At 36.8% G+C, this 144,179-nt stretch overlaps 4 protein-coding genes and 2 long non-coding RNA genes across 14 annotated transcripts; 2 read left to right on the top strand and 4 right to left on the bottom strand.

Annotated features, from left to right (window-relative positions):
* Nucleotides 1–4,805: 4,805 nt before the first annotated feature.
* On the bottom strand, nucleotides 4,806–15,358 carry LOC127797164 (uncharacterized). The gene is made up of 2 exons (XR_008022139.1): nucleotides 5,275–15,358; nucleotides 4,806–5,051 (listed from the first exon to the last, which is right to left on the bottom strand). It is a non-coding gene; the product is annotated as an uncharacterized LOC127797164 (long non-coding RNA).
* Nucleotides 15,359–50,153: 34,795 nt separating this feature from the next.
* Nucleotides 50,154–55,213, top strand: LOC127797162 (calcium-transporting ATPase 12, plasma membrane-type-like). Its single transcript, XM_052329772.1, has one exon. It carries the CDS (start codon nucleotides 50,330–50,332, stop codon nucleotides 53,705–53,707), a length of 3,378 nt encoding a protein of 1,125 aa, XP_052185732.1. The 5' UTR covers nucleotides 50,154–50,329; the 3' UTR covers nucleotides 53,708–55,213.
* A 16,177-nt stretch (nucleotides 55,214–71,390) lies between these two features.
* On the top strand, nucleotides 71,391–86,647 carry LOC127797311 (protein transport protein Sec24-like At3g07100). Of its 5 annotated transcripts, XR_008022180.1 has the most exons (15): nucleotides 71,391–71,628; nucleotides 73,488–74,620; nucleotides 74,740–74,878; nucleotides 76,887–77,077; nucleotides 78,353–78,460; nucleotides 78,559–78,762; nucleotides 78,930–79,161; nucleotides 81,727–81,876; nucleotides 81,996–82,152; nucleotides 82,821–82,948; nucleotides 83,067–83,389; nucleotides 83,476–83,658; nucleotides 85,287–85,525; nucleotides 86,000–86,083; nucleotides 86,192–86,647. XR_008022180.1 is itself a non-coding variant. In XM_052330113.1 (14 exons), exons 2-13 carry the CDS (start codon nucleotides 73,544–73,546, stop codon nucleotides 85,518–85,520), a joined length of 3,126 nt encoding a protein of 1,041 aa, XP_052186073.1. In that variant the 5' UTR covers nucleotides 71,391–71,628; nucleotides 73,488–73,543; the 3' UTR covers nucleotides 85,521–85,525; nucleotides 86,220–86,647. The 5 variants fall into 5 exon arrangements, 4 of the variants coding, with proteins under 4 accessions (XP_052186073.1, XP_052186070.1, XP_052186072.1 ...); XM_052330113.1 differs by lacking the exon at nucleotides 86,000–86,083 and having other exon boundaries at nucleotides 86,220–86,647; XM_052330110.1 differs by lacking the exon at nucleotides 86,000–86,083.
* Nucleotides 86,648–87,664: 1,017 nt separating this feature from the next.
* LOC127798310 (AUGMIN subunit 3) lies at nucleotides 87,665–99,624 on the bottom strand. Of its 2 annotated transcripts, XM_052331784.1 has the most exons (19): nucleotides 99,297–99,624; nucleotides 99,012–99,048; nucleotides 97,865–97,968; nucleotides 95,693–95,888; nucleotides 94,968–95,034; nucleotides 94,307–94,410; nucleotides 93,597–93,681; nucleotides 92,237–92,291; nucleotides 91,988–92,119; nucleotides 91,836–91,902; nucleotides 90,987–91,044; nucleotides 90,827–90,882; nucleotides 90,045–90,197; nucleotides 89,788–89,899; nucleotides 89,551–89,692; nucleotides 89,094–89,169; nucleotides 88,661–88,756; nucleotides 88,168–88,323; nucleotides 87,665–87,981 (listed from the first exon to the last, which is right to left on the bottom strand). In XM_052331784.1, exons 1-18 carry the CDS (start codon nucleotides 99,476–99,478, stop codon nucleotides 88,192–88,194), a joined length of 1,854 nt encoding a protein of 617 aa, XP_052187744.1. In that variant the 5' UTR covers nucleotides 99,479–99,624; the 3' UTR covers nucleotides 87,665–87,981; nucleotides 88,168–88,191. The 2 variants fall into 2 exon arrangements, with proteins under 2 accessions (XP_052187744.1, XP_052187743.1); XM_052331783.1 differs by having other exon boundaries at nucleotides 87,665–88,323.
* A 705-nt stretch (nucleotides 99,625–100,329) lies between these two features.
* Nucleotides 100,330–137,971, bottom strand: LOC127797241 (DAR GTPase 3, chloroplastic). 4 transcript variants are annotated; one of them, XM_052329953.1, is made up of 11 exons: nucleotides 137,806–137,971; nucleotides 137,267–137,318; nucleotides 105,235–105,326; nucleotides 105,002–105,118; nucleotides 104,079–104,222; nucleotides 103,868–103,954; nucleotides 103,303–103,418; nucleotides 101,907–102,088; nucleotides 100,957–101,014; nucleotides 100,657–100,830; nucleotides 100,330–100,550 (listed from the first exon to the last, which is right to left on the bottom strand). In XM_052329953.1, the coding sequence occupies exons 1-10, from the start codon at nucleotides 137,938–137,940 to the stop codon at nucleotides 100,701–100,703; spliced, it is 1,113 nt and encodes a 370-aa protein (XP_052185913.1). In that variant the 5' UTR covers nucleotides 137,941–137,971; the 3' UTR covers nucleotides 100,330–100,550; nucleotides 100,657–100,700. The 4 variants fall into 4 exon arrangements, with proteins under 4 accessions (XP_052185913.1, XP_052185911.1, XP_052185912.1 ...); XM_052329951.1 differs by lacking the exon at nucleotides 100,330–100,550 and having other exon boundaries at nucleotides 100,597–100,830; XM_052329952.1 differs by lacking the exons at nucleotides 100,330–100,550; nucleotides 137,267–137,318 and having other exon boundaries at nucleotides 100,597–100,830; nucleotides 105,235–105,378.
* On the bottom strand, nucleotides 130,142–137,207 carry LOC127797242 (uncharacterized). Its single transcript, XR_008022158.1, has 3 exons — nucleotides 137,183–137,207; nucleotides 136,949–137,066; nucleotides 130,142–132,118 (listed from the first exon to the last, which is right to left on the bottom strand). It is a non-coding gene; the product is annotated as an uncharacterized LOC127797242 (long non-coding RNA).
* Nucleotides 137,972–144,179: the final 6,208 nt, after the last annotated feature.

The following is a 144,179-nucleotide window of genomic DNA, read 5'->3' as shown; positions in this document are numbered from 1 at the left end:
AGGTTGAGGCCATTCGTTTATTCTAAACTTTCATTTGAATTAGGGTGAAACAAACAAACAATGTATTAAGCTTTAATCGTTACAACATTTAGAGACCTGAAGGGCCACCACTATATGATTGTATTTAAATTTGCATATTCACATCCATTACCAAACAGAGCAAGCATTATTACTTAAAATTATATGATTGCATTTAAATTTGTATATTGAGTGACTAATCATATTTTGATTTAAAATTATGCAATTATTTTGGCAAAAATAATTTGATACACGTTTTTAACCCATTTTTAGCATTATATTTAGGCTGCGTTCTCTTTGCTTTTCAATTTTCAGTTTTGAGTTTTGAATTCATTTTCAGTTTTCTGTTCTGATAGTCTGTTTTTAGAAAATTGAAAACGCGTTCTTTTTGTCATTTTAAAAAACTATTTCTCAAAACAGAAAATTAGAAATCGCGTTCTCTTTGAAATTTTGAAAATAATTTTTTAATGATATTTTATTCAATAAATTTGATTATTCAGTAAATTAAAAATATTTAATATTATACATTATTAAAAAAAATATCTAATTTTAAAGTTAATGAATTTTGTAATATTTTTTTCATTATAATAATAAAATATGAATAACTAAGTAAATAAATGTGTTTTGAGTTTTGAGTTTGTTTTGGATGAAAACACTCAAAATAACTTTTTGTTGTTTTGAGTTTTCTTTATATTTTTTTTTTTTGTTTTCAAAAATGCATTTTTAAAAACAGTAAAGAGGAACTCATTTTCATTATTTTAGAAAATTGAAAACTAAAAATGACTTAAAAACAACAAAGAGAACTCAACCTTAAATTTTCAACATTGTGAAAAAGATGAAAAGAATACATATCGTGCATAGCCAAGTATTATAAATTTCTTGTGTTACACCAAAATGTTAACCTAAAAACAAAAACAAAAAAAATGCAAGACTGATTATACATTTAGTGCCAAGAATCATATACAATAGCTCCATGAACAGATGAAGTGTAACGCACCAGCCTCTTCAGGGCATTGTATTATATGCTAGGATTTTTTTTTTTTTTTTATGAATCAAGTTAAAATCCTCAACACATTCATATAGCAATAACATTCCCAAAATTAGACTAAAGAAATGAAATACATAATTATTAGCAGAAACGAGATTAGAACCTAAAAAAAAAATCATAACATACACGGGTTTATTCATATCGTTTGCCCATCACGTCATTACAATAACCATTAAAAGCACATAACATAAATGACTGAAATGACTAGTACTTAGCCCTGCATAGGGCCCACAAAAACTTCTATCACGATCATACTTCAACCACACATTTGCCCTTTTGGTTGCTCGTCTCGCCTAAAATGTGGAATATTTTAGGGACATAAATCCAACATTAGAAGATGAATCTTCTAAGTGAGGTTAAAATGACAGTTACACGAATGCATGATGTAGTAACGTGAATGAACATATGCTCTAGTGTAACTTTCATGGCCCACCAACCCAGCACGGAACCCTAGGTAGAATCTTAACATACTTTCAGGATAATTTTAACATTATTCTCTCAATTGTCTTTGGTGAATTATTGCTACACTATTAGGGCAACATCTCAATCCTATGCACGAGTATCAATATGCCAATAATATCGTGCCATGTAACAATTACGACTTTCCATGTAATAATATTTGAGCAAATATGATAAAATGATCATAACTTTCATGAATATTATGCATAATACAAGCAATTATATCATATACAACCTTTTGGGGAGAACCACTTACCTTTAACTTAAGATTCAAACCACCTCGAAAAATGTGTACTCCTTGATTTGCGTGCTAAGTTTCGAAAGTCGCACAATCACTCAATTTGAGCCAGAAAGCACTCTATTCATCATATTTATCTAATTAAATATTAAACCCTATTTTTTCTCAATTTATTTCTATTTTTCTCCAATTTTTCTTCACTAATATTCCAAAATAAATACCTACTTGAATATTTTCTCAAATAATTTTTCACAATAATTCCTAAAATAAAATTAAAGAAATATTAAAAAAAATCAAAATTACCTAATAGGCCACGCGCCAAGGAGAGTGGCGCATGATGACTGGCGCGTGTAACCCACGCGCCGATCGTCTTTTCTGACGCCGACGATCACCGGCAATGAAACCAACCACACAACCTTAAAGTTCCTTGCAAGTTGATCCCAATGGCTATTTTTGATGTTCAAAAAGAGGCCCAGATGTGCCCCAACTGGCCAGTTACAGGCTCGGCCAAATCGCCCACCTAGGTTTCCAGCGAAGCTTCAATACTCACTCTATGATACACGAAAGGTCTCCAATTTTTCCAAAAACCCTTTACTTCACTCAAGGATCAATAGCCCCTTATCCTTGTTACTCGATTCACCCTCTACCGTGGCCGATTTTGAGCTACAATTTTGTAAAAAATCAGCTACTTCGATTCTCTTTTTAAACCCAAAATCAAGCCTCTAAACAACGAATCTCATTTCACCCAAAGCCACTAATGCCTTCTCTTGCCCTAAATCAGTCCAAAACCCACCGAAAATGGCCCAAAAACCTTTATTACAGTGGCCAAACTTTGAACCACTTTTAGCCGAAAATTGGTCATTTTTTACGGTGATAAGGTCGATTGTGGGCCAAGAAGCTTGCCTAGGCCTTGCCCTAAGGCCCCCCATCCACTTCCTTGGGTCTCCCATTGTACCGGTGATTAGTGGTTAATTTTGTAAAAAAAAATTTATAATTACACCCTTCTTTTGATTTTAATAATGGCTTAAATTAGATATTAATATATATTTTATGGTTATATGCAACTTTAAATTGAAAAATGAATGAAATGAAGTTCTAAAGTAAAATTTAAAAAAAATAATAATAATAATAATATATAAAATTATATATAATACATATACATCATTATATGCGTGCATGTAATATATATATAATCTAATCTAATATATATATATATATGTGCCATGTGTAATACATATATAATATATAATTTATTAATAACATTAAATTATTTTTTTTTGTAGGCATGAAGAAGGTGGGCTTGAAGAATGAAGAATTAAATTCCATGAAGAATTAAAACCCATGAAGAATTAAGGCCCAATTTGAGCAACCCATGAAAGATATCATTTGGAAAAGGCCCAATGATTAATTTTAATCCTAATGAAGATCAAAAACCAATTTATAGAAATCTATTTTTATTTTTTTAATGTGAGTGCTTTATTAGGTATGTTTTTTAGCTAAAATCTATTTAACTATTAGGTGTGTATTATACATAAAATCTATTTAACTTTATGAGTGTTTTATTAGGTATGTATTTTAGCTAAAATCTATTTAATATTAGGTGTGTATTATAGCTAAAATCCATTTAACTTTAAGTGTGTGAGTGCCCATTAGATATAATTATGTCTAATTGAATAATTGAAATTGTGTGGTTTGTATTGCATCTTGTGGCCTATAAATAGCTCACTTGATTGCATTTGTAAGTGGGATTATTATTCTTGAATCAAAGTTTAGTTGTTTTCTTATAATTCTCTCTTTGAGAATTATTCTTGTTCTTTCTCCTTTTCTTTAGTATTTTCTTTTGTGATCTTACTTCCTTTCTTTCTTCTTTTAAATTCTTATGTCATTTATTGTTACTTTATTATTCACCGCCTAAATAGCCGGTTAATTTATGCCTTTGAATTTATGTAATTTTAATTCTTGTCTTTTAATTATCCACCGCCTAAATGGCCTGTTAGTTTATGCCTTTAAATTTCTATAATTTTAATTCTTGTCATTTAATTGTTCACAGCCTAAATGGCCGGTTAATTTCTACTATTTTAATTCATGTCATTTAAATTCTGTTATTTAAATTCCTGTCAATTAATTTTCAAATGGAGATGAGTAGCTAAATCTAATCTTGGGTTAAGGTAAAGACAGTATCCAACGCCAATGATTCCCAAAGAAAGCTGCGCTTTAAATGAGTAACATTAATTTAAACTTCAGTATGAGTGTGTTTTGATTATTGAGAAATCACTAGGTTTGGATTGGAGCGTAAACCTAACTTAGAGCTTTCATGTCACGCATGAGAGTTACTAAAACTGGAAATGCTATTATACTCAAACCCGGATGATTAATTTAGTTGTTTTGTGTATTAATTGCAATTGAATTTATGGTAATTGCTTAAATTAGAATCCCGCATATCATGTATGGGGATTACTTAAACTAGAACTATCATTATCTCTAATTGCATTTAATAACCCTCATATCTGAAATTAAATTAATGTTGCTAATCTTTTATGCTAAAATTTAGGAATCAACGGGTTGGTACTGAAATTGTCTTAACTCAAGTACTATCCAATTTCATATTCTCACTTTAAGTATTTATTTCAATTATTGCTGTACTTTATTTCCTAGTATCTGTTGTTTAAAAAACCATAAAAAAACTTTGTTGCCAATTTATCCAAATGCGTGTGTGCTTGTGTGTGACATTCATTTTATTTTACCATAAATAAATCTCTCAGTGGACGACCTGGACTCATTCAGAAAATATAAATTTAAATTTGGACTACAACTGCACTCGTACACTGACGAGTACAAACCTCTCATCTAAATAAGGGAAAAAATATAAAATTTTTATTGTGTTTTGTTTTGTGTTTTAATTGCATGGTGAGAGTGCAGCTAATCGGCCCGCCTCCCGGAGCTCTCGCTAGCATAGGAGATCTGTGAGAAGATCGCCACGCAGTGGCACAAAAGCAGACACGAACAAAACATCCATACGACAAGCATAAACGAAACCTAACATAACGGAAGCGAAGCCGCAAAACACATACATAGATACATAGCCAACCGCTACCCTCGAGGTTACATGGCCCATATATACAAAGTCTATATTGGTACATCACAAAAGAAAAGACAAAATAAGTTTCTGACACTCCCAGAGACTCTAGACGCCACATGACTCGAATGGCTGGGATTGCCCTGTACACCGCTCTATCTAGACAACTTACGCGTTGCCACCCTCGCCTGTGACCTTGGCTTTTCCTTTGCCTAAAATGATGGTAAAACAAAGGTAAGTCACAAAACTCAGCAAGTATAACGAGAAACAAGGCTAGTATAGCTAAAGATATAACCCCAAACCACTCACACGCCACGTGCAAAATAAGCAATAACCTGCACTCTCGTGCCCAAGACACAGACATGCACAACATTAATCAGAAGTCAAATGAAAATCGCATAAATAAACATGCACAGAATGGTTCTTGGGGCTCACATAGAAGATACCGGCACCCAAGTCCCCAACAAACCTGCCGTTGCCATGAACTGGCAAGCATGAGACCACGAGCCAAATATAACCTCAGGTCAGTACTCCCGCCTGAAACAGAATGATACCTCCGTGTGTAATGTCAACCTCAAGTTGGTACTCCTGCCTGAAATGATACGGTCCTCCCATCCGTGGTAATAACGCCAACCTCAGGTCAGTACTCCCGCCTGAAACGAAATGGTCCTCTCGTTCGTGATAACAGCCTCTGATCAGTACTCCAATCCGAAAGAGATATCTCGAGTAATCAGAATCACCGCACGCATAGAACTATGTAATGCAACACATAAGATATGCAATGGCTTCTGCAGCATAAACGTGATGATAAGACCCCATAAATCAAGCATCAAGCCATGCTACGCCCACATAGGAATACACACATTCGAAATGCTCTAAATGCATATTTTCACCTAAAGTACCCAAATTGGCTCTTAGGTCAACCGGGTTATGCCAATGCTAATACACCCCATTACACACAAAGCATGTCTCCGTAATGAATGCAACCCAACCCCCAACACACACTGTCAACATCATCTGTAAATAAATAAATAATAATCCCACACACAAGACCCAAGATTCACAACCAGTACACACGTACACCCATTTGGAACATAACCCCATCAGGTGCGACATCATTCCCAAAGAAGTGAGGCGATACAAAACCTCGTGTCGATTAACAAGAAATATTGCACCAATAATAAAAATGGTTGCAACGTGTAGTTATACAATTAATACGTGGAACTGAATAACAAGGGAGAAAATAAAATATGAACAACCGCAAGGATTTGTAAAAGGATTCAAGCTCATAAAGGAAGAGTTAGGAACTTGCCTTAGCTTCTTTACTGTACTTAGAAGAAGACTTGAGGAACCAAAGCTCCAACTTGCTGCTACTCCTATACTGGAAAAAGAAAGAAACGAATGCACAGAATGGCTCACACGACTACCTCACGCAGTTGCCCTCTCCTTCCTCTCAGTAACCATTTTACATATAATAGGTTTATTATATATATACATGCTAAATTGGTAGAACAAGATTGGAAGATAGTAGAGATGAGAAGCAGAGGAGAAGAGAAAAAAGAAAACGGAACAGAGGCGCTGAGGGAGACGCACGCCCAGCATGTTTTCTGCAATTAAATGGGAGAGAGAGAGAAAAAGAACTACAAATGCTTTCCAGCTCACTAATAACAATTCCCAGGAGAAAGTAAAGCCTTGGACATGAAGTCTCCTCAAAAAGTAGAATGAAATGGAGGCTTAGGCCGCTGCCATGCGTTCCACACACACACTCCATTACATTTATATATATAATGCTTGAGATGGCATTCCCTGCTTATAACACACAATATATTTACTAACTTAATATAATATATGATGTTAATAAAATACATTAACTTGAGATATTATACATTACCCCATTATGCACATATACATACAATTACACACTACCACCTCCTTCCAAATTGCTACAGGTTTCTTCATTTAATTATTTTATTATTTTATTTTATATATAAATATATTAATAGTTCATTCACCTTGAACATTATATACTAACTTAGGTTCTAAAAGTTCACAAATTTTCGATCACTTTCCTATTCGAAAATATAATAAATTTAATATCTTCCATTAGATTTCTCTAAATCACAAATATTAAATAAATCATAATAATTCAAGAACTCATTCTCTCCTCAAAATACTGGGATGTTACACCCATAGTTGAATTCGGCGATGGGATGGGTTGGCCAGCCATCGCTGTTGGAGGTTTTTTTTTTTTCTGAAATTGCACTTTCATCCCTCAACTTTTAAAAATGCATTTTGACCCTTTCCACAAGGCCCTTGAGTTTTCCAAAACTTCGGTTGAGTCCTTCACGTTCTAAACTTCTCATTCGACCCTTGAAGTTTCAGAAATAGTGTCGTTTCGACCTTTCTCGGGAATTTTCAAAAATTACACTTAGGCCATGAATTACGCTTTGATTGTGAAACCCCCATGTTCCATTCGAAGATCACTTAAGGGTTGTTTCTTATATAATATTTAACTTCTTTGAAGACTTTGTTGTCTTTTCGAAAGTTTTTCTCGTCAATTCGATTTTGCAATCTGATTTGAAACTGTACCAAAAACTATTTTTGATCCGATTTCTTTTAATGTCATCAATCATATTTCAAGGTGTTCGTTAGGGTCATACCTATTTCCTTAGGTATCTAAGCTCCTGGGTATTCCCTCTGGCTGATTCGGTCATTTTCTCGGGTTATTCTGATGCCGATTCATTTAAAACTTCGTATTTCCTTCCTTGTTCTTATTTTAATCGTAACCCATAAGTTTTGGGTATTACATTCTCTCCCCCTTAAGGGAATTTCATCCTCAAAATTTTTGCTTTTGCCCAGCCAAATTACCAATATTTGACAAACATCTTGCAACAATAATGATCTTAATACCTCAGCCATACATTTATCACTAATATTCTTAGTAATTATCCAAATCCGTACCGTTATATGAGAAATGCCTACTAGGCGTGCTTTATTTTTCCTAGAATTTCCCGTTGTAGCTTTTACCAACGGTCACATATACCAAGAATAGTCTATATCATTTCAAAAATAAACATACTATTTACAATCATCTCTTTATTTCACAAAATTTTTAATGATACTCCTTAGAAAACCACAAAGATTTGTTATTCTACTTCCATTTCCTCGAACAATTGAGGATATTTTTTTCTAATCGTATCCTTGAGCTCCCATGTAGCATCTTCCTCGGTATGATTTCTCCACTAAATCTTTACTAACGGAATGACTTTATTCCTCAAGATTTGGTTGCAACGATTCAAGATTCATTCAGGCGATTCTGGATAAGTCAAGTTGTCCCTTAGCTCAATCATTTCTACCTGAATTTCCTAAGTCAGGTCTAGAATATGTTTTCGAAGTTGGGATACATGAAAAACGTCATGGATGTTGGACAAACAGAAGGAAGTTCTAAGCGATAAGCCATTGGTCCAACTCACCCTATTACCAGATAGGGTCCTATAAATCGAGGTCTTAACTTTCCTTTCTTCTTTCCTCGAATTCCTAAATGCTGAGGTAATACCTTTAGGTACACATGATCTCCTACCTCAAATTCCAAATCCCGTCTTCTTTTGTCTGCATAAAACTTTTGTCAACTTTGAGCGATTCAGATTCTTTCTTGAATCTGCCCGATCTTTTCTATCGTTTGTTGCACCAACTCAAGCCTCAATATTTGTCTTTCTCCTACCTCAATCCAATAGATAGGTGAGCAACATTTCCTCCCGTATAGAGCCTCGTACGGCGCCATTCCAATGCTACTTTGGTAACTATTATTGTAAGCAAATTCTACCAATGGCAGGTGTTCTTCCCAATTACCCTCGAAGTCTAGGGCACATGACCTTAACATGTCCTCAAGTGTTTAATGGTTCTCTCAAACTATCCATCGGTTTGCGGGTGTTAAGCAGTACTAAGGTTCAATTGTGTTCCCATGCACTCCTGTAGGCTTTCCCAAAATCTTGAGGTAAACCTCGGATTCCAATCAAAGACTATGCTCACTGGGGTGTCATGAAGTCTGATTATTTCTCCAATATACCGTTCTGTAAATTTTCGAACTGACTTATCCATATTCGTAGGCAGAAAGTGCGCTGACTTTGTCAGCCTATCTACGATGACCCAAATCGCATCGTTGCCTTTATGACTCTTAAGAAATCCTATCACAAAATTCATCATAACATGCTCCCATTTTCATTCCGGAATATCTAGAGGTTTCATTAGCCCTGCTAGTTTCTGATGCTCGATCTTTACTCTCTGGTATGTGTTGCACTGAGCTACCTTTCTTGCTACACTTGCCTTTATCCCCAGCCACCAATAGACTTCCCAAAGATCCTTATACATCTTCATGGCTCCCAGATGCACTATATATCGAGTCTTGTGGTTTCATTGAAAATCCTTTACCTCAAGCTTTTTTGGTTTGGCACGTATATCCTTCCTCGAAATCTGAGTATACCATCATGCATCTCAAACTCGGGTTTCTTGGGCTAGCCATGCTCATCTACCCATAAAGGAATTCGCTTATCATCCACATACGCCTCTTGTATTTCGTTCACCAAATCTAGCTGAACTACCATGCCAACAATAAGGATGGATGATTCTTTCTGCACTACACTTACCGTTAGTTGGTTAAAAGCTTCCAACATTTGCCACTCACGGGCCATCATCCCGGCCATAGAAATAGGCACATTCCTACTCAAAGCGTCAGCCACCACATTGGCACGCCCCGGGTGATATTGAATGGTGTTGTCATAGTTCTTGAAAAACTCCATCTACCGTCGCTGTCTGAGGTTCAACTCTTTTTGCGATAACATATACTTCAGGCTCTTGTGGTTTGTGAACACCTCAAAGGTTTCACCATACAGGTAGTGCCCCCATAGCATCAGAACATGTATTACGACTGTCAATTTCAGATCATGAGTCGGATAGCTTACCTCGTGCCACTTCAATTGTCGTGACCCATACGCGATCACTCAACCATGTTACATTAATATGCAACCCAAGCCTATCTTCAAGGCATCTGTATACACAACATATCCACCTGACCCACTAGACATTGCCAAAACAGGTGTTGAGGTTAGCCTATCTTTGAGCTCCTGAAAGCTTTCCTCGCACTTGACAGTCCATTCGAACTTCTCTTTCCGTATGAGTTTTGTCATAGGTGCAGCTATCTTTGAAAATCTTTCTACAAATCTTCAATAATAGCCTGCCAATCCCAAAAAGTTTCGCACCTCGGTTACGCATGTTGGTTGCTTCCATTCCTGAACAGCCTCAATCTTGGCTGGGTCTACTAAGATTCCTTCAGTCGATATCAAATCACCCAAGAACGCGACTTGGGATAGCCAGAACTCGCATTTCAAGAACTTGGCATACAATTGATGTTTCTTGAGAGTTTCTAGCACTATTCTTAAGTGTTCTTCGTGCTCACTCTCATTTGAAGAATACAACAATATGTCATCTATAAACACGATCACGAACTGATCTAAGTAGGGCCTGAACACCCTATTCATGAGATCCATAAATGTTGTTGGAGAGTTTGTTAACCCAAACGACATTATCAAATACTCGAAATGGCCATACCTTGATCGAAATGTCGCCTTTGGAACATCATCCGACTTGATTATTAATTGGTAGTATCCGGATCTTAAATTAATTTTTGAGAATACCTTTGCTCCCTGCAGTTGATCAAACAACTCATCAATTCTCGAGAGCATGTACTTATTCTTGACTGTTGTAACACCCCACTTTCTCGGGCGTGTTATAAACTAGGACAATTTGGGGATAATATTTTTTTTTTCTTTTCCTTTCAAACTAAATGCTAAATCACGTTAGTCATCAACCCAAAATTTCCATTCATTTCGAAGATAGTCATCAAACGTTACATGCGGAAGCTGAGAATCGAACCTAACATTACAATAACCATAAGTTCGATAATACATCAACATCTTTCAAATGTTCAAATGTTAAGCAGAAGAAACTTAAATACATTAACTTTAAAATCATAATCATACTTCGTCGTGCACTTGTAAAGTGCCATCACATGCTTCTTCTGTATCTGGTTCTGTTACGACAACATCTGGAACGTTTGAATATTCCAGGGGCAAAACCCAAGTTAGATGATGAATCATCTAAGTGAGTAGAAATCATATACTTTTGTGTATGAATATAAGATGCAACATGTCCTCATTTGTTTTAAGTTTGAGTCGACTGCACCCAACTGCTGCTCTCCATTTTTACAGCCCTCTTCCCGGGTCGAGATGTATGGGTGCACCCTTGGTAGAGCAGCGATGTCAGTCCATAATCCCAAACCCTTATACGATGCATGATCAACAATATCATCGTGGATGTATGCATATCTCATCATAGCATGTAAATGCAAATTACATGGCATATTCACTTCAAAGCATGATAACATGATAAAATCATTTACCAAACCAGGTTTTAGGATAAAACGTTCACAATCAACTTTAGGGAAAACTCTCACATAACTAGGGTTTTCAATTAGAATACTCACATAAAATCAAGTCTTTGGAATATAACTACGCACCTTTAACAAATTTGGTTTTCCTCGAAATTCGTGCTTCACCTTGATTAGCATGACAATCCTCGAAACTCGAACTAACACCCAAACTCAAGCCCTAAGGCACCCTAAATACCATATTTAATCCATAAATACCAAAACCAATTTTTCTCATATTTTTCTCACATTTCCTTGAATTTTTTCTTATTTTTCCTCACTAAAATCCTAAAATAAATATCTACATCCAATTTTCCCCAAATCTTTTTGCATGAAAAATCCTAAAATATTTTTCTAAACATTTAAAAAAAAAAAAAAACTGATGCGCACGCGCTTGGCACGTGGTTGCGAGTGGGATGGGGCGCGTGAAGGCCACGTTCCAGTCTTTTTCTTCGGCGATAACACACCGGAGTTCTGGGTTTTTGCTTCTTGGCTATTCTTCTCCTTCATTCGTTCACTTTGGCGTGCTTGGAAGCTCAAAAGGACACTCGGAAAGGACTCAACCGAAGCCTCAAACTCTCGGTCGACACCACTGCTTCCATCTCCGGCAACCGATCGAAACCTCTTCAAATGCACACAAAAACACTCCAATTTCTCTAGAGATGATCCTCACTCTCACTAGAGCAAAAGCCCTCTATCAATCTCTCTCGATTTGGCCTCTAACACACTCGATTTCAAGCTTCAAAATTGCAAAAACCCTCGGCCATTAAACCTCTATTTATAGGCCAAATCGAACCTCGAAACAACTATGGCCGCATAACCTGACGTCTCAAACACCTAAATATCCCCTTGGGAGACCCAAAAACACCGACCAAACCCTCAAAAACCCCATTTACAGGGCACCCAAAATTTGTCCATGCTTCGATCAAAATTTCTTGAAATTCCGGCTGAACACGAGCTCGATGCCATCCTTGACTTGTCCCTTACGCGTGCTTGACCATCCTCCTAGGACTTCTCGCAATCGGAAGTGACGAATGGTGGCCAGCTAGAACTGTTGTCGGCCATGCAAGCTCCCAGCTTCATATTTTCATATTTGCACTTTAGCCACCTCTCATTTTAACTATTACATTATGCCCCCTTTTTTTTTTCTCAAGCCCCTTAACTTTCCCTTGCTTCCAATGAGACCCCCAAGGCCTAAAATCAACATTCACGCCCTGAAGATTTAAAAATAACGACGTTTAGAGCTTCCTCGGGCAATTTTGAAAAATTGCGCTTAAGCCCAATTGACTTATTTTATAGAAACTCTTCTCATTTCCACCCGAAAACACTGAATGGTTGCTCTACTTGAAAAATCGAGGCCCCTAAGGATTCCGTCATCTTTTCGGAAGCCCTCTCTGATGATTCAATTTTATCAGTCTGATCGGAAGCTATACCGAAAACTATCTCTAAACCAATTTCTTTCGGTACTAAAAATCATATTTCGAATCGAGAAATAATGATGTGATTTTTCTTTTGATCTTTCGAGCTTCGGGATACTCCTTTCCATTGATTTGGCTAAATATCGCTAACAATCTACTATAAAACCTTGAATTTAATCATTCTAATTGCACAAATTATGAAACATTTCCTGAATTATTTATTTCAAAAATGGGGTTTTACAACTGTGGCCTTGTTTAATTGATGGTAGTCAATGCACATCCTTATACTACCATCTTTTTTCTTCACAAATAGTAGTGGCACACCCCATAGCGACGTACTTGGCCTGATGAACCCTTTATTAGTCAGTTTTTTCAACTTACTCTTCAATTCCTTCATCTCTGTCAGAGCCATCCGGTACGGTGGAATTGATATTGGTTGGGTCCTTGGTACTAGTTCAATCGAGAACTCGATTTTTCGAGGTGGATGTAGTCACAGTAATTATTCTAGGAACACGTCATCATATTCTTGTACTACTCGCATCTCATTAAGTTTCAGTAATTCTTCCTTTTCCAACCGAGCATAGGCTACATATCCATGAGCTCCCTGGCTCATCAATCTTACTGCCTTCATGGCCGAAATCATTTTCTAACCTTGGGGTCATCTTGCCCTCGAAATTTAACCCATCCTCCTTCGGGTTTCCTTATGTTCATTATTTTTCTTCGACAATCTATATTGACATCATTTTTGGATAAAAAATCATTCCCTGAGATTATGTCAAAGTCATATACTTCTAGCAAAATTATATCAACCCGAAATCAAATGTTACTTAGTCTAATTTCGCATTCTTCTATTATTTCTGAGAACTTCGTACTTTTTCCCATTGGTGTCGCAATTATCATCGAAAGTTCCATAGTTTTGGTTTCTAGTCTCAAACTCCCAGCCAATGCATGTGACATAAATGAATGTGTTGACCTAGGGTCCATCAATGTATGCAGAGGGGTTTTTAATATGAAGAGAGTACCTTGAATGACTGCGGGATCTAACCCCACATCTTTCTTTGTCAGGTTGTAGACACGTCCCTGAAGAGTACCACGAACCTGTCCCACTTTTTTATTCGGCCTATCTGCTTGTCCAATCTTCATCCTCTTTGGGCCCAGCTGCTCACACTGGAAGCACACACCCTTCATCGGGCCTTTCACTGGAGGCGTTTCCTTTCCCTTGGGACAATTTCTCTGTATGTGCCCTTTCTCTCTACACAAGTAATAGCTAAACGTTCCAGCCAAGCATTTTCTCCTTGGATGATTTTTCTTGCATTTGGGGCATCGCTTGCTGCTCTGGGGATTTTTATCTCCAGATTTATGTTCTGTGCTCCTTTTCATCTCTTCTAATCTTATCATTCTCACTCGTAGGAGATTTCTTTCTATCGTTAGAGCTTTGTTCAGGGCTTCCTCATAAGAGTCAATGGACCACGTACTTAAGGCCTATTGCAATTCTACTCGTAGTCCGGATATGAATTTTTACGCTTTCTGCCATTCATCGGCACATACTTGATGAGCTGGGTAAATTTTATGTCGTACTAGGTCACTGTCATCTCCCCAATCTGTTTCAAATTTATGAATTCCAAATTTTTTTCCTGCCTCCAACTTATAAGGAAATACTTGGTGTCGAAAGCTTCTTTGAATGCCTCCCAGGTTATTACAATTATCGAAGCCTCGTTGGATTCCGACCCTTGAGTTGAGCGGGGTAGTTGCAGAGCTCTCTTCGTCATCTGCCACCATCTCTCGACTTCTTCTTCCATCATAAAGGTGGCACAATTCACCTTATCTTGATCGTTATATTGTAAATGTCGAAGCAAATTCTCTGTTTACTCCAACCAGTACTCGGTCACGCTGGGGTCATCACTAGATCTTCCTTTAAATGTAGGCGGTCGCTGCCTTCGATATTGTTCTAGCACATTATCAGTGTGTTGTTCGACTCCTACCCTTGCGTAAAATTAACTATCTTAAAGATATACTCACAAGGGGGTCACACTCGCCAGCGTACGAGATTATGTAGTACAGAATTTAAACTGGTAAGTCCAGGTTATATCCACAGGAAAGTCAATTATTAAAAGAAAAGAAAAGACAGTGCATGAAAGTAAATTGTGAAGTAGTGTGGTGTGATATAGGGAAAATTAAAATAGTGAATTAACACTAAAAATAAATCGTCTTGGGGCAAGACAATTTCAATGCCGATCCATTCATTCCCCAAGCAAGCATAAAGTTATAGTATCATCGGGTTTGAAAATTAGATCACAGAATTTTGCTATTAATTACACTTTGGAATGATGATGGTTCTATTTCTAGCATCTTCCATACATGGCATGAGAAGATCTAACTTAAACAACCATCATAAACCAAAATGCAAATATATTACACTTAGACTTGAGTATGGTATAACGGTATTTTCAATTTGGGCAACCAACATACATGGCATGAGGATTCTGAGTTAGGCATATACCCCAATCTAAATCCAAATGTTTTGACAAAATTTCTCTATCTAATTTCAAAATCTCAACTAAGCAATGGAGTTCAGCTTGCTCGGGTTATTCATGGCATCGGACACTGTCCTTACCTTGGTCCAAGACTTATTTAACCACACGCCTCCATTTAAAAAATTAACGGACAAAAATTAAATGGCAGAAATGTAAATTATTGAAATTAAATAACAGCAATTAAATGGCAAAAATTAAAGTGCTAAAATTAAAATACTGAAACTAAATTACAGAAATTAAAAGGCAAAATTTAAAAAACAGAAATTAATGAAGGTAAATTGTAAAGCAATAACAGAAATTAAAAACACAATGTAAATATCCACAGAAAATAATAGAAGCAGAATGAAATTATTAAACAGTAGAATACTGAAATTAAAGCGTAATCCTACAACAGAAATTAATCAACAGGAAATGAACTAAAAGCAATTAAATGAACAGAATCGAAAGAAACACTGTGCGTGAAATTAAAACTCTTGCTGTGCGTGAATTAATCCTTGCTTCTGTACAATCACTATAGTCTCACTCTCATCTGAAATTTCCAGCGCACTCTCACTGTGCGATTGCTGCTGTCCAGAAATTCCAGCTCTCTGTTCTTCCTTGCTCTCTGGCTCCCCTTATTCGGTTGCAGAAAATGGCGGATGGGGGCCTGGGTCTCCTCTTTCCCCGTTGTGCCGTATATATATGTATATGGCCACTGCTAATTGCCCTTGCAATTGACTGAATTTACAACCCAAGAGACCGCATATCTGCTGCTTCCGTGTTGCTGTGCGCATCCTTCTCGGCCGAGAATGGGCTCTCAAGATGGGCTTCAATTGATTTGACATATGGCTGGGCTTTCATGGCTACATGCGCTGGGCCCTTAATTTGGCTTTAATTCCATGCGTGGCTGCAATATTCAATTCCAATATTCAATTAGCCTCCAAGTTCAATTCCTTGAATTGAGCGGCTGCCAAGACATTATAATATGTTATCATATTATATATTATATATGTATATGATATGCACGCATGAATTATATGCATTGTATTATATATATTTATATATATTATAGATTATTTTCAATTTCTTTTGTTAAAAATTAAAGGAAAATATTCTTTTTTTCTAAAATTTCTAATTCACCCTTAGTTTCTCTTTAAATTTTATTTCCCCATAAATTTGTATATAATCACAAAATATTCAATTAAGCCCAATTTTAAGATTAAAATAAGGGTATAATTATAACAAAATTTTATAAAATTGACCACTAATCATGTGCATAGCTGATTCTCCTCTGGTCGCATAGGTTAGGAGATTCTCCATAACCCTTTCCATTCAATTCAATCATCCTTCAGGAACTGCAGACTCAATTTCTTGGTCCCTACTCTGGGTGCCACTATTACCGATGTGGTTGTATGGGCGAATCCCACTATCTTTGACATCCTCATTTCCCCGATTGAGAGTGACAAGAGTCTAGTTCCTTTGTCGCTTTGTAGTCATCATCTAAAAAAAAATAAAAAAGCTAACCTCTCGTTCTACAAGAAATTCTTTTTAAAGTAAGAGACTTCATTTCATTAGTAATTCGAAGTACAGCATATGACATTGCTTAAGGAAAACAAAACATCACACTAGCACACTACTAAGGGAAGAGAAAAAGCTGTCGAGACTTCTTCTAGGGATTGTTCGACTTCCAGACCCAAGCATCATCGTCCATTGCCTTGTCCCCAGACTCGACTTTTGGTCCATTAGGATCATCGAGTATAGTTGCCCCTTCTTCCTTATCATCTGAGCTAAAGAAGTCAGCGTCCATTACATTAGCCTCGGCTATTTCCTTGGCGTCCCCATCTTCATCTGAGTCTTCTCCTTCTATTAAGGCTCCATCGAACATTTCAATAGCCTAATCGTGGAATTGCAGACAGAAGAAATATAGGGACGCATAATCGCCTTGATGGTGAATCCCTTCGGATAGGGCTCTTCATTCTTCCTCCATGTGATTAATCAGGAAATCTACTTGAGCGTGCATCAGGCTAGGTATCATGAAGCTGCTTGGCGGCACGTCTCTCAAGATGCCTTCTAATATGTCTAAGCGGTCGAAGATGTCTCTTACTACTGGTTCACTATCCATCCATTGACTGGTCCAGTGAGTCACCCAAAATTGCTCGAGATAATCTCCTGTCATTCTGGCATTTCAACAATTATTCAAATTTCTCAATCTAAGTTCTTATAAACCTTGAGTTCATAGATTCCTAATGATCTCTCCTAAATCTTCATATAAGTTCGCTCTGCTACCAACTGTAACACCCCAACCTCTTCAAGACGTTGTATTATATGCTAGGATTTTTTTATTTTTTTTTATGAATCAAGTTAAAATCCTCAACACATTCATATAGCAATAATATTCCCAAAATTAGACTAAGGAAATGAAATACATAATCATTAGCAAAAATGAGATCAGAACCTTAAAAAAAAAACCTTAACATACACGAGTTCATTCATATCGTTTGTCCGTCACGTCATTACAATGATCATTAAAACCACATAACATAAATCACTTAAATGACTAGTACTTAGCCGTACATAGGGCCCACAAAAACTTCTATCACGATCATGCTTCAACCACATCTTTGTCCTTCCGGCTGCTTGTCTCGCTTGGAATGTGGAATATTTCAGACACATACGTCCAACATTAAAAGATGAATCTTCTAAGTGAGATTAAAATGACAATTACATGAATGCATGATGTAATAACGTGAATGAACATATGCCCTAGTGTAATTTTCTTGACCCACCAGCCCAGCACGGAACCCTAGGCAGGGTCCTAACATATTTTCAGAATAATCCTAACGTTGTTCCCTCAATTGCCCTTGGAGAATTATGGGTACACTATCAAGGCGACATCCCAATCTCATGCACGAGTATCAATATATCAATAATATTGTGCCATGTAAAAATTACGATTTTTCATGCAATAGTATATGAGCAAATATGACAAAATGATCATAACTTTCATGAGTATTATGCATACTATAAGAAATCATATTATATACAAGTTTTTTGGGAGAACCACTCACCTTTAAATTAAGATTCAAACCACCTCGAAAAGCGTGTACTGCCTTGATTTATGTGCTAAGCCTCGAAAGCTACATAATCACTCAATTTAGCCACAAAGCACTCTATTCATCATACTTATCCAATTAAATATCAAACCCTATTTTTTCTCAATTTATTTCTATTTTTCTCCAAACTTTTTCGTTAATATTTCATAATAAATACCTACTTGAATATTTTCTCAAATATTTTTTCACAATAATTCCTAAAATAAAATTAGAAAAGTATTAAAAAAAATTGAAATTACCTGATAGGCCATTTGCCTACACGCACCAAGTAGAGTGGTTGCGCGTGATGACTATCGCGTGTAACACACGCGCCGGTTGTCTTCTTCAGCACCAGCAATCACCAACGATGAAACCAACCACACAGCCTTGAACCTCCTTGCAAGTCGATCCCAATGGCTATTTTGGATGCTCGAAAGGAGGTCCGGAGGTGCCCCAACTAGCCGGTTACAGGCTCGACTAAATCGTCCGTCTAGGTTTCCAGCGAAGCTTCAATACTCATTCTACGGTACATGAAAGCTCTCCAATTTTTCCAAAAACCCTCTACTTCACTCAATGATCAATAACCCCTTATCCTTGTTACTCAATTCATCCTCTGACGTGCTCGATTTCGAGCTACAATTTTGAAAATAATCGACCACTTCGATTCTCCTTTTATACCCAAAATCGAGCCTCTAAACCACAAATCTCACTTCACCTAAGGCCACTAATGCCTTCTCTTTCCCCAAATCAGTCCAAAACCCACTGAAAATGGCCCTAAGACTTTCATTACAATAGCCAAACTTTCGGCCACTTTTGGCCGAAAGTTAGTCATTTTTTACGGTGATAAGGCCAATTGTGGGCTAAGAAGCTTGCCTAGGCCTTACCCCGAGGCCCCCCATCCACTTCCTTAGGTCTCCCATGGCCGAATTCGGCAATGGGATGGGTTGGCCGGCCATAGCTATTGGAGGTTTTTTTCTAAAATTGCACTTTCACCCCCCTCCCAAACTTTTTAAAATGCATTTTTACCCTTCCACAAGGCCCATGAGTTTTCCAAAACTTCTATTGAGACCCTCACGTTCTAAACTTCTTATTTGACCCCCAAAGTTTTGGAAATAGTGTAGTTTTGACCTCCCTCTGGAATTTTCAAAAATTACACTTAGGCTCAAAATTACGCTTTAATTGCGAAACCCCTTTGTTCCATCCCGAGACCACTTAAGGGTTATTACTTATGTAATATTTAACTTCTTTGAAGGCTCCGTTGTCTTTTTGGAAGCTTCTCTCGTCAATTCGATTTTGCAGCCTAATCTGAAACTGTACCGAAAATTGTTTCTGATCCAATTTATTTTAATGTCATAAATCATATCTCAATGTGTTCATTAGGGTCATACCTATTTCCTTAGGTATCTAAGCTCCTAGGTATTCCCTCTGGCTGATTCGGTCATTTTCTCTGGTTATTTTGATGCTGATTCCTTTAAAACTTCGTATTTCTTTCCTTGTTCTTATTTTAACCGTAACCCATAAGTTTGGGGTATTACATGAAGTTTGATTTAGATGAACATTTTAGAATCGAGTCTGTCAAACAATACTTAATCAGACAATGTGAAAGCTAGAAGGGAAAAAAAAAAACAAATTGAAGTTATGTAAATTCAATCACAAGCTGTGCATTCATCATAAATCATTGAAGCCATCTTCAACCTTTTCCTTGTTGTATTGGCCAGCAGGTGAATTTCGTTCGTTGGCCCCGTCACATAGGCTCGATTCCCTTTTCTTTGCAAATGAGACCCCAAAATCTTTATCAATATCTGGATACACAGACAACGTAATAAAAAAAAACAAATCATGTTCTATTATAACCCAAAATAAATCATGTTCCTTAATTTTCATTTTAACAACCAAATCATCATCATCATCACCATCAAAAAAACAACATAAACAAACAAAAAAAATGTGATGAATCTTCTTGTGATCACTTACAAATTAAGGCCCTAAAATAGTGGATCTCTAGTACAATACCAATGGCAAATCATGATATTCTATCTAACATTTATCATTCAACCAATATCATTAATCGAATGAAATTCAATGCTTTAGAGTGGTAAGTGTAGTAAAAATGTGAAACAAACTTGATGCAAACATGGCAAGCTACGAATGAGTTCTCCCACAGTAACATTTGTCGTTCAACCAATATCATTAATCGAATGAAATTCAATGCTTTAGAGTGGTAAGTGTAGTAAAAATGTGAAACAAACTTGATGCAAACATGGCAAACTACAAATGAGTTCTCCCACAGTAACTTGCTCTAAGCAAACACTGCAAGTAAGTTCATCATCTGAGGTCTTCATGGTCCCAATTGAATTAACATTGTTCTTTTCGGCCCAAAAAGATGGTCAGACGGGGGCTTGCAATGGCAAGGGATAGGTTCCGACGATCGATCTATCAGGGGGTGGCGGGCACCTGCAAGCACTCCGACGCTCAAGTGAGTAAGAAAGTAAATGGGTAAAGTATCAGTAGGCTAGAAGAGAACATACATTGGTTCTGAAGAGAGTTGGTTTATATAGAATTAGGAGAGGTCATCTTGCATGCATGCATCATGCGTTTACAGGGTGATGGGACTAGATATCCGGCATTAATAGGGCTCACAGATGGTGGCATGGTGCCAATGAGACCCTTATTAATGTGGATGTGATTCGTCATTAATGAGGATGAGATCTTGAGTGGTAACGAAAATACCCATCATGCGGCTGCAATGATGCTAGTGCAGGGCCAGAATCTAGCCGCGGGCCTAGGGCCAAGATCATACCAGGGCTGAGATTTGGACAGTGGGCCAAGGGTCGATATGGCTGAAGGCAGAGGTTACGGCAGCCAAAGCTGAGATGACTAAGAAGGAGATGAAGGCGAAAGTTAATATTATAATTACTCGGTCCGAGGTGGCTTTGAAGAACGTCAGCTATAAGTTTGGCCTCGTCGACCCTGCTTCTTTGCCTCGGCAGTGATCGTCTCCACGGGCTTCCTTACTTCCATTTTCACTTATTCTTGGGTCCAATCTAGTTTTTCTTCGTAATCCTACTTTATCTTGGTGAGTCAACTCACGATATTTGCCTTAAGCAATCAACAGTCTACAGTAAGCTAGAGTACCTAGAGCTCAACCTAGTGGAATGCGCAACAGGTTACCCAAGATCCAATAGCCTCTTTCACTCCGACAACGGATGTAGATGAGCATCAATAAGTAGTCACTCCGAAATTTGGGATCTTGGAACAGGATCGAGTAAGTCTTAAACCCAACAAGGTCCAAACCACCAGACGATCTGGCCTCCCCCTCAGAGCCCTTCTGCTGCTTCTTGTGCCGAGCCAGCTCCTCGAGACAGGGAATCAAGACCTCGGTAGCAACAACCGTGTGTAGGGTTCGTACGACAAATGGAGCCAACTTTAACAGGGCTAAGGACTTCCTAGGTGCCTTGTCAACCGACGCAGAGCCCTGCACAATTTCACTCTCCCCCTTGTGGAGTGCCTTTAGCTCTTTCTTCAACTTTTTCTTGGGAAACTACAGTGCTATTTTGCCTACAAAAGGGATACACAATCATGAGAACGAATGAAGCGATAAACTGCTCACGCACTTGGTAAAATCCCCATAACGCCCCGATATAGACCCACAATAACAAAAGGAATCCAAATTTGAGGAGTTTTTTATCAAAGTCATGCGCAAATGGAGAGCGCGACAGGAAGCATAGTCTCAACTGTAGGCCCCGATAATGAAAGGAAAACACCTAAAGCTCATAAGATTGCAGGAATTCGAAGACTGGAATAAGCAAAGAGCAGAAACCCTGGGCAAAATAGGACCCTTATAATAGTCGATGAGCGGCGTATCCGGCAATCAGGAGTCATTCGTTACTAATCCACCGCTATGAAGCTGCCATCTGTAACATATTTAAGATCACGAAAAGGGTTATCAGTTACCTGTCTACAACGTCCCACCTCCTGAGTGTAATGCCTCTAATCTCAAAACCACACGCGCCACAAATCAGAGAGTGAAAAGAGTTACCTCACTATAGTAACTGAGCTAACTTCAAGTACCCATAAGACCTACATCCGCACAGGTGTAGCCATACGTCAGCTCAGCCATCTATCCCAACTAGGTCATAACGCCAACTCAGCTCTCAAACTTGGTAAAAGTAACAAATTCGCCCAGTTTCCCCTTCTCTAGCTCGAATACTTGCTTTTCGAGCATCCGACCTAGAGGACTATGGATCGTACCAGCCCAATCTTGACCCTTGGCCTCAGCCCATGGCCTGATCCTAGCCCTACGCTAACTTGCAACAACATCGTTGCAGCCGTATAATGGGTATTCTCGTGCCTACTCAAGATCTCATCCTCATTAATGGAAAATCTTATTCTTATTAATGGCGGATCATATCCACATTAATGAAGGTCTCATCGGCACCATGCCACCATCAGAAAGCCTCATCGGCGCCGGATATCCAGTCTCATCACCTTACAAATGCATAACGCATGCATGCGGGAGGACCTCTCATCCTTCTATATAAACCAACTCTCTTAAGAACCAAGGTATGTTCTCTTCTAGCCTACTAATACTCTGCACATTTACTCTCTTACTCATTTGAACGTCAGAGTGCTTGCAGGTGCCGCCACCCCCCCGACGATCCAATCATCGGAGCCCATCCCTTGCCGTTGCAAGCCCCCGTCTGACCATCCTTTTAGGCCGGGAGGAACAAACATTATCTTGTTTCTTCTGCTAAACGACAAGATAATAAAATGTTGGCACTTTTATATGATGATGAGCAGAATCAAACAAAAATTAAATGTCAAAAATGCAAGATAACTCTACCAACTATCAAGAAGTTCTTCATAGAAATTATTTGATCCATATATTACGTCTAACAACATAGTATTACGGTATTGAACAATTGCCTGAGACCTGAAAGTTGACATTATTGAGGTTAGGAAAGTCATGGAATTGTATTCAACCAGAAAACACTACATTCATGCTAGTTCTAGATTCTATAGAGGATGTAGGAGGCTAATCAATCACATGCTCATTCAGTTTGCACTTCAAAATAGACTATATTTAACATTATAATAGACCAAGCTAATGTATTTATGTTGATTATAAGCAACATTTGTCAAATTTTAGGACACCCATGTAAACGCACTGCCAGTCGCCACTGGCCATCGTGATCGATGGTTTCTGAAGATCAGAGGTAACCACCCGACACCCTTATCCCCATCGACTAACATACTCAAAAACCAACAAGATCCAAAGACCGAATCTCCATAGATCTAAATTTAAACTTTCGGTCAAACTCAAATAGTAAACACACTGCTAGTCACCATAATGGCCGGTAGTTTCCAACGATCCAAGGCAACCATTAGACACTCTTATCCCCATCGACCCATATACCCAAAACCAGTAAGGTCCAACGGCCGAATCTTCATAGATCTAAGTTTAAACTTTCAGCCAAACCTAAATCATAAGTATATATATATATATCATGGACCTTTGCTGAAAATCATAAAGACTTACCTCCTTATAGATCGGGGTCCGAATAAGGATGTTGGAGACGCTATGGCATTGGACGAGAAAAATGGAGGAACAAGATCATGGGAAGCGTGGGCAAGAGTGTGAGAGAAAGAAAGAGAGTTTGAACGCGGGATCGACCCAAGGGTTGTCGATAAGGAGAGAGAGATGGCCAAAAAGAAAAGGGAGAGACGGCCGAAAAGGAGAGAGAGAGAGAGAAAGAGCAATGATTGGAAGGGAACGAGAGAGTGGCAGACGAAAGGGAGCGAGAAAGGGTGACAACCGGAAGGGAGAGGGTGCTTTCAGCGCTGGCCAGAGTGAGAAAGAGAGGGGACAGAAATTTAAATAATTGGTTTTGGGTCACTTTTCATATCGCGATATTTTAGACGATAAATTGTAATATATCGCAATATCTCAAGAGTGACTTTGAGGGTGATCGAATAATATTATTTTAATTTTATATGAGTAGGTGATTGAGTAAAATATAGCTTTTGATGATTAGAAATGGCTTTTAATAATAATCTCACCTGTCATTTTTTTTTTTTCTAAAGCACCGACAATGTTTGTGAGATTTAAAGTTGGTGGTAGTATTTTTTTTTTTATGACATTCTGACTCATAGCAAGGACATACACAGCTCATTCACTTGACTTTCTGACTCATTCCGTGGAGCTACACTAACTCATTCACACATTTCTTTCTTATTCCAGTTTTCACATGATAACTGCTTATATATTAATTTGGTACAGTACCGTTGTTTTATGATTATACAAAGGCCCTGCCCTGTGATTTCCTTGAATATAGAGTTGAAGAACAGGAGAAATAGAGACAAAGGGGAGAGAAACCGAGAGAGAATAAGGGAAAAAATTGTTGGGGGGGGGGGGGGGGGGGGGGGGGGGGGGGGGGGGGGGGAAGAGATCTTTAATTATTATCCTTTTATAATTTCAATAAAGAAGTGTATAGCTTTATATATCAGCTATTCATAATTTTTAATGAGTAATTATCACTTCTCCATTACAAGTACGTGCGCTCCTTAATTGCTCCATAACTATACCAATATGAAAATAAAGATAATAACTAACTCTTCTTTAAATTAATACAATCTACAAAACTAAAATTTGAAAATATAGCTAAGTGGTGACAAAATTTTTGTTGTTAGGCTAAGTGTTGACTGCAAACAGTATCCACATAGATGAGAGGCAGATAGAAGCTGATCTTAATTAGCCCATGCCAAAGATCTGATAGATGCTTCAATGGCTTGGCTTCCTTGTATTGTCCCTGTGTGAAGTGTGATTTAACTTCTCGTCTGTTTTTGCTTCATTAGTCAGATGAAAACCCTAATAAGACCTGACTGATTGGTACGTAACATCATTTGTGGTCCTCAACTGAGAACTTTAGCAGTGTTAGGAATTAATCTAGTCAAAAAACTTGGGAACTCTCGAGAGAATGTTTCTAACCATTCTACTTCTTGTGCCTTTGTTGGGCATTTAGAAGCAAAAGGAGTTCAAGTAGACTAGGAAAAACCTAAAGGGACCTTCCAACCTTTGATGAGAAGGTTAGTTGAAGCTCCAAAACTACGATTTCTGGACTGACTTTGCTGAAATGTTTCAAGCTTATTGTGATGCCTCAGAAGTGGGTGGGTGGGCATTAGTTGAATCTGCCCTTCTGCAAGGAGGACTAATTTTGGTGAGAAGCTTTTAGTGATAAAGCTCTCAAATCCCATCTTGATAATTGCGTGGCTCATACTCAACGCCTCGTTGATTGGAGAGGCTTAGGTATACCCAATTCTAACTATAATTGGATTTTGAGTCAATTGATTGCTAACTCTTGGGAAGATCTGGACTCAAATTCCAGAACCAGCTCTTCTTAGCCTGGGAACAATGAGGTAGATGCTATTAAAATCATATTTTTGTTTTTACATTTTTTCTATTTTTGTTATGTTGTTACTTGAATTTTGTATTATTTTATTTATATTTATAAATTTATATTTTCAAATCAATTTAATCCTTATACTTTCATCCCTTTTTTATTTGACAATTCAAATGCTTGGGTACATTTAAATTGTGACACAGTTGGTTGACTCAGGGTTGGAAATTCAGAGGTTGCTCGACTTTTGGAGGCGACTTGAAGGATGGGATCTATTTTTCAAATCCGATCCGACCGTGACGTACGAGGAGATTCCGGTTATCCTAGCAGTTGGATCCAAGTCGTTGCGTGTGGTAAAGGCAAGCAAACCCAGGCGATCTTGGTGGTTGTTTCCCAGCGATGATACTCAACTATTGCTTTGTAATTTTCGATCACTTCACGGTCAGCGATTCCAGTGGTGAATTTTAGCGTAATTAAGATTCAATTTGAAAATTGGTGAAATCAATATTAGTAATTAAAGTCCATGGTCTGGTGATTCAACAAACTCGGCGAGTTCAAGCATTCTAGTGAGTTTGGGTAGGTCTCTCAACTAAGGATTAATTCTTGGCCATTAATTCTCGAAATTAGATTCTGATGCATGGAAGGGATTGACAACGAGTAGGCAATCCCGATTTCAAATTTGATGGCAATTCAGAGCTGGTGGTTATCGACTATTGCATGGTGACTTAGCCGAAACCTACAAGTTGATTTCGGCTAAGATTGTTACTGATTCAGAGTAGCAAAGTCGAGGTTATTCATAGCAGCGATTTAGTGAAATGGATCTAAGGTTGCTGAATTGAGAAGAGATCAATTCTCAATTAGGTGGAGCATAACAACTATTTTGGAGTCAACTAATTTTTTGGAGGCTACAACAGAACTGATCGAACTCACAGGAAGTACTCGGGGCTTCCGGTTCAAATTGTGGAGGGGAAGCGAAAGGTTCGATTGTGAAGACGGAGTAGCAGTTTGATTCACTATTGTGTCCGAGCTGCTGCAATTGAGGTTCAGGAAGGCGACCTTAGCCATTATCAAAATTGATTGAGCGGTGATTCAGGCAACACATATTAGCAAATCAATTAAGAGAATTCCACAGGTGGTGGATTCCAATCGAAATTCTAGGCTGTGAGTAAGGGGAAACAAGAGGTAGATTTTGGCTGTGAATTTTGGTTAACTTGGTTTGAATTGGAAAGGCAGAGAAGAACGAGTGCCTCAGCTATTGAATTGCGTTAAGACGATTCTAGTTTAGAGCCGATTAGCTCACAGAAGGGTGTGGATTCAGTATTGTAGGACTTTTGCTCCTTGGTCACCAAAGTGTACTGCTTTCACTAAATCGATCATGGAAAGCAATGCACGTATGAGACCAATGGAGTCTCAATTGTAGCAGAAGGATGTTACATTTTTAGGGGGATGTCATTTTCGTGAGGCCATAGAGAGCAGTGAACACATTAAACAAAGGAGGTTGCAATTGCAGTAGAAGAATGTTGCATTTTCAATTAGAGGTAGACAACATGAGGAGTTTGGCTAGAAGCAATGTTCTAAAACGCGTTAGACGCTAGTCAAGCGTCAGACTAGGACCTAGCATCTAGGACGACTAGGTGGGGCTTAGGCAGATTGCTCTTTTTTTTTTAAGTTTTTAATGTAGTTTCATATTATTTTTAGATAAATTAAAGTTAAACAGATAAATAAACATAAACAGATAAATATATAAACAGATCTGTTTATATAGAAACTTATATATATATATATAAATTGGGATGGCTGGGGCGGAGAAAGAACAGTGGAGATAGAGCTTGAGTCAGCGAGGACGTGTCGGCGAGGATGGAGCTTGATGGCGGCGATGGTGTAGAGGCGATGAAGAGGTCACAATGGAGCTAGAGGCAGTGATGAGATATCGACGACGTTTAGGCAGTGGCGTCCTTGGGCTAGAGAAGGGGGAGACGACTGAGAGATAAGTAAAAAATTAGGCGTCCCAGTTGACATCGCTACCGGCTGATTAATCGGGCTGACGCCTATGGGGCCATTAAATTTGTGGCGGTCGCCTAGGCCAATTTTTAGAACACTAGCCAAAAGAATCAAGCATGGGAAAAGTTGGATAATTAATTCAGACAAAGGCGCAAGGAAACAAATAGCATGATACATGAATCGAGTAAGGAATTCAGCCGTATGATACACGAATAGTTGCAGGAGTTTGCGATGATGCTAACTAAGAAGTATCAGTACAGCTTTTTCGTTGAATTTTTCGACGATTATCGCAAGAGTTTTAACAAAAATGAATTCTTAAAAATAGAGCAGTTAAAGGAGAAGTCAAGTTAGCGAGAATCAAATTCATTGCTCACCTCCAATGTTAAGTAGAAGAAGTATTCCAGTTTAGGCAGAAGCTATAAGGTGTATTTTAACTTATGTCGAATTATCAAGAAAGAGGACTACAACATCAATGATGATATTGGTGGTGAATATAATTATCCAAAGGGAATATGTAGTGAACAGATTGATAGGTAGCAAATGCAAAGGGTGATTTAGCTCTTGAAACTACAACAGGGGCAGATGGTTTATTTGTTGGGGGACCTTTATACGATGATATAAATTACAACATTGAGGCATCAAAGCCTAGTTATCATGTGAAATCCATTGGACCTCATTCCTTTTCTTGTCAGAAGCTTGGTAAGATTTCTGTACGTATTCTTTTCAAAGAAGATTCAAAAGAACCTTTCCCTTCTGTCCTTGAGTAGTGAAGATGGTTATAAAAACAATACTCTAACTGGTGTTGATGGAAGTTACCTCTTTGATGACTTGTTCCTTGGGAGTTTCTATCTTTGTCCTCTTCTAAAGGAGTATTCTTTCTCACCTCATGTGTAAGCAATTTACCTTAGTCAAGGGCAGGTCCAAGAAATCATGTTCCAAGCCACACGTGTTGCTTGCAGTGCTATGGGTATAGTTCCTCTCTTGTCTAACTAGCCAAAAAAAGGCATTTTAGTTGAAGCCTGGTCAAAGTCAAAATGCTTTTATGAGGAAGCAGTAATAAATTCATCAGGAAATTATCATCTTAGAGGAGTCTTTCCTGATACAACCCATACAATGAAAGTAATGGAAAAGGGTGACCTCAAAAACACTAGAATTGAGCATACATCTCTTGAGTCTCTCAGTGTAAAGGTTGGATATGAGGACATTAAAGATATGGACTTTTTGGTATTTGAGTAGCTAGAATTGACAATTTTGAGTGGTCACGTTGAAGGAAAGACAATTAATGAGCTACATTCACATCTTCGAGTAGAAATAAAGTCAGCTAATGGTCCATCCAAGATTGAATTTGTCTTTCCTTTGCCTCTTTCAACTTTCTTTCAGGTGAATAGCTTGCCCAGGGGCAAACACCTTCTACTGCTTTGGTTTGCTCTTCTATCAAGCACTCACAGAATTGAATCTGAAGTCTTTGTGGCCAATCTGGTTGTCTCCATTGAAATTCTGGGCCAAATTATGCCTGGGATTGATCTTGGAAACCTTAGAACGAATAAGAAAAAGCCTCGAAGGAGAAAGAAAGAAAGGAGAATAAAACAGACAGAGAATACTAGTATTGGATAAGAGTAGTGGCCACTTGTTGTAAGTTCTTGGGGACAAAAACTCTCTCAAGAAGGGGAAAATTGTCATGACTCCAATGATAGATTAGTAAATATAATAGTAGGAGTTTACATGCATTATACAATAATTGTATTTTCCTTTTCTTGTTTTATGTTATACGGCTTTGTCCTTAGCTAATAGGCAGTTAGGTTGTTTTTGTATTGTGCGTGGGTGTATGTAGGAGGTTGTAGGCTATATATAAGCCACAACTAAGGATGAGAGATTATGTTTTGAATTTATAATTGAATACTCTAATATCCTTCTTCCAAATTCTCTCTCTCTCTCTCTCTCTTGATCGATCGATCGATCTTTTTCTCCTTCATTTTATGTTCTTCTCATTCTCCCTATTCTTCTAAATTTCCCCCTTCATTCTTCCAATTTCCAATCCAACCCTAGGTACATGACACTATCTAACAATCTAAGCCATATAAAGAGATGGTCTTATAGCTTCCAATAAAATTTTCTTTTAGCTTTAATGGAATTGTACGATTAAGATAAATTGCTTGACATATTTCTCCACTTTAATTATCCAACTTTGATTCTATGAGTAACATGATCACAATCTCCTCGCCTTTTTGAATAATTAATGTAGAAAATCATGTAATTATAATTTTGTATTTAGGTATATAGTTAGTTATTTTTTTTTATTTCTAAGTGAGAGTTTTTCTTTCCTTAACCGACTCCGTATAGGCAGTTTCTCCCTTGTATTTTTTATATATATGTCCTATCAAATAAAACGTGAGAGAAGTTATTTTTGTCCAAAAACTACATGGTATCATAGTAGTAAGACGAAGAGTTTAGAAAGAGAGAGATAGAAAACGGTGAAGATGGTGAAGATCTCTGCCATTGTCGGCCACTGCACATCTCTTTGAACTTCATCCACCATAGTTGCAGCCCCACTCACAATCGTCGCCATTGCCCACAACCATTGTTATATAAGTGATAACTACTTGCAGTCATGACGAAGAAAGCGAAGGTTCGCAGAACAGAGATCGATAGGAAAAACGAAAGGGTTTGTCGCACAAAAACTCGGACAACCATCATCGTTGTCGGAGAAAATGAAAAGGCGCAGCCTAAAGGCGACATTGAAGATGGAAGATTTTGGTCATTGACGGATTCACGGAGAAGGTAGACAATTGCACCAAAGAAGGTCAGTTCGTTGGCCAAAAGGTCATCATCATGTGGTCATTCAATAATGGCACTCGCAATCGCCTCTGCAATCATTGCCTCGTCGTCAACCTCACCAAATATCCTAAAAAGGTGATTTGCACGGACATAGCCAAGAAATCTTCAGAGTTTAAAAAAAAAAAATATGTCTTGCCACAAATGAGTTAAACAACGGGTATGGCAAGTTGTCTTTATTTTTTCAAAGGTTGTTGCTTTATCATTTATGGTGGCTTCATCTTATTTTAGTTGTAAGGGTTATTGCTTCAACCCAAGTATAAAAAAGCATTGTATGGGTAATTGCTTTAGCCCAAGTGTAAAAAACATTAAAGGGGTTATTGCTTGAACTCGTGTAAAAACATAGAGTGGTTATAGCTAATCCCATCAAAAGCTACCATTATAAAAGATGATGGTGATTGCCTCTCATAAAAGACACTTGATAAGAAATTTCATCCTCCACAAGATGGCACAAAAGAATGCCACAAAGGAGACGTATTCCAACTCTGAAGACACATCAAGTCAGAGTAAATTTGATCCTTCATAAGGTGGCACAAGAAGTCTAGAATGTCGAAAATGAGATGTATTCCGACATTGAGGACATAGTAGAGGCATCGTCAAGGAGACCTCTCAGTTATTCAATATCTTAGTCATCTAACTAGATATTAGTAGCAACTCAGCTTGTTGAAAATAACCTAAATAGACCGACACTTCATAAAAAAATAATAATTGAAGGTGGACAAGGATTTACCGAAGACCCAGTTTGAAGATGTTGAGATCCAAGATGAGTGTTCCTAATATTTACAGCTCAACTTGAGGAAGCGTGTAAAAAATTATGTGATTATAATTTTGTATTTAGGTATACTGTTATTTTTTTATCTCTAAGTGACAGTTTTTCTATTCTTCACTGAATTAGTTTTTCCCTTTTTGTTCAAAAACTATAATTAATCTAAAATATCAAAATTGATCTTTTTTTTAAATAATTTGATCTTCAAGTTTCACTATAAAATCATCTCTACTTGTATTTTTATTGACCTTACATTTTACAAATTCAGTTTTTGAGCTACTTGTTTAAAATCTTTGCATTATAAGGTGTTTTTCAATAATTCAAGCTTATTTATTCCCACTTTATTTTGTCTCTTTTATCAAGATAATATCATCGGTAAATGGCGTACACTAAGACACTTGTTATTAGATGTTTGTTGGTTAATCCGTAACAAGACCTTAGAAATGGAGAGGTAAGGGTTTGATGTGGTTTTTTGATTTAATTTAATTGTAACTCAAAAAACCTTAGAACCTTTTCCATAAGTACTAATACATCCGATACCTTCTACAAAACTTCTCTTGGTACTTTGTCATAGGCCTTTTCAAGTCTATAAATACCATATGCAGTATTTTTTTAGTTTATCTTTGACATTTCCATGAAGCATCTCAATAAGTAGATAGTTTCCATTATTGGCTTATCAAGCATAAAACCAAGTTTGTTTTTACAAACCATGGCTTCTCCCCTTAAACCTTCTTGCACTTACCCTATCCCAAAGCTTCAACACATAGCTCATTAGCTTGGTCTCTTAATAATTTTGCAACTCTGAATGTTTCCTTTATTCTTATAAATAGGCAGTGAAGTTATTTTTCTCCACTTATTCAACATCTTTTTTTGTTATTATTTAAGAATCACATTAAATAATTTTATTAACAAAAAAAATGCCCCACTTTGTTATTCTTTTTTATGTTTCTATCGGAATATAATCTGATTCAACTAAGTTGATCCACCATTGAAACCTGTGGATCGTATGGCTGGTGACCACCCTAGCAATTGTTAGGCACCTAAGGCAAACTTATGACCTTAAGGGTATGTTTGATTGCAAGGGTGAAATTTGAGTGGAAAGAAAATGAATTTTAGATAATTGAATTGTAGGAAAAATAAATTTCTGAAAATTGAAAGTTTAATCTATTTGATTTGTATAATTTTTACTTGAAAAGTGATGTTTTTTTTCATCTTTTGGTGTTTGATTGATAATATTTTTCATAAAATTTGATCATTTTCTTGGCATTTCATGTTTGATAGGCATTATTTTTTATGAAAAATGACACATTTTTTTATAGAATTCAATGATGAAAATGTATTAAAAAATATTAAATTTTGTACATAAAAATTAAAATAATAATATTTTTAAATTAATTAAATTATTTTCTCAAAAAAATAAAACTACAAAATTAAAATTGTTTTTCTTCAACCAAACAGTCAAGACAAGCAAGAAAATTGCCAAACAGTTAAGTAAGTTGTTGCTTTTGCTTTTCTGCTTATTGCTAAGAAAATTCTATCTCCACCCTCCAATAAATTTGGTTCAAGAAAAGCAAGAAAATTGCCAAACAGTGAAGTAAGTTGTTGCTTTTGCTGCTTTCAATTGCTAAAAAAATTCCATCTCCCCCCCCCCCCCCCCCAAAAAAAAAAAAAAAAATGAAATTTGGTTCAAGAAAAGCAAGAAAATTGACAAACAGTGAAGTAAGTTGTTGCTTTTGCTTTTGCTGCTTTCAATTGCTAAAAAAATTCCATCCCCCCCCCCCCCCCCTTGCTTTTGCTGCTTTCAATTGCTAAAAAAATTCCATCTCCCCCCACCCCCCCCCCCCCCCCCCCCCCCCCAAAAAAAAAAAGAAATTTGGTTCAAGAAAAGCAAGAAAATTGCCAAACAGTGAAGTAAGTTGTTGCTTTTGCTTTTAATTGCTAAGAAAATTCTATCTCCACCCAAGAAATTTGATTCAAGAAAAGCAAGAAAATTGCCAAACAGTTAAGTAAGTTGTTGCTTTTGCTTTTGCTGCTTTCAATTGTTAAAAAAATTCCATCTCCCCCCCCCCCCCCCCCCCCCAAAAAAAAAAAAAAAGAAATTTAGTTCAAGAAAAGTAAGAAAATTGCCAAACGGTGAAGTAAGTTGTTGCTTTTGCTTTTGTTGCTTTCAATTGCTAAGAAAAATTCATCTCCACCTCCCAAGAATTTTTGTTTCCATAATTTGATTTGGAGAAAAATTCCCTCACGTGATCATTAGTGAAAAAATGAGTTTCCTAAAGAAAATGACTGTCAAATAATGTATAAATTGAAAATTGGATGAATAATTTGTTTTTTCTTTAAAAACAAAAATTAAGTATCAAACACGGGCTAAGTCTCCATTCAGGGAAAATCACCAGTGGAGCTCTCACTTTCAGCTGTTGTTTTTTAATCTTTTTTGTTTTTTTACTTACTTTATGTTGTACGGACAAGTACAACTGTGAAATATGTAATTCTTATCTTATTCAATTGTGTCAGAATTCTGGCTGCTACTGCTTAATTATCAAAAATGTCCACACTTTTACGAGGCTTAAGTCATAGATGAAGTGATTTGGTAACTAATATGTTAACGTCAGTTTGGTGGTTCGTAAATTTAATTCTCGTCTTTCATAATGAGACGAAGTCTTATATTTACGATTTATCTCTTTTAACATAATTAAAAGTATGAAGATCGCGTAAATACAAAGACGAAGATCCAAGTTCTTAAAAAATGTTAGTAATTAAGGTCCTAAAGTGCCCCCAACAGGCACGTAGTTGACTGAAATGCATCATGTAACTCCACAAAGCCACGGTAGCTTGTCGCAGGTGGGTCCATGTGGCATTCTCCCCTCTACTGGAACTGGTAACATCCTCATTGATTAAGCACGACGCAGATTTTCAACATTTCATTTGTTTCTCCACATTGCAAACAGTAAATCCTCGGTGCAGATCAGATCAGCACCCTTGCCTTGATAGTCTCCATATCTGTAACACAAATCTTCAAGTTAAACCGACTTAAAACTCAAACATAGAACTCTTAACGGCAATATATCTGCTCTACGCCATGACACCCACCCATGCTGAAGTCAACCATACACCTCCACTCTAGCACGAAGCATCAACGAAAATGATTATGAAACAGTGAGTTGTCCACAACAATGGCTCTGATGTTGATGATAGTTACAGCGCACTGAGCAGTGGATCGATCATAATTGTGAAGCCAAAGAGGCGGCTGAAGAAAGGATCTGAGGCCAAAGGACTGGCCGAAGAAAATGCTATTTTGGTGTTTGTAGCATGGTAGATCATATATATATATATATATATATAAGTCTAACAGTTGGTATCAGAGCACTGTTTGCTTCTGCCTTGACATTTTCAGTATTCTGAAAAAAAATTTAGCATTCTGAAAATTTTTCCAACAAGATTATTTTGATTAGATCTACATAGTTGTGACATATTTCGATGATTTAAGTTTAGAAATCTAACATTCCCTAAAATTCAACCTCGTTTGATAGGCTTGAAGATAAAGGTAATCCAACCTCGTTTGTTTATTATGAATCTAATATAGTTAATGTTAATATTAACACCTGATGTATTGACTCTGGCTCTACAATCCATATTGCAAACTCCTTGCAGAGTATGCAAAACTTAAAGAAGCCAGTAGAAAGTGAGCAAAGCATTTTATTCGAAAACAAAATGGGCTCACATGTGAAGGCTATAGGGACGTGTGTTTTAACTTTAAGTGGTGGTTTCATCTTCAACCTCCAACCGGGTCATTTTGACCCGATTTCAACCCGTCTTGAAGATCCAGTTATATCTCACTATTCCAACCATAAAAATTGATGATTTAAATTGCAGAATGCTCACAAATCAACTTCCCAAAGATTTCTAAACTTAAATCATCGAAATATGTCACAACTATGTAGATCTAATCAAAATAATCTTGCTGGAAAAAATTTCAGAATGCTGGAAAAAATTTCAGAATACTGAAAATGTCAAGGCAGAGGCAAACAGTGCTCTGATACCAACTGTTAGACTTATATATATATATATATATATATGATCTAACATGCTACAAACACCAAAATAGCATTTAGATCAATGCAGAAAAATAAACGGAAGTTACCTCCAGCCATTGCAGCTTTCTTCTATTCTGATATTGGCTCTTCCAAGCTCTCAAACACCCCAAGTGATGGTGTATGATGAAGAGAATGGATGATGAGCTCAAGGACCAAAATCATAAATTTATATTATATTCTTCCATCAAGAATATACATACGTTTGCCACTTTACAACTCAATTAGTAAGTGATTATGGAAACATAATCATGAGAGCATAATATGGGCTAAAGAAATGTAAATAATTCCTTTACAACCTATAACCATAATAATGACAAAACATATGGGCCACCTTAAGAACTTTACAGGCTATGGAAGCATGTTGTAGAAGAGAGATGTGAGGTAGGACCGAATGAGAGAAAATAGAGAGGTGTCGAATAGGGTTGGCAATGGTTCGGTTCAGTTTGATTTCGATTTTTGCTAAAACCGTAACCAAACGAAACTTAAAATACTAAAACCAAAACTAAACCATTAACCCATTGGTTTTAAAAATTAAAAATTATAACCAAACCATTCGGTTTCGGTTCGGTTTCAATTTTAACCATGGTTTTTTTAGTGTGATCCATACCAACAAATAAAGACAAACTCTTGCAAATAGCATTCATAAAAACTTGTTGATCTACATGTACTACATTATGCCTTTCACAGTTATGGCAACTAACAATAACATTATGCAAACATATATCTAACTATTAGATGAAAATCCTAACATTAACCCCATGCTTTTGGCTTCAAATTGACAGTGCCTCCTAAATTGCAATAATTTAATTTATTTATACATCTAAGTGACAAACACAAACACTCTCACAATATATATTAATATTTGATCAAAAAAATCGATGCAAGCACGGAGGGAGGAAACAGAAAGTTCGACCTTCCAATTCATTGCAATAAGGGGAAAAAGAACCAAAACAAAAGAGTAAAGAAATAAATAGCAAACACAAATACATTCTTAAACATTACAGATTTACATAAAAATATAGAATGGAAGTTAAATTTAAATTTAGGCATTTGCGCATCAATCAGACTAAAATAATAAATCAAGTCAAAATCCCTAATTTGTGAGTTGCCGATAGAGAGAGAGACCTTGATGTCGGCGTACAGAGATAAATTGCATAAGGCAATTCAAGTATGATGCTCAGAAAACGAAGGTCCATGACTCCGACTCTCCTGGTCGACGCTTCTTGTGTTTCGATTATTGCTCTCAAAACTGTATTTGTATTACAGGGAGGGCGAGATAGGTAGCGAGAAAGAGCGAGGGCGAGCAACAGAACGGATCGAGAGAGAAAGGTTTGTTGCTATTTGCAGGAAGAGGCAAAGTGAGAGTAAGAGAAAGGCAAAGAGCAAAGGCGAGCACGAGCGAGAGGGGCCAAGAGCGAGGGCGAGCGAGAGTAACAGAACGGATCGAGAGAGAAGGGTTTGTTGCTATTTGCAGGAAGAGGCAAAGTGAGAGTAAGAGAAAGGCAAAGAGCAAAGGCGAGCATGAGCGAGAGGGGCCAAGAGCGAGGGCGAGCGAGAGCAATAGAGGCAGAGAGTGAGGGTGAGCGCGAGCAATAGGAGCCTAGCCCTAGCGAGAGAAAGAGAGAACCAGCGAGGGTGAGTAAGAGCAAGACAACAAGAGAGAGGTAGAGAGCGAGGGCGAGCACGAGCGGATGAGCAAGAGAGGGGAGGCCGAGAGCGAGAGGTAGCGAGGGTGAGAGAGAGCGAGGTCAAGAGAGAAAGGAGAAAAGAAAGGTTTGTAAGTGGACTGGGGTGAGATGGGTTTGCCAGTGGGCTAGGCTGGGGTGCGTTCACAAGTGGGCTAAGCTAGAGTGGGTTCACAAGTAGGCTTGGCTGGGGTGGGTTTGGGGTTGGGTTTCGCAGCCGCCCCTCTAATATATAATATTATATATATATATTTTATATATTTATATATTTGGTTTGGTTTTGTTACCCACACAACGGTTCGGGTTTTGGTTTGGTTTTAGTAAAAATCATAACCAAATCATACCCATTGAAACAGTATTCGGTTTTTTCTCAAACTAAACCATTACCCAGTCAAACGATTTTTAACTCTGTTGACCGATTCGATGTCGATTCGATTCCCCACGATTTCGGTTACAATTGCCATCTCTAGTGTCGTAGCCCAACCCGAAAAGATGTGATTACTTATATTGGTAGAATTGTAAATAGGTTGAACAGTGAAGTTTCTTCAAGAAAGTAATAGTCGGGTTATGGAAATGGATGCAGCATAAACCCTGAAGGGGAGAAAATACCTATTAGGTACACCCGATAAATAAGTGAGTCCATGCACCCAATGAATGGCCTAGATTTGGCCTATGTCACGCAACACATCCAAATTTGGCTAATCAACTTTTTGTTTTATTTTTATTTAGCAAATCGTTTTAGCCAAACTTTTCTCTACATTTCCAAAATGTGTTGAAATCTTTCTGCAAATTGATGAACTTGCTTGTGTTTATAAAACCTTTCCACAAATTGATCTTAGGGTAGAGGAGGGGGGTGTTATTCCCCCAAAATTATTTGTTAATCACATTTCACTGTTTTGCGTTGCTATGACACAGACTTAGTTGGTGTAGCTAACAATAATTTCATATGAATAGGTGATTGAGTAAAATATAGCTTTTGATTATTAGAAATGGCTTTTAATAATCTCTCCTGTCATTTTTTTTTCTAAAGCACCGACAATGTTTGTGAGATTTACAACTCACTTTGGAAAAGTTTTATAGGAAAGTTGGGGGTGATGGTATTCTTTGTGGACATTCTGACTCAGCATGGACATACACAGGTCATTGACTTGACTTTCTGGCTCATTGCATAGAGGTACACTAACTCATCGACACATTTCTTTCTTGCTCCAAAAGGTGAAATCGCTCATCCGAACGTTCTCACACCTCGACTCGATAGAATGTGAAGGGATTAATCATGGTGATTCAGCCGGACACAGTAGCTAGACCCGAGCTCGCTGTGCATAAGGAGCCTCCCCCTTCACACTGCCACTGACAAGACTCGATCCTCGATCATATTTCAAGATTCATCACGAGAGGCACTTTGTGCCCCTTCTTGACCAACTGGGTTGCCCATGCAGCTGGCGACACATTTCTTTCTTGTTTCAGGTTTCACATGATGCTTATATATTAATTTGGTACAGTACCGTTGTTTTATGATTATACAAATTTGTCAGGCCTCCATGTGATTTCCTTGAATATAGAATTGAAGAACAGGAGAAATGGAGACAAAGGGGTGAGAAAGGGAGAGAGAACACGGGAAAAAATTGAGAGAGAGTGAGGGGGGAGTGGAATTGTGCAGGGAAAGAGAAATCTTTAATTATCATCTCTTCATAGTCTCGGTCAAGAAGTGTATAGCTTTACATATCAGCTATCCATAATCTTTACAGCTTTATATATCAGCCATCCATAATCTTTAGAGAGCAATTACCACTTCTCTATTACAAGTAAATGCGCTCCTTAATTGCTCCATAACTACACTAATATGAAAATAAAGATAATAACCAACTCTTCTGTAAATTAATACAATTTACAAAACTAAGCATTGAAAATATCTAGCTAAGTGGTGACAAATTTTTTGTTGTTAGGCTGTGTGTTGACTGCAAACAGTATCCACATAGATGAGAGGAAGATAGAAGCTGATCTTAATTAGCCCATTCCAAAGATCTGATAGATGCTTCAATGGCTTGGCTTCCTTGTATTGTCCCTGTGTGTGGTGTGATTTAACTTCTCGTCTGTTTTTGCTTTATTAGTCAGATGAAAACCCTAATAAGACCTGACTGATTGGTACGTAACATCATTTGTGGTCCTCAACTGAGAACTTTAGCAGTGTTGGGAATTAATCTAGTCAAAAAACTTGGGAACTCTCAAGAGAATGTTTCTAACCATTCTACTTCTTGTGCCTTTGATGGGCATTTAGAAGCAAAAGGAGTTCAAGTAGACTAGGAAAAACCTAAAGGGACCTTCCAACCTTTGATGAGAAGGTTAGTTGAAGCACCAAAACTACGATTTCTGGACTGACTTTGCTGAAATATTTCAAGCTTATTGTGATGCCTCATAAGTGGGTGGGTGGGTGGGCATTAGTTGAATCTGCCCTTCTGCAAGAAGGACTAATTTTGGTGAGAAGCTTTTAGTGATAAAGCTCTCAAATCCCATCTTGATAATTGCGTGGCTCATACTCAACGCCTCGTTGATTGGAGAGGTTTAGGTATACCCAATTCTAACTATAACTGGATTTTGAGTCAATTGATTGCTAACCCTTGGGAAGATCTGGAATCAAATTCCAGAACGAGCTCTTCTTAGCCTGGGAACAATGACGTAGATGCTATTAAAATCATATTTTTGTTTTTATATTTTCTCCTTTTTTTAATTATATTTATAAATTTATATTTTGAATTAATTTAATTCTTATACTTTTGATACTTTTTTTATCGACAATTTAAATTTTTTATTGTTTTGATTACACCATTATACTTGTATTTTTGAGTTTATTAAAGTGAGATGAATCAATAAAATTATTCTTTTTATATATTAAAATATAAAGGTTAAATTAATTCAAAAATATAAATACATGATTGTAATCGAAATAATAAAAATTTTAAATAATTATAAGAAAAATATATATAAACAAAAATATAGATTTAATCCTACATGTGACTAGGGGGTAGATGTGAAGGGATTTATTTGTCAATTAATCTAGTGTGTGTTTGATAGAATAAAAATTTCATGAAAAATTTCACATATGAGAAGTTAAATTTTATCTTTGTTATTTGAAACACTATATTTTCTATGAAATTGAATTTCATGATACAATCATTAAAGTATATTTTGACCTATTTTTAATAGAAAATTTTATTTGGGAGGTGATATTTATTTTTCATGCAAGTTGAAAAATATTTTTTTTTCTAATTAAATGCTACTAAATGGGGCTTAAATGATATTCTTATTTAGTGTTGAGTAGGGCAGGAGACATTTAGAAAAGAGTCATGCTACATGTACATCATTTTTGTACATCTTGGGCTTCACAAGGGGTATTATGATCAAAATACCCTGCGCCTCTCCATGCGTCTCACGCGCCTCTATACGCCTCAGAGGGATATTTTTGTCATTGATACACATTTGTGTAGGCCAAGGTGTACACAAAGGTGTACCAATAGCATTTTCCTTTAGAAAAACTCTTGTGAAGAGTTAATGACAATATATCTGGCAATTTTGTTAGTTATAAGGAAAATTTTATGACATCTAAGTATATGGCTACTCTTAGATTATCGCTTTTACGTGGTTCTTCGTCGCTCGTATTTTCGATTTTGACATAGAAAATAAATTATAGGTGGAGACTGTCTCACTGCGCATGATAAAGAGTCGAACTCATGACGTATTGAGTTCAACCATGACTACTCTTAGACATATAAGTAAATGGCTATTCTTAGATTATCGTTTTTACGTGATTTTTCGTTACTCGTATTCTCGATTTTGACATAAAAAATAGATCACAGGTGGAGATTTTGTCTCACTGCGCATGATAAAGAGTTTTACCCATAATGTACTGTTGCGAATTTCAGCTTATCATGGCCCAATCACTTGACATGTATTTCGAAAAGATAGATAGTCTATATTATAAGAATTGTATATTGTATAAGGTGAAATGTGTATTGTACAATATCTAATGTAAGAGGTATTCAATTGATCTAGATTGGCACCACCGTAACTAGAATTAATAAAAAATTTAGAGTGTGTTTAATTGCACACATTTTTCATAGAAAATATGTAATTATTATACATTTTTATGGAAAACAATCAAACTCTTAATTTTTTCATGAAAAAATATGTATGGTACAACCATTTAAAGTTTATTTTCATATAATTCATTTTCCAAAAGAGTGAGATGGTTTTTGTTTTTTAGACAATATTACCTAGAATTAAATTCTAGGTAATGCAATCAAACACACCTTTAAATTAAAGAAGAGACCACACAAGGGGTCGAACTAGACCGGACCGATCTGGTCAAGTCTTAAATATATATATATATAGAGAGAGAGAGAGATGGAGAGAGAGACAACAAGATGTTATATATTAACAACAATATATAATAATTTATTCCCCCGCCCCCGCCCCTGCCCCCGTCAAGTGCAATTTTGTTCACCCTCTTTAATGAGGTGAACATCACCCTCACAATTTTGTGAGGGTGAAAAAAATAACAGAACGACATAAAAATATTGATTGTCGTTTCGTTACTTTTTCACCCTCACAAAAATTATGAGGATGATATTCACCCCATTAAAGGGGTGAACATAATCGCACTCGCCCCCACCCCCCACCACCACGCCCTTTTTAACTTTTGGCTAAAAGTCCAGCACTAAATACACCAAAATGAGTGATTTCCACGAAGGTGCCATGCATACCCTCCGTCCTTTGTCTGTCCGTCCGTTGTCTGTCGCAGAGATTTATGACATTCTCTATTTTCCAACGTGAAATTAACGCTGCTTTAGATGGCATGGCAGCTGGTGATTGTCTTTATATTTATTATTATATATATATATTGGTCTTGAAGTAAAATAGTGGGAAATTACACTTTTAAAGTCATTAGTAGTGACGGTAGGTTTATTGAATAATAAAGTCATGGTGGTGCTGGTAGGTCTATTTAATGATTTTAAATTCAAAGTTTGCTAGCTTTTTTTTCTTGGTCTCAATCGCTTTAATTGCGACAAATGTTACATTCATAATAAAATTAATAATAAGCTTATTTATTATTATTATTATTATTATTATTATTATTATTATTATTGTAATTTTAATGATAATTATTTATTAGTATAATGTCATTAATTAAAACGGTAAATAAATTAGACTTCTAGCTTTACAAAAGTTATGGTATTATTATTATTATTATTATTATTATTATTATTATTAAGATAATAATGATTAGTGTTATGATGTTAAATTTTTAATTATTTTTTGTAGAATTATTACATCAGTACTGTTGGTGATATCTCAATATTCTAATGATATTTTTATTACTAGTAAAACTTTGGACTCATACGCTTACGTTCTATTTTATATAATATTAATATTGCTAGGACTACAATTAACATTATTTTTTATCATATGAAAGACTATATATATATATATATATCTTTGTCACCTTAATTTAGTTGAATATGTTTTAAGGTTATTCTTTTGTGCCTGTGGCCAAATTTTTAAATTGTGACACAGGTCACAATTAAGAAAAAATAATATATATATATGTGTAGACACCCGTACTTATGATCAAACTTTTGAGTTGATTTTAATTTAAAAAATATTATTAATATATTTTTATGTACATTTTAAACTACACAAAGGTATATTAATGATAAAAAAATACTTTATAAGAAAAAGAGAGGTGCGTGAGGTGCATGGAGACAGGAAATATTTTGGTCATAATTCTCTTTTGTGTAGCCCAAATTATACAAAAATTATATATAAGTAATATGATTCTTTTAATTTTACAGCCCCTTCTATAAAAATATTGTAACAGTATTATTTTGATTTTTTAAAATATTTTTATTTTAAGATATTGAGAAATATTAAAAAAATATCTTCAAATTATTTTCGTAATCTTAAAAAAGTCTCAATATTAAAGAAAACATTATAAATGCACTTTTATCTCGCAACCACATTGAAAATGAAAATAATTTTATCTTTGCTAACTTGACAACTACTTTAAAAATAGAACTAATTTGCGTTTTTGTTTGGTTGAATAGATAATAAAATTTTTATTTATGTTTGATTGAATAATTATTTTTTATATTAAAAATTATATTTATAAAAGGATTTTTATATTTTTTTATTTATGAATTTTTATTTTTTATTTTTTTAAAAATATTATTTCTCTATTTTTGTTTTGTATCGCATCTATTTCCATTTTTCGTGGGACTGCTTTCAGTCGACTCCTCAAATGAATAAAAAAAATCCAAGTCTTAACTTCATTAGATGAAGTGAAATTAAAATCATTTTTTATTTTAATTTAAAGGAATACATATTTTTTGAACTATCTCTATATTCAACAATACAATTGAATCCACATTTCAATGGGGATGGGGATGGGGTTGGTGGAATGGGACTTCAATTTATTGAAACCTCTCATCTTCCACAATGAATAGGGTTTCAAATAAAGAGATGATACGAGAGTGGGTACATTTATTGTGAAAATTATTGGATTCTTGTCTTCGCGGGCTCCTACAAGTGACGTAGATCTAGTTATAGCTACAATTCATAAGATTACATAAGAAAGTAAAGTACTAACGATAGGAAACGACTGTAGCGAAGATATCTTACACAAGCGATTTCTTGTCTATTCTAACATGTGATAGTTAGTTGTCAACTAGTGATAAAAGATGCCTTCCAAACACTTCAATTATGTAAATCGACAATGAAAAGGGCCAAAGATAAATTTTATTTATATTGTTCAAAATAGGGGTGTTCACAGTGCGGTTTGGTCGGTCTGAATCATTTCAGCACGTCAAACCGCTAGTGCAGTTTTTCAATTAAATCAAACCACGATCTAGTTTGGGTTCGGCCAAACCGCACCAAACTAGACTGTATTTGCGGTCTGGTTTGGTGCAGTTTATCGCAGTTTGAAATGCTACTTAAAATCACTAAAAAAGATATTTAAAAATGGTAAATAAAGACACAAATATTGGTAAATAAAGACAATTAAATATAAATAAATAAGAGCAAAAAATAAAGACAAAATAGTATAAAAATAAATAGAATGGGACTACCAATTATTAGATTTTTATAATAATAATTTTTTTTATTATTTTCTTGGACGAATCGGTTTAAAACCAAACTGCCAACTATCCAAACTGCAAATCACGTGGTTTGGACAGAATCCAAACCGTTTTTTACCGTAAAAAAGAAAATCGTTTGGTTCAGTTCGGTTTGATCGATTTTTGCGGTGTACCAATTTTTTTTGAACACCCCTAATTCAAAATATAAAAATTAAAATTTATATCTCAAGAAAAATTTAGAAATTTATAAAACAATAGAGGAAGAGTTCACAGAATTGTGTTTCGCAAGAGAAGCACAACTACTAGAAGGCACGCAACTTTAGTTAGTGATGAAGGGGTAACTTACTCTAGTGACTTGACTTTTTGCCCGATTGTAGACTTTTATATTTTTGCTAAAATCATGAAACATATTAAATATTTTATTTATGCAATAAAATAATTAGTTTAAAATATTGTGAAAAAATGAAATAAGATTATCCAAAACGGAAGGCAGTGGCAGTGGCAGTGGCAGTGGATTCAGTGGTGATGACTAATCGAATTGTGAAATATCAAATCCTACGGCTGTGCCTTACACGTCACGTCACGTCCGCGAAACTTCCCTGCACCTTCCTCCTCCTTATAAAAGTCCGTCCATGACATGTGACTGTGACTGCTGACCCCGACACTCGTACCCAAAATTTATGGAGGAAGATACTCTTAGATATAGTTTGAAAATAATAATAATAATAATAATAAGATATAAAAAGTATTTTAAATATAAATAATTTTAAAAATAATTTATTTGATTTTCTATTTTCAAATTTTTAGTTAAATTTATTTTTTTAATAAATTATTTTGATATAATTTTATTTTATTTATTTTAACCAACGTTATTTAATAGTTAAAAATATTTGTATTATATTTATTAAATTTATTTTAAAAAATTATATAAATTTTTATTTAAAATTATTCATATTAAATTTATCTTAAATTTTGTAGATAAAAAAAATAACATATATATTCTTAATGTATTTTAAAAAATTTAACAAATAATTTGATAAAAATTTTAAAATATTTATTATTATTATTTTAACAAAAATAAATTATTATTTTTAAAATATATTAGATATCATTTTCACCTCCACTATCAAGTATCAACCTCTCCTTTTTAGATTTGTAGCTCTTTGTCGCCATAGTTACAAGAATAATGCTTAATTGTCATAAGTGCCGATCATGACACTTAGCCAGCAGCACACACCCAATGATGTGCTGCCAGCTAGGCATCATGATTATTATCAGTACAATCATGATATAATCATGCACTTAACAGTACTCTCATTACAAATTCTTCGTCACGCCTCATCAACCATCACCAATCATCTCAAACCCTTTTAACTTTCTCCAAGAACCTTTTTCAAGTAGAAATCTTTTTTATTTCAAACATATTTTCAAGTAGAAATCTTTTTAAAGACAAACCAGTTTCATAATTGACAAAATTAATTAGTTTTATTTTTATTTTTTTACCCCCCAAAGCATAAATCAACTAGTAAAAGAAAAACCTCTAGGGTGTTGTTTTCTGAATCCTCAGATTTCGTATTCTAGATTTATCCAAAAAAAAAGCTCAGCAACTAAAAATTATCTTAAAAATTGAAAAAATATCAAACCGTCCTAATGTCAGTGGAGAAAGGCTAGAGACAAAAATTGACTGCTGAGTTTTCTGATTTACATCTTCTGTTGGAATTGTAGGACCGAGCAGCAGGGGACGCTCGGGATAGTGCGTTAACCAAAAATAAATTAAATGATTTTTCATTTGTTTCTAATTTTTTGTAAAAATAAAAAATAAAACACAGAAATAAAGATTAAAAGTGAAGATGGAAAACAAAAAATATTCTTTACAAATAAACAGTTACAAAAAATTAATTTGACATTTTTAACCCTCTGATTTGGTCAGTTTATTTGGAATTTTATTTTCAAACTCAAAGTTTTACTTTAAATTTTTTAAATAGTTTAATTTGATGATGAATTTGGAAAAGAAAAAAAATAGTGTTATGATGGAAAGACAACCATTTAGGGGCTATTTTAGTCTTTTTATCATTATTTTTTAAAATTGATTGACCTTATTTTGCCCAAGAAAATTCTATCCCCAGCCTGACAAATTACTCTCTACAGCCCACCCCATGTAAAATTCTATCAAAATTTTAAAATTTTCATTTTAACCCCGCCCACTACTTCCTCCAACCATCTCGACCGTCACCTCACCTCTCTCTTTTCCTCCCACACTATATACACACACACACAAACACATAGAGAGAGAGAAAGAGACAGAGAATGGGTCGGCCATGGCCGACCCACTCACACACATTTATATATATATATATACACAAACACTCACACACACATATATATATATATCTATATACACACACGCATGGTCGCGGCCATGAAAACCCCTGCACCGCACCGCGAGGTGCGGGGGTTTCTCAAACATTTTCTTTTTTCCAATTAAACATCCCAATTCATTAGGTTACATATCTTTGAAAAGACCTAAATACCCCCACATCCAAATCTTCTTGGGATTATGCCCCCTCACTGGCACCCTCACACTAGTGAGTCCCAACAAACAATGGATGAGCTAAATCAAGGAATCATTTCAATCTCAAAATAAGACTCTAATCATAACGGAATAGCTTCCAAAGGATTCCTAGAGGCCAAATCCTGTTAATTCTTATCAAACAATAGTAGGTGCATACATACATACGCTATGTTGTATAAAGGCGCGTTTTAAATTAGTACATATATATATATATTAGGATAAATTATATAAAACTTCCTGTATTTAGGGTCATGTGCAACTTATCCCCTATATTTTTTATTGTATCAAATAACTCCCTTATATTTTCAAAATATTGCAATCAGCCACAATTTATTATTATTTTACATAATTTTATGCAATTTATTGGTTGAATAATGCAAAATTTTATATTTTTTTGATATATTGAAATTCTATATGTAGAATTATGTATTTTGTATGTAGATTATTATACAAAATTATATAAAATAACAACAAATTGTAGTTGATTGTAACATTTTAAAAGTATAAGGAGATTATTTGATGCAATTAAAAGTACAAGGAGATAAATTACACATGATCCTAAGTGTAAGGGGTTTCATATAATTTACCCTATATATTACTTATATAGATTTTTATTTTCTTTTTTGTCCATATATTGGGCGGTGATCTTGTAAATCTCATCTTTAAACTTTATGCAGACAGAAAGGACGATCGTCCGGCCGGCCGGCGTGCGCGCAGTGTATTTTATTTTTCTGTTATGGCGGCAGGAAGGCGACTAATTGCAGATCGACCAAACGAAGAAGGCCATAGCCGCAGAAGTAGAAGTAATTTGCCGACCTAGTCGGAACGTTTCATTTCCTTACAGACGAGTAAGTCTTCCTTCTGCCGCTTTCTGCCGACACGATCCTTGCTTGCTTTCTCGATTCTCGATTTGTTCCGGTCCTTTTTGACTGAAATTGGAGGAGGAACTATCAAGTTCCTTACAGATCCATGCCTGCCTGCCTGCCCAATTTCTATGATTTTCTCTTTTATTTTTTTTGAAAATTTTGAATGTTTGAGAAACCAAAGGGTAAGTTTTATGTTTTGAATGTTTGTGTTTAGGGTCGAAATCTATCTCTTCGATCTCTTGATTTATCTCTTTTGTTGAAATTATGGGATCGAACAGCAGACACTCGTGATGATATATTAATAAAAAAAATTATATTCCTACTACACGCGTCAGAAAGATGGAAAACGTTTCTCAGGCGAGATAAAATGACGCCACGTTGGGTTCTGAAGTTATATATATAATTAATGAATTTTATATTAATATATAAAAATTATTAAATTTTAATTTATAATTAAAAATTTATTAATATATAATTTCATAATTATTATCGATTATTATTAAAAAAATTAACGAAATTTTAATATTTTAATATAAAAATTAGTGATTATTTTATATTTTAATATAAAATTTAATAATTTTTTTAATTTTTATGTAAAATTTAATTATTATTTATACTCTTTATCTGTTTACAGTATTAATTACATCAATATTTTATTAGTTTTTTTAACATAATTGACAATAATTATAAAATTATATATTAAATTAAAATTTAATAAATTTTTAAGTATAAATTAAAATTTAATATTGTTTTTATATTTTAATGTAAAATTTATATAATTTAAGGAGACTAAAAAGATTGGTTGAAACTTTACAAGTCTTGTTAGAATTCCATACCACGTTGAAACTATACAAGTTTGGTTAGAATTTCACACCACACGCACTTACCAAATCAGAAAGCTCACAAAAAGGCAAAATATATATTTTAATTCCATATATTTGTACATTTTTTATTTAAATACTTAATTTTTTTATTATTTTAAAAATACATCTGAACTTGCAATTTCAAATTAATTATATTTTTAATTTTTTTATTATTTCAATTATATCTCTAAATTTTTAATAAATTTAGAGTAAATTACATAAAACCCCCTTGCACTTAGGGTCATATGCAACTTATTACCATGTACTTTCGATTGTATCAAAAAAATTTCTTACACTTTTAAAATGTTACAATCAACTACAATTTATTATTATTTTATATAATTTTATTAATATATTAATCTGCATATTATGTAAAATAGTAATAAATTTTGATTGATTGTAATATTTTGAAAGTATACAAAAAAAAAAATTTGATATAATTGAAAGTACAGAGAATAATAAGTTACACATGACTGATCCTAAGTGTAGGAAGATTTCATGAAATTCACCAATAAATTGATTGAGACACAAAATTAAGTCAAATTTGGCGGACAAATCAAAGAATTAGGCGGCTCCGCCTTTTCAAAGGTGGTGTGTTGGAAAGTGAACCCAAGCAGCATCTCCAATGTTCATTTTACATTATTTTGTTTGAACACTATTTTCCTTTAAACAGTAATTTAAACTAAAATTTTCTAACACGTGCTCTGTTTAACATCAAATTGATGTAAAAGATATCTTTAAAGAATATTTTATAAATAATTATTTAATTAATATTAATTTATTTATTCAACATAACATAATATTATTAAAAATGATTAGTCATATTTTATAAGAAAATAATAATTACTCTCGTAATTTTTTACAAAATATGTTGTTGTAATTAATTTTTCAACTAATTTTTTAATTAATTATTTTCACCTAATTTTTATCAAATTAATTATTTATCTACCTAATTATTTATCCATTTCATTTTTTCAACTCATATTTTAAATCAAACAAACTATTTTCCTTATAAATATTTCTTTCATTTAATATTTTAATTAATTTTCTCACTTTCTTTTATTTATATATTTTTTTAAATGATAATTTAAAATTAAGTATAGAAAGTCTTATTTTTAAGTCTTGTTTTTTTTATCTTAATTTTTTTTATTTTCATCATGTTTTTTTAATTGAAGTTAATAAAAATATTATTACTTTTTATTATATTATTAAATTTTTATACTAAAAATATTTTTTTCCTATCAACTAATTATTAAAATAAAAAACTTCTATATACATAAATAAAGAAAGTTACTTCATTTTATATTAACATGGTATTTATAAAATATATTTAATAAAATAATTATTTTATAAATTTTAATAAAATATTTTTCACCCTATTTTTTATAATAATTTAATTTATATTTTTAATTATTAATCAAAATATACAAATATAATAAAATTAAAAAAGAATATAAAAAAAGAATTTATTTTGAAGTTATAATAAGGGATAAAATTGAAAATAAAATTAAAAAACAAATTTAATGTTGAGTAAATAAATAGTATAACATCACGACACCAAATTTGGTGATTGAAGTTTGTGCCAAAGATCAAATTTGTGTATTCAATGGAGCGCATTTTGACACCACATTTGGTGCTCCATGGGAGAAGCCCTAAATCTCGTGAGCTCTGATGTCTTATATTTTGTTTTGTTTAATATTAATTAATATAAACGTATAACATATTCGTAAGATAAAGGTCATAAGCTGTGTGCGTGGGTCTATAAGTACACAACATATGTATGAGCTTCAGAATGAAGTTCTTTCCATCCATTCCACTTGCTGGCCCCTTAAACCCAATCTCTCAAAAAGCAGCAACAATGTCTGACCACGTCCTTTCTTCTTCTTCTTCTTCGCAGTGCAACCTGGGAATGTTACTGCTCGACGGCATTACCTCCACCACCTACACCAAAGCCCAGAAACAATGGCGAGTCGCTTATATTGCCATCCACTTTACCCTCTCCCTTGCCAGAGACTCTTCTTCTGTGCCTTGCAAGACCAGCCAACACACCAGAGCCTTCAAACGATGGCGCCTCGCTTACACAGTCATATCGATTTCCCAATCCATGCTCTCTCATGTCAGGCAGAAGCTTGTACCCTATCCTCCTCCTGCTGCTGCTGCTGCTCCTCCTCCTGCTGCTACTCCTCCTCCTCCTATATGTACCATTGTTGAAATTGAAGAAACTGTTCAACCTCCTCCCATACTTGAGATTGAAGATGATGTTGATGGGGCTTGTTCTTCGTTCCGCAACATCGACCAAGCAAGACTCGCAGAGATGGTGAAGGAGAAGGACCTGAATGAGCTTTCTAGATTTGGCGGGATCAAGGGTCTCGCCAAGGCTCTTCAGACTGACCCGGAAGACGGGACCGGTGGAGACGACCGCGACGTCAGCCTGAGGCAGAGAACGTTCGGTTCCAACACCTACCACAAGCCGCCCCCGAAAGGGCTCGGCTTCTTCGTGGTGGAGGCTTTCAAGGACACCATAATTCTCATCCTACTTGGCTGCGCTGCCCTTTCTCTTGGCTTTGGCATCAAAGAACACGGCGCCGGAGAAGGGTGGTACGAGGGTGGCAGCATAATTGTAGCCGTCTACCTAGTTGTTGGTGTATCTGCGCTTAGTAACTTCAGGCAGGAGAGGCAGTTTGACAAGCTATCGAAGATAAGTAGCAACATTCAGATTGAAGTTGCAAGAGATGGACGGCGGCAAAAGATCTCCATCTTTGATATTGTGGTGGGCGATATCGTGTTTCTGGCAATTGGGGACCAAATTCCGGCTGATGGGCTGTTCCTCAAGGGGCATTCCTTGCAAGTCGATGAATCCAGCATGACGGGAGAGAGCGATCACGTAGAGGTAGATAGCGTTCAGAACCCGTTCTTGCTCTCTGGTTCTAAAGTGGTAGATGGTTATGCTCAGATGCTCGTGACATCTGTTGGGATGAACACCGCCTGGGGCAAGATGATGAGTTCCATAACCCAGGATTCCAATGAACAAACACCATTACAAGCCAGGCTTGACAAACTGACCTCAGCGATTGGGAAGGTAGGCCTCGCTGTAGCTTTCCTTGTTCTAGTAGTTCTGTTAATTCGATATTTCACAGGAAACACGGATGATGAGAATGGAAATAAGGAGTTTACCAGTGGCAGAACAGACATAAATGATGTATTCAATTCTGTTGTAAATATGGTAGCCGCTGCAGTTACTATTGTGGTGGTTGCAATTCCAGAAGGCCTCCCGTTGGCGGTCACGCTCACGCTTGCTTACTCCATGAAGAGAATGATGGCGGATCAGGCGATGGTCAGGAAGCTCCCGGCGTGTGAGACCATGGGCTCGGCCACCGTAATCTGCACAGACAAAACGGGTACATTAACAATGAATCAAATGAAAGTTACCAAGTTTTGTCTGGGCAAAGAAGAGCTAGTAGAAGACTATTCTGGATTAATTTCCCCTGAGGTCCTTGAACTGTTCCACCAAGGAGTTGGCTTGAACACCACTGGTAGCATATATAAACCAGTTTCAGGGTCTATGCCTGATTTTTCTGGTAGTCCAACGGAAAAGGCAATTCTCTCTTGGGCTGTCCTGGAGCTGGGAATGGACATGGAAAAACTGAGGCGAAGCTGTAGCATTCTCCACGTTGAAACCTTTAATTCTGAGAAGAAACGAAGCGGAGTCTCAATAAGGAAGACGGCTGATGGCAGTATTCATGTGCACTGGAAAGGTGCTGCTGAGATGGTGCTGGCAATGTGTTCAAATTACTGCCAGAGCACCGGCACAATCAAGTCAATAGATGAAGAAAGGACGCAATTTGAGACGATAATCCAAGGAATGGCTGCGAGCAGCCTCCGATGCATTGCTTTTGCTCATAAGCAAGTTTCGGAGGAAGATATGCAAAACATTGGAGATGGAAAAGCCTACACAAAGCTAATAGAAGACGATCTGACATTGCTAGGGATAGTTGGACTGAAAGATCCATGTAGACCAGGGGTGAAAAATGCAATTGAGGTTTGCAGGTCCGCAGGAGTTCGCATTAAAATGATAACGGGAGACAATGTATTCACAGCAAAAGCTATAGCCGCAGAATGTGGAATTCTTGAGCCTAATCAGCAGGTTAACAGTGAAGAGGTGGTGGAAGGTGTTCAGTTTCGAAACTACACCGCTGAAGAGAGAATGAGGAAGGTCGATCAGATCCGCGTCATGGCAAGATCGTCTCCGTTCGACAAGCTTTTGATGGTTCAATGCTTGAAACAGAAGGGTCATGTGGTTGCAGTCACCGGAGATGGTACAAATGATGCACCTGCACTCAAAGAAGCCGATGTGGGACTTGCCATGGGAATCCAGGGCACCGAGGTGGCCAAAGAGAGCTCAGATATTGTCATATTGGACGATGATTTTGCCTCTGTTGCCACCGTTTTGAGGTGGGGACGTTGTGTTTATAACAATATCCAAAAGTTTATCCAATTTCAACTTACCGTAAATGTTGCAGCTCTTGTGATCAATTTTATTGCAGCAGTTTCTTCCGGTGACGTTCCCCTAACAGCGGTTCAATTGTTGTGGGTAAATCTCATCATGGATACCTTGGGTGCTCTGGCCCTAGCTACCGAGCGGCCAACAGATGAGCTGATGCACCGCAAGCCTGTGGGTAGGACTGAACCCCTCATAACAAACATTATGTGGAGAAACCTTATAGCACAAGCACTGTTCCAGATAGCCATACTTTTGACCTTACAGTTCAGGGGCAAGTCAATCTTCAATGTGAGTGAGGCAGTAAAGAACACTCTTATCTTCAATACTTTTGTCCTTTGCCAAGTTTTCAATGAATTTAATTCAAGGAACCTGGAGAACTGGAACGTATTCACAGGTCTTCATAAGAACCAACTATTTATTGGAATTGTTGGAATAACTATTGCTCTTCAGATTGTGATGGTAGAGTTCCTGAAGAAATTTGCAGACACAGAAAGATTGGATTGGTGGCAATGGCTGATTTGCACTGCTATTGCTGCTGCATCGTGGCCAATAAGTTGGGTTGTGAAACTAATACCTGTCCCAGAGGAACCATTTTTCACCTATATCAGAGGTTTGGGATCCAAAATGACGAGGAGTGCCCAAGCACACCTAACATAAGCCCGTATCAGAGACTTGAATTACACGAGCCACTGGAGAAATCATGTTGAAAAAATGATGAATACACAGGCCATCCAGAAAACAACGTTTCGACACCTGCATGGAGAGATAAAACCCTAAGAATGGCAGGAAAAATTTGCATTTCCTAATTGGTACCTGCATGCAGAGATAAGAAGTAATCTACTTTGCCCGAAAGAGGGGTTTATCAAAGGGGGTCAAAAAGACCAAACTGCCCTCATCCAAGTTGTAAATTTACAAAATCTGCCACTGCATGCTGCTCTCTCCTCTCTCCCTTCCCATGGCCGCCGATACAACCGCCACTACCTTTGCCTTGCCGCCTCGCTGACCGCGGCTGCATCCTCCCTCCACCAAGGATGCAACGGCAGTCGGCAAGACGAGGCAACGGCAGCGAGGCGACAAGGCGAAGGCAACAACGATTGCATCGGCGGCCATGAGAAGGGAGAGAGGAGAGAGCAGTGGGCCATGGCAGATTTTGCAAATTTGCAACTTGGGTGAGGGCAGTTTGGTCTTTTTGACCCCCTTGGGTAAGCCCATCAGTGCATCTATTGGGCAAAGTAGCACTGCTCCAGAGAGAAAACCCTGAGCATGGTAGGAAAATTTGCATTACCTAATTGGCAAAACCATTGTTGGCACCTGCATGGACAAAAAAACCCTGAGCACAGCGGGGGGAAATTTGCATTTCCTAATTGGAAAGCCACTGTTGGTTTGGGCTTCGGCACCATCGCAAAGTTCTTCTAGTATATAGTGGATTGGGCATCACAGGTTCAAGATGTGAAAATAGTCTCCTGATCCAGTAGCATGTTGCTATTCCTCTGATCACTGGCTGCAGAGAGGACTATAAGATTCTTATGGACCAAGTTATAATTTAAATAAACTCCCGTTGTATAGGCCGAAAATTTTATAGCTGCGACATCTTATTTTGTTGAGTCTGCCACGACTTAGGACCTTAAATAGTATTTTCATTCTGGCTAGTTTTCTTGTTTATAGCCCTCAAAGGAGGAGGGGTTTAGGGCATGTGCACACTATTGTATCAGCTAATATTAGAAGGTAGAGAGTTTTCAAATTACTAATAGCCCTCAAAGGAGGAGGGGTATGGGAGTGTTCTTACTAATACCATTTTGTTGGTCGCATGATAGACATGCTGGATAGCTGTCAAATCTCTTCACACGAGTCAGATAGTGTTCATCAAAATCCTTTGCCTTAAATGTGGTTGAGGTGGAGGATTTGATCTAGTCTTAAACACGCCCATACCCATTCATTTTACTTTCTTCTGCACTGTGAACATGAAGCAAGAACAAGAGAGAAGGCTGGGAGGCTACGTGGTTTACCCTCCATAGTATACCATTCATTCATATACTTCTATCTGCGATCATGACAGAAATAGATTCTCAGTTTGATATTCATCAGTTTTAACCTATTTGCACTATCATATTGATGAAACATAATAAGACAAATGTGTTACTGACAATGATTTCTTGTTCTTTATCCTTTCTTTATAGAAATATTCTTGATTAAATGTTTACTGGCAAGTTGTGCGAGCAAAAATAGGTGTCAAAATTTTGAAGGAGTTGCCAAAATTTTGCATCTAGTTATCCTCGAGTTTTTTCTTTCCCCAGCATTTCATGTTCCTATATTTATACATATTTTTTTATTTTTAACCAATACTTTACCCATGAATAACTTTATTTGTAGATTGGATAACCTTCTTAAAACTTGTGCTTTAAAAGGTTCCGAGCCTAGATAAAGGAGCGAGGTTACAATATACAGCTGTCAACTAGTTTAAAACCCTCAGATCAACATCGTGAATAGTAGCCAAGTGAGAAAAAAGAGGCAGAACAAGACCAAATAAATAATGGTAAAAGATATGGCCACGAATAAAGAGCTAAAGGACTAGAATTCACATAACTAACCTCACCTAATGAGATTAGGCCTGTGATTGTTATTGTAGTTGTACTTCACCCATGAACACTCAACTTCATGGAGTCCAGTAGAACATCATAACTTAATAAAAAAACAACTTAGGCAAAGTTGTTCTTTCTTCTACAACAATAACCCAAACAAATGTCCTCCATTGCAAATAATGCAAAAGCAATGTTGTGTCAATGTATGTATTTTATTGCTAAACAATGGTAATTGTAACCATATCCTTGTCTTCTCTACCCTCCCTTCTCCCACACTAAAAAAAAAAAAGATTAAAAAAACAAGAACAACTACAACCACAACAAAGTGGAATAGGCTGAGATACATGAAAGGATAAAAGTCAAACATCTGCAACCGGTGACTACTAGGATGAAGCAGGAGAGAATCAATCGAGTAAACAAAGATCTTGCATGAAAAGAATGAAATTATCTATAAAAAGTCTGAACTTAAAATGAGGAGAATAACATAAGCAGCCATGATATGAATCGAGCTAATTTGCAATGATCGCATATTGTACCATTCCTATTCTTACTTATCTAACAAAATTACAAAAAGAAAGGATTGCTTTGATAAGCAGACAAACATGGAGTTGTCAAAAGACTTAGTTGAGTATCCAGTCTCACCATTTACAGATATGAAGAAGTGCAGAAACATTTTCAACAATTTAATTTCTGCATGTGGATGCTTAATAACAATTGTAAGCCTGAGACTCTGTAAAATATACCAACACATTATTGTTTTTTTCTATCTCTAACATATGAAGTACGAAGATGAAGCTAAGAAGATGCCTGAGACTGCTAGATAGAATAATATAAGCAGAAGCCAGCAAAGATTGTTTATAACAAACCAGAATGATAAAAAGTTGTAAGCCATTAAACAAGTCTGTGGTTTACTTGCAGATTCTAACTTGTAATGCCCGGTTCTTGTCCATAAATATAATAGGAATCTTAGAACTGATAGACAGTTGTGAACAGTTATGGCTTCCAGTTCCATCCACGTGCAAACTCCCCCAAGATCATGTCAGATCCAAGAATCTGACAAGGGAAACTCTCACCAAGACTATGAGAATTCAGAAGAATGGGGGGGGGGGGGGGGGGGATTAAGGAAGAATGTAGAGAGAATTAGAGAGTAGAGAGCGAGAAGGATCGAAAGAGAGAAAGAAGAGAAGGTTTAGGCAGGACAAGAGATCTCAATTATGGTATTAGATGATCTCAATTGGGTGTGGTCAGTTGTATATATACCGATCCAACACTCCATGTGGCACTAACTGCTTGCCAAGCACAACCGCTCTAAGCTATCTTTTTAGGTACAAGTAATAGGAGTTGTAACCACCCTACTTACTGCTAGTTCATATACAATGTTCCCCCCCCCCCCCCCCCCCCCCCAAATTTCTTGTCCTCAAGAAATATTGAGAAGGTCCGAGAGGCATTCCCAAGTGTTGTTGTCCGAGTGGAGGTGAGCCCACTTGACTAGGACTTGGGTTATTGGAGTGTCACGCTATGATCTTGACCTTAGGAAACAGATTTCAATTTCTTAAATTTTTGTTCCTTTTATTACTGTTATTTCTATTTACTGCTATAATTCCCATTCTATTAGAGGTTGTTAGCCTAAGGAATCCACGTGCAAGTGGATTTAGACGGCAGAGACGGTTACAACCGCCTAGCTGTAAGGAATCTTCCTTGGTAGGCTATATGAATTGTTCCCTACCAATTTCCTTGAATTTTCAATGAAGAATATCAGCACATTTTTATCCCCTCTCTCTCTCTCTCCCATCCTTCCCTCTGTTCATTACTCTATTTCTTTAGGAACATCTTCCCATTCATACCGAATAGGAAGAGGGACGACTGTCAGGCTTAGGCCATGACAAATTGATATCAAAGTAGGGATTCTCAGCGGCAATTGTTGAACCCATGGCAAAGGGTACTCGCATGAAAGCCTTGAGTTGCAGCTGCAACAGTTCGACTCAGCTATGGCTGATACCCAGAATCGGATTGAACAATTGGGGTTAGGAGCTACTTAGAGTCATGAAGCGATTGTGGCAATGGATCGCAAGGTAGAGAGTTCCATAGAAGATCTAGAGTGAAGATTAGAGGGTTCCATAGCAAGGTACTGTAATGTTTGCTCACCAAAACAGGATAAGTTTATTTCCTGACTTTTCTCCTAGGGAGAGAACAAAGTCAATCTTACAAGGGAATAGAAAAAATAAGGGACAAGGCACCTCGAAGATTGAGATTAACCCAGAAGAGGAATTGGAAGGATTACTAGACCGAGGAAGGAATGGTCCAGTTAATCCCCACCACCAGGGGTTTCTCATGCCTCGGATGGAAACTCCCACATTCGAGGGAGTTAATCCCCGCTGGTGGCTGAGAAAATGTGAAAGAATGTTTGATTGGTATAACATTCCCGAAGGGAAGAGGATATCATTGGCGTTAGCCTACTTCAATTGATGCCTAGTATCAGGGGTGTTTAAGGCTGAATTGCACTTGAGGGGAGTTCTTGGAGAAATTGTGTGAAAGATTTGGAGAAAGGAGCATGGTGGATATCATAGAAGAGTTTAATAAACTCAAACAGATCGGGAGTGTAGAGTCCTATTAGATGCGTTTTGAGGAGTTGCATGTCACAACTCAAGGGTAGTTAGAAGGGTATTATTATAATAAGGTTGTAGTAGTTAGTAGGAGGTATTTTGTGAGTTGTTAGGAGCACATGGGTGCTATTTTTCAGATTTCATTTACTTTTGAATAGCCCTATAAATAGGCTCTAATATGTAGAGAAATGCATGTTGATGAATGAAGTAGATTCTTATCTCTCTAATTCTCTCTCCCTCTCGTTTCCTCTCTAATCTCTCCCTCTCTCTTTCTCTTGATTTCTCTCTCCTTCCTTTAATTCTATAATCCAATTTCTCTCCCTAATTCCAATCACAGCCCTAGATAACCTTAGGAATGTGACAAATGGTATCAGAGTCGTTCGTTCCTCAGCGATTCTCTCTGTCTAAGTAATTCCGACAACTCTGGTCATGATTCAGAAGTTCGTAGCAGTTAGCCAGGCGATTTCCAGTGCTTAGGAAGCCACAACGGAGGTGATCAAGTGCCAACACAGGACCGATTGAGTCATAGCAAGCAAAGGTCGTTCCTCCGTTGTTAGTCGAAATAGCACATGCAGCGTTCTGATCTGAGTTCAAACGAAACCAAGACGATTCCAAATTTCAGGTGAATTCAGACAAATCAAGGTCGGTGATTGGGTACAAAGTGGACGCAGGCCTGGGCGAATTGAAGCGGAGTGATCAACTTCATGAGGTGACTAGAGTCAATCAATTTTTGGAGACTCTTTCAGAACATTGATTCTGTAGATCTAGGCAATTTTAGCAAGCGATATCAAGGGATTGATTCAGATCTATCGCCCAGCAGTTAATTTCGATTTGAATTTGAAGTCAATTCAGAGTGGCATAGTGGGTTTTGGGATCAGAAACGGATCTTGAAGGCGGAGTTAGGAGTTGATTCCGACTGTGAATTCTGGTAAATTGTGTTCGAAACTCGGAAGGCAATTGCGACGGTGACTACGAACATATGTGATCATGTGCAGTTGATTGAGGCGAGCTTAGTACTGTTGAATTTGGATTTTGAGGAAGGCAACGATAGGAAACAATCTCTTGTGTGATTATGGAACATCAGCGAATTGCTAATCATAAGTGATCCTAGCAAAATGGATCTACTAGGTTCTCTGGAAGCTGAAGGAGGCGAGTTCCAGGGTATTTCTGACTAGAATCCAGCATATTTTATTGGATGCATCGAAATCGATCAACAAAGGAGGTGGATCCAGAGCAGCCAATTGCGAATTGGGAAGCAAATTCGTAGGCGATTGCTATCTAGGCAATCCGAAGTGATTTGTCAAGAGCAACCAACCCTAGGTTGCTGGCCGGTATGGTGAGTTTTGGCAGCAAGCAAGGCCAAGCTATTCAGGCAATCCAGGGAGAAAACTCAGATCAAAGGTGTTGAGATTCAGATCTGGGTGCGCTGCTCTGGCCGCCACTTCAGTGAGTGGGTGAGACTGGGGTGATCCTTGAATCACTTTGATTTCGACAAATTTGCTGCATGTGGTTCAAGCGAGAAGGCAGGTGCGGTCAGGAGCGAAAATTCAGATCTAACCTTTTGTGAATCTATGGTTGCTAAAGTTAAGTACCGGAATAAGTTTCCAAAGTGGTCATTGGAAGCTGATCAAGAGGTTGTTGTAGTGTTGAATTTTTAAGGAATTGAACCGAGGAGATGACCGAAGGACTAATTGGTGCAACAAAGGAAATTAGGGACCTCCATAGGCAACTAGACGGTTTTTTTATCCTGTATTCACATAAATTTCAGACTGCTAATCGAACTTTGTTGACCTCAATTCCAAGTGTCGATTTGCCACTCTTGCTCCATTGGCTATTCTAGTGTTTGACAGGGATAGGCCAAAATGGTGGATCCGACAATGTGAACGGGTGTTCTACCAACATCAAGTAGCTGAAAAGGAGAAGGTAAAAATGATTGCAGCTAATCTGAGTGGAATTCTATATGTTTGGTTCCAGAATTGGAGCTGGGGAAGAGTGAAATTGAGCTGGCCGCAGTTTGTAATTGACTTGTGTAACTGATTTGGAGAAAGGACCAAAACCTATATTATTAATGGAGCTTCTAAGGCTGTTAATCTGGAGATGCAAGAAGCTGATGAGGAAGAAAAAGAAGCGGAAAACGGGATTAAAGAATTGGGGGATGGCAGTCCAACGGTTGGCAGCATCTCAAGCACCCCCACTGGTACTGAGAATCCATATGCTAAAACCCTCAAAATATGACAATATTAGAGGAGGTAACTGTTGAGGATGAAGCTGAGATGTTCGTTAGCAATCCGGGAGCCAAAGATCTTGGAATGAAAACGACCACAACAGCCTTAGATTGTGGAGATCTTAAATCTATTTCTCTTGAAAAAATAGGAATGGAAAGAGTGACTGAATTGCCTACTATAGATCAGGTAACTCCAACTGAGAAATCAGTCAATTGGGAGAAAACTTGTGCCTTAATCAAAGTGGATAACCAATGGAGGGCAATTCAAGATTGGTTAGAGGTTAAAGGAGGATGCTTGCATGAAATTGATTACATTAAAACCTTCCAACAGTATTTTTCTGATTTGGAGCAATGGAGGACATAGAAGGATAAAGCAAAACAAGATGAAAAGAAGAAAGGGAAGGGATTCTTTGTTGAAGGGACCGAGACCTTTGTTGTTTTGCTTATTCATGTTTCCATTGGTGTGGCAGCAAGACATAATGTTATTGCTGCTAAGGAAAAAGAAAAGAGAAAGCAAAAGAAAAGGGAAAAACAAGATAAGAAGAAGGAAAAGCGAAGAAGAAACCAATGGGTGAAGATGGGCATTGGATGAAACAATGGCTTAGTTGTAATAAGTTTCTTGGGGACAATAAACCTTTCAAAGGGAGGAAAATGTCACAACTCAAGAGTAGTTAGAAGGGTATTATTGTAATAAGGTTGTAGTAGTTAGTAGGAGGTATTTTGTGAGTTGTTAGGAGCACACGGGTACTATTTTCCAGATTTCATTTACTGTTGAATAATAGCCCTATAAATAGGCCATAATATGTAGAGAAATGCATGTTGATGAATGAAGTGGATTCTTATCTCCCTAATTCTCTCTCCCTCTCGTTTCCTCTCTAATCTCTCCCTCTCTCTCTCTCTCTTTTGATTTCTCTCTCCCTCCTTTAATTCTATCATCCAGTTTCTCTCCCTAATTCCAATCACAACCCTAGGTAACCCTAGCAATGTGACACTACAGTCACTGATGATCCAGCATAACCCCCATCTATCAAAAACCTATTTCGTGTCTAGTTATTTGAGTGAACTCAATGATGAGCTTAGACCCATGGTGAAGGTGTTGAGACCTCAGACTGTAGAACAAGTCGCAGAAAGTGCTCGTCTACAAGAGTTGGTGGTGGAGGCTCTATTAAAAAAGCAGAGACAGCAAACAAAGGGAATGGTTGCAGGAGCTTCTAACTTGGGGGGAAAGGGATATATTAAAGAACCAACGAAGGTGAACAGTGGGAGTAAGAATGGGATGGGCTCGAGTTCAGTACCTTTTGGGGAGCAATTAAGGGAACAAAGGAGGTTAGCTGGCCTTTGCTTTCGTTGTGGGGACAAATACCACCCCGGTCATCAATGCAAAAGGCATATTCTCTTGTTAGAAGGGAATAAAGAGAAGGAACTAAGGGAGACAAAGGAGGTGGACTGTGAGAATGTAGAGGAGGAAGATAATGGGGAAATATCCATTCACGCTTTGAAGGGAGTAGCCAACAACAAGATTATTAAGGTGGAGGGGCAAGCAAGGGGGCAACCTCATGATTCTAATAGATAGTGGGAGTACTCACAGCTTTCTTGATGAAAGCATGGCCAGAAGGTTGAAGTGTCCACTCACGGGGACACCTCCCTTGAGTGTGATAGTGGTCAATGGCCAAATGGTGTTGAGCAAGTCAGCCTGTAATGGTTTTTGCTGGGAGATGCAAGGGGAGGAATTCGAGGCAAACTTGAGGTTATTACAATTGGGAGGTTGTGACGTGGTTCTTGGGGTGGATTGGATGAAAGGAGTTAGCCTCATTAGTTTTGACTTCAACAAAATGGAAGTCTCGTTTGAGAAGGAAAAGAGGAAGTTGACCCTAATCGAAGGAAGAGAAGCAAGGGCCTGCAAAATGATAATGGGCAAGAGGTTGAAGAAGGTGTTCAAAAGCAGGTGGGATCATTTGACCCAGCTATTCTCCATTGTAGCAATGGAAGAAGGCCTGGACAATAAGGAGGACCAAGGAGAAATTCACTTCAATGTTAGCACACCTGAGAACATGCTTGACCAGGTACATGATTCAGTTCTCCTTGATAAATTATTGATTGAATTTGAGGATCTATTCATGGACCCTAAAACCCTTCCTCCTACCCGAAAATTTAACCATGCCATTAACCTCAAACCCAATTCAGAACCCATTAATATACGGTCCTACCTTTATCCACTAGTTCAAAAGTCTATGATAGAAAAAATGATTAGAGAAATGATGCAACAGTCCTTCATTAAACCTAGCCAGAGCCCGTTTGTGTCCCCTGTCCTACTAGTCAAAAAAAAAGATGGATCATGACGATTTTGTATGGATTATCGCCAACTGAACGCCATGACCATCAAGGACAAGTTCCCTATACCATTGGCGGAAGACCTTTTGGATGAACTTCAACAAGCCCAATTCTTCTCCAAACTAGACCTATGCTCAGGATATCATTAAATAAGGATGAGACCCGATGACACCCATAAAACAGCCTTTAGAACACACCACGGCCATTTTGAATTTTTGGTGATGCCGTTTGGACTCACCAATGCTCCGGCCACTTTTCAATCCCTTATGAACCGAATATTTAAGCCTTATCTAAGGAAGTTTATACTAGTGTTCTTTGACGATATCCTCATTTATAGTTCCTCCTTTGATCAACATTTGAACCACTTGAGAACCACATTTGAAGTCCTCAAGTCCAATCAACTTTTTATTAAAAGAACTAAGTGTGCCTTCAGTCAAAGTCAAGTGAAATACTTGGGACATCTGATTTTAAAAGAAGGGCTTAGTACTGACCCTAAGAAGGTGGAAGCCATGGTTGCTTGGCCAAAACCAAAAACAGTCAAGGAGTTGAGAGGGTTCTTCGGATTGATAGGTTATTACCGCCGGTTTGTTAAGAATTATGGGATTATTAGCAAACTGTTGACTAAGCTTTTGAAGAATGAGGGATTTTATTGGGGGCCAAAGGTAGAAATAGCTTTTGAAAGGCTGAAAGAAGCGGTAAGTGGGGTACCTATTCTTGGACTACCAGATTTCAACAAGCCCTTCGTCTTAGAAACCGATGCCTATGCAACAGGAGTTGGAGTGGTGTTGATGTAGGAGGGTAGGCCATTGGCTTTCCTCAGCCAAGCCCTAGGTCCTAGACATATGGGGCTTAGCATTTATGAAAAGGAGTTCTTGATTGTGTTAATAGCTATGAAAAAATGGAGACATTATTTGGAGGGGGTAGATTTATCATCAAGACAAATCATGAGAGTTTAAAATTTCTTTTTGCAATAGAAATTGCACGCCCAACTTCAAAAGAAAGGGATGTCCAAGCTAATGGGATTAGATTACAGTATTCAATACAAAACGGGGAAAGAGAATGTGGTTGTGGATGCCCTCTCTAGGTGCCATGAGGAAGGAAGATTGAACACCATTACAACCTTAGTTCCTGAGTGGTGCCAAGAGATCATAGCCAACTATGAAGGGAATGAGATGGTAAAGGCCTTGTTGGAAAGGGTGGTCGTTAACAAAGAGAAGATAGATGAATATTCCCTAGTGGGAGGTATGCCAAGATACCAAGGCTAATGGTAGGAAACAATGGTGAACTCAAGAGAAAGATATACAATCCCTGCATGAGTCTGCAATAGGAGGACACTTAGGGGTGCAGAATACCTACCTCAGAGTGAAGTAGTTGTTCTTTTGGCCCAGACTCAAAACAGAAGTGAAGGAATTTGTAGCAGCTTGTGACACCTGCAAGCGATGCCAGAGTGAAATTGTGGCTTACCCAAGCCTTTTGCAGCCATTGCCCATTCCAGACCAAGCATGGGAAAGCTTATCTATGGATTTTATTGAGGGGCTACCAAGGTCAAAAGGCAAGGACAACATCTTGGTGGTAGTCGATAGGCTGACCAAATTAGCACATTTTATAGGACTCACACACCCCTTTACAGCCTAAGATGTGGCTAGAATTTTTCTAGATCAAGTGGTGAAAATGCATGGGGTTCCTAAGACCATAATATCATACTGAGATAAGATTTTTACCAGTCTTTTTATGGTAGGAGCTCATGAGAGCATTGAGAACAAGGTTGAACACGTCAACAGCCTACCATCCGCAAACAAATGGCCAGACATAAAAGGTTAATCAAAGCATAGAAACGTACTTAAGGTGTGTGAGTTTCCTACATCCTAAGAGTTGGCACAAGTGGTTATCCTTGGCCCAATGGTGGTACAATTCCAACCACCACACATCCCTTAAGATGTCCCCATTCGAGGCCCTATTTGGGTACAAATCGCCTATTTTACCAGCAGTGGGAAATTATTCAACAGTGGCCACCGTGAAGGAATATATGCAGCAGAGAATGAGGGTTTTGCAGCAGCTAAAAAGAGAGTTAGCTTCAACCCAGAACAGGATGAAGCAATTTTCAAAGCACAGGAGGAGTGAGAGGAACTTTGCTGTGGGAGAAGAGGTGTATTTGCGGCTAAGGTACCCTCATTTGGAGTCTATATCTCAAGGGCATGTGTCTAAGCTTAGTCCTAAATATTATGGGCCCTTTCTCATAATTGCTAAGATTGGGCAGGTGGCCTATCAACTGCAACTTCCAGAGGATTCTCACATCCACCCGGTATTCCATGTTTCCCTTTTGAAGAGATTGGTAGGAACACAAGGGGCAAGCCCTTTCCTTACCTACACTGCCTAAGGAGATCCATAAAACTCTAGAACCGGAGGCTATAGTGGACAGAAGGATCATATACAAGCAGGGAGCACCCCTTATTTAGGTTGAAGTCAAGTGGCAAGATGGAGCAGTTGAGGATAGCACTTGGGAATACCTTCCTAATTTACTCAAACAGTTTCCCAGATTGGCCAATCTTCTCGGCATTTCTTGAGGATAAGAAATTTTGAACAAGGGGGGAGATGTCACGCTATGATCTTAACCTTAGGAAACATATTTCAATTTCTTAAATTTTTGTTTCTTTTATTACTGTGATTTCCTTATTGTTATTTCTATTTACTGTTGTAATTCCCATTCTGCTAGACGTTGTTAGCCTAGGGAATCCACGTGCATATGGATTTAGCTGACAGAGACGGTTACAATCGCCTAGCTGTAAGGAATCTTCCTTGGCAGGCTGTATGAATTGTTCCCTACCAATTTCCTTGAATTTTGAATGAAGAATATCGGCACATTTTATCCTTTCTCACTCGATCTTACTTTCTCTCTCTCTCTCTCTCTTATCTCTCTTTCTCTCCTTCATCCTTCCCTCTGTTCATTACTCTGTTTCTTTAGAAACATCTTCCCATTCATACCGAATAGGAAGAGGGATGACTGTCAGGCTTAGGCCATGACATAGAGCTCCTTGTTTATAGATGATCAGCTTGTCAATTATGGTTGTTGGTTCCATAGGAACGTTGGATGAAGATGGTAGTGAGGATAGAGAAGAACTCACTGGACTTGACCCCGCCGATTTCTTTAGTAGTGAGATGTGGAACACCAGATAAATCTTGGAGTCCTCTAGTAACCGCAATTGATAGACAACATTCCCGATTCTGGCAGTGATGGGATAAAGGCCATAGAATTTGGGGCTCAACTTAGAAACTGGTTATCCCTGCAGTAATACCTTAAGGTGTCCATGCTTGAGCTTTAAGTACACATGATCCCCAATAGCAAACTCCCGTTTGCTCCTCTTGTTTGCAAATTGTTTCATGCGATTCTTGGAGGTGGCTAACTCCTTCCTTAACAATTGTAAGACCTACTGCCTTTGTTACAAATAGGCATTCACTACTGCCACTGTAGTCGAGTCTTTGATAGCTAGAAGCAGGGTTGGTTTATACCCATATAGAGCCTCAAAAGGAGAGATTTTGATGAAGCTATGATGGCTTGAATTGTACCACCACTAAGACAAGGCCAGCCATTTGTGCCACCCTTTAGGCTATAGGAAACAGATGTAATGTAGGTAGGTCTCCAAACATTGGTTTACTCTCTCTGTTTGGCTAATAGATTCAGGATGGTAAGGAGTCGACATAAGTAATTTGATTCCTAGGGCTCTCATCAACTCCTTCCATAGTAGGCTTGTGAAGATTTTCTCTCTTTCCAACACAATCAATTGAGGGGTCCCATTCAACTTAACCACTTGGTCTAGGAAGAGACCACCCTTCATGAACCTATGGTTTCCTTAGGGTTTCAGCAAAGAATTAGGGCCAATTTTAGGAAGAAATTGGGCATACTTAGAGAAAATGGGGAAAAACAGAAGGAGAATTAGAGAGAATCAGAAGGAAGAAAGAGAGGAAGGGAAGATAAGGGAGAGAAAAGATAGATCCGAGAGTTTGGAGGGAGACAATGAGAAGATTCAATTGATATATTTCTCCCTTGTCCTCCCATTTTGTTCCCAATGGGTTTGCAATTTCATCCTCTTCACCTTCCAATAAAAGTAGTTGCCTCTTGCATTGGTGTCTGGGTGAGTATTTGTCTCCACATTGGAAACACAACCCTGCTTACTTTCTCTGCTCTATAAGCCTTCCCCCCTTGTGCTTGCATCTGGTTGGTAGCGAGTAGGGTGAGAATTCCCTTAGAACCCTGACCACCCTTTCCAAACTCCTTATTGAGCCCTTTGCTTACCACCTACCAATTGTTAGTACCCATTCCCCTCATCTGCATTCTCTACTTCCTCATTAAGGCCTCCACTGGTAACTCTTGTAACCAAGCACTTTTTGCCACTTGTATAATTGTCCTCAGTTGTAACATCTTCATAGTCGGCCTCATTTCATCACTTAAGCTGCTCATGAAACTCGAAACAAAGTATTCCTCTATCAAGTGATGGTTATGGATTATCATCAACAAGGTACTCCTCAAACTTGAGCTGGTAAAGATTGGACCAACCCTTTCTGTTTAAGCTTGTTGAATTCGACCAACTCTTCCTATTTAAGCTTGTTGAATTCTTCAACCTCATCCCTCATACTTTTGTTCCTAAACCTTTCACACAAGCCTTTTGCAAATTCCATCCACTGGCAGCCCTCCTGGATCCACCCTTGGAACCAAGCGTCTCCCATGTCATTGAGGTAGGCAGAGGCCAACATGACCTTCTCCTGATCAGGAACGTTATATATAGAGAACATCTGCTCACAACGTCTCACCCACCATCTCGGATTCTCCCCATCAAACAATGGTATCTCCATCTTCAGTATAGGGAAATTGGGTTGATTACGCGCAGTCTAGTTGCCTTGCCTCCTATCTATAGTGTTTTCACTTATAGTCTCTAGATCAACCTCCATTTTTTATGATCCCACCGATCGATTGTCGCCCCTTGCCCAAGGAGGATCAGATCAAACCTCTCTCTTAAAGTAAATTCATGGGAGAGCCTTACCTAGTGTTGGCTAGTAAAGATCCTCATAAATTGTTGCATCTAATCCCTTCATCGCATACTCTACTCGCACAATTGATCACACATCTGATCTTGCAGCAGGTTGCTCTGCTCATGGCTTCTCCTCCCACCACCATTCTATAGCATCGTTAATCCTCCTCTCCACCACTAATTCCATCGATGACTCCCCAATGACCCCATCCTAATCTACATATCCTCCACCACCGCCGTAACTTGTTGTAATTGAGAGTCCATCTGCTTCATCCTCCTTCCGTCAGCCATTGAGAGGAAGTCATAAGAGAACACCATCCAAAAACGTACCAAAATGTCAGATCCAAGAATCTGACTAGGGAAACTCTCACCAAGACGATGAGAATTCAGAAGAGGGGGGGGGGGGGAATTAAGGAAGAAGGTATGGAGGATTAGAGAAAGAGAAGGATCGAGAGAGAGAAAGAAGAGAGGGTTTAGGCGGGAAAAGAGATCTCAATTGGGTGTGATCAATTGTATGTACACTGATCCAACACTCCAAGTGGCGCTAACTGCTTGCCAAGTACAACCGCCCTAATATCTTTTTAGGTACGGGTAATAGGAGCTGTAGCCGCCCTACTTACTAGTTACTGCTAGCTCATATACAATGTTACATGAATTACCCTTATTGCCCCACGGTACATGACAGATCACTTGGATCTGCAATGAAATCATAAATAAGAAATTGTATTCAGAGAGCGTAATTAATTAAGCCCTAGGCCAATTCTTCAAATTGAAGAAGATTCCCCATGCTAGGTTTAAACCCTAGATTCTCAGAAGAAAAAAGAGAAAGTATAAAGAAGATGAATACCTCGCAAGGGACCTGTTCTCGGCGCATCCTCCGACCATTCCTGATGATTGGCGGCCAATTCCTGGCTTCGCATTGCTTTTCCACTTCTTAATTCCACCACGAAAACTGATACCAGCCGCCGTCATGCCTTGGACGACGACGAGGGCTCACGGCCGTCGGGACCCCCCGGAATTTCGGTGGGATCCGCTGGAATCGTCATGGTCTCGCCGCCGCCAGTTCCCCTCGCGAGAGCCAGCTACCAGACCCCAGCCAGATGATGCCGGATCCAGTCCTCATTCCGGAGGCGGGACTGAGTTTGTCGACAAGCCTGGTGAGGACACCGATAGAACGGTTGATTTGGCAGTGACTCGGACAATTTAGACTTTTCGGGAGTCATGTCGACGCTGGTGATTGACGGAAACGGTGGCACCGGTAGCTCTCGCAACGTTGAGGGCGTCGTTGCAACCGAGGGTTCCGACAGCGAATCGGGGAAATTCGCAATTCTCCCATGACATCTCATTCGAGCTGTGCCCCGGAAGTTGAAATCTTTTACAATAAGTTGAAGCGTTTTGAATCCACGGGAGTGCGATTTTGTTCAACCCCTTTAACGGGGTGACCATCACCCTCACAATTTATGTGGGTGAAAAAGTAACGATTTTTTAGGGCGAACAAAATTGCACTCCAATCACGGCATAAAATATCGGTATTTTTTATAATTTTTTAATATAAGAAATTTAAGGAGTCCCTAATAGTATTTGGTCTAAACTATCCCACCTTCTTTAAAATTCACATCAAATCTTAAATTTTAAAATCTATGGTCTGTTATATATTATTTAAGGTTAAAAATTTTAAATTTTGAAATTAATATTTTAAATTATTATTAAAAAATTTAACATCTTAAACACATGTCAAGTAAGATAATCCTTGAGATCTACAAAAAGAATTTATTGATTTAGTTTTAGTATAATTAAATTTGAGGTATACAATTCAAGTCGAGTAAAGTTTACAAAAATTGAATTAATTTTAATTGAGTGAGACTTTAATAAATAATATACAAAATATTTTATTCACTTGTACTCTTATTCAAATGATTCACTCTTAAAAACTCAATTCGTGATTTTCTCTATTTTATGTAGGTTTATTTATAATTTATTTCAAAATAATACATATTAAAATTTAAACTTGACTTTTTATTAAATAGGTTTAAAAATTAAAATCAACATTGTTTATTTTATGCAGTAAATGAATTTGAAAGATGTTTAATTAAATTAGGCTTTAAGTAATTTACGAACAACTCTATTTACTTGTACCTTTATTGGGAGAGCTCACATTTAAAAGTTGATTTCATGGATGAATTTTTATTTTGTGGGCAAATGAATTTAAAACTTCATAATTTGTTTTGGTGATAGTAACTTAATAGAATATAATTAGTGTTGGTGGTGGATGTGCATTGTATGGTGAGAATGACTTATAGAATATCGTTTTAGTGTTGGTAGATGAGCATCATAAATCATGTGTTGTATTCAAAATTTGGATGTCATATATGATTTGGTCTTACTAACTAATTTTGTGTACAAGTTTAGTGGTTGATTTGTTTTGATAAACTTTTGTTTATGTTTCGTGATAACTTTACTCTTATCATTTGGGACATATTGGATCTTATTATTACCTTTCAAATGAGAGCTAAAAAAATTTATAAATTTGTCATGAAATTTTTGTAAGTGTAAGTGTTGTTATTGAAAAAAATATATATATATATGTATAGTGCAAGGAACTCAAATTGAGGTAAAGCTAGGCAAGAGGGATGAGGTAATTTATAAGTCGGGGGGAAGGTGCTTAGTTGCTGCTTGGGAGATAATTCGATCCAGTTTTTTGAGAACTCATGTTTTATATCAGTTGAGAGATAAAGTAACTTAATTTCAAATAAGTAGTTATTTAATTTTAACAAGTAACATAAAATTGAAATGAGAGAATAAAATGATTGCTCGAGAAAAAGTACGTTGTTTAGGAAAATAACTCCACTATCTAGAAGATGTGGAGGAAAATATGCTATAATGTTTAAGTTACTAATAGTTTATGTGTGCAAATCGAGTTAATAGGTACAAAATTACACCTATTTTCGTATATGAGTGCATATATGAAAATAGGAAGGTAAATGAAGGGAGAAATAAACTATTGCTAACAAATATTGTCGATTATGAGATTTCGATATCTGAGTTATGTTAAGTCTATAACAAAGAGATAATAAAGGTTCGCATTGGGTGGTGATAAAAATAGTTCAATGACAAGGATGCAGTTTTGAGAGGGAGGAAGTGAGAGAATAAAAGAAACACATGAGAACAAAATAAAAAAAAATTATGTATAAAATAATTAATTTATTTCATAATACTTAATCTAGTTAATAACAATCAAATAAAAGCTACAATATAACATTAAATCTCATGGAATATTTGTTATATTTTCTCAAACATAAAAAATAATTTTATAATTATTATAATTATGGAGTTTATTTTGTTGTTATTATCTATATCAAATTAACTAATTTAACTTCAAATTGTATATTTTTATTATAGTTTGAATTATAAAAAATTTTAAATATCTCTAATAACTCTTTACTCGTATAATCTTATTAAAAAATATTTAAAATATTTAATAACTCAATTTGAATTGAAATTAATTTTATTCTATTTATATTATATAAATTAATATAAAGATGTAACAATAATGTAATTTTAATCACTTCGGGACAAACTAGGCTGAGAACTATATGTGGAGGGATCAAGCGTTATGCAATTCCACTCTCTCTCCGTTTCCTGCAACGAGCCCTAATTCATTGAATCAATCGGGCAGTATTAGTATCTGCAGCAGCTGAGGTCAGGTCGGGTTGCGTACTCGGTGTTCGCGGCGGAAGATCTCGCTCCAATCGTCGCATCAACTCCTGCCAGCGGCGGTGCTGCCTTCTTCCCGAATTTGTTGATGATCTCCCGTCCTGTGAGTTCCTTTCACCACTATTCCTCACCACTTTATTCGTTTATTCCAGAAATTGTATTTGCCGACAGAAGTTTCGACTTTGTTCGAGTGTGTATTATTTGGGATCAGGGTTGACACTCCCGTCGGTACGCGCCTTCTGTTGATTGATTTACTAATTCTGCTACATCCTTGCCTTTTCCGTTCCATCTTATATGACAATCTATTGTAATCTTGTTTTTTATCTTGGCTTCAATGGCCGTGCCTCTCGCTTTGTGGAACGATAGAGCTGTATTGTATTGCAATGTTTGGCTTGCCTGTAATTGGGTTAATTATCAGTGGGTAGGTTAATCATGCACATTTTTTGAACAGGGCAGAATATCAAGAAATCCCAGATTCATATTAAATATGGATTACAAATAGGTTTACCAACCTTGCAATGCGAAAGTTTTATATTTTTTTAATCTTATATATATTTTTTGGAATTATAGACAAGCGTGTAAATTTTCCTGGCTGCATTATTTTTTTTAATATCCATTGAAAGTTTGGTAAATTCGAATAACATCAGAAGTGACGTCCGTTAGAATTTAGCACTAACATGGAGTGGCAATGCGAAAGTCTTGCAACTTGGGTGTCATGACCGGATCTCACATTGGTAGTTATTTGGGGAGATTTTGGGTATATTACTTAGTTACATAAACTCACAAGTCATCCTTCGACTAGTAATTTTGGGTGAAGATCTGTGGGGTTGCAAATGCTATCAAAGCCAATCCAGGACCATTATCAAGTGGGTGCGGGCCAAGAAGTGCTTTGGACTAACTTTAGTCAAATTGAGATTCGAGGTTTCTGGCCCGACAAGCACGCTGAGAACTAAAGGAGGGGAGTTTTTCATGATCCATCTCACATCAGTAGTCTATTGTGGAAGTCTTCGGTATATTACTTGATTACATGAACCCATAAGTCACCTTTAGTTTGAACTTTTAGGTGAGAACTCGTGGTGTTATATTTGGATTCTGAAATAATAGCAACAATCACAAGCCTTATCCCATCAGGTGGAGTTAGCTACATGAATTTTGGATTTCCAACCATCTCAATTTGGGACTCTTAAGAAACAAAAGAAAGAAAAATCATTATCTCAGAGAAACTAAAGTTTTGGCCTTACCTACATGCACATTCACAAGGATAGAAAAGGAGAGAGACTTTAATTTGGAGAATGCAAAAATCTTAATTTTTTAATAAAGATGGAAGTACTGGTAGTCTGGTATACGTCCAACAAACCAAACAAAAAAAACCAGAAAACATAGATAGGTTATCTCCCTAGGGATCTTCACTGCAAAGCATGGAAGACAATTTTACTTGTATCAAAGCACCTTTTAGGGTACCTTTTGATGTATACAACGCCCTTATACAGAATCTCTTGTTTAGACAGAAGCTTGGCCAGGACAGTCTAACAATGGCATCATTTTAGGGATGAACTCATTGCTTATAGACTCATGTGCAACTTGATTAGGCAATAACCAATTTTCTCCTTTTTATCTCCCAGTTAGACTGCACAAGAGACAAATTTAGGAAGCTTCATTTTCTTGTGAGATGAATGGATGATGTCTTTTGAAAACTGTTATAGTTAAAACATACTAGTCACCTAGCAAAAAATGAAAAAATAAAAAACTTACTTGTCTTCTTGGGCATTGGTTAAGTTCTTGCATTATTCCTGTTGCATTTGTATTAACATTATTTTTGTCATATTTATCAGTCAACAAGTATATCTAGACTTTTGAACAGAAGTATGTCTCTTGTTGGCATACACTTGCAAATTACTTTCTAATCTTTGAATAATTTCTCTTCATCAGCAATGACATGTTATATATTGTACGTTCTTGCAGGGTTATACATGGAAGCATAGCCATTCCTAGGAGATCAAGGGAGAGAGAATTCAACCATGGGGACAGAGAATTCTAATCATGCCAATTTCCCTCAGAGACCTGCTGCACCCTTTGCTGCTGCTTCTCAGAGTACGTCGTCTTTTCTATCATCGGGCCCTGTATTTGGATCCGAGGCCTCTGCCTTTGCGGCCACACCAGCTGGTGCTCCCCAGGCTACAAGGACTTTGTTATCATCTGGTCCAGCTGTTGGATCAGAAGCATCTGGTTTTAGACCAATACAACCAGGTAGATCCAATGATCCATCCACAACACCGCCACCATGGTCATATGTCCCCACACCGCTAGGAGCTTCCCAGCGCCTCCCAGCACCACAATTTTTTTCAACAGCTCAAGTACCCCCTCCACACACTTCCCCTTTGGGTCAGCCAGTTTTTTCGCAACCAATTAGAACTCCAACAGGTCATGTTTCATCTCCGCCAGTTTCCCTTTATCCACAACAGCAGATTCCAACTGTGCCAATGGGGTCTCCGCCTCAAAGCATGAACCATGTCCCATCAGGCAGGATTGTTTCTCCCTCATCCTTAGATTCATCGTTTTCTGCTCCTAGGCCTACCTTTCAGCCATTGCAGTCTGGTTTTCCTGGTTATCCTAGCAAGCAGCCTACTGCAGTTACACAGCCCCCATCTATGCAATCTGCCCCTTTTGTTACCCATCAAGGCGGTTATGGTCCTCCCCGACCTTCAACATCTGGTCCTTTTCTTGCTCATCAAGGAGGTTATGTTCCTCCTCCACCAGTTGCAGCTCCACAAGCTGTCTATTCAAGGGAACAAATGCAACACCAAGCCTCTGGACCTCCTGTGGGGTCTGTGCAGGGCTTGACAGAAGACTTCAGTTCTCTCTCTCTTGCTTCCATTCCTGGATCACTTGATCCAGGACTTGATTCTAAAGCATTACCAAGGCCATTGGATGGTGACATTGAGCAGAAGTCCTTCGCTGAGGCATATCCCTTGAATTGCAATTCTAGGTATCTACGACTTACAACTACTGCCATCCCAACTTCTCAGTCATTGGTTTCAAGGTGGCATTTGCCTCTTGGTGCAGTTGTTTGTCCTCTTGCAGAAGCTCCAGATGGGGTGAGTATACTGGCACTTGGAACTATTGCACTTTGCTGATATATAACATGCTTTAACATTATGTTTACCCCTTTATTTTATTTGTTTCATTTTTCTACTTATGAACCATCTTCATTCAGGAGGAAGTGCCAGTAGTTAACTTTGCCACGACTGGCATTATCCGTTGTAGAAGATGTCGGACATATGTGAACCCATATGTGGTATTCACAGATGGTGGAAGAAAGTGGCGCTGCAACATCTGTGCTTTACTCAATGATGGTACATTTTCACCTACCTGTAGAAGCAATCATGATTTTTGTGATTTTGAAGTAACGGGCTTTATAGGATAAAAAGTATATTGATAATCTATGACCTGATTACATCATTTTATTGCAGAGTTATGTGTTCATCAATAACCAAATCCTAGGATACAAAGGGCACTATTAGAACACTTGGAAGTTCTTAATATTGTTTTTCTATTACCTTGGGTGAGATGTTGTTGTCCTATAATATAATCATGTTCCTATTTGAACTATCTTGTTACAGAAAAAACATAATCAAACTTGATAAAGCATCCTTATATAGTGCAATTTGGATCAAAAACTCATTTTGATAGAATGGAAAAGAACTTTCTAGAGAGATTTAGCTAGTGTTTTAAGGGTCCAAACGTGAGATACAGCATATCTGTACTATCTTGGTGTTATCACAAGCTTAAGGGGGCAGTATTTCTGTGTAATATACAACTATGTGGATTATCCTATTCTTATTTATTTATTTATTTATTTTTTTGGGGGGGGGAGGGGTAAACAATGTACTTACCAGTCATTATTTATACTATATAGATTCCAGAAGCATGCTTCCTTGTTTAATTTTAACCTGCAAGTAGATTATGTTACCTTTCAATATTATGAACTGAGAAAAAGATCAGGGATCTTTTTTGTCAATGTCGTGTCTATTTGGGAAGTTATGGAACATATTTTCATTATTTTTTATTATTTCTACATATTTTGAAATGCGTTTTATGCATGTAACTTATTTCATGTCTGAATTGAGTTCAGGTTTGTTTTGGCCAGCTCTAAATGGTATGATGCTTCTGCTAGTTTAGCCACTTTCACTAGTTTCATTTCTTTTCATGTTGGAATGGGCATGGGGGGTCTGCTTTTGGCTGGATGACAATTGTGGCTATTCATTAGATTGCTTGGTTGCTTTTTCCTACATTTTACAGTCGTTCTAGAGTGAGTGAGGGAGAGGACATGGATTTGGTAGCTATTGAGTAATGGCACTTCTTCTGTTCACTCCTACACTGCCATTTGTGACAAAGGCAGACTGGGAGCCTTTTTGGAGAATAGAGCCTCACCTAGGGTGCCCCTTTTTGCTTGATAATTTCTCTTGGATCCATTCTTCATCTCTGATAACTTGAGGAAATGATGTTAGGTGGTAGTTAACTGGTGTTTTTGTGTCAAAGGATGGGGGTTCAGTCGACCATTTGTTTTGTCATTGTCCAAGGATTCATAATATTTGGAGCCTATTTTATTTTCTTTTTCTAGGTGCATTGGGCAATACCAGCTTCAGTGATGTGTCTTTTAGAGTTTTGAAGTTCTACTTGCCTGACTAGAGAACAGTAATGAGCTTGGAAGGCCATCCCTTTTTAGTATTTGGTGGCTTGAGCAATTTGAGTGCTCTACAGGGGTTAAGAATCAGTTTTCTCGTTTCTCTTTTTTGTGGCTTAGGGAGGATTCATGTTTTAATATACAGTTTTTTATTAAAAAAAAAAGGTTATGCCGTAGCACCTGCATTACACATTTGCTCTGCTCTCTCTCACATCTTTAATTACATAAGGATGTTCTCAATACATGAAACTCCCCACTTTACAAGGGCTTTGGGAGGGCCATCTTTTGTATGCAGTTTTACTCTTGCTTTGCAAAGAGACTGTTTCTACAACCTAAATTTAGTTGGATATAAATTTTCGGTAGTTTTTGGTTGGGTGTAGTGTGCATATTGTTTATGTATCGTGAATTGAAAAAATACCAGATGCAATGGCACATGACCTTGTGTTTCACCTGCTTCCGGTGATTGTGTGCTGAACAGGATCCATTCTGATACTCATCTGAAACAGGGCCGGGCCTAGATCTTTGTTGTTCCTATTTTGTTTTTATTTATTTTTATTATTATTATTATTATTATTATTATTATTATTATTTTTTTTTTTTTTTTGGGGGGGGGGGGGGGAGGTTTATTTTTTTTGTTTGAAGGTATGATTTCTGATCTATTTCTGTCTCTTATCCAGTTCCTGGTGATTATTTTGCCCATTTGGATGCCAGTGGCAGAAGAATTGATTTGAATGAAAGGCCTGAGCTTACCAAAGGCAGTGTGGAATTCATTGCACCAGCTGAATATATGGTGCGGCCTCCAATGCCACCACTATATTTTTTCCTGATTGACGTGTCAATTTCTGCTGTCAGAAGTGGAATGCTTGAGGTATGTACTTTTAGCATAGAGTATGGAACTTAGCAACTCATTTTACTTTCTCTGTGCCTAAGCATGTGCCATTGAAATATTTTTATGCATACCCTTGAATTTATGATTCTCTGTGCCTAAGCATTTGAATATTTGAAATATTTATCTTGCCTAGGCATGTGTTATCTCTATTTTCTTTTCCCTTGATTTATATCTTTATTTCATTCTATTGTTTCTTTGTCTGTTTTTTTTTTTAGGAACTGAAGTGATCTATTCATCCTTATATCTGCTCTGCTGTGAATATAAAATGAAGCAGTTTAATGAACCTATGCCAGAAAAAATGATTAGGGCTTCAATTGTATATTGTATAGAAATGCTCTTTATGTAAGAGTAATGGCTGGTTGGAAAGTGAATCAATTTGTTGTGCACCATTGGCTGTGTTCAAAGATGCAGTCATTTAGTTATGAACTTCTGTTACTTTTGATTTTTTTCCCTTCCGGTCATTTATTCAAGAATTTTATGTACTTAAAAGGATATCCTTTTTGTTCAATGATAAACTGTAACTCCATGGGTCCTCACACAAAAGTGCTAGCTGAAGGTGACTTATGGATGCATGGGACCTAGTGATATACCCAAGACCTTCTCCCAGTAGACTACCAATGTGCGATTGGGTGGTGATAGAAAATCCTCTTTCTCTTTCTCTCCCTTGCTTTTTTTTTTTTTTGGATATGTTATAATATATATCAAAAGACATTGCGTCAAGAGGGCTATGTGCATCAAAAGGCCTACATATGTACTTAAATTGAGCTGACCGGAAATGAATAAAAGAAGGAATAGAAAAAGGTGAAGAGCCGAACTCCACAGAAAGAGCAAGGGTAGGACTCTTTTGACCATGAATAGAGTGCTCCACACCCTAAAAGCTCTACCATGCCTCTCACGTCAAAGGGGCCATATTACATAAAGAGAAAAAAGGGGAGGGGTGTTTAGCAGCCAAATACACCCTGTGCCTTTGAGAGGAAACCCAACCCCAAGCAAATAACCAACAATTATTCTTGATTTGGGGAGGCTTCCTTGCGGAGGACAGGGTGAAAAGGAAAAGGGCTCTGCATAAAAGCTGGGCACTCAAGGGGCAAGAAGGACTGGACACAGAAACCTAAATTTTGTTCATTTTTCATTCTAGCTGTTGTAGCAATGAGCTCTTTTTATAATAACCAATAATCATATGAGTTGTAGTTGGACTTTCTTATGTTTTCTCGTGTTATTTCCATTTATGTCTACTTTTGTGTCCTTTTGCAGGTTGTAGCACAAACTATCAAGTCTTGTTTGGATAGATTGCCTGGGTTCCCCAGAACCCAGATTGGGTTCATAACATTTGACAGCACCATACATTTTTACAACATAAAGGCAAGTAAAGCTAGTGATTTTGTTCATACCACACAATTCCCCTTTCCTGTCTATAATCTTTATTTATGTTTAATGATGTTTGGGTTTCTGTTGTGCAGTCATCTTTGACACAGCCTCAAATGATGGTGGTGTCAGATTTGGATGATATATTTGTTCCTTTGCCCGATGATCTTCTTGTCAACTTGTCTGAATCAAGAAGTGTGGTGGATGCTTTGCTAGATAGCTTACCTTCCATCTTTCAGGACAATCTGAATGTGGAATCTGCTTTTGGCCCAGCTCTTAAAGCTGCATTTATGGTTATGGTTGTGCTTCATTCTTTCTTCCAGCAATATTTAAACCATTACAACGTTACCTGTCATTAATTCTCAGCTTTTAGATATTCATTGATCATGCGATCATTTAATGTATGTATTTGTTTTTCAAGTAGTTTTACCACATGAATAACATGCTATTTTTCTTCTGTATACAGAGCCAACTTGGTGGGAAATTGTTAATTTTCCAGAATACACTGCCATCTCTTGGCGTTGGCCGCTTAAGGTTGCGTGGAGATGACCTACGTGTTTATGGAACAGATAAAGAGCATGCATTAAGAATTCCTGAAGACCCATTTTACAAACAGATGGCTGCTGATTGCAGTAAGTGCCAGATAGCAGTGAATATCTATGCATTCAGTGACAAGTACACTGATATAGCCTCCATAGGTATGTATTATTTAAAGCAAATTATGCTCTTTACTTGGACTCCATTTACTCTATTTATGTCGAGATTGAATCGCAAAAAAATGGTCCAGTGGACATTTGAGGAGTATACAAGAACAAAGGAGATGTTCAAAACTGTGAAAATTATAGAGGAATTAAATTAATGAGTCATACCATGAAACTCTGGGAGAGAGTAATAGAGCAGAGGCTCAGAAAGGAAACAAAGGTGTCAGAAAATCAGTTTGGTTTCATGTCTGGTAGGTCAACAATGGAAGCTATATATTTACTGAGGCGTCTAATGGAAAGGTATTGAGATCATCAGAAGGACCTATATATGGTGTTTATAGATCTAGAAAAGGCCTATGATAGGGTCCCTAGAGAAGTATTATGGAGGGTTTTAGAGAAGAAATGAGTCAAAATAGCCTATATACAAGCCTTTAAGGACATGTATCATGGTGTAGAGACAAGAGTCAGAACATGCGGAGGGGATACTGAACCATTTATAACTACAATAGGACTGCATCAAGGTTCTGCACTAAGTCCATACTTATTTGCCTTAGTAATGGATGAACTCACTAAAAATATTCAGACAGATGTGCCATGGTGTATGCTATTTGCAGACGACATAGTGTTGGTGGATGAAACAAAAGAAGGAGTGAATACTAAGCTTGAGTTGTGGAGAAACAATTTAGAATCTAAGGGATTTAAATTAAGTAGAAAGAAAACAGAATATATGGAATGCAAATTTAGTAAAAATGCAAGAGTGGATGATGTTATAATAAAATTAGAAGACCAAATCTTACAAAGAAAAGACCATTTTCGATATTTGGGATCAGTGATTCAAAAAGATGGAGAAATCCACGAGGATGTCGCACATAGAATTAAGGCAGGTTGGCTAAAATGGAGAAATGCATCGGGGGTGTTATGTGATGGTAAAATCCCATTAAAATTGAAAGGAAAATTTTATAGGACAGCTATAAGACCAGTCTTGCTGTATGGCTCAGAATGTTGGGCAGTCAAATACCAGCATGAACAAAAGACGAGTGTAGCGGAGATGAGGATGTTAAGATGGATGTGCGGACATACAAGAAAGGATAAAATTAGAAATGAAGTTATTCGTAATAAGGTAGGAGTAGTGCCAATCGAGGAAAAGATGAGAGAGACTAGATTAAGATGGTTTGGTCATGTGAGAAGGAGACTAAGAGACGCTCCTGTGAGGAGAGTTGATGAAATGGAACAATTAGTCACAAAAAGAGGTAGAGGTAGACCCAAGAAGACTTTGGGAGAGACATTAAAATTTGATATGAAATATATGGATCTAAATGAGGATATGACAAAAGACAGAAATATATGGAAGTCTAGAATTCATGTAGCCGACCCCACATAGTGGGATAAAGGCTGGATATGTTGTTGTTGTTGTTTATGATTGATTCAGTTAATTATTTTTTGTTGCCACTGGTTCTAAAAACTTAAGTTTGTGGCACTGCATAAGCTGTCAGTATTGGAAGTATTTCATCTTAGATTATGGTGAGTACCTTGTTTATTTATGTGGGGGGCACAAAGATGTTCATGAACACCTCAGGATGATCTCTGTTTTGGAAGAAGGGTGATTTTTTTTTGTTTTGTTTTTTGGAGTGGGGGTTGGGGGAATGATGATTCTCAAGTTCTAATGTTCTTTTGTGCATTAAGATACTTCGGGTTATATCCTGGCAACATTTGTAAAGCATGATATCCTTGTAAATTCCATTTTTTACTGGGTTCTACACCACTCTCTTCATATTCTGAGGTTTTTTGTTTGATGGAGATGAACATGTATGAGATGAATTAAGTATGTAAAATTATACTTGTCGTGCAGAATTTGTTCATGTAGAAAAAGTAGTACTTGAATGGTAGTTCACTATTTTTATGAGCTCACAGGTTCAAGTTTTAGGTCTTTCAAATTGGTCCTTCAGAATTTCATAAGGAAGAGTTTTGGGTCTTAATTAGTTCTAATAAGATGACAGCTATGTTTATATGAGTAACATCTGTTAATATCACTGGAGAAAAATAACAAGCTTTTTCTTTTTCCTTTTTTATTTAACTTTTAGTGTTGGGTTTGTGCCATTGAAAGAGAGGATTCGTTTTGTAGAATAGGATCTCTAACAGAGAATGGGGATTCAAAGTGGTTGTCTAGTCTTAGAAGGGGCAGAAGTTCAAGGCATCATGGGGTTTTTAGTAGCTTCAAAATATATATATATATATGTATATGAAAATAATTCTTGGACTTATCTCTTTCTTATTTTCTTAACTTTGTGGTACTTTATCTCTTTCCTATTTAACTTGTGATACTTTAGAATCCCTCCAACAATTTCAAAAATTATGACGTGTAAAAAATGGAAAATTACAAATCATGTCTAAACCAAATAAAAAGATCATTTAAAATGACTCAATAACATTACTACTGCTCCATGGGGAACTGCTGCAGCTGCATGTTGCAAACAAATTTCCAATTGCTTTTCTTGAGCTTCTTATTTTCTGATTGGACTCTATTGTCTGCTAACTAGTTCTACTTCCAATTTTATTATGTAGGAACTTTGGCAAAGTATACCGGTGGTCAAGTATACTACTATCCAAGCTTCCATTCAACCATTCACCAGGAGAAGTTGAGTCATGAATTGGCCAGAGATCTTACAAGAGAAACTGCCTGGGAAGCTGTCATGCGCATAAGATGTGGAAAAGGTCTCTCTCATGTTTGGCTAAGTGCTAAGCCATTGCTTCTATTTTCATCTCAACTTCCTAGTTATTTTTCTGGCAAAATTGAATACTAACAGCTAATATTCATTTTGTTGTAATGTTAGGTGTGAGGTTCACATCTTATCATGGGAATTTTATGCTTAGGTCAACTGATTTATTAGCACTTCCAGCTGTAGACTGTGATAAAGCTTATGCAGCACAATTGAGTCTTGAAGAAACATTATTGACCACTCAGACTGTATATTTCCAAGTCGCCTTGTTGTATCCTTTAAATATGCAAACAAAGTTCAAGCATGCCTCTCTTGAAACTTGCATGAGTTTGCAGATTGTCTTTTGGAAAAAAGTTGCTTATTTAGAAGCTTCTTTTTTTTTCCCTTAATTTTTTATTGCCTTCATAATGCTAAATATATCTAGTTATAGTTCCTTTTTTATTGCTTTTTTTCTTTTTTATTGGTACACCACTCTTCTTTTTTTTTTTTTAATTTTTCTGTCATTTGGGTCTTTTGACAATCATGAATGGTGCCCTTCTGGGAGGCACATACTCCAGTATGCTTCCATATATAATTTTATGTCTTTGATCTTTAGGAGGGCGAGCCTTAGTAGCAACAGTAAGATTGGTCCTTTGTGACCGGAAAAGGTCATGGGTTCCACCTGTGGAAACTGCCTCTTTGTTAAAAAGCAAGTGGAAGGCTGTGTACAAAATACAACCCTCTCTTACTTTTGCAAAACAGAGAGTCGTGCACTGGGACACCCTTTACTTAATTTTTAGTCAACTATATTCTCTTATTTTCACTTTCCCTAATTACTTTACTTTCTTAGATTGTGGAAGGAGTTCCACAAGTTTTAAATATGTACATGCTCGACCACACTGAATCATGTAGCATCTTGATGTGGGACAATAGATTGCAAATGACTTAACCATTGAAAAGATACACTTCATCTTCTGGGGAGAGGCGTATCAGAGTACATACTGCTGCAGCACCAGTGGCTGCAGATTTAGGAGAAATGTACCATCAGGCTGATACTGGTGCCATTATTTCTTTGTTTAGTAGGCTAGGTATGTATATAAAGCACCTCACTTCCATGCTGTATGCTGGTTTTGTTGAGTTAGATCATGGAATTTAAGTATTAGGTAGGTTATTGACATTTTAATTATGGACTAAACTAATTTACAGCAATTGAGAAGACTCTGTCCTATAAACTGGAAGAAGCTCGAAGCTCCATTCAACACAGGATTGTCAAGGCCCTCAGAGAATATCGAAATTTATATGCTGTGCAGCATCGCTTGGGGGGCAGGATGATATACCCAGAATCACTCAAGTTCTTGCTGTTGTATGGGTTATCACTATGTAAATCAGTGCCTCTTCGTGGTGGATATGCTGATGCGCAGCTCGATGATCGCTGTGCTGCAGGCTACACCATGATGGCTTTACCTGTTAAAAGATTGTTGAAGTTGTTATATCCTAGTTTAGTTCGGGTTGATGAGTACCTTGTGAAGGTACAGAGCTTTCTTGTATTTGAATTTTCTACAATTATGCTATAACACTTGTGAATTTAGAGTCCAACTTGTTCTCTTATTTTCAGGATATTTCTCAGTCTCATGACTTCAACTTTTCAAGGTTACCACTCACGGCAGAGAGTTTAGATTCCAGAGGCCTTTATGTTTATGATGACGGATTTCGGTTTGTTGTATGGTTCGGTAGAACACTTTCTCCTGAAATAGCTGTGAATCTACTTGGGAAGGATTTTGCTACAGACTTTTTGAGGGTTAGTTTTTTATTCCTAGTCTATACATTATTCGGCTGATATTCCCAAAATTTGTTACTTCATGCGCTTTTCTGATATTATAATCTTACATCCCATTAGTAGTGATTTTTTTTGGTTCCGGATCATGCTTTACCAATGTTCATGAGTGTGACATGGTGATGGCAAAATTGAATGGCTGCAAAATTGAATGGCTTCTAATTTAAGTGCTAGGTGTACAGAATTGAATGTCTTCTTCTTTCTTTTAACACGAAAGCAGAAGCAAAAGCTGGATTACATTTTCCATGTACTAGGTTACTGTAGTATAGAGAGACTGATAAAGTGATAAATTTCAAGTTTATCTTATTGTCTACTTGTCAAAAACAAGAAACTACACTGCAGTTAAGAGGCTATGGAAGAAGCAACAAGATTTTCTTTAGGGTGTTTTAGGAGATGAGATTGAGTACCACTTGGGAGGGTGGGAGAAGTTGTGCCTTCCTCTTAAAAGAAGATGATTAGAAATTAGAAGATTTGGGCATTTCAATAAAAGCTTACCTGGTATTGGCTTTGAAGAATTGCAAACGAGAGAGGTACTTTCTGGTAAAAAGTTATAGAATGGCTGTTCCATTGAGGTAGTTAAGACAGGGTTAGGGGTTGGAGGGTGATCATGTGAGTTTGTAATATTTTTTACGGGCATTTAGGGTATGGGGTGGGAATGGAAACTAGGTTGAGGCTTTTGCTTGAGAATTGGTTTGGGGTTGGTGCTTGCCAAATAATTCCAAGCTTGATCAGATTTGCAAGCAATATGATTGCTACAGGAGGGACAGCTTTCTTCTATCCCCAGATGGTATAGTATACTTTTTTAAATTCACATAAAACATGCTTCTAATTTGCAACTGCTCTAGTAGAATCCTTATAAACATAGGGAATCATTTGAAAAACAGAAAAAAGTGTTTCCTAGTAAGCATTAAGTGTGAGTCCAAAGTATTCATTTTCTTGAAACTAGGGGGAATTAAAGGAGCCTCTTGAAGCCTTTTTGGGGACAAGACTTTTGTTTTTCTACATATACAATTTGATGATGAATCTGAAGCATTTAGAAAAACTCTTGATGAATATGAATGCATCATATTATTATCGATATCAACATAGGTTCTTTCTGTACAGCATCAGCAAAAGTTTTTTCTTGATGAACAGCACCAATCATAGTTGTGTTTGAACTAGACGTGCAAAACAGATCAGGCTGGGTCTCTTGGCCCACTATTTGGAATTTAGAAAAAATAAAAAAAGAACATTTTTTTTATCAAAGCAGAGGAAAATGAGGTCCTGTTGAAAGCACAAAGCATCTTTTCCTATACTAAGCTGAGATTTTGGCTGATTCATTCTGCTTTCTGTTGATATCAGAAGTTTGCTTTACATATCATTTTTTTTTTGCCATTTAGAAACACACTATTGAACGAAGGAAAAACTGTGTAGTAGCACAGCCCCGCACCCCAAAACAAAAGCCAAAAGCTCAATTTGTTTGTTACTGTATGGATGCTTTCTTCTGTAGTTTTTTCAAACTTCTAAGGCCTTTCTGTTCCCTTCTTTTTAACAAATTTGAGTATTTGACCTTCCCTCTATGATGATTCATTGTTATGGTCCTGACAAATCAGGTTACTCTGAGTGAGCATGGTAGTGAAATGTCAAGAAAGCTGATGGGAATACTGAAGAAATTTAGGGAGACTGACCCGTCATATTATCAGCTACCTCATCTTGTAAGACAAGGTGAACAACCCAGGGAAGGTTTCTTTCTCCTTGCAAACCTAGTTGAGGACCAGGTTGGTGGTATGAGTGGCTATCTTGATTGGGTTATGCAAATACACCGGCAAGTGCAACAAAATGCATGATAGAGGTAAGAAAAAATTGTTTATTTATTACTCAGGTGATACTTGGATAATGTGCAAAATTTTGTTCAATGAAGCCAAAATTTTATATACCAACCTGCCTCTTCCATTTGGAAAGGTTAAAATTGTGAAGTATAAGAAACTATAAATACCAGTTTCATGAACTGTATAAAGATGCTTGTTTAAAAAATGTAAAGGATGATTATTTGTTGACCAAAATAGATCTGATATTCAATTCTCTCATATGGTTCCAGTTATATGGGCTTAAATTGACTAAACCTCATTCTTGTTTTGGTTTTAGTCTTCAGCCTCAATTTTGATTGTGTTAAAGTGCAAAAGGCTAAACCCCATTCAGGACCCAAATGATAATAATTTACTTTTAAGCTTAAGATTTATTCTCAAAGATGGTTTATGGAACATATGTTTCTAAATGCACCTGATGCTAGTAGTTACACTGATCTAAGTTTCATTTCATTTGACAGAGATCTGCATCATGTTATGGTGCTAAATGTATGGCTTATAAAATTTAAAACAACTGGCCTTTGGTAATCTGATGGATGCGAAAGGCATGGAATGTGATTTCGTTGATGGATTTTTTTGCATTTTTGTCAAGGCCTATGATTTACGTGTGCATGATAAGAACGTTTTATTTTCATTCTGATTTTACATTGTAGGCTGGGGTTTATCATTGACTTGTACCAGCTTTTTGCCCTTCCAGGCAACCAAATGTTCAAATTGAAGTAAGAAATAATATGGGTTAGCTCTTCCTTCACCATGGGTGGTTGAGTTGATGACAACTGGTTGCGGAGTTACCTTACCTCTGGAAAGAAGAATTTGTTGGTTTATTGGCAGACCAGACTGAATAACAAGAAGGGGCTATGCATTTTGCCAATGTGATGATCTTCCATTCCTGTTTTTGTATCTGAAAGAAAGATCCAAGTTCTTGTGTGATATCTACCTTCCTTTTTAACTTTTCATGATTTCCTTGTGACTTTAACACTCTACAGCTCTTTTTAATTTTATTTTTCTTCTAGGGTGGGTTATGCGCCCTGTGCTGAAGAGAGTTGCGCAATGTTGTTGTTCATTTACATGCTTTCATCTTCAGATATTTAAAGGGGGATTTTCTTTTATATGTTCTCTTTGTATCTTTTATTTAGTCATTTTGGAATGACCTTTCAACAGTATGTACATTGTGAACGTGATTTTTGTTAGATGTACCGTGTCATATGTACATATAATAGCAAATAATATTAAGTAATCAATTTTAAAATATACAAATATACTAGTATGTTATATACTACATTATTATCAAAATATTATTATGTGAAATCTTTATATTAGAAATGTAATTATATAGCTATAAAAAGAAATTTAAAAGTGATTATTCCTGATATCATATAACCTTATATTATTCAACCATGGTATTAATATAATTATATGTTAAGGCTAATGCATATAGTAACATTATTTTACAATTTGTTACAAAGCAGGATTATAGTAATAATGTGATATTACAACCTGTGAGGTAATTGTGCATAAATACTTAAATTTGTACAATAATACTATAGCAAACTTGTTACTTATAGTTTGATTCACGTAACCAAATATGCCCCACAACCTATCCTATAAATATAATTAATTAACATGATATAAAAAGAAAACATAGGTTACATTCTCCCATTCTATTCTATTCTATTCTTTCCTGTGAACCAATAAAAGAGTTCGAGCAATAATAGTTATATAATTTGGAAATTTCAAAAACAAATGAGACCCAATATTGGACATATGCTGCTGCATGCTTAAAATATTTAGATATCCACTTTGTCATTAATTTCTCACTTCACACCAAAAATATCTTCCCTTCACGCTCGTTTTAATGTGTATGTGTGTGTGCAGTGTATGAAGGGCTACAAATTCCATAACCATCCGCAGTGACTTCTAACTTCAGCCATAGAAAACAAGAGATTTCTTCTTGTTTCAGTTGGAGTAAGTTACAATTAAATTACGTTTTTGGTACTTTTCCCTATTTTCAGTTTGTTTGTTGATATGGGGCTTCTAGTACTGCATGTTTAAGAATCCTTTAGCACTTGTCAAGCAGAGACACATATAACTGTTTCAAGAGCAGACAGTTATTTGGCAAATTCAAGTTACTGAATTTAAGTTGTATTTGGAAAAACATGATTTCCATGATGATGAAGTCACACACCAATCAATTACAGGGCTAGCATCAAGATGAAGGCATGGTTTTCAAAGATCACCAACAACAAACAAAGAAAGGGATCAAATGCCAGTTCTCATAGATATGGTGACACTAACATTAGACCTCAGAAGACAAATTCCAACAACAGCAAACAGGCTCAGCCCTCCAAGAAGTGTGCTGCTGCTGCTTCCCCGCAAAAAGAAGTCGAATTGGCATCCACAGCACAACCAAGTGATGTTTCGAACAACTCCAAAACTGATGATTCTTGATGGAGAGAAACTATTTACTTAATTACTATTGTCTGTCTGTACCAAGTGGTGGCACAGGCTATGGTTGGTGATAAAGAAATGTGAGGGCATTTATAGGCTTAATAAACCAAGCAACACAGTTCAGCATCCACCACAAATATAACAGATATTGCAACTCACTAACACATGCTCAGATGCTCACCTGATGGCTCCATAGCCATTGTAACTATGAAGCTTGCAAAGCCCTGACCCGGGCAGTCAGTTCTCTGACCTGATTCCTTAGACGCTCTGGATTACAGAAGAAGTCAACAAAAACCCGCCTTTGAAGGCCCACCTCTTGTGAATGATGTTTTACTATCTGTAATTCAAAGCAACAGTCACGGTCAGGGTTCAAAAACGAGGGGAAGACGTGAAAAGACACGTCAATGACCCAAAGTAGAAAAAAATATAGGAGAAGAGGGCTTAGTTAAAGTTATAGGACCAACCAAAAAGAAAGAAAAACAATTCCCCAGTTATAATCTAGGATTAGTAGTATCTTTGGGCATTATATAATTATTTTTAGTAGGCTTAGCATTACCCAAGTATTTTTCCTAACAAACAAATAAAAAGTACTAATCCAAACCAACAATTCAACTACATATTGGAATTCAAAACTGAAGAAAAGTAAGGAAAATAACAGAATAGCAGGAAATTACTTCATTCTTCTTGCAATGTTCAAGTGTCACTTCTTCAACAGCAGCAGAGAGTTTTGCATTGATCTTTTCCATTTCATCAAGTTCTTTCATCAATGACTAGAGAAGACAAAGCTCTCAGGATCAGTAATATCATATTTCAAAAGGCCCTTAAAAGATTGCAATCATACGAAGGATTAGAGAACTAATAAGGGATAAAAAAGCTGGTACAAAACTAGTGCAGGATTGCACATTTTCGCAAGTTTATCTGAAACTAAAAGGAAAGGTTTTTGTTAAATTTCAACAAACTAACATATAATTCTAAACAGGAAATGAGACCTTGCAAAAGCACATTTTTCAAAATGTGTCCAGAAGCAGCAAAGATGTAATCTTTTCACTTAGTGAAAATGAATAAATAAGAAGCAAAAACAAATGGTGAATGGAAAAATTAACATACCCGAGGTGTCAAGATTGGCTGTGCAGTTGTTGATGATGAAAAAAGCAGTTGCTGTAAATTTTGAATGAGTGTGCACCTGACACATAAGCCGACAAAAACACGAGAGGATGTAATTGAAGTTCTATACAATCAATATAACTTTCATTTGACTATGAAGTTAACAATAACTGTACAACAAGTCTTTATCTAGAGAGAGGCACAACTTTCATGATGCCACAACCTCATCACAGATCTCTGATTACTATAAAAGCAATGAAGCTTATCATGTTTTTGTTGGACTGCATGATAATGATCAACTAACAAGCAGCAAACTGAAGCATAATCAGAAATAGACACCCCAATAACTATTAAATCGATTAGAAATGCATCCTGATGATTAACATCTCAAATGGGCATACATATATAGTGCATCCAGGAGAGATCAATTATCTGCTTTAGCAAAAGAATGATAACTCACAGTTCATTGATACATCTGTTTCTGTCCTCAGGAAGGGAATTCTCTAAGTCAGACTGAAGGGACATCAAATCTGACTGAAGGCCAGAAATCTGTTGAACAATGCCTGGTGCTGATACATATGTTGAAACTCCAGCTTGAGCATCTAATTAAAGGGAACGAAGAACAAGCATCCTTCAATGTTTTTTTCCTGGCGGAGGAAGAAATATCATGTGGATTAACTGAATAAGATGCACATACTAGAATAAATGCTCAAGAGATCTCTAATGCCATGCAGAAAAGTATCTCGATCATCCACTGCTCCTTGTTCTTGTACATCAGATGCAGCTTGTATTAATGCTACGCAACGACCCTATATGCATCAGAACACATAAGTGAAGACAGTAATAAATAAAATAAACAAATTGATGGAACTCACTAGAGAAATTGTATACAGGTTTCCCTAGTATTGTTATTTGAATAAATGCTATTGAAATTATTAACAGAAGCCCACATACCACACGGCCTTTAGTTGCTGACAGGTATCCCTGCAGCTCTGACTCAATAACTTTGAGCAATGAATAAGCTCCAAGCATATTCTTCTTTTCCAACCGACAAGCTAATTTTAAAAACTGGTGCCTTGCTAGCTGATTAATCAGATGATTGATGAACTGCAATAATAAAACAGTGACAAATATTTAGAGGCGGCTAAGTAACCTTGAACACTTGCAATGCAAGGTGCAGCTGCTAAACACTGAAACTTTGACACACATCCTAGCAATGGCAAACTAATCGCGTGGGTGTCACTTTAGTTGTTGCCAATGCATATCCTACTGCATGTGATTGTTTCGCACCATGGAAATTGATAGATGCAAAGAGTCAGTCTGTTCACCAAAAAATTAGTTACAATGGAAAATCAAAGTCAGACAGTATGATTTATTTGCTCAAGCCACTATTTTTTTAAGCAGTTACTTTAAGCCAACATGGAAATATTCTATAGACAGGGAATCTGGTTAGGGATGTAAATGGGGCCCCAATTAACCCCATTTACATGTTTTAATAAATTTTCACATAAGCCTTATACCTATATCCTCATTTTGCACTTGTTTTTAATTTAAATGGGGTTAAATGGGGCCCCATTTACATCCTTACATCTGGTTCCAACTAAACCTTGGAAAACTTCATCCTGATTAAGAACAAGCAAGTTGCATCCCCCAAAAGACATTTTCGGTGGTTCAGTAAAACTCGAAGGAAATTTTAGAAGGGGCCAAAAATTATATTATTTTCTAAATTCACTTACTGCTTTTTGCCGATTTATATAGAATTCTTGCCGCATGACCTTTAAATCATAATCACCTGCATACTCAAGAATCAAAATTTTATTGAACAAGATACAAAAAGGAAAAATGAAGAAAAGTATTTGCTATTACATCACAAGTTAAACCCATTATTTCCAACACCTTGCAGAATGTAAGTGTCTTGAAGCTGTGCCAGTTCCCAACAAAGATCGGGAATAGTCTGGAAAATATAAGGCAATCACTCGTAATTAGAACTCATACACACAATCCCCATTCAAAAACTTGAAAAAACTAGGCTACAAGAAAAATGAACAGACACAGAAATCAAGAACTTCAGGAATAAAAGCACAAGTACTGCTTTTCTAGGACAGCTATTTTATTTATGGACAAGGAATAATTAATAGCTAAAAGATGGCCTGCCATTCCCCAAGATCAAGTAAGTGATAAATCATTCTCATTCAAAAGCCCGAGAAAATTAGCTTACAAAAAAGCTCAGCATGGAATTAAGTCCTTTGGGAAATAAAACACAACTACTGCTGTTTTAGGACAGTTATTTCACTTAGTGGAAAAAAAGGCAGTCAATAGCTAGAAGGTGGCATGACCATTCCCCAGGATAAAGCAAAGCATATAAAGAGAAGATTAAAATTTCATTATCTGAGAATCTACACATGAACAAGCATTCTCTTCAGTTCGCACGCATACACAATTGGGAAGGAAGACTAAACATAGGTGCTTTAAGGTATCCAGGGAATTAAAATATAGATTTCACTAACAACTGCTATACCAAACATCATGCATGTGTCTGTGTGTGTATTATCAATAACAAAATCAACTCCTCAGGATCGTCAAAGATGAAGAATGGAGAGGAGACTTTTTCCAGATCTAGCAAGAAGCTTAAAGCATGTACAAACAAAGAATTGGTGGGCACAACTAATAAAGAAGGAACAAAATGATCAAAACGAAGCATAAACTAAAGATTTTAGGCTACAATCAGAAATTCGATAAATGTACCTCAGATAACTTCTCTTCTTTGTGATAGAGATTTGAAAGTTCACCCATCAGTTCAGAATGCTTTCTCCTACTCATTCAACAAAAAAATAAATAATGATGAAAACAAAAGATAAATCAACCTTTAATTAGAATAGGGATTAGAGATATCCTACCGAAGAGAATGGAGATCAAGATGAATGTGAGCTTCATCTGACGTTACTTGAGCTTTAAGTGCCATGAGAATGGCTTGCTGCTTAGCATTTTCAACTTGAGCTTCTACCCACTGTCTTTCACTAGTTCCAAATCTGTCAAAAGAATTGAATAAATGTAAAAACTATATGGGATACATACATTAGAAATGCAAAGTAAACAAAAAATGACAAAATAAATAGCTTCATTGTTCAAGAAGAAAAATCACATACATAGAACGAAGCCTTTGCAATTCCGATACACGTTGATGATGTGATTTCTCTATATCTGGTGCATCAGCAAATGAAAATAATTAGCAAACTTTCTTGCTTATACTACATAAATACTGAGTAGACTCGATATATGTATGAAAATTGAAATTTAGTATGCACGAGGAGATGGTTGGGTGGCTTTAGATACAGAAACATTAATAATATTAAGATTTCTCCGAAATACGCTGAGCAGACCGAGCTGCAGAAACAAATACAATATGACAAAAACCTGATTCATATACTTATTTGGATTAAACTATCAATAGGCAAGTGATAGAAAGGATGATAACAAGAAAAGGACAAATCAAGATTTAACATAAAAAGGGCATTCCCTTTTGCAATTGTCGGGGGTGGGTCATTTTTGTACACAGCTCTACTCTTGCTTTCTAAGCAAGTTGTTGCTACGACTCTAACCCTTGATCTTTTAGTTGCATGAAAGATGTGTGAATTGAATATCTCAATTTTTAGAATGTTTAAATATAGGACGTCAGTAAGTTAGGTCCAGAATGAACAATAACCTTTATTGTCATAAACTAATGCTCCTTATTTGACAAATCAAATAACCATTAAATGCTGACATATTTTTCACTGGACTCAATTCAATGGAGTTGGTTTAGAGACTCTAAAAGAACAGTAAAGCTTTAGAGGATCAGGTAATGAACAGCTGAACACAAAACAAAGCTCTTACAGTTCAAGAGTTGAACTCCAGGACCATCAGTAAACTCGGAGTGTTGGGTTGAAATCCCATGTGGTTCACATTCGGCTTAACTGAAACTAGTACTTTCCATTTGATTGTCAAGACACCTTAAGAGGTTTCTAGTCTTACCCAAAAAAATATTTTCTTTCTATTTTTATTATTTTTGTACTTTAGGCTTTTGACAACTTAACACCTTAAGAATTGTTGCACTCTAAAAAGTAAAACCAGCCATAAAATCAAGAGTTTTGGGTTTCAATCCCATGTAGTGCACCTAGGGCTTCATTGATAACAGTGGTATGCAGGTGATTATTGAGGCCCTGCATTACTGAGGGTCATTGTCATAAAAAAATAATAAAAAAGAGAACATGTTTCTTTTCTTTTATTCATTATTATCTTTATTTTTCTGATAAGTTTAGAATCTTAAGAATTTTAGTTTAATTCTTAAAAGATCCTCCTCTCCTTTGAGCCAGTTCGTAACTTTGATCCACAAACAAATGGTCATTGTTAACTGATATGAGAAACATAACCGCGATATAGAAAAATGAAAGACATAATATATCTGCAAGGGTTTAAAAAGTAAAGGACCCAAGAAAGATAAGCAAAAGAAACAAGAGAGAGGACTACCTCGTACCAAGACATTTGAAATATCATCAAGACTCACCCAAGAGCATTTAGCTTTGCCCTCCTCAACAACGAGCCGATAAGGACCCTGGATCAAATATAGAAAAATGAAAGTAACATTCAAGTTCCTTCATAAAGAGACATCTAAAAATTTGTACAGTATTTAACTTCCATAATACAAGTTTCATAGAACCTTGTAAATGTATGGTTCATGATGGTAATCAAGGCAGGAGGAGGATATAAACCAATCTTAACTCTTCTGTAAGCTCAAAATTAGATTTAGATCACAAGCACATTGGACAGATGCTAGTTCATTCCTGCTGAGGACATTTACTAATTTTTGGGGAGTAATTTCTGGAAAACTGGGGTTGTTTTCCATAACTAAACAGCTGCTCAAAGTTTTCAAAATTGGAAGGCGAGCTTTGAGTTGTGGCTCCATTCTCAGGATTGGGGCTAAACTATAAGCATGCAAGGAGGAGTAGGTTAGAAACAAGCTGTGTTCAGGAAATGAGTTCCCAAACTTATAAAAAAGCCATCAGTAATCCTAAAACTGCTGCCAAATGATTGGTCTAGACTAAATTTACTAAGAAACGTAGGCCATATGCCTATCTTGTCCCAAGAATTGTTGCTATAAGTATGATAGACCAATTGGAGAGTAAAAGATACCAGAAGAAATAAAATAAAACAAAAATAGCAGTTCTGTGATCATATACCGTATCCAGTTGTTTAGCAAACCACTGATTCAGCTCCTTCATACAAGAAGCATCCACAACCAAATATGGATGAAAATCAGAGTAAGCCAAGTAAAGGCCATCATCTGCGTGCAAAAGAATTCCAAAACTCATTAAAACCAAAAAACAAGAAAAAGTGTAAAATGGAAAGCAGGTTAAGGTTAGCAGAACTATGTTCTGTGTTTTCTTTCATTGTTCACCTCAACCTCCCTGGTCTCCTGATTATTCTTCATACAAAATGCCAAGTAAACAAAAACATAGGTATTGAAGAAAAATAAATTGAGCTTAAAACCAATTTATCTATCCAGTCAATCAAGTTATTCATGGAAAATAATAGCACAGTCAAATATTAATGTATAAAAAGTATTTGAACCCAAAAAGGCCATTTTAAAACCTAACCCATCTATGGTTTAAAGTTAATTCAATAACCAAATTCAATCACCACCACAAACTCCCAACCACACCCACCCAAAAAAAGAAACCAAAAACAAAAGACCTATGATGAAATCTGCCAATATAAAGAAAAAATAAATGAAAATATTTTTTTTTGCATTAAAAAGTACAAATTTTAAAATTTAACAACTTTACTGAAAGTAATAAACATAATAGTGCACAAATGACAAAGGAAGAAGGAATGCATTACCATCCCCTGAATGATAATGAGCCAACTCTTGAGATGTAGAAGCAATCCTTCCAAGAACTGCATTCATCTAAGTCACAATGAAAAGGTTTAAAAACTTGCAAAACAAGTAAAAAATAAGATCTCTGAGAAAAGGAAATACGGTCATCACTGTTAGAAAATACCAGCAAGAGATTATTTCAAGGGGTAACATTTGGTGACTTTTTTTTTTCTAGCTTCAACTTCATTGTTATGGACTTGTTTCCATACTGAAAGCACATTGGCAGAAATCAAATCACTTAAGATATGTGCTTTGCATGTGCAGAAGCCAGCTTATCACTGTACAAATTTCTTTTTATAGAAATAAGATGGGATTTGTTACAAACTGATCTAGTAGCTGAGAATTAAAAACAAAAATAAATAATAGGGTGATATCATGCATCACATATGAAACACTATAAGTTTTTCCACGTTTGTTGTCCACCTTTGCCTGAGTACATCAGAAGAAAAGATGCAAACCTAAAAATGAATCTAACACAGCTTTCAGTTTACAACCATACTTGAGATTTATAACACCAGATAGCTGTGTTAATTCAATCATTGTTTCAACAACCAATGAACCACTGATTTATTGCTTTACTTTTGTACCTCCTAAGAAACTGATGAAAGACTTTCACACAACTGAACAATTTGCAAAGAATATACACTCTCCTAAAAGCAAGATAAGGACATTGCTGTGCACTGCAAACCTCTAAATTTCTGGCTGAAAGGCTGTCCTCTATAGAAGTAAGCTGTCCATTGACTGTAGAAGTTGCTGCAACTCGAGCCCTTCTTCCTTGGATCAAAGCTGACGCCTGGCCAGTGAGCAAATCATACTGAGTCTGCAGTTGCTTTAGCTGTTTCTGCAATTCTAAGGCCTCAGCTTTAAACGCTAAAGTAGCATCCCTGGAGATGAAAGTTAATCCGTCAATGGCAAAAGCAAAGAATAAAATAGCATCATGATTATTCATTATTTGCTGCAGAGTGAAACTCCAGAAGTACCATGCAGAATTTTTTCTTTTTTTTAACACCAGAAATAAAGAGAAAAATCTTGGTGCAGTGATGAACTTCACATGATCATGATGATGCTTTTGAGCCCACTCAAATGAAACTTCACTTTGTGGTGAGGTCAGTATTTTGTTATGCAAAGAAAATATGCCTAGTGTAAACTCATTCCCAACCCCCCCCCCCCCCCCCCCCAAAAAAAAAAAAAAAAAACCTTCTTTCTCAAGAGAACAACATAATAAAGTAATGCCCGTTAAAGATAAGATTTAAGAAACACAGTTAAGATAATTTGAACATATGGAGAAAAAAATGAATAACTCACCTACCAAAAGAATGAAATTATTTTTAAAAAAATGTAACAGAAAATGCAGAGGAATAGAAAAAAAAAAATACTTGAAAGAAAACCTGGTGGGACTAAATCTTCTGATGATGCCTTAGGCATGGCATAGGATATAATTGCCTTACAGAAAATATGGCCATAAACAAAGATGATTGCAGAACTAGAATTCAAGTATTCGACCAACCTGGTGGGACTAAATCTTTTGACGATGATAACGATCTAGCCACACATAAAAAATAAAAATAAAAATGTCAAATTTATTAAAATGTTCAAATTTACTGTAGTCGCATTTTTCATTTTGGTGGGAGGAGGTTAAGTGCTCTAGCATGTCAAATTACTCAAATCTCAAAAAAGTATCCAGACAAACATGTGCAAAAAGCCATCAGTAGGCATTAGTAGTAGCCTAAAACATTGTTTAAATTAAATGTTAAGTGATGCTCATATCATAGGAAAATAGGAACAAGAATATCATATCTCAAGAATTGGAAACAAGTGAAACCCAAATCCCCCTTGAAAGTTTCCAAATAAATGTCAAGAGATGGAAAGAACGTATGCTACTTTTTTTTTTTTTCCTTTTGGATCCATAAGTTTCTTGATCTTATAGAATAACAAAGATCACTCAAAACAAGTTACCAGTACTGCTTAACAATATCATTAGCAATCAACCACTAAAGGAAGAGACCTACATAATGACAATGAACATAAGCAATTAAAATGGCCGATTAATATTAACTTACTAATATTTATATTGAACCTTGATGAATTTATGAAGGCTCCTATGAGGAAAGTGGATGGAATTTAACTAGTACTTAACAAAAGAGGTTGAGAAAGACTAGGAAAAACTCGGTGGAAGACACTTAGGTTTGATATTAATTATATGGGTCTTACAAAAAATAAGGCCATATATAGAAATGAATGAAAAGAGAGAATCCATGTGTCCAACCTCGCATAGTGGGATAAAGGCTTGGTATATCATCGTCATTATTTTTTCGTTGGTGTATGTAAGAAGTCAAATAATAGGGTGTAACCAGAAACAAGAACTGAGTAAAGCATCTTTTTCTCTAAATGTTGAATTATCTCCAATCAAAATTTGTCAACATACAACGAATTAGAAGTGTGTGTGTGCATATAAAGATTCCTAACTAAAGTCCACGGTATCAAAAACACAAAATTTTGCTTCTTGAGGTTTAACAGCCCAGGAGCAAAGAATTTTCAGGAATGAAAACATGGGAGACAAAGATACCCTAGGAGCCATTGTTTGCTCAAAATTTTAACTTGCATAAACTTCTGAATCACAATTAACAAGTAGGGCATCTACTCTGATACTAGCCAAGTATGTTAGAAAAAGGAAAGAACTTAAGATTTCAAAAATATGAAGTCATAGACAAACATTCCACATAAAAATGTTGATGTTATAAATACAGAAACAAAAAGAAACTAATCACCATCAACTATTGATATGACAATACCCCAAAAGAAACAGGAAAATGAAACTCGGAAACCTGAGATTGCAAATCCATGCAACAAGAATTGTTACCGTATGTCTTTCAATCCTTCTTCAGCACCAAAAACAGCCTCCTGGTTGTCTCTCCTACTTGAAAAGGCTGATATGCTATCATAAGCAAAATCCAAGTCTTCCCCCTGTTAATTAACCATGTCAGGCATATCAGTGCATAAGTGTATCTCAACAACGGTAATTGGAGAAAGTGAAGCCAAATATACATAAACAGGATATTGATACAAATATTCATAAACAAAATTTTAACCATCTGTTATCTAAAAATGAAAAAGTCAATCAGGACCACCAGAAGGTCCAGAATGATTGCACAAAGCCATAAGTCAATGGATTCTTTTTAGTTTTTATCCATTTATGTTGTTCACAACTTAGACACCTGATGTAAAAAAAAAAATTAGAAAAAAATTAAGCATTAACTCCCTAATCCTCTCCAGACACACAACCTCCTAAACCAAACATTTCAGGAATTCAACTGCTTGGCAGACATTCTTGTGACAGTTCACTCCTTACAATCCACACAATAACAATAACAACAACAATAATCACAAACCTCAGACTTGCTAGGTGGCTCTGGCTACTTGAATTATAGACCTTCAATCATCTCTATCCATGGCCATACCTTTGTAAGATCATTATATCCTATGTCATGTTTAAGGGTTTCTAGTTAAGTTCTCTTTGACCTCCCTCTCCCTCTTTTGCTATAAACTTTCACTATTTTATCCACTCTCCTTACTGTTTTATCTTCAACAGGTGTCACTCCAACCTTATTACATATTCACCACGTCTAAATCTCAACTACGCATGATCCTTGTAATCCAACCACAAAAAAAATGAGTTATTTAGGCCTCATAGAAACAATGCCCAGAAAGGGTATTGAGGAAAAATAAAGGAATAATACGGCAGACAACCATTTGTGTTAGGTGTATCACCAGCATTGCGTGGCATTCTGAAAATAGCAGATAAGTTAAAAACCGTAATGCAATGAATAATAAAAAAATAACAACAATAAAATGGTCAAACAGGAAATAAGAATAATAATTCACACCGTCCACGCAAATCAAATGTTCATGGGAATGGGCCCCATAAATTTAGTAGGAATATTTTCTGCAATTACAAAAATCCAACAGCAAAAAAGTACTTTCCAGAAGAACGACCATTATGACAGTACCTCCAGTAGCTTCCCTTCTTGTAGAAATTGCTCGTAACTGGATGATGAAAGAAAATGCAGATATTAACTAAAGAAATAATAACTTGAATCGAGTTTAGTGAAACTAGGAAAAGATTTCAAGCATTCAACAGTTGATAAATTGAAACCAGATGAAGCGATAAATGGAACAACTACTGTGCCATCAAATATGCCCTAAAATTACTGCACGTTGTCAATTACAACCCTAAAAACAAGCAAGCAATCGGAGGAATTAGATATGGAACAGAGGGAGAAGAGATACGCAACTGAGAAAGCTCCGAGGCGGAGAGGACATTGGAGGGGCGTAGGCTGGAGCAGAGCCAGTCCAGGATGGGGCGAGCGTCATCGTATTGGAAGGGCCATTCAAAGCTGTCGGGGTCTAATACTACTCCCTCCGGCCCTTTGTACCCCAATTCCACCAACAAACCACACAGTCTCGCTCCGCTCATTCTTCACTCACCTCCGATTCAATGTGCCTCGCCAAACTCGCCTCAGATCCGCAAGCAATTCATCCAAATTGCCTTCATTCTGAAGCTCCACTGTTCGTCGCTCTGAGAATTTCACAACAAAGAGAGGAGAGAGACGCAGTACTCAATTTGGGGGTGCTTTTGGCGCCGGCCTGCTAGCGGTGGAAATAAATAAAAACAAAACTAAATTAGAGGCTTTTTTAATTTAGTTTTATGAAATGAATAATGCTAATTATTATTCTTGATTAATGATTAAATATTAATAAGTGTATCTCATTTTTATACAAAATAAATTTATTATATAGTATTTTTAATATTTAAATAATTTTATTAATTATATATTGTGTTTTAAACTGTTTAATTAACTAATAAAATTATTTAAATATTAAAAATAAAATACAATAAATACATTTTATCTAAAAATAATATGCATTTATTAGGATAATGATTCGCATTACCCTCAATTGAGTCCACAAAATGCTAACAAATTTTGATTATTAAGTTCATAAAAAATTTAGATCAAGTACATTTATATAATTTAAGTGATTATTTTGATAAATATATCGATATTATCAATATAACTCTTAATATTTGATAATTAAAAACAACATAATCCTTAAAGAAGTTAGATAATTTCATAAGATGTTTGTACATTTTTTCATGTTAGGAGAACACTAATGTTTATTAATTATTTAAATCTTCAAATTTGATTTTTTTTAACAAGACTCGAGGTACGTTCTAATTTAAAATGATAGACTATTTTTTTTTTAATTTTTCATTGAAATTCTTATTTACAGATTAAAAATAAGTATTTAAATTTACAATTACCGAAGCCAAAAAATCAACACATGAGCCATATCTATATCAATATCTATTATCTATATATAGTATAAATTAGACTATATATGAAGGCCTCAAGAACACTGGTTCTATATACAATCCCAAGTAGCAAATTGTGTTGAATTAGTAGCTTGCTCTAGTACAGTGGCACCAAATCCTTGTAGGGGTTTTAAACCATCTATTATGTTCACCAATAGCCATTGCTGAAGAGCTCCTGCAAGGCGGCCATTGGACATGCTGCCCTTAATATTAGGCCTGTCTTAACAAAACTTGTTGACGTTTTGAGATTTTTTCTTTTTTTGGGTTTAATGAATACTTACAAAACAAAGAAAATAAAATACTAGGACCAGAGATAGGGCGCATTCTATCTGGTCGGGGGCGGCCTTTCCAGCGCAACCCATCCAAATTTCCCCTTCCGGAAGTCAGACAAGACGCGAAATGCTGCTTGATTGGTGTCTCCGTTGAACAGTTGCCCCGCTAGTTTCTCGATAAACCTGCATTGGGTTGGGAATTCTAACTTATCAGTCATTTTTATTTATGAAATTATCATATAGCAAAGTGGGAATGAAAATGTGATGGGTCAGTGGCCAAACAGTAGACATCAGTGACATTTTACGTACGTTTTACCACAGCAATCGCTTGCGTCAATCCTGTACCGGTTGCCAATGGCTTCTGTGCCTGCAACAACAAACACCTCCATCAATTCTTTCTGCATATAAACCACTAGAAGATCTGGAGACCTCTATATGAGGAACAGGCAGATGTGGCTTTGAGATTAAGAAGACGGGCAAGTCAAACAATTCAAGTTGCGCCCCTGATAGCGTGTAGCAGACCTGTTATGAGATTGAAGAGTCGTTTCACCAATCAAATGTTCCAACAAAAGAAATCCATCCGTGAACATACATACTAACCGATGAAGCCTGGATTTGGAAGACAGAGCAAGGGGACGGTCTCCTTATCTTTTACAACCACCACTGGCCATATGCAACATCATATGGTCAAAAGGAGTGCTGGTGTCTATTGGGGAATCAAGAGGATCCTCACCAACCAACCCTCCATATGAGTGACGATCTATCTTTACCAATAGCCCCAAGCATCTAGAAAACTAACAGGCCCAATACATAAATCCTTTCCTTTGTAAATCACCAGCATGAGACATATATCCACCTATGCCAGAAATTTGACTCAATTTGCTGATTAAAACACTTAGGTCCCATAATCTAGGCGCTATGGAAGACAGAATGCGCTGACATTTGTATGATATTTCAATGCTTTATGTCCAACACTCAGACTGATCTTCCCGGAATTTAATATAATTCAAGTAGAATAAAGGCAAAGGAAAGATTTGAAAATTCAACTTGTACTATTATCCCACAGGTTTCTTGTGACATCCATCAGTTCAGTACACGTTACCTTTAGCTACATCCAGTTGTTAATTGATATTTAAGCTCTTGTGTGGCCGTTTCATGTTTGGCCTTATATTTCATTCTTGCAAAGAAACATAAATAAAAGAATCCGCTATAATTCCAAGACATAACAAAAGCAATTGGAAAAACTAAAGGAAACGCACCAACAGCAGGAATCCTTGAAAGTAGTTGTACAAGAATAGCTGCAACATCAGCAACATCATAGGATCTCTCTCCTATATCATCACATATGGCAAGCTTTATTGCCGACGACTGGTCATCTATCCGCATTGGGAGCATACCAGGGGAATCCAGCAACTCCAGATCTTTCCCAAATCGAACCCATCTTTTCCATGGAAGAAGAGACATAAAATGCAGAACATAATAAAAGTCAGATTTACTTAACATCAACCTTACATATAACACTAGCTAAACAAAGTTTCTCTTATAGGCAGAAAGATGTAAGATAAAAGAATAGCCCAGATCTGAGGAAGGAAAAAAAGAATAGCCCAGATCAATATGGTTTCATGCCTCTTAGGTCAACAATGAAGGAATATACTTGCTGAGTCACCAAATGGAAAGTACTAGAGATAAACACAGTGTACATAGATTTTGAAAAGCTTGTGGCAGTCCTCAAAGAAGTCTTGCAAAGGGTTTAAGAAGGAAATCTGAATTACTTATTTATAATTTATTTAAGACATATCCTGAAACAAAAATGTGCTAGAACTTACAGAAGGGATATCGAGCCTTTTTCAATTACAACTGAATTACATTAATGAGTTGCACTGAAGCCTTATCTTTTTGCTCTAGTTAACTCACTAATCAAAATCCAAGAGAGGTGCATTAGTGAATGTTATTTGCAAACAACATCACCTTAACAGATGAAACTTAAGAAAGCATGTGTCACGACCCTAGGGGAGTAGTGTGTAATATTGTATAAAAGTAGGGTCTAAAGGAAGAAATAAAGGAATAACAGAGAGGCTGTAAAACGGTTGAACTAAGCCGTTAGTAGTTAGAAGTTGTTGAGGCAGCTAGAGGTCCTATAAAACAGGGACCTACGGCATTTTGTGGGTTAGCTTGGAAATGAATAATCGAATTCCCTCTCTTGATTCTTTTTCTCTCTCCTCTATCTTTCTGTTCTCTCTTTCTATCAGTTCTTACGTTCACAATTTACCAATTTGCAAGCCCTAATTCAAGGGCTTGACAGCATGATACTAAACTTGAGGTATAGAGGGGCACCTTAGAATTCACAAGCTTCAGGTTTAGATCAAATTTCTCACCATGCCTTTTACTGCCAAATAAGATACTGCAAAACAGGTCTTTTCTCAAAGTTCCTATTACAGTTTCTAAGCCACTTACAAACCTTTCTACATTTTCAATTTATAAAAAATTCATTGCCCCATCATGAGAAAATTACAGTTTCGATTCAAATTTTAACCAAAAGAAACTACTTTGGTCTAGTCCATCATCAATGCCAGAAAAAATGATTAGTGTATAATGTCAGTAAAAATTGTTCTTAATCTACTTAAGAAATTAAATGATTAAAATAATAAGACATACCTCAATTCTCTTGTAACACCTGGTCTTGGAGCCGCTGGACACATCCGGCGCTTCAGCAACCGGTTTATCAAAGATGACTTACCAACATTTGGATACCCAACCATTCCAGCTCGAACCTGTCAAAGAATGATGACTATCAAGTAAAATAAGACTTTGTTGGCAAGCTACAACACCAGCCTCGGATATCGTAATTTCTGAATACAAGACTCAAATAATTCAGTTTCATTGTTTTCACTACTTCAACTGAAAATTTATTGTCAAAAACTCTCCACCCACCTACTCCCACTTAAAAAAAAAAAAAGAACCTCATCCAAGAGTATAATTTTTAAGGGGACAAAGTGCAAATGCCAAGAGTTCAAAACTCCCTACATAAACCTTCAAATTTTCTGATCATTGACACCTAAAAAATTGGAGGAACACAAACAGATTCTCATGACCTGTGATAAGAGATTTTAAAAAAAGACAGTGCAACTTTGAGAGCTGCACATTTGACACAATGGAAAGCCACATAACAAACTGCAAACCCTAAACAGATGCAACAAAAACTAGAGCTCTGAAAGCTCACCGGACGAGGAAGTAATCCTTTTGCTCTACGTTTAACATTCACACCAGCTGCAGATTCCTTGGCTAACCTACTCAATTTCATGGTGCCCTGAACCAAAGCAAAGGAAACCATTAAATTCTGCTGCAGCCTTCCCCACCTCTTCCCCCAACTCAAGAAAAGGGAAGTTATGTAGTTGAACTATCAAAATAAAAACAAATGCATGAATAAGTACCATCCCAAGTTGCCCATTGGAGAAGATAACCTTCATTCCTTGACTTGAAAAATAAGTTGCCCAAGCATTCCGATCTTCAGCGGATATCATATCTTCTCTATTCAAAACTAAAATGCGTTTTCTATTGCCAAGCCAAGAATCCATCTGCTTAAGTTCAATTACTAAGTGACTGAATGAATGAGAAAAATAACAAATAAATAGCGTGGATCAAAATTAAGAGGTTCTGACTCTGTTCCAGGGATGGAATCAGATGACATGTTAAAAATGCACTGCTAGTGGATGACACAATAATATGTTCAGGAACACTTTTCTCTGTGCAATTCAATCTACATTGTTCTTGCAGTACAGATCAAGCTTTTCATTTCCATTTGGCCATGTCACATAGTTTAACAGCAGTAATATGTGAGACTCGGGCTGTGTTTCTCGGCAGAAGTACAGAGCCAGTGATAATCAACCGACAAAATAAGACTTTCAAATAGATGCTAATGAAAATAAAGTAACAAAAAATTGTAAAGAAATAAATGTTGACTAAAAAAGTTCTTTGTGATTAATGCATTGCAAGCATCAAAAATGAAATTTATCCTTCTCTTTTTTCTTAGTTACACCAAACTGTACTATACTTTCAATTTCATTGATATATGAATAGGATTCTGTAATTCAATAGGTATAGATTCTTTCCTTCACAGTGTTCTTCATCTAGGATTTTCTTCATAGTGAATCAGATTTTAGGAAAATATATTATGGAGAATATTCACCAGGATTAAATGGTGTAAAACAAGGATATGTAAGTGATAAGAAAGGATTGGACGGGGAAAGGATGTAGCCTAATCTCCCAGGCATGGCACAGAAGACTTATTTACATAGACAAAAGCATACATTCCAATCCCCAATTTGATAAAAGATAAACAGAGAAATTAATTAACCTGTGGATGACTTGTGGACAAAGGAATCCTCGCATCTCGCACCTCTATCACAGCATCCATCAATTTCAATTGTTCTTTGAGTTCTTTCTCTGTTTTGGCAATATGACCAGGATACCACTGTTCAACTAAAGTCCCAGTAAGCGTACAGGCAAACTAATGACTGATCCAAAGTACGAAATTCCCTCCAAATTATTATCAAAACATCAATACGCAAGTGCATAGCTAATGCCTACCTGAACAGGGCGCAGTGCCCTTGTCCAATAATGAAGATCGGCATCAAGATCAAGCCAATAATTCTCTCCGCCGTTGACATCAGATACATGACCTGAACTGGAACCCAGATTCGAATGCCAGCCCGCATTTTTTCCATCAACAATCTGAAAGTGCCAGTCATCAATTCTAAGTTGCTCATTCCAACACGTTGATGATAACAACTTATGCCTTTACCAATTACAGGTATCGTTAACTTCATAAATGAAATAAATTATTTAGCTATGATAGTTCAGCAACTTCTCTAAACTCGCTGGCTTTCCCTATAGTCCTTCGTTCCATTTTATCCATACAGCGTTCTGGCATCCCATTTTTCCAAATTTTAGCGGTATAAATAATACTGATAAAATGAAAAAGGGCATCGACATTGAAAATCCGAAGCTTCAATCAAAAGATCCCGCTCGACCAAAACCTAGTACGAAACTGAAAAGGGGTCTGGATTTTCGTCCTCCGAGAGAACCGAAGAGAACGATGACTCGAAATCAGAGAACTTCGCTACTGCAATTCCCGCAGTCAACGTTCTCGGCAATCAAAATACGAGTAATTAGATACGAATGCAATCGAATAATTGATAAAACGCAGTAGGGTAGTTGCCTGAATGGTTGCCGGAGTTGAAAGCGGAGAGGCCGATGTGACAGCCGCAGTCGAGCGTCGGCTCCGAATTTGAAGAAACTGCTCCCCGATTGCCGGAGATTTCGGATGCCATAGCCCGTAGAGCTGAACCGCCATCGTTCCAGTGAAACCACAAACGGATATTGAATTCTTTTACAATTTACTTTACAGTTTCCAATCATATAATATCAAGTCTTTTTTTTTCACAAAAATCACCATTTTTTTTGTTTCCCACCCCTAAAATCACCCTCCCGTGATACATGCAAATCCCTCGGTGTCATTTTAATATTTTAAAAATATTTTTTAGATCATTTTTATAAAAATAAATTATATAAAATTTTCTTATACTTAAAATTATGTGTAATATAAAATGTGAAGAAACTAGAACTATCATAATAGACACGGTCTTAATATAAAAATTAATTATGTACTCTATCTTTATATCAGATTATAAAAATGTATTTATTTATATTTATGTATGATTAATTTCGCGGCATGTATACATGTAAATTCGGTCCAACATCTACCATCTGGTTGATGGATAAGGATTTTATTATTATTGTGATGTGTTGTAGTTATTGTTGTGTTATAAAATTGTTATATGATAAAAGTAGTATTTGGTAGCTGACTGTGACATTATATCTATTAATATTAAAAACAAATCATAAGTGTTCCATTAATATTTGGATTTTGCTATTGAGTTTTTTTAGTTGAAGTATTTAATGTTGAAAATAAAATATATTAAATTCACTGTAACCATTATCAAGCAAAATCCTTGGGTTTGTTTTTTTTTTTCTGCAACAAAAAAAAATTCAAGTATCCGTTACATTTAGTGTTTATTTCAACTTCTGTCTTGCTTTATTTCCTAATATCTGTTATCTAAAAATTCATAAAAAAATTTTGTTGTCAATTCATCCAAATGCGTGTGCGTGTGTGTGACATTCTTTTTCTTTTGCCATAAATAAATCTCTCAGTGGACGACTTGAACTCATTTAGAAAATACAAATTTAAATTTGAATTACAACTGCACTCGTACACTAATAAGTATAAATTTCTTACCAAAATAAAAAAATATATACAAAATTTTTATTGTGTTTTAATTACAGAGTGCAGCCACTGCCACCTGCACGCCAACCCTCCGGACATCCTCCGCCTAGGCCTCCACCAGCCTCATCGATCACTGCGCACCCGCTGGCCGCCCCCTATTTGCCACTACTGGTTGCTGCTGCCCCGCCATCACTCACGGCTACTGCAACTGCCATGGCCACTGCCTAATTCGTCGCCCCCTGCTGCCTATTGTTGCGGCCAACTCCAGCTACAAACCACCGGCCATTGGCCGACCTTCCTCGCTACCTTTGACACTGCTTGCTACCTGCGACCATTGCTTGTTGCTTGCTCTCTTTCATTCTTCTCCATTTCTCTTTCAAGGCTTCTTATTTATGGCCAACCCAGTGACTCCACCTACTCCCCTGACTTGGCTAATCCATTCCTTTTTGTGTGAAGGACACCACATATGCAGCCATGGAGTTTATAGAGGCATGGACATTACGTGCACATACATGCATATATATATATAATTATATATATTACATTATAATAATAAAAAATTTTACATTTAAATCCCAAATTTCATCTTTATTTTACTTGAGCAATTCTCTAATTGTAATTATATCCTTAAACATCAAATTAAATTGCGTTATAATATTGAAAATCTAAAATTAATAATTCAATACTTACTCGATAAGGACAATTTCATCTTTGTGCCCTCAGAAGACCTTTGTTTCATCTCGAAACCATTTCAGGGTAGATCCTTACATAAAATTGGAGCGTTCTCAGGGTTCCATTGACTTCCCCAAAATCCTCTACGATAATTCGATTTTTTAGTCTAAAACATAGCTCTACCAAAAACTATCTCAATTCTGATTTATTTTAATACCATAAATTCTATATTGAAACACTCGTCAATTCCATATCATTTTTCTTAGATATCTTAGTTCTAGGGCATTCCCCATAACTGATTCAGTCACTCATAACTATAAAAATTACACTATATTTCAAAATCTTCTAAAAATTTCACTTACGACCCTTATAAAAATTACCTCTAAGACCTCAAAAATTTTCCAAATATTACACATTATAACTTATAAATAGATATTTGAATTTTATATCATAAGAGCCCTTCACAAATTCATACAAATAGTGAGGCTAATTACCTTAAGTAACTAAACTAACTAAATTGTTGAAATTAAATATATCGAATTCTGTTTAAAAATTAAATCAAATTGACTGAATAGATGCTCAAACCAAACAAATAAAAAAAAAATTGACTGAAAAAATTAAAAAAACCAAAAATTTGGTAGAAAAAGATATAATTTTTTATATTTTAGTGGGTTTAGTTATTTTTATTTTTTTAAATATAAAAATTGAAACAAACTAAAATAATTGAAACACTCAAATTTAGAAATCAAACCAAACCAAAATACAGATCGAACCAAATCAAACTGTCAATTTTAACTGATTCAATTAGATTATTTCGATTTAACCGAAATGTTGCTCACCCGTAAACTACCCTGCTAATTCTAAAATTTTATATTTAATAATAAAGTAGTCACCGTATTTTAATTTTTAACATTGTAACAATTAAATTTTAATTTTTTGTTAAAATTTACAATCTCTTTTTATTCTTTTGTTAAATTAAGTTAACAAAGAATGACTAAAATACATAAACATAAATCAATTTTCATTTACAAAATTTGAAAAAAAATGATTAAATTTTAGTAAAAATCTAAATACTAAATGTAGTTATTGTGGTGACAAAAATTTAAATATAATAACCAAATTGTTATAAAGTATAAAATTTAAAGACTAATAATGTAATTTATCCAAACATTAGTTACTCTCGGAGATTAACCCAAATAAATAAAGGGTAACGGTAATTATTACCTTTATTTTCTACTTGAATCCATATTTTTATAATTATACGTTTATATTTTTTTCGTGTAACTACTTAAATTTTTTATTTTTTTGATTATGTCATGAGTTTTATTTTTGAGTTAATTTTATTCATATATTGTGAATTTTTTTTGATCTAGTAATTTAAATTTTTTATTATTTTTATTATACTCTAAACATATATTTTTGAGTTAATTTAATTTATATATTTTTATGTATAAAAATTAAAATAAGATGATAATATATACATCGCATCTATTCAAATTAAAGTATAATAATTAAATTGATTAAAAAATATAATTCTATGAACGTATTTAAAATAATAAAAATTTTATATTTTTACACTAAAAATATATTAAAATAAAAGGATTAAATTGACTAAAAATATAATTTAAAAATATAATCAAAATAATGAAATTTTTGAATAATAAAAAAAATATAAAAATATATACGCAAAAATATAAATTTGACCTAAGAAGTTCGATTGATTATAAATAGATGTTATTTTATAATATTTTATTAATTAACAAAATTATTATGAGATTAAAAATAATATATAATAAATACATTTTATGTAAAATTATTTTGAGATTCGTTAGCTCGAGCCAACGACTGAAATTGAAATTGAAAGTGAAAGGAAAATCATAGCTCCGGCCTCCGGGAACTTTGAGCCAACCACTAGCCGCCACGTCACTAGCAGCCTATCAATTTCATGAGGTGTTGCCCTCTCATTGGCCGAGCAAAGTTCCGTCATTTAGGAAAATTCCACACGCTCACCGGGCCCCCACCTTTTCCTGTATATTACGAATCCGCCCCCCATTGTCTCCGCTGAACCAAATCTCCGGAGAAATGGCTTCTCCAGAGAGAGAGAGAATGACAGCCCTGATTCTGCTCTTCGCTTTCGTGCCTCTGCTGATCTCGCCGGCGAAAACACTGACCTGTACGTCACAGAACTTCACCAACAAGAAGCTCTACGACAAGTGCGTCGACTTGCCAACCCTAAGCGCCTACCTCCACTGGAACTACAGCGGTTCGAAGCTCTCAATCGCCTTCGCCGCCCAGCCGGAGAGTCCGGCAGGCTGGATAGCCTGGGCGATCAACCCGACCGGCACCGGCATGCTCGGATCTCAGGCTCTCATCGCCTTCAAGCACTCGAACGGCTCCGTTGCCGTCGACACCTACAACATCAGCGCCTACAACTCCCTCGTCCAGTCGAAGATCGCCTTCGACGTCCCGGACAAGAAGGCCGAGTCCTCCGGCAGCGTGATGCGGATCTTCGCTACGCTTGAGCTGCCGAAGGGGACAACTTTGGTGAATCAGGTATGGCAGGTCGGCGGCTCCGTCACCGACAACCATCCGGATCAGCACGACTTCCAGCCGGCGAACGTCAACTCCAAGGGAACGATAAATTTGGAAACCAGAACACTGAAAAACGGCACTCACGCCGGCGCTCCGGCGCTGAGTCCGGCAGAGACGAACGGTGGCACTCACGGCAGCCCTCCGGTTCCTAGTCCGGCAGGGACGAATTCGAGCAGTGGGCCGAGCGGTGATAATGGCGGTGCTTCGGTCACAATCAGTGGTGGCAGCGCCGGCTTTGCTCTGTTTACCGTGTTACTTATAGGAAGCTTCCTTGCGTTTTGAATATTTTAACTAGTTTCACACCGGTGCGTGGGCATAAAATATTGAAAAAATAAATTTTAATTAAAAAATATTATAACAAGAATATTATCAGCTCATTCAAATGTAATATGAATGAATTGACATATAAAGTATTGTTACGATTTTTGGAACACTTATTTATACACAATATTTGTCGTCGAATCAATTTATTTTTTTTCACCGTCACAATAAAAATTTTCAATTTTTGTCGACTTATAACTCTAGAAAATGTAACGTAAGGTTGACCGTGAGCAAATATATTAGCCTCCTCAAGTACAGTTTAATTTGTGACAGTGACTGACATTGACTCTTGTTTATGGTCATACCGTAAGAAATAATCAGTGGAAACTACCTTCTCTGAAATTTAAAAGGTAACTACACATCCAAAGGAATTAATGACATATGTAGGATAAAAACCTCGTCACCTGCATTATCACTTGACAACATCTTTGCCTTTAAAACATGGCATTCGAGTTTCGTGATGACCAATCTTGTACTATCGCAAAGTTTTGAAGCATGATCAAAATTTTTCATAAGCATAACAGAGACACCAACTTTAAGCTTCAATTCATGATAAGGCACCCCGGAACATCTTATTCCATTTAAAAATTCGATTGAGTGAATTTTTGCAAACAAACCAAATACTCTTTCAATGTGGCACATTGTATTTGAGCTAAGATATGCCCTCTCTTCACATGGATTTTTGAAAATCATGAAATCATTTATCGCTTGGACATTATCGAGTATGGGTGCTAAAATGGCTTTTCCTTGCATATAGGATGCATCACAAACATTTTCTTAAAAAAATGGGTATGTACTCTCAATTATAGACTGAATTGTATCATTCGATGCACCAACCAATACATCAAGTGGAATATTGACGATCATTTTTCCATCATTTTCCCGACCAATTTTCCCATCTCCAATATTGCAAAGCCAGTCAAAGAAACCTTTTAGTTCGTGCACATCATGACAGTTGCCAGAACGCTGAAGCCTCATGTTTTTTGTCAGCTTCAAAATCACACAATGTGTCCATAAGTATGATGAATTGATAGTGGCATGAACAACATCTTGTTTGCTACCTTTTGGAATAACAAGTAAAATTTGACGAAAATCACCACCGAACACGATTGTTTTTCCTCCAAAAGGTTTATCATTGCTATCATTAATGGCGAACCTTAACACATCTTTCATGGTTTTGTCCAAGGCTTCAAAGCAATATTTGTGCATCATAGGAGCCTCGTCTCAGATTATTAACTTTGTTTTTACTATCAATTTTGCCAGTGGACTCCCCTGTCTAATATTACATGTGGAGTCTTTAGTGGGGTTTAGGGGAATGGCAAATCTAGAATGAGGTATATGACCCCCTGGTAACAAAAGTGACGCAATACCTCTATTTGCGTAGACATTTCCGTATCGTAAAAATACCTCTATTTGCATTAATTACATTAATTAAAATGTTATGTCGCATGGTTATGTTAATGACCATATTATGTTACTTATATTATATTAACATGTTATATTTGTTATTCTATATTATTATAGAATATTTGAACAATATTTACTAAAATGAATGAATTATATTTGTGTTGCCCTTGTGGAATTATTGTGTATCTATGTGGCATGACGTGAAAAAAAGGTTAAACTTTGTTAGGTTAAACTTTGTTATCAAAATAAGGTTCATAAGTAATATAGGGCATAAATAATAGAGGAAAGAAAGATACTGTCATTTGGATAAGAGTACAATTCTTTAAACATCAATATTAAAAGTCATATGTCAAAGACATAACCAAGGAACTTAAAAAAACCACAAGAAAATATTAAAAAGGTCGAAGTAATAATAATATAATAACTCAATTCTTTTCAACTTTAACTTTCTTCAATTTCGTAAAAGATAGCGTTGTTGAACCACAATCATTTTCATTGACTTGTGTTTTGCCAGTAGTGTCATTTGTAGCATTCCTTGGTGTTTTGTTAGAAGATGTTAATTCATTATCCGAAACCGAATCCTATTCAGTGATATTTGTTTGCTTGTTTCCATTTTCACTATCATCACTTATGTAAATGATATGATCAGTTGATTTAAATATTTGATTAAGTCAGCATTATTTGAAACACTCACCATATAAACATTATCTTGCTTGTCAACATTTTTTTGGTTCACATTTATTTTGAAAAAGTATTCTTGACCAACAATGCACTCGATTTCCGTGGGAATAATTTTTGGGTCAGTATCATTTCCAATTGTGTCCTATGAACCATGAAAAAAAAATGTTAAGTAACACATGAAACAACTTTATAATATTTTTGTAAAAAGTGAAATATTTTACCTTGAAAATTTTGTCTTTTAACTCTCGAGCTGTTTTTCCAATTAACTCACGAGACTTGGTGTCCCGAAGAAGTAACGTAACACATTCCGTTCCATCCACAACATTAATATTCAGCTTGTAACGAATTTTTCCATTGCAATACTCCTTATAGTGAATACAGTAACACTTTCGTCTTCCTCAACTTTTCGAACACATTTTTTGCAACTCATGAAATACCATCCCCTTTCTAGAATTATTGTAGAAACCATACAAGATGCCCAAACATATTATGTAACAAATAAATAAATTTCTGATTTAGATTAAATGGAATTGTAAATCATTAAGGTATGAATAAAAAAAATACTAACATTTAAACTAATTACCTGATCACTCCCAACAATTTGTTGTAGAGTTCTAACCTTGAACATTTTAGTTTCAATTTCCTATGTGATAGTTGGCTTGGACGATGCTGAAATTTGACTAATTTGCATCGATTGCTCTAGGCCCAAAGATAGGTTAAATTTTGAAATTATTAGAAATTCATTAGGCATCTACTTGAACGTTTAAGCATAGACATTGAATGGTAGTCTAGGTTTAATTTCGATTTGATGTGTAATTTTTTAAGAACAAAAGCTAATTGTACATTGCACCTGCTTTTGAATTCCACAATCTCTAGAATATCAGTGTTAACATAAAGTTTTGTTGTGTTAAACATGTTTGAGATTCCAACTGTTCCTGCACAAAAAATAAATTATTTGTATTAGTATAAATTGTCAAAATCGATTCATTTTTGGTTTGTTATTGTATTAAAAAAATTGTAAATAATTTAGAAATGACATTTGAAATATTTGGTCTTGTAAAACTACACGGTTTCTTATTGTATTAAAAAAATCTTAAATAGTTTAGGAAACGAACATTTGAAATATTTAAATTTGTAAAACTGCACAATTTGTTATTGTATTAATAAAATTTTAAATAGTTTAGGAAATGGACCTTTGAAATATTTGGTCTTGTAAAATTGCACGATGACAATCAATGCCTCATTTCGATCACTTTGCAGATGTTGTTGCATCTCGTCTGCGTAGGTCTCTCAAAGAGTGCAGGATAGTTGATTTTTACTATAAAGAACATAACTAATAAATAATTAGTTTGATTAAAAAATTTATATATTTACAATTTGTAAAATAGAAAGTAGCACATACTCTAGATCTTGAAGTATAATTTCCAGATTTCTGTTGCATTTTCGCGCAATGGAATTTTGCATGTTTGAGTTGTTGAAGTCCACAATGTGTCCAATTACATTTGAAACAAAAAATTAATGATTAGTGATTGAAGATTTTAATGGTATATAAGAAATTATCTTTACTGAACAATGGTGTTTGATCGGAATGAGACAAATCTTTTATCTCTAAAAATGTCTTAAAACATAAAATAGTTGCTGGAAAATGAATGTCATTTGTAGGTTTGACATAAATTCCATTTTTGAAAATAAGATGTTAATCGTGACCGATAACTGGATATACTGTTTTGTTTGTGTCAACAAATATGTATTTTATGCAATATAGTCTATTTTCTTCAATTAAGTTTTCAAATTTTTGAATCAAAACATCTTTTACTATTGCTTGAATCTGTGTCCCCCGTATCAAGAACACGATAAACAAATCATTTTAGTGATTTGAAAAATTTTAGAAAGAAGAAATTAAAATTTAAAAATTTTGATAAATAACATACAAAGATTGAATATAGAAAAAATACATTTTTTTTCAATAAAAACGTATTCAAGTTTTTTTCCACACCTTTCATAGGAGAAACTGTCCATTTACGGGCGCATCAGACTCGTATATGCCAATCTCCCCGATTTTTGTTAATATCTTTCAGTAAGGTAAACTAAGGAGCCATAACGTGAAATGAAACGGGAGACAAAATAATACAGTTCCAAAGTTTATTTTCTTCTGATTTACCAAGTATTTTTTCTGAGTGCATATATATATATATGAGTTTTTCAAAGTATATAGAGACTAGTGATTTAGTTTTTCAGTGGGACACAAATTATTGGGGATACAAATCAGATTCATGGGGAAAAAATAAATTAACGTAGGCATTAAATGGTGTATACGATCATAGTGTCATGTGTAATCGGTGTTGCAGATTGTATTTGAAAAAAAAAAAGGCAAAAAAAAGGAATGGGGTAAAAATTTAAAAATGCATGCATTAAATGCAATGTTCAACACTGTTCAATGTGAAATACGTGGTGCAGAATGTATTTGCCACAAAAAAAAAAAACTTTAGGGATGGAGTTTTGAATTGGTTAAGGACGGTAAGTTTTCCAAAATATATAGAGACCAATGATTTAGTTTTTCAGTAGGACAAATGTCACGACCCGAAATCTGGTATGTCATGACCGGCACTAATCCCTAGGCCCAGCGGCCCCAAAATGGACTAGTAAGCCTCTTCTCTAGCTCGATTTGAATAAAACAATATTACTGACAAGATATAGAACATGAATAAAATACCAATTCACCTTCTAACATAATATCTCAATATTTCATATACAGCAGCTGTACAAAATAAGAATATCTATCACACTGCTGTCAATAATACATACCCGATCCCGTATCTCGGGCCCTTGGCACAATTATGTGCCAACAAAAATAAAGACAAAACATCAGACTCTACAATATGGGTATGTCTCCACAGAGCATCCTATAATACATCCGAAATCAAAAGAGGGTATGACATCATACCAGAAGATCTGCTGGACCAATAATCAAAAGGAGAATTCCCTGAAAATATTTTTAATAAAACGAGGTGAGTCTTGTGGACTCGCGAGTATAAGGTATGTCATGCCCACTAGGAGAGTATACAATAAAATGCTAGGATGATCATCATGAGTATAATAACGTAATAACAGTATAAACAGTGGAATTATAAACCATAAGTTAAATAATTTGAGATTTCAAAGGAAAACATAGTGTAGGAAAAATAGGTGCTTAAAGACAACCCCCATAAGTTGTTCCCTAACCACCCAAGTCCCCTATACTCTTGTATGAGATGCATGCACTGATTCTGAGGACACACTAGTAGAAACTGGCCTAACGCCTATATACACATGCACACAAGTATATATATCGGCACATACATCATCATCACACAATATCATCATAAAGGCCCACGTGATAGCAGTGCTGAAACATACTATCTGTGTCTCTCATGGCCTTGGCATGCCAAGCCTCACAGTACCATGATCTTTTCCTGCTGTGAGTCACCAGGGAATCTACTAGATAGTCCTCTAATAATAATGCAAATAATACCCTAATTTATGCACAAGTCACAATCATTTATCATTTCATGTGGTGCCTAAAATACACCATATCATTCAATAATTCACATTCTCAAAACAAGAAATCAATTAGGGTATCTTTCAGTTTATGTCTCTCCCAGTAGGATGAAAATATTTCATGCAAATTAGAAACATTTAAGAGTATTTTTCTATGATCCGCATATAAAAATCATGTACGAGTTATGCATATAAAAATTTATACAAGGTTATAATATTTATGAATAAAACAGTATATACGTGCATAATATAAGGTAATCATAACATATCCTGTCTACTCGCCTGGGAAATGATGACTCAAGTCCGAGTCTGGGGAGAAGATCGAACAAAATCCTGAGAATCTGAGCCTACAATAAATAGAATGGGGTGTCACATTTAGGTAACAAGAATAACGACGTAAAGAAATTACCGAAAATCCTAACCATTGCCTAACACCCTAAATCGATTATTTGGTACCTTGGCCCGCGCAATATTCAAATCTGGCGTCATGGAATTCGTCGAGCTAAGCCATCGACTACGTCATCATGTCTCGCTTTGCTTGCTACGCGTAAGTGTATAGTGGAACTACACACCCACTTATAGGCTGCAATATCATAATATATATATATATATTTACCCATAAACTAGTTTTCTTTTAATATAGATAATATATTTTTTTATCTAAATTCCTCCTTTATCAAAAATACATACATATATATATTTATAACTAAATTGATAAATTTTCTTGAAAACTTAATAATTAATTAATAATTTAATAAATGGTTTAAAAGGAATAAATTGCAATATTCTAGCCTCAGATAAAAGGAATCCATCAGAAATCAGGATTCGAAATAAACCCACGTCATCATCATAGGCTAGCCTAGAACGCACTCAGGGTCAGTCTTACTCGGCCTCGAGTCGTCTAATAGGGCTTCATCCTTAGGACTCCGATCAACAAAATGACTCGCCAATCATATCGCCAATTCTAGGAGACCTAAAGAGAACCCAAATTAAACTGACATCGATATCCCGAGTAGGACCAACCTAACCAAGTCATCCTAGGTTCCCGGACAAGCGACAAGGGAGAACAAGCCGAGTGGGCCAGCCCAAGGGCTGCCACAACTGGGTCAGTCATGCCCAACACATTGGGCCATCCTAAAACCCAATCGGGCCCCGCCATCCTAGGCTAAAACCTAACCCGACATGCCCAACCCCAAAAGCCCTAATTTCCTTTTTCCTTATATTTTTTTTTTATTTTTATTTCCTTTTATTCTTTTTCCTTTCTTTTCTCTTCTTTTCTTTCTTTTTCTTTTCCTTTTTTTTTTTTTTTTTTTTCTTTTCTTTCCAACACACTGCCACCGCCGGCGACCGCCGCCGGCCGGCCAAAAATGGCCGACCAATATACCGATACGAAGCCCTCGCCACGAATATCAACATATATTAAAATGAAACCCATCGGACGGTCAGATCTTACTAGATCTGAGATTTAATTTTCGGCCGAAAATAGGGGCGAATCTGGCCGTCGCCGTTCGCCGGCCGCCGGCCATTTTTTCGACGATCAGAAACTACACCGAGGTGCGCAACACTAAGGAGAGCAACATACCAAAAAATGAGAAAGATCGGACGGCTAGATCTTCGTAGATCTAGAGTCGAAGTTTCGGCCAAAAAGAGAAAAAATACTGCCAACGTCGCCGGCCACCGTGGCCGGCGATTTCCAGCGATCCAAGACCGCCACCCAACCCTCTTAAGCAAACCGACCATCATATCCAAGAATCACAAAAATCCAACGGTTGGATCTTCGTAGATCTAACCTCAAACATTCGGCCAACAAGCCCCATCGCGCCTCAAGCCTCATTTCACAAAAACAACAAGCAAAACAGAGAGGATGAAGCCAAAACACTTACCTCCTTGTAGATCGGGGGCACTTTAACGGTGAAAGCGAAGTCGGATCAACGATCGAACGGCCGGATCGCTTGGAATCGAAGAAAATCCGAGAGGAAATCAAGAGAAAATAAAAGAGAGAGAGAGAGAGAGATTTTCTGATTTGGGGGGGGGGCTGCCGAGCGCCTCCCCCTTTTCTTTTTATATTTTTGTTTTTTTTTTAATTATTATATATATAATTTAATTAATTTAATTAATTTAATTAATTTTTTTGGATCTTTACATTCTCCCCCCCTTATAAAAATTCGTCCTCGAATTTCACGGAAACAAATAAGGATATTTCTCTTTCATAGCATCTTCCATCTCCCAAGTGGCCTCACCCTCACTATGGTGGCTCCATTGAACTTTAACAGAAGCTATTTCTTTAGATCTAAGCTTTCTGACCTGCCTATCTAAGATCTTAACAGGTTGTTCTTCATATTGCAAGCTTGGTTGGATCATAGTGGGTGCTGTCGGGGGCAAAACATGAGAGGGGTCTCCAATAACCCCGCGTAGCATCGACACATGAAATACAGGGTGCACTCCAACCATCGACGGTGGTAGTGCCAACTCATAAGCTACATTCCCAATCCGCCTAAGGACTCGAAAAGGTCCAACATACCGGGGACTGAGCTTACCTCTCTTCCCAAACCTCACTACCCCCTTCATAGGCGATACTCTAAGGTACACCAAATCATCAACTGCAAACTCTAAGGGTCGACGCCTACGATCTGCATACGACTTCTGACGACTCTGAGCTGTCAAAAGCCTATCACGAATTACTTGGACGATCTCCATGCTTTGGCCAACCAGATCTGGGCCAATAAGTCGTCTCTCACCAACCTCAAACCAACCTAAGGGTGACCTACATCGTCGACCATATAGCGCCTCGTAAGGTGCCATTTGAATGCTAGATTGATAGCTATTGTTATATGCAAATTCGACATACGGCAAATTCTTCTCCCAACTACCCTTGAAATCAAGGGCACATGCTCTAAGCATGTCCTCAAGTATCTGGATAGTCCTCTCCGATTGGCCATCCGTCTGGGGGTGAAACGCAGTACTCAATGCTAACTGCGTACCCAAAGCCTCGTGAAATGAGCCCCAATACCGAGAGGTAAATATGGACCCTCGATCAGAAATAATAGAAATGGGTACTCCGTGATACCGTACAATCTCATGAATGAACTTCTGAGCTAACTGAGAGGCAGTAAATGACGTACGTACAGCAATAAAACGAGCTGTCTTCGTTAGGCGATCTACCACTACCCATACTGAATCATGTCCCGCAGGGGACCTCGGTAATCCTGTAACCATATCCATGGTAATATGTTCCCATTTCCATTCTGGAATTGGGATGCTCTCCAACAAACCTCCTGGCCTCTTATGCTCTGCCTTCACTTGCTGACAGACTTGGCAAGTTAGACACGTACGAGCAACATCTTCCTTAAGGCGTGGCCACCAAAACAATTGCTTTAGGTCCTGGTACATCTTGGTAGTCCCTGGGTGAATGGAAAATCGAGAGTGATGAGCCTCCCTAAGGATCCTACTCCTCAACTCGTCCACCTCGGGGACACAAAGCCGAGTCCTGAATCTCAACACTCCAGAAGAGTCCATAGAAAAATCCAACGCCTTACCTTCTCCGACATCTTTAATGATCTTGGCTAAACTAGGGTCCTTAACTTGAACCGCCTTAATCTCCTCCATCAAAGCAGACCTAAGCTCGATGTGCGCCAAAAATCCCCAAGATTCAGATATCTCTAAACGTGCACCACTCCGCTCTAAACTATGTAACTGCTCCACTAACGGTCTCCTCCAACTAGAAATATGAGCAAAGCTACCCATAGACTTTCTACTCAAGGCATCTGCTACTACGTTAGCCTTTCCTGGGTGGTACAAAATATGGATATCATAGTCCTTAAGGAGTTCCATCCACCTACGCTGTCTCAAATTCAGGTCCCGCTGGTCAAAAATGTACTTAAGACTCTTATGATCTGTGAACACCTCACAAGTCTCGCCGTACAAGTAATGCCGCCATATCTTGAGAGCAAATACTACGGCAGCCATCTCGAGGTCATGAGTAGGATAGTTCTGCTCATGTTTCTTCAACTGCCTAGAAGCATACGCAATAACTCTCCCACACTGCATCAACACACATCCTAATCCAACCCTCGACGCATCACAGTACACAGCATAACCCCCATTCCCTGATGGTAGGGTCAACACTGGCGCTGTAGTCAAACGTCGCTTCAACTCATTGAAGCTTTGCTCACATGCATCTAACCACTCAAACTTTACATTCTTTTGGGTGAGACGCGTCATCGGCGCTGCAATCTTAGAAAAATCCTTCACAAAGCGACGGTAGTATCCTGCTAAACCTAGGAAACTACGTATCTCGGTGACTGTAGTGGGTCTAGGCCACTGAGCCACAGCCTCTATCTTCTTTTGGTCCACCTGGATCCCTTGACTAGACACAACATGCCCCAAAAAGCCAACACTCTCTAGCCAGAACTCACACTTTGAAAACTTGGCATACAACTCATTCTCACGAAGGGCTTGTAAAACCGTCCTAAGATGGTGCTCATGCTCAACATCACTCCTCGAGTACACCAATATGTCATCTATGAATACAATGACAAATCTATCCAAGAAAGGTCGAAATACTCTATTCATCAAATCCATGAATGCTGCCGGGGCATTCGTCAACCCGAAGGACATCACCAAAAACTCGTAATGCCCATACCGAGTGCGAAAGGCAGTCTTGGGAACATCCTGATTCCTGATCCTCAATTGATGGTATCCTGATCTTAAATCAATTTTAGAAAATCGCCTCGCGCCTTGCAATTGATCAAATAGGTCATCAATGCGTGGCAACGGGTATTGGTTACGGATAGTGACTTTGTTTAGTTGACGATAGTCGATACAAAGTCTCAAACTCCCATCCTTCTTCTTCACAAATAGCACTGGCGCACCCCATGGCGACGTGCTAGGCCTAATAAAGCCCTTATCTAAGAGTTCTTGTAATTGATCCTTTAACTCCTTCAATTCCGCTGGGGCCATTCTATACGGGGGTATCGAAATAGGTCGAGCCTCCGGTATTAGGTCGATACAAAACTCAATCTCCCGATCGGGTGGTAATCCCGGAAGCTCCTCGGGAAAAACGTCTGGAAACTCACACACTACCGGGACTCCACTAACCTCCCCAACTGATCGGTCACACTCTCTCACGACTGCCAAGAACCCCTCACAACCTCTGCCCAACATACGTTGCGCCTTTATAGCTGATATCAACATGCTAGCCCCTCGAGTCCTATCCCCTTGGATATAAAACGAATCCTCACCGGGAATATTAAAGTAAACGCGTTTCTGACGACAATCTAGGCTAGCGTGGCATGAAGCTAACCAATCCATACCTAAAATGACATCAAACTCCATAGGACCGAGTAAAATAAGATCTGCTAACGTATCCCTACCCACGAGAGAAACAACACAAGCCCGATACTCTCGCTCTACCTGTAGGGCATCACCCACAGGAGTTCCCACTAACATGGGCTCGCCTAGAGGAGTGGCACTTACTCCCAGACAGGGAGCAAATTGCCGCGATACAAACGAATGCGTCGCCCCGGGATCAAATAGCACGTGTGCACTGTGACCACAGATATGAATCGTACCTGTCACCACCTGATTGGATGCCTGGGCATCCTGAGTCGTCATATGATAGACCCTCGGCTGACTCTGTGGGCCATGTCCCCCTCGAGGCTGGGGAGCGCTGCTCTGAGCTCTAGATGTCGGCTGCTGAGCTGGAGCCTGTCGTCCTGGAGGGCCTCGCCCTAGCTGTGAACAATCCCTCTGGATGTGACCTGACTGTCCACACCTAAAGCATGTAATCGGGGCCTTCGCATACCTGCACACCCCTGAGTGTCTCTTCTTACATGTCGGACATAGGGGCCTCTCTTCCTGTCTCTGCTGCCACTGCCGCTGCTGCTGCTGTCTCTGGGAAGGGGGCGCAGGCAATGAAGGAAATGGTGGCGCTACTGCCAACGGCTGCAAACTCGTCGTGCCCTTCCCCTTCTTCCCAAAAGAGAAGGAAGTACCAGCGTCGCCTCTAACCCTCTTCAAGTCTCTAGCTGCCCTCTCCTCTGCTGCTCGTGCCTCAAGGGCTAAGGCACTATCAACTGCCTCCTCATACGTGCCAAAACGAGTGGCGTGCAAACTCCTGAACCACGGCTCGATCAATCGAGATATAAAGCGTGTAATCCTGTCCTGCTCCGTAGGAACCAAAGCAGGTGCAAACTGTGAGAGCTCAGTGAATAACGCATCATAACGCTCAACGCTCATATCTGGGGTCTGTCTTAGGGCCTCAAACTGCTGGGCCCTCTGGAATCTCATAGTGCTAGAGACATATTTTGCCAAAAATAGTCTCTTGAACTCAGCCCACCCTAACGGGGCATCACCCCGCCGTCTCCTCAATACATCATACCACACGCTCGCCTCACCATGAAGACAAAAAGAGGTGAGCTCCACCATCCGGTAGCCATGTATGCGAGAACCTCTCTTCAGTTTGTCCAACTGATCCAAAAACTCTTCAGCCTTATCTCTCGCACCTCTGAACTGGGGCGGCTTCAGACCCATAAACCGCTCAAACTCATAATCTATCCCAACGGCCTCAGGGTCCACTGGAAGGTCCACTGGAGGCTGTCCCCTAGTCTCGCCTGCATCACCAGTGCCGACGGCAACACCTGCAGCGCCACCGCTAACGGCGCCCCTGGCGCCACCAGCCACAGCACCGTCGCCAGTGCCGCCACTAGTGCCACCTCTAGTGCCATCCTCGGTGCCATCTCCAGTGCCGCCACCAACCCTAGTATCAGGGCTCACACCCCCTGGCGCCTCTGGCTGTCTCTGAGAATTAACTATATTTGTCAACAGCACCGTGATGTTTGCCAAGGAGTCAATAATCAGCTGGTCCCTATCTCTCGCCGGAGTACTACCATCAAAGTCAACTCCACTGCGACCCGAACCACGGCCCCGGCCTCTACCTCGGCCTCGGCCTCGGCCACGTCGTTCGCCACGACCTCGTCCACGGCCTCTGACCGTGTAACCGCTGGTAGGTGAGGGCTGAGGAGCCTGATCACCCCCTAAAGAATCTGTCTGCCTGGATGCTGTCCGAGAACGAGTAGGTATCATCCCTGTCATCGTACTGATAGGTCAATAAAAGTAGCAATAGAATCTGAAAGCAAAAGATCAAATGATACTAGACTTAACACCCTTAGCAAAAGCTAGATCAATAATGTGCCATGGCTCACACCACGATCTAAAACCCAGCTAAGAATGGCTCTGTGGGACTCAATGAGACAAGACCTTAGACAAGGCTAGAGAATCGAATAGAATCAAAAGACACAAGCCTAACTCAAGAGTAACCTAGGCTCTGATACCAATCTGTCACGACCCGAAATCTGGTATGTCATGACCGGCACTAATCCCTAGGCCCAGCGGCCCCAAAATGGACTAGTAAGCCTCTTCTCTAGCTCGATTTGAATAAAACAATATTACTGACAAGATATAGAACATGAATAAAATACCAATTCACCTTCTAACATAATATCTCAATATTTCATATACAGCAGCTGTACAAAATAAGAATATCTATCACACTGCTGTCAATAATACATACCCGATCCCGTATCTCGGGCCCTTGGCACAATTATGTGCCAACAAAAATAAAGACAAAACATCAGACTCTACAATGTGGGTATGTCTCCACAGAGCATCCTATAATACATCCGAAATCAAAAGAGGGTATGACATCATACCAGAAGATCTGCTGGACCAATAATCAAAAGGAGAATTCCCTGAAAATATTTTTAATAAAACGAGGTGAGTCTTGTGGACTCGCGAGTATAAGGTATGTCATGCCCACTAGGAGAGTATACAATAAAATGCTAGGATGATCATCATGAGTATAATAACGTAATAACAGTATAAACAGTGGAATTATAAACCATAAGTTAAATAATTTGAGATTTCAAAGGAAAACATAGTGTAGGAAAAATAGGTGCTTAAAGACAACCCCCATAAGTTGTTCCCTAACCACCCAAGTCCCCTATACTCTTGTATGAGATGCATGCACTGATTCTGAGGACACACTAGTAGAAACTGGCCTAACGCCTATATACACATGCACACAAGTATATATATCGGCACATACATCATCATCACACAATATCATCATAAAGGCCCACGTGATAGCAGTGCTGAAACATACTATCTGTGTCTCTCATGGCCTTGGCATGCCAAGCCTCACAGTACCATGATCTTTTCCTGCTGTGAGTCACCAGGGAATCTACTAGATAGTCCTCTAATAATAATGCAAATAATACCCTAATTTATGCACAAGTCACAATCATTTATCATTTCATGTGGTGCCTAAAATACACCATATCATTCAATAATTCACATTCTCAAAACAAGAAATCAATTAGGGTATCTTTCAGTTTATGTCTCTCCCAGTAGGATGAAAATATTTCATGCAAATTAGAAACATTTAAGAGTATTTTTCTATGATCCGCATATAAAAATCATGTACGAGTTATGCATATAAAAATTTATACAAGGTTATAATATTTATGAATAAAACAGTATATACGTGCATAATATAAGGTAATCATAACATATCCTGTCTACTCGCCTGGGAAATGATGACTCAAGTCCGAGTCTGGGGAGAAGATCGAACAAAATCCTGAGAATCTGAGCCTACAATAAATAGAATGGGGTGTCACATTTAGGTAACAAGAATAACGACGTAAAGAAATTACCGAAAATCCTAACCATTGCCTAACACCCTAAATCGATTATTTGGTACCTTGGCCCGCGCAATATTCAAATCTGGCGTCATGGAATTCGTCGAGCTAAGCCATCGACTACGTCATCATGTCTCGCTTTGCTTGCTACGCGTAAGTGTATAGTGGAACTACACACCCACTTATAGGCTGCAATATCATAATATATATATATATATATTTACCCATAAACTAGTTTTCTTTTAATATAGATAATATATTTTTTTATCTAAATTCCTCCTTTATCAAAAATACATACATATATATATTTATAACTAAATTGATAAATTTTCTTGAAAACTTAATAATTAATTAATAATTTAATAAATGGTTTAAAAGGAATAAATTGCAATATTCTAGCCTCAGATAAAAGGAATCCATCAGAAATCAGGATTCGAAATAAACCCACGTCATCATCATAGGCTAGCCTAGAACGCACTCAGGGTCAGTCTTACTCGGCCTCGAGTCGTCTAATAGGGCTTCATCCTTAGGACTCCGATCAACAAAATGACTCGCCAATCATATCGCCAATTCTAGGAGACCTAAAGAGAACCCAAATTAAACTGACATCGATATCCCGAGTAGGACCAACCTAACCAAGTCATCCTAGGTTCCCGGACAAGCGACAAGGGAGAACAAGCCGAGTGGGCCAGCCCAAGGGCTGCCACAACTGGGTCAGTCATGCCCAACACATTGGGCCATCCTAAAACCCAATCGGGCCCCGCCATCCTAGGCTAAAACCTAACCCGACATGCCCAACCCCAAAAGCCCTCATTTCCTTTTTCCTTATATTTTTTTTTATTTTTATTTCCTTTTATTCTTTTTCCTTTCTTTTCTCTTCTTTTCTTTCTTTTTCTTTTCCTTTTTTTTTTTTTTTTTTTTCTTTTCTTTCCAACACACTGCCACCGCCGGCGACCGCCGCCGGCCGGCCAAAAATGGCCGACCAATATACCGATACGAATCCCTCGCCACGAATATCAACATATATTAAAATGAAACCCATCGGACGGTCAGATCTTACTAGATCTGAGATTTAATTTTCGGCCGAAAATAGGGGCGAATCTGGCCGTCGCCGTTCGCCGGCCGCCGGCCATTTTTTCGACGATCAGAAACTACCCCGAGGTGCGCAACACTAAGGAGAGCAACATACCAAAAAATGAGAAAGATCGGACGGCTAGATCTTCGTAGATCTAGAGTCGAAGTTTCGGCCAAAAAGAGAAAAAATACTGCCAACGTCGCCGGCCACCGTGGCCGGCGATTTCCAGCGATCCAAGACCGCCACCCAACCCTCTTAAGCAAACCGACCATCATATCCAAGAATCACAAAAATCCAACGGTTGGATCTTCGTAGATCTAACCTCAAACATTCGGCCAACAAGCCCCATCGCGCCTCAAGCCTCATTTCACAAAAACAACAAGCAAAACAGAGAGGATGAAGCCAAAACACTTACCTCCTTGTAGATCGGGGGCACTTTAACGGTGAAAGCGAAGTCGGATCAACGATCGAACGGCCGGATCGCTTGGAATCGAAGAAAATCCGAGAGGAAATCAAGAGAAAATAAAAGAGAGAGAGAGAGAGAGATTTTCTGATTTGGGGGGGGGGCTGCCGAGCGCCTCCCCCTTTTCTTTTTATATTTTTGTTTTTTTTTTAATTATTATATATATAATTTAATTAATTTAATTAATTTAATTAATTTTTTTGGATCTTTACAACAAATTATTGGGGATACAAATCAAATTCATGAGAAAAAAATAAATTAACGCAAGCATTAAATGTTATATACAAAAAAGTAAAAAGTTGCGTAAATTTTTTGATCACATGTAGTTACACAGGCATTAACTTAGGCAGGCATTAACTTAGGCAATAAATGCATGCATTAAATGAAATGTTTAACAAGTCCAATGTAAAATTGGTAGTGTAGAATGTATTTGTCACAAAAATAAAAACTTTAAAAATGGAGTTTAAGTAGAAAAAAATGTTAGTGGGACCCATGCATCTCAGCAGCTTTATATAATATAATAGATTTTTTTTAATATTCGCCCACATAGTGTTTAATAAAATTTCTTTTAAATTTTTTTATTTAGGCAATGTTTCTTAATAAAAATATAAATTAGAAAAAAAAGTAAAAATATGAGTTAAAATATTTTTTGCTCTTATTTTATATTAGTTCAAAAATATTTTTATTTTATATCATTTATTTCAACGAACGAATGTTATCCCAAGAAAATAAGATTATAATTTATGATTAACGAACTAAATTAATAAAAAAATCAACTTCCCGAAATAACTCCACCGAAGAAGGAAAGACTTATTTTTAGTAAGATTGACTTTGGATCTACATACAATATATTATAAATATAAGTCAGAATTGGATCGATATGTTGGGTGTGTTTGATTACATATTTTTTTTTTTATAAAAAATGATTAATTTTTTACCTAAATTTTAGGTTTTATAGTGTTTGATTAGCCACTTTTTTCATGAAAAATATTTTCTCACTTTGGCTCACGTGACTCTCATTTTTCACTTTTATTGAAATTCATTTTCCTATAAGGGGGTTGGAGTAGATTTTTCAAGCTAAGGAGAGATGCAACAATCTGGCAAAGGAGAAGAAAAGTGGCCAGTGTTCGCGAGAAATAGGAGAAATGCGACTGAGGATCGCGAGGATGAAAGGAAGCTCAGTCGATGGTCTGAGCGAGAGAGAGAGTGATCGAACGAGAGGGTGAGAGAGAGGCAACGGCTGAGGGGACAATGACGATGGCGACGAATTGAGCGAGAGATAGGGCAACGGCAGCATAGGTAGCACGGAAACGTGTTCGGGATGCCGTTTCAATGTTTCTAAATCGTTTCACGTTTCGAAGACAACGAAAATGCCCAGAAACGAATTTTGGGCATTTCTGTAAATTATGAAATGTATGGGGGTCGTTTCGCAATTTACTTAAACTTGTTGGAAACGCATTTCAGCCAGAAACGCGTTTCCAACGACCAGGAGCCTCGCAATTTGGAGGCGAAGGGCCAGTTACCCGACACCCGCCCACGTCACACGCATCTTGAAAGTACCTCTGCCCAATGCCCATTTTCCCTTTTTTCTCTTCTTCTTCTTCATTTTTCTAGTTTTTTTCTTCTCTGTTGTCACTTACGCACACTGGTTAAGTTGCTACTCTTGGTGCTAGCCTCGCCACCATCCGCCATTCCTTCAGTTGATTACCGCCATCACTCCTTCTTTCGGTGTTGACCCCGAAGTCTCGTCGTCGCTTGCTCTTTCTCAGGTTGCTGCAGGTCTCTCTTTTCTTTCTCTCTCTATATATACATAATATTCATTACTGTTTGTGTTTGTATTTGGTTTGTATGTGTTTTGTGTGTGTTCATTACTATTTGAATTTGTATGTGTTTGTATATGAATTTGTAACTATGTTTATTGTTTATGGTTATTTGTATTATATTTGAATTGTTTTGTATAATTTTTTATATTAAAAATTATATTTACAAAAAATCTCTTATATTTTTAAAATTTACAATTTACCTCTCGTATTCATTTCCTACATTTTTAAAAACAATATCATTTTAGCATTTGCGTTTCGTTTCGAAAACATATCATTTTCTGTTTCCGTGCTACTTTGATGGCAGTGGCGACAACAGATTGAGAGAGAGAGAGGGCAAGCGAAAAAGAAGGCTAAGTAAGAGAGGAATTGAGTGAGAGAGAGGGCGAGCAAGAGCGGCGACCTGTGATAGTGAAGATGAGGGTAGCAGCAACGATGTCGCAGGCAACCAATGACGAAGGTCATGGGGGCAATGGTGGCGATGGCACTGTATTTATATTTATGTATATATATTTGATTTTTTTAATATTTTATATAATATGTTTGATTTATTTTTAGACAATTTTTTAGAATTCAATTAAGGTAATCAAACAGTTTCAATTAATATTTTATCTGAAACTTAATTCTAGATAGTTTAATTTTTTAGAATTCATTTTTTTTCCTTTCAAATTTCATTCTTACAATCAAACGTATTGTAGCATTGTCTCTAAATTTAATTTTGGGATTATGGCAACCCCTGTAACAAAGAGTTTGCTCAGCATCCAACTTGAGTAGAGTTCTACACTTTGATTTTCATAAATTAACCATAAAGGTTTTTTTATTGGTCTGAATTAAATCAGATCAATCCTAGACGACCAAGATTAAATAAAAACTGAAATCAGTAAAAATTTTGGATTCAACATCGGACCAAATCAGTCTGATCTTATTAAATATATATGTATGTATAATATGTTATCTTACAGTTAGAAGAGGGCAAAAATTTGATTTACTTGAACTAATTGAATAAGTTAAATCGATTAAATTTACCGATTTAGTTTATTTTTTTTTACATCAATTTGATTCGATTAATTATTTTCAAAAGTTTAAATTTTTTTATTGAAAAAAGCGAATCGACTGAATTTTAAAATGATATTCTTTTGATGTTTATAAAATAATGTCATTTTCTTTCATTTCGGACGTTTTTATAGAGTATTTCAATTTTTTTTAAGTTTTTCTAATTTAATGGATTTAGTTGATTTTTTTGATTATCAATTAATTTAATTTTTTGGGTTAATTAGTTGGCTCGATTTTACTTTCTTATTCAATTTAATAAATTAATAAATTTTAATTAATTTAGTAATCGAAGCGATGGTTTATATATCCGTATTTTTAGAAATACAACAATATATGTCAAAAATAGATAGTGCTCCGCATATCAACGCATATTTAGCAGAAATCAGCGCATTTGTCAAAATCTCACCGAACCCATTGAATGCATGGCAGGCAGGAGACTTGGACAGACTGTGTGTGTGTGTGTGTGCGGTGGTCTGCAACCCAAAGTCAGTCAATACAACTTAAATGAAATGTGGAAGAGATTAGCCGCTGCTTCCTTTCTCTGTTCTTCACGCATTGCATCGCATCCAAAGTTGCACAAATTTTGAACTTCCATGGCATGGAAAGTTCAAAAATATAATGATCACAAAATAATATTACGAAGGAAGATTAAATAAAATATAATTATTATATCATAAGCAAAAATTTATTAAAAATTTAAGAGTTTAAAATTTTTCATATGCGAGAGATCCCATATAAACACACAAACTAGATAATTTCGATATTCGAAAATTTTTATGAAAAGATAAATAATTATCTATAAAAAAATTAATTTCAATTTAATTTTAAAATATTGAGATAAATATCATCTTTAAAAAATTTTATCTCTAAAAAAAAGATAAGATAAATGTCATCTATAAGCAGAGCCGACTCAATAAATTTGGGGGTCTTAGGCGAAAGAATTTTCGAGAACTTCTTAAGAGTATTAATTTTTTTTTTATAATATTAGGAAGATAAAGTGGATTTTATGGGATTATGAGAATTGAGATTTAGAATAAGCACCAATGGTATACAATTGGGAAATGGAGAAGGGAAGATAAAACTGTAAGGACCCATTAGAGGGTCTAGGCATTTTTAGATATTTTATTATAGGCTTAAAATTTTTGTCTTAATTAATTGAGAATTGAAAATATTTTTTTAAGAAATAAAGAATAAGTGGAAATAAGAATTTGGTAACCCATTCAAATATGATTCAAATGTGGGGAGAGTCCAAATGAATTTGGACATTAAGATGTGTTTAGAATTTTAATTATATTATGAATGAGATTAAATGTTGAGAATTATTTGGAATAGTGAGTAGGGTCATGGAATAACCCAAGGCATGGACTGAGCCTAATTAAGAAATGAAATTTGAATTTTTAAAAGAAAATTATAATATAAATTAAATTGGTTTGGTTAGCAAATATCAATAGTGCTATTGGACCTTCGTTTGTCCATTGTTGGAAGAGAAGGGTAGTCAGGTCTTCCTATCAATTCACAGTTGCAGACCGTGCATCTTTCCCTCTTCAAGCTTCATCTGCATTAGTGACCTTTCTCCTGTGCATACTCGCTTTTGCCATTAGAGACTTCTTCTTTTTTTTTTATGTCTTCTTTTTCCCTCCTAGTTGCTTGTATTTTCGTCTTGGTCTATAGCAGTTTCAGGAAGAGAGGATTCTTCTGTATAGCGAAGTCATCAGGCAAGTTCTTCTTGCACTCCCACTTTATTTTCAATCCGAGCTCTCTTATCCATTCTGATTTTCAGTGCAAGACACCTTGTTTATTTATTGTCTCATGCGAGTTCTCCTGTTAGTTTCTTCATTTTAGTCACTGTAAGGGATTATATATAAATATATATATATGCATGTTGCTGTGTATGATTCTCTTTCTGTTGGTGTTCATTGAGTCTTTATATTTGGGTATTTGTTGGGGTCTCATTGTGTCTCAAAATGGGGTTTGTTTCCACCCCAAGTTTTATTCAGTGAATGGTACTTTAGTTGTCTAGATACATATACAAGGCTCTGTTTGCTTCTATATCTTCTTGAGCTTAATCATGTATATATGGCCAAAATTGAGCTCGCAGAAGCATAAATGATGCATCTGAATAACATTCACAAATATATATATATATATAAGTCCCATTCGAATGCCCCTTGAATCATCTAAATGATACTCACATAATATTACAGCCATTTGAATGCCTCTTACCTCATCTAAATGTCACTTTGAATATTTGTTTGGCACCATGTCCGTATACATTGTAATAGCAGAAACCTTGAACCCTTGGTCGTGAACTCTCTCTGCAAGCTCTTACGCGAACTCTTACCTCAAGCCCCTTTTGTTAGCTATTTACTACGAGCTCTTACCCATGATCAATTACTGCAAGCTCCGCTTCAAGCCTTTCCGCTAGCTCTTTCCTCAACTCTCTCCGCAAGCTTTCCTGCGAGCTCTAGCTTCAGATCTTTCCGCGAGCTCTTGCCTCAAACTCTTGTTGTGATCCTTTATCGTAAGCTCATGCTTATATGCCTCCTTATAATGAGTCATTTACTGCGAGCTCTTGCCTCGAGCCTTGCTGCGAGTTCTTTCTGCACTCTTACCCCAAGCCCTTGGCCGCAAATTCTTTCTGCGATCTCTTGTCACGATCCTTTTTTGCGAGCTCTTCTTGCGAACTCTTGTTTCAGGCCTTTCCGTGAGCTCTATCTACGATCTCTTTCCTTTCCGCGAGCTCTGTATGCAAGCTCTTTCCTCAGACCTTGGCCACGAGCTTTTACCGCGGGTTCCTGCCTCAAACGTTTCTTGCGAGCTCCAACCTTGTTGTAGGCCTCCACCTCGGCCATCTTTTGAAAATCAAATTTCCTTAAACAATACTCTCATTTAACAAATCAAAATTGATTCTGATAGTAAATAAGAATACACAAGCGTAACCATTGTAAGTGTATTGAATACATGATTTATCTAATTTAAATGTTCTCAAATATGTCCAAATTATGAGATGCCTCAGTGAAATTTCTTCTAAATATTCCCTAGAATATAGTCATTAAACTAAACACCCACTATTGTGTAAAAGATCAATACCATCTTGTCAATGAACAATTAAGCATGGTGTGGTCATTTTGATTGTATGGGAACTAATCATGAATTTGAGCTATAAACATGAATACAAGTAATTGTATACTGGAACCAATTAAATGAATTCAAAGAAATTATAAGATGAAAAAAATAATATATTAAATCTCTAATACTCCTTAAATGGTGAATCAAGATGTTACCTTAAATAACATCTCCTAAAATTATTTGTGTCATAATTTACATCAACTATTTGTATTAAAATTTACATCTTGAGAGTGATAAATGTTATGAAGTAAGATATGTTGAACTTATCTAAGGATGATAAAATACCCGATATGGGTAAGCAGTGTTGAAAGTATAAATATTGAGGACACAATAATTTAAATGCTTGTGGTTGGTAAATGCATACATGATGCATACATGTACATGATATATATATATATTTTTTGCGCACCAATTATTTTGCGCGGAGGGAAAAGGTACTCTAGAGCACCTAGTGCGGGACGAGGTGGCCATAGGCCGATAGGTTAGCTCCATATTTATTTGTGAGGTTTTATTGAAATTATGCATTTTTACATGCGTTGATTGATGGTTTGAGAGCTTGGGAGATTGATATTGATAATGAAATAATGCATTCTTACATGTGTTGATTGATGGCTTACGAGCCTGTGAGATTTGATAATGATATTGAAATTTTATACACATTTACATAGTGATATATGGTGACATGATATATTAAGTTGAATTGATAAATTCATGAATTATGAATCTTCTATATAATTGTGGAGTTCTTGATTACTTTTCTTGGTGTCATCATGTTCTTGGATCCTATATATTATTCATTGTTTCTCGAACTTGCTGAGCCTTGTGGCTCAATTGATCTTCTTTGCCATTCCAGATAAAGGAAAGATTGTTAAATTTTTTTGGGGGGGCGAGTCCAATACGATTGCAGCTTAAGGATAGTGGTGTACGGAGACGCGTCATAACCTCAAAGATCTTAACTAGTGATTTGGTGAGGTTTATAGTGATGAGAATTTATTATGTTTATTGGCACTTAACCCTCTTATTATTTTGTATGGCCATTGAGTTTAGAGTTATGAGATATTGAAAATGCAACTGAATCTTAATTTAATTTTCGCTGCTAGATATGAAATGAGTTATTATTTGAGTTCAGTTTTGTTCTATATCATCTCTGTAATGACCTTCTTTCGAATATCTTATGCTAAGCGGGAATATTCGGAAACGGGCCTTACAAAAAAGGTATATTATATTTTGTATTTATTTTTTAATAAAATATTTATTATTGAAAAATAATATATATTACAAATTTTTAAAATTAGAGGCCTTCCAATTTTAGGGGCCTTATGCCCCCGCATATCTGGCTTCACTGTTGGGGCGGCACTATCTATAAGAGATAGACGTTATCTATAACGATCATAGTTCTAATTAGACTAGGGATAATCAATATAGGCATTATTTACAATAATCATATTATCAGATTATTAAAGATTATTTCATATTTCTCTATAAATAAGCAAACACTCATTCCTAAAAAGGTACAACATCTCTGATACTAGTTTTAATACAGTTTCTTTCATCATATTCAGTATTTGACTTAAACATCGGAGTGTTTGCATGGGGATCTCCTCATGCCCTCTGATTGTTTTCTTATTTTGTAGATTCAGGCAGATTGACGACGACGTTTGTAATACTCGGAGAGCCCAGAGAATGGTAGTATGTATTAAGGATAAGTAAAGAAGAAAACAACACCAGCTGAATACTTTTTGGGTTAAATGTAGGCAAAGAACTCCCGAGTTAAGCGTGTTTGAGCTGGGAAAGCTTAAGAGTGGGTGACCTTATGGAAAGTTCGCATAAGCCCATCAGAATAAGTTGTTTCGGTCCTTGCTATCTCTTGATATGGGATATTTCAACGTTTTCAATTAAATAAATTTATTGTTGTATTTATGCAATAACAATAGCTATTACGAGATCTCAAGTTCGAGTCTCTTTTCTTTTACGTTGTGAGGGGTAGGAGTGTGCAAACAATTGGTTCAATTACCGAATCAATCAAAATATACTAACTGATTAAACCAAATCGAGGAGCAAAATCAAATTGAACGATTAATTAAAAAAAATTAAACTAACCGATAATCGAAAAAATTAAATCCAAATCTTATAAATCAAATTAAATCGACATGTTTGATTAATTCAATTTGACTAATTTGGATAAACTGAACTTTTATTTTTTTTGGGCACAAATTTGTTTACGGTAATAATTTCTTGGGAAAAATTACATTGCTAGTGGTTGATCTTTGTATTTCGTTAATCAGTTATTGTACTTTAATATTTTTCATTACAGTTATTGTGCTTTCATTTTTATTACAATTTTTTGTGTACAAATCGGTTAAGGGACCTATTTTTAATCAAAAATACTATCTCGACATTTACTTGTGCCAGAATTGTGCCAGTGTTCTGACGTTGGTGTATTAAAGTATTGTATGGACTCTGTTACAGGTACATCGTCGGCTACATAAAAATGAATAGATGACAAAAATATTTCTCAATTTTTATCTCTCCCCTCACCTAGCAATCCCAAGGCCACCTCTGACAATCGTCTATAGCAACGATCGATGCATAAGAGGCGAGGCTCGAAGTGACGATCGACACACAAAAGGCGAGGCCGAAACAAGCGATTGTTGGAGTAGATTATGGGAAAGAGAGAAAGATGAGAGAGAAGGCGGCTAAGGAGATGGAGTAAATTTGCAATTGAGTGAAGGTATTTTTGTTATTTGAGTTTTTTTTTGTTAACGCACCATCACAAGCGTCCTCATTGTTCGGCCCCACGATTTCAGCAGAAGAGATAAATCAGGGAATCTAGCAGACAGATTTCGACCCTTAGCATAACCGTAAAAGTAAGAGCGGTAAGTATTTTTTATTTTTCAGGACCTCTCCTTATCTGCTGAACTATCTCCTGGTCAAAATTCGAATACAAAACTTGGGGGACCAAAGAGCAACACCCCAAGACATTTTTCCTTTGCCAATTAATCTATGCCCTAGGGGCTTATTTGAGTTACTTTTTTTAGTGTAAGGTATAGTCTTTGATATATCAATAACACTTTTTCTGTGCGATATAATGTGCCACATTAATATAAATATACAACACATCTACTTAAGAAATGTTATTAAAAGTGTTAAAAAAAAATATCTAAATGATATTTTAATTTTTTAATTGTTTGTTATGGCCAAAAGGTTGATTTAGGATGAGAAACAAAAGTCAGAGACCAAGAAAGAAGCTGACAATTCAGAAGGAAAGAAGGAAAGACAGACAACGACGGCAAAAAACACACATACACACACACAAAAAAAAAAAAAAGCAAGTATAAATCTTCCCCAATTATTCTGTGTTTGGAAGCATATGATTTGTGAATTTTTATTTTATATTTTTGAATTTTGAAATAATAATAAAAATATAACAATAACACAAAACTCATAACCAAACAAGTCCATTTTTATAAGGCCAAATTCATGTGTTTTACGCATCTACTTTTATTTTTATACATATAATTATTTAAATTTTTTTGTTATTTCGATTATATTCATATACATGTATTTTCGAGTCAATTCAACGCTATACTTTGACCCCTTTTTTTTGTATGTGTTAATTTAAATTTTTTGTTATTTCGATTACACCCATGTACATGTATTTTCAAATCAAATTAATTGTTATATTTTAACGTGTAAAAAAAAAGAGAGAGTTAAATTGACTTATTTTACTTTATATTTTTTTTATACATAAAAAATGCATTGGTTAAATTAACTCGAAAATGTAAATATAATAGTGTAATCAAAATAATAAAAATTTTTAGTTGCCATAGGAAAAAAATGTTAAAGTATAGAGGGTTAAATTAATTTAAAAATACATATTCATATGTGTAACTGAAATAACAAAAAGTTTGAATGATCACACAGAAAAAATATAAAAATACAAAAGCAAAAATATAAGTTTGCCAAAAGAAAAAAAAAAAAAAAGGAAAGAGAAAACACATGTATCCCGTTGGCTCTGTGTAAAGTGGGTGTGGTGGCCATAGCATTTGGCTCTTGAGAGCTGGAGACCATTTTTAGTGTCATTTTCATGCCTATGAATGGTATTGTTATGATAATCAACCGACAAAATAAGACTTCCAAATAGATGCTAATGAAATTAAAGTAACAAAAAATTGTAAAGAAATAAATGTTGACTAAAAAAGTTCTATGTGATTAATGCATTGCAAGCATCAAAAATGAAATTTATCCTTCTCTTTTTTCTTAGTTACACCAAACTGTACTATACGTTCAATTTCATTAATATATGAATAGGATTCTGTAATTCAATAGGTATTGATTCTTTCCTTCACAGTGTTCTTCATCTATGATTTTAGGAAGATATATTATACCAGGATTAAATGGTGTAAAACAAGGATATGTAGGTGATAAGAAAGGATTGGACGGGGAAAGGAACATGTAGGCTAATCTCCCAGGCATGGCACAGAAGATAAACAGAGAAATTAATTAACATAGACAAAAAGCATACATTCCAAACCCCAATTTGATAAAAGATAAACAGAGAAATTAATTAACCTGTGGATGACTTGTGGACAAAGGAATCCTCGCATCTCGCACCTCTATCACAGCATCCATCAATTTCAATTGTTCTTTTGAGTTCTTTCTCCGTTTTGGCAGTATGACCAGGATACCACTGTTCAACTAAAGTCCCAGTAAGAGTACAGGCAAACTAATGACTGATCCAAAGTACGAAATTCCCTCCAAATTATTATCAAAATATCAATACGCAAGTGCATAGCTAATGCCTACCTGAACAGGGCGCAGTGCCCTTGTCCAATAATGAAGATCCGCATCAAGATCAAGCCAATAATTCGTTGACATTAGATACATGACCTGAACTGGAACCCAGATTCGAATGCCACCCCGCATTTTTTCCATCAACAATCTGAAAGTGCCAGTCATCAATTCTAAGTTGTTCATTCCAACACGTAGATGATAACAACTTATGCCTTTACCAATTACAGGTATCCTTAACTTCATAAATGAAATAAATTATTTAGCTATGATAGTTCAGAAACTTCTCTAAACTCGCTGGCTTTTCCTGTAGTCCTTCGTTCCATTTTATCCATACAGCGTTCCGGCAGCCCATTTTTCCAAATTTTAGTGGTATAAATAATACTGATAAAATGAAAAAGGGCATCGACATTGAAAATCCGAAGCTTCGATCAAAACATCCCGCTCGACCAAAACCTAGTACGAAACTGAAAAGGGGTTTGGATTTTCGTCCTCCGAGAGAACCGAAGAGAACGATGACTCGTAATCAGAGAACTTCGCTACCGCAATTCCCGCAGTCAACGTTCTCGGCAATCAAAATACGAGTAATTAGATACGAATGCAATCGAATAATTGATAAAACGCAGTAGGGTAGTTGCCTGAATGGTTGCCGGAGTTGAAAGCGGAGAGGCCGATGTGACAGCCGCAGTCGAGCGTCGGCTCCGAATTTGAAGAAACTGCTCCCCGATTGCCGGAGATTTCGGATGCCATAGCCCGTAGAGCTGAATCGCCATCGTTCCAGTGAAACCACAAATGGATACTGAATTCTTTTACAATTTACTCTACAGTTTCCAATCATATAATATCAAGTCTTTTTTTTTTTCACAAAAATCACCAATTTTTTGTTTCCCATCCCTAAAATGACCCTCCCATGATGGACGAAATGACCCACCAATTTTTTGATATTTTAAAAATGTTTTTTAATTATTTTTATAATATCAAAATTGTTTGTTAATTATTTTATAATATTAAAAAAGTATCATTTTTTTCGTTCAGAAAAAAATTAGAGTCGAAATTTTTGAAGTTATAAACAAAAATTTTATGTCTAACCTGATTAGAGGTAAAAAAAATTATGTCCCTAATTTAAAATTTTTAAATTTATTATTTATTTTTAAAGTAAATAAATTTTAAAATTTATTATCTTATATTATGTTTGATCTTTAATTTATTATTTATTTTTAATTAAATAACTATTTAAAAATATTTTTATAAATAAATTTTTTTATTCACCCATTTTCTCTACTTACTTTTTAAAAATATTATTTTCTTATTTCTATTTTAAATTGTATTTATCGGGATCGATATATTATTCGTATTGATATGAACTAACTAAAGAATAGTGTGTGGGCTCCATTACCCTTTATGGGCCCACGTTCTCTTTTTCAAATTGTTTATGTGTTATGTAAATAACAAAATAATTTTATTATATTTTTTTTATTTTTATTTTCATATAAATTATGTATTTATTAAAGCTAATGGTAAGGGATACCCATATTTTATTATAAATCTATATTGTTGTAAACTTGTAAAATCACTAAAAAGACATTAAGATACTAAATAGTTATTTTATAAAATGATATAATTCTGATTAGAAGATGATTAAAAATAAATAATTTATTAATAATTGCGTCTTTTATTATCAAATGTTGTGTTTTTTTATAAAAAGTACGAGTCCTTTGCTTTAATTAAAAACAAGTTAATATTTTTTTTAGAAAAATCAATTGTGCTATAAAAATAGGGCTAATCAATTGTCCAAATTTAGAATCACTTTTTTTAAAAATTTAATATTTAATTTTGCACTTAGTTTTAATTTTATACTACCCTTAATATCATTACATTTTACTGCTAATTGTTTACATGACAAACTTAAGTAAGCGTGAGTAATATTTTAGTTAGATTGAAATAATTGAATTGAACTATATAAAATTGTTTGTTCGATTTAATTCAATCTGTGTTTCGATTTAGTTTTCAAATTTGAGTATTTTGATTTTTTTTGTTCAATTCGGTCTTCTTATTAAAAAAATCAAAACAACTAAATTTACTGAAATGTCAAAAATTACATTATTTTTTATCAATTTATTTTTGTTTTTTTATTTCTTCAATTTTTTGTTTTTTTATTTTTAATTTATTTAATTTGAACATCTATTTAATTGATTTGATTCAATTTTTATAAAAGTTTGATTTGTTCAATTTGAATAATTTGATTAAATCTATAACCAAACCGATTAAATGCTAACCCCTAAGTTTAAGCATCAAAACCTCTTCGCCTTTAATCTCACTTAAGCATATTATGTGTCCAGACCAATTATTTTGGATATAACACTCAAAAGTTTACATTTAGGTCTCATCTAAACACCCCATATTTTTTTTCGGAGTTATTGTTAGAAGAAATATAAAAATACATATATTATATTGAATTATATAAAGGTGTGCAAATAGTTGATTCAATTACCAAATCAACCAAAATTAACTAACTAAATTAAAAGAGAAAATTGTACCGACCAATTAAACTGGATTAACCGAATATAAACCATATAAATCGAAGGAAAAACAAAACTAACACAAAAAACTTAACTTTTCAATAGATTGGAGAAACCCAACTAATAGATTGACAAAAAAACTGAAAATCGATTATAAACTTCAAGCACCAACTCAATAAAAAATTTAAAAAAACGATGTCGTTTTATACTTCGGTTGGTTTAGATAGTTTGATTATTCTAACAAAAAAATTAAATCGAAAATTGAAAACCAAACTTTTTAGAAAATATATATAATATCCTGTAACGCCCGTAAACATTAATTAATTTAATTTTTGGGGTTATTGGATTTAAAAGAATTATTAAAATAAGTTGTTGGGATTAAATAAAAAATTTAATTATATGATTTTATGGAAATAAGAAATTAGGATAATTAATTTTGTTATTTAGGAATTTCTGGAAAAAGAAAAAAATTAAAATAAATTAATTTGTGTGATTTTCAGAAAGTTTGGGTATTTCTGTAATTAATTTAGTGGGTGATTGTGTAATTAAATGAAGATAGGGGTTGCTGGCGTGATTCACGGAAAGGGGAAAAAAATCACATTAAATATAATATAAATTATATATAGGTTAAGTGAAGCTTGCGGGCGCGAGCGGTCGCGCGCGAGTCTGCCAGCGGGGAGACGCGGGTTCGAGCCCCGCGGGTGCGCGCGCGCGCTGTGAAAAAATTTTGGCTGATTTTCAGCCAAAATCCTTGCCCAAAACGACGTCGTTTTGGGCAAGGCGGTGGCAGCCATGCGCAGCTGCTGGGCGCGCTGTGGGCCGCCCCTTTTGCCTCTTTTAAAGCTCGAATTCGGGCACTTCTTTTGCTCAATCAGTGAGCAAATTTTTACAGAAAATTCAGCAGCGTGCGCGACGTAAATTTGAGATTTTGGGGCTTCAAAAATCGGATTAAACTCCGTTTAATCCCTGATTTAAATATCCAGGTATGTAATTAATTTAGTAATTAATAATTTCTGCGGTTGAAATTTCGTTTGGACCCAATTTTATTAATTTTGTCAATAAATGGAATATTGCAGTTTATATAACTTTGACCGTGTTTGGTCAAATTGAGCTTAAGGCTATCTCCGGAAAGGCAAGTTCTATATACCCTCATTGTCGATTCTTTCGATGTCAATTTATTTGACCTCCCTTCATTGGATTTGGCTGTTAATTAATTTTGGAATTTAAATAGTGTATTTAATAATTTAATTTATTAACCTGATTTCGAGGGTATTAATCGTTAGTTGCCTACGGGGGTTTGTATCACCCCCAAGCCTATGGGAATGATGTCGTACTCACCCGGGGCTAGGTTCTTAGCTGTCGGGTATTATTATTTGACTTCCGGTTATTTATTGGCTAGAGTGGTTGGGCAGTGGGGGCAAGGGTTAGTTGTATGGTGACGGTGTGACTGTTGTACGGTCTATTTTAGGCCGTTAGATGATCTCTCCTGGTCACCGACCACTGACCGGTGTCAGACATTGCTGACTAGCTCTACCGTTATGTGATTATAGCATGCCTGATTATTTTATTTTTGTTGCATGGTTTGATATGCACATGGGTATGGGCAGCATGATGGGATTATCATGATTTGATTATGCTTGATCACGGACATTTTAGATTGGTCAGATTGCATCCAGCACGGGCATATGCATCGTGTGTGATTTACTACGTGGGCGGAGCATGGCCTGATGCTTGGATGTATGGGCGCCTTGTATCACGTTGATGCTCATTACGCCTTGCATTTTATTTGCATTGCATGGTTACTAGTAGATATTAGTTCTCGAACGGGAGTACCGTTTCGAGGGAGCTTATGGCTCGGCTGTCGGGAGTACCGGCAGGGATACGGGTGACGGGAGTACCGCCCCGGGACAGTGCGCACAGGTTTGCTGGAGGTATTTGTTACCGTCCAGGGCAGCGGCAGGTTGGTATGGGACTTGGGTGCCAGGTGTTTTATGTGGGCCCCGAGGACCGGTATGTGTTTTATTATTGTGCACTGTTGCGTTGTTGCGTCACATGGCTTGTGTGTACATATGGGTTTATATTCGGGGTGATCTCCTCTTCTGTTTCGTTTACAGCCTTCCTTATTATATAAACTTGCTGAGTCTTGCGACTCACCTTGCTTTCCATCATTCCAGGTAAGGGTAAGGCTAAAGTCGAGGGCGAGGACCGTGCCACCTAGCAGCCAGCCGTGTCAGTAGGGTGTACAGTTAGCTGCCCCCGCTTTCTCTGATGTTTTGTTAGAAGTTTTTGACTCTCATTTTTGACTGTGCCCGGTTGTTCCTTATATCTTTTATCGTTGGCACAGGTGTCTGTATATTTTTATATATTCCTTGACTGCTGTTCCAGCAGGTTACTTGTAGGCGTGCATGTATATTGTTTTGCTTCTGCTGTTGTATTTTTCATATGTATGCATGCCAGGATATTTTTGTCTTGTGTTTGTCTCTCTTCTCTTATGTAGGCGCTCTCGTTCGGATTGACAGGGAGGTTGGGATATCCGGGCGGAGGTGCTTACAATGTTGGTATTAGAGCGTCATTGAGTCAATTTGGGGGACAAGTAACTGTACACAAAGGCTGTTAGGTAGAGTTAGAGTGTCAGGTCGTGTCCCTAATTTCGAAATGCGTTATAATTGATTTTGGTTATGTAGGACTTATGGACGCACGCGCGTGGACGAGGTCGTGGTAGACCACCGATGCGAGGTAGGGGGCATCTTGTTCCTACTCCTGAGGTGCAGGCGACAGATACAGGAGATGAGAGACAGCCAGGGCCTCCAGACATGCAGGAGACATTGACAGGTCTTCTACGGGCCGTGGACGTACTGGCGGCATCTCAGTTATGTCAGGAGCGCAGTCGTGATGGTAGGACCGCTATAGCCCAGGCGTCACATTCAGGTACACCGGGAGCAGGGGACAGTTCTGGTGCCGCATTACTTAAAGACTTTATGGCCCTACGTCCACCAGAGTTTAGTGGAGGCGCCGATACGACAGAGGCCGAGGATTGGTTACTGGCTGTGGAGAAGCATCTACGATCTATAGGCTGTGCAAAGGCCCATAGAGTTCGACTGGGGACCTTCCTGTTGCGAGGAGACGCCGAGCGATGGTGGGAGACCACCAAACAGCGATATGGTGATGGAGGCCCGACATGGGCACAGTTTGTCGCGGCGTTCAATGAGACTTATATACCGGCTTGGGTCAGAGAACAAAAGGTGTTCGAGTTTGTTGACTTACAGCAAGGAAGCAAGACAGTCACACAGTACGAGATTGATTTTGTGGCGTTATCTCGTTATGCTCCAGAGTTAGTGACCCCTGAGTCTCGCAGAGTCAGCAAGTTTCAGAGGGGGCTACGACCAGAGATTCGTCACGCCATGGCTGGTATCGAGGCACCCGACTTTCCTACGGCTGTACAGCGGGCCCACGCAGTGGAGAGGGACCGATTAGAGGCACGATCAGATCAGTCAGTCATGAAGGGCGCTGGGAGCAGCAGTAAGAAAAGGAAATAGGATGCTGGTAGTAAGAGTTTTGGGCTTCCACAGTGCCGGCAGTGCGGACAGAGACACCAGGGTCAGTGCCGGGATGTTCATCGGGATGTGTGTTATCGCTGTGGTTAGCCGGGACATTTGAAGAGGGACTGTCCACAGGGGCCCAGACCGACTACACCGGCCCCACCAGCTATACCGGCCACAGGGCAGGATGTCATTTGCTTTCGTTGTGGACAGAGGGGCCATCGTTCGAACGTGTGCACCCAGCCACCACAGATTGGAGGGCCACGGACAGGAGGTGTGGGACCCAGACCAGCTCAAAGACAGTTTACACCTAGAGCACCGGGTCCAGGAGCACCACTACCCCTACCAGCAGCACAGCGCCCAGGGCCTACAGAGAGAGTACAGATGCAAGGGAAAGCGTTTGCAGTGACAGCCGCCGAGGCAGCTGAGGGCAGTGATACGGTACAAGGTATACTTTCTCTTCATGGTCACGATGTACGTGCTTTATTTGATACAGGTTCTACCCACTCTTTCATAGCACCCCATTTGTTGCATAAGATCCCGATCCCGTGTAACCCCTTACCATATGATTTATCTGTTTCGACACCGGGAGGGATGGTATTATTGGGGAGCGAGATGGTCGTGGATTGCGAGATAGGGATTCATGACCAGGTATTTTTAGGGGATCTTATTGTTTTGGCGATTCAGGATTTTGATTTACTGTTGGGTATGGATTGGCTCTCACGGCACTATGCTCGAGTTGATTGTCGTCGGAAGGTGATTTCATTTGAGCACCCGGAGAGACCAGTTGTTACATACCGGGGTGTGAAGCCTGTGGTGACTACGCCGATGATATCGGTTATGCACGCCGAAAGGCTTATACGACGTGGGTGTGAAGCCTATTTTGCATTTGTGACCGTGATAGCTGGGGAGAAAAAGGAGTTGACTGCCTATCCTATGGTGCGAGACTTTCCA

The sequence above is a fragment of the Diospyros lotus genome, chromosome 3, assembly GCF_014633365.1.
Source record: "Diospyros lotus cultivar Yz01 chromosome 3, ASM1463336v1, whole genome shotgun sequence".
Classification (NCBI taxonomy): Eukaryota; Viridiplantae; Streptophyta; class Magnoliopsida; order Ericales; family Ebenaceae; genus Diospyros; species Diospyros lotus.
The sequence above is the reverse complement of the archived record's forward strand: the minus strand, read 5'-3'. Positions and strand labels throughout refer to the sequence as shown.

Excerpts from the sequence above, each read along its gene's own strand:
- LOC127797241 (XM_052329953.1), bottom strand. The coding sequence starts at position 137,940 with ATGGCGATTCAGCTCTACGGGCTATGGCATCCGAAATCTCCGGCAATC. Across the intron at positions 105,327-137,266 it reads GAATCTGGGTTCCAGTTCAG|GTCATGTATCTGATGTCAAC; the intron begins GTCATGTATCTA and ends GTTCCAGTTCAG. Across the intron at positions 105,119-105,234 it reads GGGCACTGCGCCCTGTTCAG|TGGTATCCTGGTCATATTGC; the intron begins GTAGGCATTAGC and ends TTAGTTGAACAG.
- LOC127797311 (XM_052330113.1), top strand. The coding sequence starts at position 73,544 with ATGGGGACAGAGAATTCTAATCATGCCAATTTCCCTCAGAGACCTGCT. Across the intron at positions 81,877-81,995 it reads GCGCATAAGATGTGGAAAAG|GTGTGAGGTTCACATCTTAT; the intron begins GTCTCTCTCATG and ends TTGTAATGTTAG. Across the intron at positions 82,153-82,820 it reads TATTTCCAAGTCGCCTTGTT|ATACACTTCATCTTCTGGGG; the intron begins GTATCCTTTAAA and ends ACCATTGAAAAG.
- LOC127797162 (XM_052329772.1), top strand. The coding sequence starts at position 50,330 with ATGAGCTTCAGAATGAAGTTCTTTCCATCCATTCCACTTGCTGGCCCC.
- LOC127798310 (XM_052331783.1), bottom strand. The coding sequence starts at position 99,478 with ATGAGCGGAGCGAGACTGTGTGGTTTGTTGGTGGAATTGGGGTACAAA. Across the intron at positions 89,170-89,550 it reads AACAGATGTATCAATGAACT|GTGCACACTCATTCAAAATT; the intron begins GTGAGTTATCAT and ends CTTATGTGTCAG. Across the intron at positions 88,757-89,093 it reads AGCCAATCTTGACACCTCGG|TCATTGATGAAAGAACTTGA; the intron begins GTATGTTAATTT and ends TGTCTTCTCTAG.